The sequence below is a fragment of the Sorex fumeus genome, unplaced genomic scaffold, assembly GCF_029834395.1.
Source record: "Sorex fumeus unplaced genomic scaffold, SorFum_2.1 ptg000037l, whole genome shotgun sequence".
NCBI lineage: Eukaryota > Metazoa > Chordata > Mammalia > Eulipotyphla > Soricidae > Sorex > Sorex fumeus.
This window is the reverse complement of record NW_026606094.1, coordinates 24064744-24186639: the sequence shown is the minus strand read 5'-3', so window position 1 is coordinate 24186639 and position 121896 is coordinate 24064744. Positions and strand designations below refer to the sequence as shown.

General features: G+C 38.8%; 2 protein-coding genes across 6 annotated transcripts; one reads left to right on the top strand and one right to left on the bottom strand.

Annotated features, from left to right (window-relative positions):
- The first annotated feature begins 12782 nt into the window (after positions 1-12782).
- CBLL1 (Cbl proto-oncogene like 1) lies at positions 12783-35355 on the top strand. Of its 5 annotated transcripts, none has more exons than XM_056118148.1 (6): positions 12783-12933; positions 20171-20338; positions 23942-24039; positions 26400-26483; positions 29378-29451; positions 31992-35355. In XM_056118148.1, exons 1-6 carry the CDS (start codon positions 12879-12881, stop codon positions 33025-33027), a joined length of 1515 nt encoding a protein of 504 aa, XP_055974123.1. In that variant the 5' UTR covers positions 12783-12878; the 3' UTR covers positions 33028-35355. The 5 variants fall into 5 exon arrangements, with proteins under 5 accessions (XP_055974123.1, XP_055974122.1, XP_055974126.1 ...); XM_056118147.1 differs by having other exon boundaries at positions 12784-12933; positions 23939-24039; XM_056118151.1 differs by lacking the exon at positions 12783-12933 and adding an exon at positions 14111-14214.
- Positions 35356-40111: 4756 nt separating this feature from the next.
- On the bottom strand, positions 40112-73673 carry SLC26A3 (solute carrier family 26 member 3). Its single transcript, XM_056118420.1, has 20 exons — positions 73543-73673; positions 72496-72635; positions 70324-70434; positions 69901-70070; positions 68196-68360; positions 65931-66083; positions 65015-65097; positions 62060-62207; positions 61835-61948; positions 61655-61732; positions 58355-58450; positions 56712-56818; positions 47952-48021; positions 47770-47862; positions 46401-46496; positions 45389-45622; positions 44761-44815; positions 42661-42803; positions 42471-42536; positions 40112-40477 (listed from the first exon to the last, which is right to left on the bottom strand). The coding sequence occupies exons 1-20, from the start codon at positions 73671-73673 to the stop codon at positions 40454-40456; spliced, it is 2277 nt and encodes a 758-aa protein (XP_055974395.1). The 3' UTR covers positions 40112-40453.
- Between the last annotated feature and the right edge of the window lie 48223 nt (positions 73674-121896).

Genomic DNA, 121896 nt, shown 5'->3' with positions numbered 1-121896 from the left:
GTGTCCTGGTGACCACCATCCTCCAGAGGCCACTGGACAGTCAGGTTTGAACCTGCAGTGACAAGACACATGGGGCCTCACCAAATGAGGGTGGAACCGACTCTTTCTCCCCATCCCAACAAGACCCCGAGTCGCTGCTTACAAATGGCCTCTCTGGCTTCTGATCAAGCTGATTAATAGCCATGATACCGGAGACTCAGAAACAAATCTTGAAACCCAGCAGCTTTTGGCAGAAATGCATCTGGACTGCATACAAGGTGGCCGCCAGCTCAGAGCTTATTGGAAAGCCAGGTATGAGCCGGCGGTGACGGGGCAACTGCAGTCTCATGGGAAGTGGGGGCGTTACTGGCTCATCCTTCACGTCCTACCGAGGTCACAAGTTGCCCCCCACGAGCGGCTCTCTGGCATGACCATGGCTCCAGAGGCAAAAGGACTTAATCCAGAGCCCGGAAGCTTGCAGCAGAAAAGTGAATGGACCATGCATTAAACTACAGTGCCATACCTCCCCGGGAGGGAAATGGTGTTGCTCCCTTCTGCCTTCCCCCCCCCCCCCCCCCCGGCAGCAAGGTGGCCGCCACCTCACAGCGTATTGGAAAGCCAGGTATGAGCTGGCGGTGATGGGGCAACTGCAGTCTCATGGGAAGGGGGGCAGTACTGGCATGTCCTTCACGCCCTACTGAGGTCATGAGTTACCCCCCCACGATTGGCTCTCCGGCACGGCCATAACACCAGACACACAGAAACCAATCTCCTAATTATCTGCCTCTTTGCAGAAATCCAAAATCATGGCCACATGACATTATATGATTCTCATAGCCAGCTATAGAAATATTTCACAATGCCTTTTCAGCAATTCTGATTGTTTTGGGGGGAAATTCTAAACAATATGGTACATCTTTTGTCGAAATAATGAATGTAATCAATGTAGAGAAGAGTTAAGTAGAAATCATCTGCCTCACAGGCATTTGGAGGGGTGGGGGGGTATACTGAGATTCTTGGTGGTGAAAAATGAGTACTGGTGAAGGGAAAGGTGTTTGATCATTGTATGACTGAGACTTAAACCTGAAAGCTTAGTAACTTTTCCCACAGTGATTTAATAAATAAATATAAAAAGAAAAAAATTATAAAAAATAAAAAAAATTGTCATGAAAAGCTGAAGAAAGACTTCAAATTAGGAAACTCTTTGGCCTATTGCTAACTTTCGACCAAGCTCTGAGAAAAACTTGTTTCTCTTTACAGTAACTCCTAAAAGACAAACACCAATCTGGTCGTTTGGTGGCCTACCAGAGGAGGAATTGGATAGCTGGGTGCCAGTAGAGCTGCAGGAGGCAGCAGTTTTATCTTTATGGGGCTGGAGTGATAGTCTAGTGAGCAGAATGCTTGACCAGGGTTTGATCTTTGGTACCCCTTATGGTCCCTTGGACCTGCCAGAAGTGATTCCTCAGTGAAGATCCAGAGGTAAGACCTCAGACTGCCAGTGTGACTCCCAAACAAACAAAAAAGTTTCGTGGCATATCGAATATGCCACGGGGAGCTCGCCAGGCTCTGCTATGTGGGCGGGATATTCTCGGTAGCTTGCTGGGCTCTCTGAGAGGGATGGAGGAATTAAACCCGGGTCGGCCTCATGCAAGGCAAATGCCCTACCTGCTGTTCTCTTGCTCCAGCCCACCACGTAAAGGTATTTTATGTATTTCAAAACTGGAAGCAGGAATAGGTAGGAGTCTATTATACAGGACCAGAAAAAAATTGATACATGCTTAAAAAAACAAAAACACTAAGTGACCAGGGACTGAGAAACAATACAAAGGGTAAGGTGCTTGTCTTGTATGTGGCCAATAATCTGGGTTTAATCCCTGACACCCCAGATGGTCTCCCAAGCCCCATCAGGAGTGATCCCTGAGCAAAGAAGCAGGAGTAAACACTGAGCACTGTTACATGTGGCAAAACAACAACAACTAAAACTTAGTGACCAAATTGGTGGAGTAAGGGAGGAATTCTGATGATCCTTGTTTTGAGGTTGTGGATTGACTAACAATGTAGATGGGGATGATAAATGAAACTGGAGGCAGTTGTAAAGGAATAGTCTGAAAGCCTTGGCGTCGTCATAATTTCTCCTTAGGAATGGCCTTATTGTTGGAATAGATTTATCTTAAAAGCATTTGTATAACACTTGTATCATGATTGGTCTGATTAAACCATAGTTTATAGTAATCCCATGTTTCTTCAGAATGAGGAGGAAAAAACAACAAAAATTTCAATGACACATGACAGGATTTTTTTCTTTCTCTTCTTGCTTAACATTAATTAAGAGTCCAAAGAGTCTCTGGCTGATTTTCTTTTAGATCAGGGCTCAATATTCCCGACTGCTTTGATCTTAGCCATCTTTATCTCAATACATGATAATCTTGAAAATAGAAAGGAAAGCCAGTAAGAATTGTGAGCCCACTCTTAAATATTTCCACCAAGATGGAATACACATAATTTTTTCTCACATGAGTGAAAACAAAAGTACTTATCTTTCCTCTTAAGTTTTTTCTTTATTATAATCCCTTCCAGTTTCATGTTTTGCAAATTTCAAGATTTAATTCTGCATATAAAGCACACCTTCATTATCTTCCCATAATAGACTCGGCACTGACACTGTGTTCAGTTCTTGGCTCTTATAAACAGTGATGCATACAAATGGCAGAGTCAACAACACTGAAATCAAGAGACCCAAAACTTTAACAACCAAACTTAGAAAGGTGCCTCTTAAGAGAGCAGACTGGAGATGAGGGTGAGGGAGAATACAGGAGGGAACCTGGGAACATTGAAGGAGGGAAGTTGACACTGGTTGTTGGATCAGTGTTGCAATACTGTATGTCTAAAACTCAACTATGAAACTATGAACAACTTTGCAAATCACGGTGCTTTGATTTTTTAAAATGTGAAAAGTACTCATGCAGTGAACATGGGGTGCATGTATTTTTTTTTTGAAACTGTGCCTTCACATTCTTTGGATGGTTAGCTACAAGGGAATTGATGGATGATGTGGTTGAAATCGATTTGTTTGAGCGAGCCCAGTAACGTCTCTTTTGTGAGACTTGTTACTGTGTCTGGCATATCGAATATGCATCACAGGTAGCTTGTGAGACTTGTTGTTACTGTGTTTGGCATATCGAATCTGCATCATGGGTAGCTTGCCAGGCTTTGCCATGCGGGCAAGATGATACTCTTGGTAGCTTGCTGGGCTCTCCGAGAGGGGCGGAGGAATCGAACCCGGCTCAGCCAAGCCGGCCACATGCAAGGCAAATGCCCTGCCTGCTGTGCTATTGCTCCAAACATGGACCGGACCCACTTCTGGGTCTGGAGAGATAGTACAGGAAGTAAGGTGCTTGCCTTGCATATGGCTGAGCTGAATTAAAATCCCCAACATCACACATGGTTCCCCAAGCACTGCCAAGGTCAGTCCTGAGCATAGTGCCAGGAAGAGCCCCTGAGCACTGCTGGGTATAGACCTCAAACAAACAAAAAGAAGTGATCAATGATCCCCAAATATCACATATTCAGCAAGTTTAAGATAGTGTGTTAACAAAATGAAGATAACATTTAAACAAGAAATCTACAATTCAAATCGCGTTGCAAACAGAAAAATAAGTAAAAGATTGGCACCTATGTAAGTACATATTATCCCACTAACCAAAGCTATGGAGCTCAGAACCCAAATGTTCAGACTTCTAGTATGATAATTTTGATGTTATAACCTGGCTACACCTAACATAGAACCTCCTCTATCTACATGTAACAATGTTTAAACAGTGCCAAATATATAGTAGTGTCAAGCTTATTAAACACATTAATCAATAATTGGGTAAATGTTAACAGTTGCAAATATTGTGCACAGCTTAGGTATATGCAGACTGAAACCACCCAATAATTTTGACGTGAAGAAGTTCCCTGAGAGGGATATTTGCATCTGGATATTAGCAAAATGGGCGCATTACAGGAAGTTGAAAAAACAGGACATGAGAGCAAGCAAAGCTAGGGAACCGCACTTTCTAGAAACTTTGCTGTAAAGGAAAGAAATAATAGGATAGTACATGTAAATTTATGCAAACTGTATAATTTAATTAAGGTGGCATAGAGAAAAAAACAGATGAATGAAATAAAGAAAATAAACTTGGATCGCATGTAAGATTTATTTCTAGTGATTACTATATATTACCTTTACCTTTACTATAAAGAATAGGGGAAGGAGGTAAGTAAATTGGGACCAAAGGGACAAAGGGAAGGATACAGTTGAACTTTTGGTGATGAATTTAATGTAGTATATACACATGATGATTTTCAATGATGGACACTTGAAACATATTCTAATGTAATAATGCGATGTTACGTCAATAAAAATAACTGAAAAAACAGGACTATAATTTATAAAATAATGATCTAAAAGGAGTATCTTCAACTTTTTACATGCCTGTAAAATAGAACCAGTAATAAAAGAATTGATAATTAAAAAATAGATTAAATGGTGGTGTATGGACAAGAGCATTTATAGGACAAAGAATTCCTTGCCTGCAATAGAAAAGAAGTAAGGGAGATAGATAGAATAGGGGTTGAAATCGTTGCCTTACAACTATAGTGAGCAGAGAGCCAAAAACAGCGAGTCTCTGAGCAAGAACAGGTGTTGTACCCCACTACCACAACCCCAATAAAAGAGTAAGGATGGGCTGGGAGTGATGTCTGTTCCCTATCTTCTTTTTTAAATAGCAAGCTCAGAAACTTGACTTCCCAAATTGGTTTTTTAAAAATTTCTCCTCTTAATCAGTTTAATTCTGTTCCAATTTGTTTCCCTAGCATCTTCCCTTTTTTTCCTCCTCTTAATCAGTTTAATTCGGTTCCAATTTGTTTCCCTAGCCTCTCCCTTTTTTCCAATATGCTTCCTGACAAACCCTTCCCCCATCCACTCCACTTCTTTTTCAGTGTCTGTGTTCTGGATCTTTTTGCAGCCCCTGGATCTTCAATGTATTATCAAGGGCAGTATCTTGGGATTGATTCCCTAATGAAAAAAACCCTCCCATTCTATTAAATGATAGAAATCCTAGACTTTTATCCAATATTCCAAGTTTTAACAAGGATTCTCATGAACTCCCTTTCACATGTCACAAATTTTATCTTTAAAATTTTACTTCTGTAACAGTCTCAACTGATACAACAATTCAACTGAAAGAGGAACACAAATCTCTCCCTTAATTATAGTTGCCTGAAATATAGCTAAGATATGTTAAAGATTTTACTTGAAGTCTCATAATAAAAGGGACATAATAAATAAGGGGGAAAAAGTCTTTTAATGTTGTAATGCAAATGTCCAGCCCACTTTGTTCTTGTTCTTTTGGAAATGATTTTCTCAGATGCCAGAAAAACATAGCTAATTACAACAGCATTGTCAATGTTACTTATCACATAGAAAAACTTGCTAAAAAACACTATTTGGACTCCTCCGCACTTCCCACTAAGTTTCTGTCCCCATGGCAGCTGCCTGTTCTTCTTTTTTCCCCATAAAATGTTCCTCCTACAGCACACAAAAAAATCTTTGACTGCCTCCAAATCTCTCCTCACTAAGCAATACAAAAACTGGATAAACAGATATGCAAAAACAAAAAGTCCAGATTAGCCAAACCTGATCAACCATATTATACCTTAATATGGAATAGGATTTCCCAGTTTCTCTGCTGATCTCCTGGAATCTCCTGTGGTCTGAGATCCAAATGTTTGACTTTTAATTCTCTCATGAGTATTTTTGGTAATTATTACAAATCAAATGCTTAGTTAGAGGATGACAAAATATATTAACATGTGTACAAAGCCTTCATTCCACTGCGGTCTTTGATGAAATAGCGTAGTTATGGGAGATTTTATTTACCTGCAGTTGATGCCACCTAGTGGACAGCTTTGGGTCTAATAATTTTGTCTGGCAAAGGTAGGAGGATGAAGTTATGTTTATAGTGTTAAGCATTGTCAGTTGTGTGGCTAATCTATTTACATTCTTAGACTTACGTAAAATTAATCACCAAAATAACTTAGAGGTGGGGACAACTGTTTCCATTTTTCAGAAAATAGTAGAGTTTAGGTGAATCGCTTAAAGTCCCTCCGGGAATCAAAGGTAGAGCTAAAATTTTAGAGTCAAAACCCTATTGCCAGAGTAGTATAGGAAGAAAGACACTTGCCTTGCATGTGATCGACCCAGGTCAATCCTGGCACAAGATATAGTCCCCCAACACATGAGGAATCACTTCAGAGCAGAACTACAAATAGCCCCTGAGCATCCTCCTCAATCCCCACCCCCAACTCCGACAAAATTCCTTAACTACTATGTTAACATATTGAATGAATTTTATTGATTCAATAAAATCCTGGAGAGAATTCACTCCAGGAATGGGGAAAGAGTTTAGGGGTCAGAGTGCATACCTACATACACAAGGGCTTAAGTTTGATCCCTGGTTCTTCATGGTCACTCAAGAACCGCTGGCTCCAGTCCTGGAGGCCCTCAGCACTGGTGGGCCCAGGCAGTGAGACATAGTCAGACCCTAGTATTGAACCATCAGCCTGATTGGCCAAATATTTCTTCAAATAGCCTAGCTGGCCGTATATTTCCAGACACCTCCCTTGCCAAAGGATTCGGTACAATGTACTTGCATATTGTAAATGAGTGGGTATTGTTATGGTTTAGCACCTGGAAGACTTTAAGTTCTAACAATAAGTCCTAAGGAGAGGGGCCAGTTGTCCACTGTGGTATTAAAAAGGGGCCAAAGAACTGTCCTACACTGGACATTGGGCAGATTCGATCCATTCTCAAATCTTCCGGTGCCCTGAGCAAGGCTGAAGGTAGACCAAGTTATCTTTTTCATTGTCATTTGTTGAGGGAACTCCACATCAAATTAGAAGGCTCAGACTTTGACAATCTAGTGTTCATGCCTCACAAAGAAGGAGTATTATCATTTATTATCATTCTCTAGCTCCTCAGTGAGCAGTTCATTTTACTCAAGTACCTATCTTTTCTCCGTTAAGCAGACCTTATATCTTCATTGTGTTGCACAGGTTTTTTTGTGTATAACAGGGTAATTAAGTAATTTACATATGTCTTAGAGCAGGCTGCCATGACAAAATGTCTCAGACGAGAAGGTCACAGAAATTTATTTCTTCATTGATTTGATAGCTGGAAGTGCAATATCAGGATACCAATATGTTTGGGTTCTGGGAGAGCTCTCTTCTTGGAAGCCTGCTCTCTATCTGTCTCCTTGCTGGAAGCATGTGTAAGAGAGAACAAGCTCTCTGGTTATAGAGGATTAATCCCATTGTGGCTGGAGAGATAGCTCAGTGGATAGGGCCTTTGCCTTGTAAGTGGCTGACCCGGCAGACCCGGGTTTGATTCCTCTGCTCCTCTTGGAGAGCCTGGCAAGCTACCAAGATTATTTTGCCCGCACGGCAAAGCCTGGCAAGCTACCCCTGACGTGTTCGATATGCCAAACACAGTAACAACAAGTCTCACAATGGAGACGTTACTGGGCCCACTTGAGCAAATCGATGAACAAAGCTGGGGCAAATCAATGAACAACGGGCGGACAGGAGGAAGGGAGTACAGGAGGATGGTGCTACAGTGCTAATCCCATTATGATGACCCCACCTTCACGAACTCATCCAATCCTAAGTACCTTTAAAAAGAGTTCATATCCAAGTATCATCACATTGGGACTTCAATTCAACATATGAATTTTGGAAGAACACAAATATCTAAACCATAACACCAGATATTGCTTATTTTTATTATTTATGCATATATTTTTTAGTGCAAATGAATCTGAAGGGTTTTTGCTTGTTTAAAAGTCTTCCAAGGCCAGTGTGATAGTAGAGTGGGTTAGGCACTTGCCTTAGGTTTGATTACTGTACCACATATGGTCCCCTGAGCACTACCAGAAGTGATTCCTGAGTTTAAACCAACTTGATTGTTGGTGTGGCCCTAAAATTTAGGGGAAAAAAGGTTTTCAGCTTTAATCCTTTAGCCCCTCCCCCTTGGCACTTGCAGACCTCTGACTTGGAGCCGGTCAGAAACTGAATAATCATAAATTTCCAATAAAAAATGGCCTCTAATTTTGTGACCACATTGTAAAAAAAATGGTGAAGAAATAGAATGAAAAGTGTTAAAAAGTTTAAGTGGAGCTTTAAGGTGTTTCTTTTTGGTTCTTGCCATTTTGATTGCAATATGTCTTGGTATTGTTCTGTTTGAGTTTATTTTGGGGAAATCTTGAGCGTCCCAGATGAGAACACAAATCTTTTCCCTCAGACTGGGGAAGTTTGCAGCTATTGTCTCAAATTTTCTTTATGTATTTTAAAATTTTTTAAAGACTTTTTCTTTATTGATGATATTGTTTGCCTTCTCTTCGAGGCCACTAAATCAATTTGTTGTTGTTGTTTTTGGGACACACCTGGCTGTGCTCAAGACTTACGCCTGGTTCTGCACTCAGGGATTACTCCTGGCAGGCTCCGGAGTCTTATGGGGTGACGGGGATTGAACCTAGGTCAGCTTCTTGCAAGGCAAAAACCTTATCCACTGTACTATCACTCCAACCCCATACATTCCGTTTTTGGCTCCTTCCATTCTGCTTCTGAATTAAGCTACTGTGATCTTTAGATTCTTTATTTGTATGAATAAGTTCATTAATTTTTTTTTATCAGTCTCTCTTTAAGTTCACTGAACTTTCCAATGGTTTCCTCAACTCAGAGAACACTAAGAGAATTATTGCTCTGAAGCAATATCCTCAGGCAGTATTCAAAGTTCTGTTATACTTGAAAACTTTCCTGGGCTTCTGTGCCTATCTGTTGACACAGCTGTTTTGGGTTCTTTTTTTTTTCCCCCTCCTCATTATTTCTTGTACTACATGGGAACTAAGGATGGAGTGGTGAGTCCTCAGGTGGACTGAGCAGGAATCTGATGATCCTATTCACAACATCAGGTTAGTGTCTACTAACTGACTACTGATTTCTAGCCTTGTGAGGATTTCTTAAATGTTTGCAAGATCAAAATGGTTCCAATGGTTCTAATTCGTGCGCACCCAGATAACAACAGGGAGTTTGTGGCGCTAAAGTTCATGCTGGGACAGCATCTGACTGTGCTGGCTCCCACAAGACTCAGAAATGTACACTGGTACAAGGGACAGGTGTTGGAACATTTTATGACTGAAAACCAATCCTGAACAACTTTGTAACTGTATCTAACTGAACAAAAAGGAAAAAAAGGAGAAAAAAATAAGACTCAGACAAAATTCGCCTCAGGGAGAGCTAGTATAAACCACTGTTGTTCTGTAAATCCTCTTCATTCAGCACACTCCCATCCCTGGTTGCCATTTCCTGCCTGGCTTATCAGACTTGCTAATACCGTTTCTGTCTCTTATTCTCCCCTCCCCTCACCAGAGGGAGCACTCTTTAGCCCTGAATTTGTCCACAGTTCTTTGTTTTGTAGAGTTGAGTCTCCCTGAGATGATGGTTGTTCTCTGCAGTGGATTTTCTCAGTGAGACCCCTTGTGATCTGTTTAGTTTTTATGCCTTCTTTGTGTTCACTGCCATAGTAGCTCTGACAGATATATTCCTTTTCTGCTATCTTCCCACCCTTCAACACTGGGGTTTTTGTTGTTGTTAATGTTGTTGTTGTTGTTGTTAGGGACTAACTTGTGACGATAACTGCAACTATATTATTTTTGAGACATTTGCACAGAAATATTTATCATTGAATGGAAGAAATGTAGGCACAAAAATATAATGCATAATGAATTAGCCTCAGATATAACATAAGATTCTTAACGTTGAGTGTAGTCAGAGAGCATATAAGGGACCTGGGGATGGCTCAGTGGCAAAAGTGCCTGCCTTGCAAGTGCGAGGCAGGCAGTGCAATCCCTTAGTGTAGCCCACATACATCAATTATGGTACTTCTGTTTGGGACCCTCAGCGCCACCAGACTGTGCAATCTCCACTGAATGATATGTGACCTCCACTGAGTATGTACAAGAACACAACGAAAATGTGTGATCCTCAGTAAGCACCAGAGAACCAGTGGTGAGTTAAAAGTGAGCAAGCTCTGGTGAGCTCCATGCCTGAATGTTCAAGTACTACAAACAGATGTGCAACACTGGTGAGCACAATCAAGCCTGTGTACAAACACCACCCACCACCCCTTTTAGTGAAACCACAACAAAGGAAAAGAAAGGTGTGTGTGGGGGGGGGGGGAATAAATAAATCTAGCACAGAATTAACATTTCCTTAGTTAATGTAACCAATTTTTTAAAAGTTTCAATTGTAAGTTAAAATATTGTTACATTATTAGTAAAAAAATACCTTATTTTATGATTCTAGAACTTTGCTAAAATTTGCCAGTTTTAAAGTTATGTGCATTAATGGTTTGGCTCATCAAAATACATGAATGAAAATTTCAACTGTAATAAAATCATAAAATATAAAAATTTTTAAACCCTCAAACAATGCAGAAAAATCAAATTGCAAAAAGCATTTAAATCCAGTCTATCCAGAAATATCAATTAAAACGAGCATTTCTAACTATATGTACATCTGCACAAGTATAAAAGTAGCTTCTACACAAATATAAAAATAGCTTCTGGCACCTACTAACCACAGGGTCACACTTCTTAGTTTTTCTGTTACCTGTTACTTGTGTAACTAAGACCCAAAATTAAGTGCCCTCATTGAACACATGTAACTGAACTTTCTCTTTAGACATGGATGGTTCTACAATATATGGCATTTTAATGAAAATTTGTACCTTTAATGAATTTTTCTTGAATTTGGTACAACGAAAAAATCTTGAAGTAGAAATTTTTTTTTCAAAAAAAAAAGAATTTTTTTTTTCTATATTTGAAACCACTTGTTCTCTGGAGTAACCCCTAGGAACCTGCCAGGTATGGCCCCTAAACAAAACAAAAAAGCTATTAAGGAAATATTTTTATTAACATGAAGGGTACTGCTTTCTAAAAGCCCTTTTTAAGAAATTACGAAAACTTCTTTGAAGTAGGAGTTGCAGCTTATTCCCCCCCACCATACCTGGTAGTAGTGGGGAGGGTGTCAAATGTTATGAGTGGGAATCAAATTGGGGCCAGCTGCATGCAAGGCAAACACCTTCTCTCCTGTGCTGTCTCTTCAGTCCAGGAATTGTTTTTAAAAACCGATATTAAATTTTAGGTAGTAAAGATAGGTATCAGTACTCAGATGTTTTGTCTTCACAACATTCCTGTTGCATTTATTTTTATTCAGGTTTATAATATTCATATTCTAGTCTGTTACCACTAATTTTCATAGTTGCTTAGAACCAGTAAAATTACATATTAAGGGCACAACTACACGGCAAAGTAAATTTCATACAGGCCAGGTGGGTTACTTGTTTTGTTCACTGTTACATACAAAGTAACTGAAAGAGTAGAATACATATATAGAAAGTAATAAATACATTTTACATTATTTTACCATGGTTATCCACTTTCTTAATTTAAAATATTCTCTCTGAGGCTTGTTTTCCTGTCACATTCTGTGGCGCTTAGGGCTACTCCTTGTTTGAGGCACAGGAGTTACCCCATGCTTGCGATATTGGAGGCTGTCCAATAAATATAAAATATTTTAGAAATATTTAAAAAAAAATATTGTCCTTGATGGCTGGGTTTAAATTTTGTATATGTGTTAGTATACATGTAAACATGTAGTTTTTTTTCCTTAATGAAGAAGCCCTTCGGGAAGACTTATTCTTCCTCTTAGATATTTCTAGAATACTTTACATCGTTCAAAATGCTGTAAGTGATATTAAGGAGCATTGGGCTATATACTGGTCTTTGATGTAAATATACTTTTGAACAGTATAACTGGGTATATATATTTAAAATTTTTTTAACCCTTACAATGCTGTTCCTGATTAGGTTTCAGTCATAGAGTGTTCCAACACCCATAACTGGGTATACCTAAAGGAAATATATCAGGGAAACCCCCCAGACGCCATCCTACTGGCAAGGAGTGGCAGCTGTGGTAAGGGGCAGTGTTAAGATTACATTTAGTGCACTTTGAATTATTATTATTTTTCTAGCCTCATAGTTATCAGTTAAGCTTCAGATTGGTACAAGTCCAGATTCAGAATAGTGTCTGCGGACGCTAATATTTTAAAGATCAGTACTGTATTTAGAGAAGTAGGTGAGTATGAAACAAAGATGAAGCCCTCCCCACTCCTCCACCCCAAACAAAAGCAATCCCGGGTAATGGAAAACATCTTGCAAAATACAGAGTAACGCTTTCCACCTTACATTTCTACAAAAAGCAAGGCTCACTCTGGATTCACAAAGGTCCTCGGCAGCGAATGTAACGAAAAGTTGTACACAAAAGCTGCAGGCGGAAAGTCTTTTGAAACAGAGGCTCCCAGTGAAACAGGACCCAAACAACAAAGAGCCCCTCGCTACTGTTCACCACCCTTGTCTGCCAGAGGGCAGGCACCGGGCTGCAGAGAGAGACCACCTTCCCTCCCACACTTGGCCTAGCAACCCCGCCCGGTGCAAACATTTTCCTATCAGGTCCCCATAACCCTCTCTTAGGGATCTAGAAGGCCGGGCACGGGAAGCGTGAATAACCCCAGGTAAGGATGTCGTCACCGAGGGATGACGAGAATAGAACCCAAATCCCTTGACTCCGAGCTTGTGTTTTCCACTAATTGTGCTCCCTTTCCACGCATCCCAGAGCCTCAAGTGTGAGGGCTGCAGAAGGGAGTGGACCCCGATGCGCCAGGCCTCGCGCGGTGCAGCCGGCCCCGAAGGTGCCCTGCAGTGACCCTCGGGCACTCGGCTTGCGCCCGGCCGAGGACGATGAAAGCCGCCGCCGCTGCCGCCGCCAACCCCTGGGACCAAGAGCTGGAACTAGGTACCGCCGTGCCGTGCTCTCACTCTCTTTCCCCATTTCAGGCCTTCCCTTTCCAACCGCGCCCTTCCGGGCAGCCCCAGCGCACTCTCCGCCTCGGGGAGGGGAGGGGGGCTCCCGCCTCCTTCAGCTCCTCAATACTGGTGGTGTCCCGCCCCCCCACCCCACCACCCTCCGGCCTGGAAATCGCCCGCCACCCAGCGCCCCCCTGCACCCCTTGTTCTTAGGAGTAGGTGTTCTAGCGCCACAATCCTCAGCTCTGGGCAGCAAGCGCCAGTCAAGCATTTAATGTGCATTTCAACGGTTAGAAAATTAAAAAAAAAAAGTGGAAACCCGGGGGTGGAGAGGGGGGTGATCAGGGGCGCGCATCTGCCCTCGGGCATAGGTGGACGTATTCCGATCACCCGTCGGCACAATTGCAAGCAGCAGAGAGCGAGAAAGAGAAAAAAGAAAACCTCTTTCTCTCGGGAGGGGAGGGGCTTCCCAAGGCTGCCGCATCCCCGGGGCCAACCTCCTTCCCTAAGGGGAGGGGACGCCTTTCCCGAGCGCGCGTGTTTACACTTTAGCCGGGACTGGGTGGAGCCGACCGATGCCGGCGGCCTCCGAGGGATTCCAGACCGTTACTCCGCCCGCAGGGGCGGGGCGCCGCCCAACGGCCGAGCCTGCGCGCTGGGGCCGGGCGGCTGCTGGGCTCCGGCGCACTACAAGTCCCAGAAGGCAGCGCTTCGCGGGCGTGTGTGTGTGTGTGTGTGTGTGTGTGTATGGGTGGGGTGCGCACGCTCCGTGGGCGTGTGTTCTTGTGTGTGTGGTGGGGAGTTCGCGCGCTCCGTGGGCATGCATGCGTGTGTGTGTGTGTGTGTGTGTGTGTGTGTGTCGGCCTCTCTCCCCGCCGTGACTTTCAGCCTCGGCTCCTACCGCGTTCTTCCTCACCCCACCCCATCCTCCCTCCGTTCCCGCCGGTCTCTTTTTCCTACAGTTCAGGGGCAACATTTCTTGCAAAACACATGAGGAGCGAGGCCTCAGCGACTTCGCCACCGAAACTTTCCGCGGGCTCGCTCTCGCTCCAGCCGCTCGAGTTATGCCTGACTCCTTCCCCGTTACCCCAACACACACACACACACGCACACTGGAGTCGGGCAAGTGGACGCGGGAAAAGGAAGCCCGAGCCGGGCGCACTTCCGCCTCCCGGGAGCCGCACGGCGCTGCGCACGCGCCGCCCGCGACTCCGGCGCGGTTGACTTCCGCTCCCACTGTGCCCCGCGAGCCGAATCATGGATCACACTGGTAAGGAGGCGGAGGCTGTGGGGGGTCCCCGTTCGTGCCCCCCTCGGCCGGCCGGGGACGGGTCCGCCTGGCGGGGCGTCCACGGGTTATGCCCGCGCCGCGGCACGGGGCTCTGTGGCGGTGAAAGCGCACGGGCTTGCTCCCCCGCGCCGGGCCAGGGCCTAGGGTGTCCCGGCCTACCCCGCCAATGCGGGGCCGGGTCGCCTCCAGCCAGTGCCGGCAGCAGCCGCTTGCTTGAGCTCCGCCCGGGGCGGGCGCGGGCTCTCGAGGGGGGCCGGAGAGCGCGCGGCCACCGTGCCCCGGTCCTCCCGGCGGCCGCCCGCCTGACGTCCTGCAAGACTCCCCGTGTGGTGGGGGAGTCGGGGCGGGCGCCCGGAGGGCTTCGCCGCCGCTCACGGGAGCGCTTGCGGCGGGGGCTCTTGTTCTTCCCGGCCCTGGGCCGATGGGAGGTGGCGGAAGGGAGGCGGCTGCGGCGTGCGTGGAGTTGCACTAGGAGTTCGCTCGGCTCCTTCCGAGCCGGGGGCGCGCCCGGGGCCGGCGTGTGTGTGTGTGTGTGTGTGTGTGTGTGTGTGTTGGGGGGCGGGGGAGGGAAAGGCGGTGCGTCTCGGTTTCTCTGGGACGCGGAGCCCCGCGCGCTCGGTGGACGGTGTGTGTGTGTGTGTGTGTGTGTGTGTGTGTGTTTTGGGGGCGCGCTCTGAGGGGTTTTGTTTGCAGCTTCGCGCTGTGCCGGGTTGGCCGTTCAGGGAGTGCCCAACCCCCTCGGAGTGAGGAAATGCGGCGCGCGCGCATCTGTCAGCTCTCCTCGCTCGGGAAGTTTGCAAGACTTTCCCCATCCCCGGGAGGGACCTTTGCGTGACTTCGTCCCTGCCCGAAGTTGCCGGCGGCCCTTCCCCCCCCCCCCGCCCCCCCCGTCCCTCGGGTGACCCGGTGCCGTGCGTCGGGTTGCAGGGAGCCCCCGCGCGCACCCGTGCGCTGCGGGGTCGGGCTTGTGTTATGGGGACGACCGGGCGGGGGTGGGGGGGCGCAGGGTGGTGCTGGTTTGGAGGAAGATGCTTGCGAGAAGGGGGCCCGGGAAGCTGGCGCTGGAGAGGTGATGGGGAGTTTACGGGCGGCTCTGGGGGGGCAGGAAGCCGAAGCCGCAGCCGCTGCGTTCTGGAGGGAGCGTTGGCCAGCCCGAACAAAGGCGCTGTCTGAGGTAGAAACAAGAGTAGAGAGAAAGGAGGGTTGTCTGCAGCTTAGCCTGGGGAAGGAACTCCAAACGAGATTGGAAAAATGAAGGTGGTGCAAAACTCGAAAGGCCACCCAGGTAAGGATTTGCATTTTACGTGCAGTATGAAGCATTGAAAGTGGAGGAACTTAAAAACAAGCAAACAAACAAAAAAAGGCCCCAAAACAAACAGAAAAACCTTTTACAGTTCTGTGAAGAAGGTAAGAGGGAGGCAAAAAAAAAAAGTAAAAAAAAACCCCACGATGTTGGAAGTGAATGCAGGAGACTTATTAAAGGCGGCTTGGTTTGGTGAAAACAGTGGTGGATCGAATCATTAAATACGTTTATCGTGTAACTCAGACCCATTGCTGGTTCAGAATTATATAAGAGAAAGGTGAGAGATTAGGTTTTGGGTTTGATTGGCAAAACAGTTTCTTGTTGCCGAGTTTGGGGAAATTCTTTTTAGTGAAAAATTGGTTTGTGAAAAAATAAAGTCACCACGTGATCCAGTTTTTACACTCTTGGCATAGTGCCCCAATCACAAAAATATTCAAAAAGACAAATGAACACCCCATGTTTATTGACAAGTTTAGGACAAAATCCAGAATATGGAAACAACCTAAATGTTCTATGACAGTTGAGTAGAAAAAGTACTTGTCTATGTACACAATGGAATACTACGTAGCCATAAGAGAAAATTAAATCCTGCAGTATTCTGTAACTTGATGGAACTGGAGAGCATCATGTTAAGTGAAACAAGTTTCAAGGATAATGCTAAATACAGGTAATCTCACTCATCTGTGCAGGCATTGGAGAAAGGGAACAAGGGAATAGTTAATGAACAAGCCCTTGTTCCTGGATTACAGAACTGAGAATGCCAAGGGGTGAGTGGGTGGGGGAATTGATGAGGTGCACTGGAAATTATATAAGTCAAGGGTCTTTAGTGTTTTCCTAGGGTTGAATATGTGACTGTTTATCATCACAGCTAGTTACACCAATATAAACATGTGTCTCAAACTATAATTCTTGTTTTGTTTTTAAAAAAGAATCACTAAGGGAACTTGCTTGAGACATTGATGAAGGGATGCTCGCTCTGGTGGTGGTTGTAGAGTTGGAAGATGGCCTGAATCTCTTATCAACCATATTGTAAATCATGGTCCCTAAATAAAAATTAAGGTGTAGAGATGAGACAGGAATTTGCTACTGGATCTTGGAATTGCTCAGTGTGAATGTATGTCAGACATACAAGGAACAGTGTCAAATGGCAATCTGAGGAAGTTCTGGATTGAAAGGCCTATTTAGAACAATATAAAGTTTTAAGGCAAAAGGGCAGATGAGAATCCTTCAAGGAAAAGATTACGGAAGAGTGCCCAGAACTAGTCTAGTGTTTGGAAATTATATATAATTTATATAGGAGTTTCATTTTAAAGTAGATAACACTTAGTGCTAGTAAAATACCATTTGATGCTTCTCCTGGGTTTGGGAGGCAGATTACTTTCAACAATGTAGAGGATGTTAGTAGAGTAAAATGGGTGGATTTTTCTAAATAGTTTCATAGGGGATAGAGAGATAGTACTGCCTGTAGGGCACTTGCCTTGCACATGGCTGACCCGGGTTTCGATCCCTGGAATCCCTTATGGTTCCTGAGCATTGCCAGGAATAATTCTTGAGTGTAGAACTAGACGTAACCCCTGAGCATCGGTGGTAATGGCCTGAAAGCCAAAAATGTATTTAAAAAACTTTTCTTAAAAGTCATCTTGACATGAAAACAATAGATAATGAGCTCACTACTTAAACCATTAATTTCTTCTCAGATACCCTTCTGCTTAGAAAAGCTTGGTTTTGGTGTTGTCCTTAAGGTTTCATATCAGTTTTGATGTCATAAGTTTCATATCAGTAAAAAGTGCTGTACATTGATTTGTATTTATAAACTTCATAAAAGATTTTCATGAAATTTCTAAGTGTGAATTTGGATCCTCCCCCCCTTTTTTTTCCCTTTTGGTTTTCGGGCACAGTGGTGGTTACTCGTGGCTCATTCCTGGTGGATTTGGGTCTATATAGGATGCCAGGTCGGCCACGTGCAGAGCAAGTGCCTTGCACTCTGTACTACCACCCTACCACCCTGGGTCCTGATTTGGAACCTATTTAAATCACAGATTAAAATCATCAGAATATGGGAGAATGCCAGGTGACCTTATAATTAAAGACATCATGACAGCATAAGTGAATTATTTTATCATCAGGATTGAGCAAGGCTTTTTCTTGAGGAAAATGGAAATTCCCAGATATTATGCAGAAATGATTTTATGATTTTATTGAAATGATCATACATAAAATGGAGGTTATCTGTAATGTTAATAGAACTTTGCTATAAATAACTCCCAAGAAACCCTAAACACAGCTTCATTTTTTTGGCCATTCTAAAAATTAGCATTTAGTTGTAACAGTAACTTAGACTTTGTAAACTGGTTTTGGCTACTTTAATTCAAAATCTGCAGTGGAGCATTTGCCTTGCATGTGTGAAATAGAAGAAAAATATTTAAGAAATGAATATGAGTGCTTTTTTTATGTGAATTTGCCATAAATGACCTGAATTTTACTTCTCATTTTTTTTGTGTGTAATATCTAAGGAGCTTTGTTGTTAGGAGCTTTTTGTCTTTAGTAGACATATTCAAAAGGAAATTGTGCTTTGTGTCCTGATTCTTAACCAAAACCTCAAGACAAAACCTGGATAGTGCTTCTGTTAAATGGTGGACTTTGTGTATGTACTTGGAATCTAAGGCAAGATAGCCAAGAGTTAAGAGGTAGCTGGCTTTTAAAGATTGTAGTAGGTTACACACGTAGCATATAAGCTCAAGTGTTCAGGGTTAATATGAAAGGGACTTAAGAGTAATGAAGTGATGGTATTTTGATTATTCACAAAGGTAAAGCTGAGGAACCCATTTAATTCCTGGACAGTATTCAAGTGTTAACTGCTGTGAAGCAACTTGTTCTTTTGGTTTGTTTGGGCTTTGGAAAATTTTGGAATATTCTTGGGCGGGGGGGGAATTCTGTCATATATGAGCTAATATGTTTAATCAAATGTTAAAAATTGACCAAGCTGGATAACTCGAGATTGTAGTAGCACCTTTTCTGTGATTTTTTTTTTAATTTTGAGAATTAGTTATTATAAAAGTAATAGTAGAATTTGATTCTTAAGCGCCTATTTTTAATTTTGTTTTATATTGTTCAGAAATAGAGTAAGTAAATGTGACTTTAACATGTGTCTAATCCTAGTAGCAACAGAGGTTACTACCTTCAAATTCATCATTACTGAATTTAATGTGGACAGTTTAGCTTTTAATATTAGTTGCATTATCTTCGGCAGAGACAATTAATTACTTTCTTCAGAAGCTTGTTTTGTACTGTTTTAGAGACTCGAATGAGAACGGGTTGAGGCACATGTCTTGTGAGTGGCCAACCTCTAGTTGATTCCCAGCAACACATGCTCCCTAGTATCACTGGGAGGGGCCTTGTGTCTCTTGACTGCCACACAGAAGGTCCTTAAAATAAAATGAGTGGAGTAAAACATCAGTTTTTTTAAAGTCAGTTTATTAGCATTTTCTTTTGTGTCTATTTTTATTTGGTAAACAGTAATATTTCGTGTATTGTATTTTCATATGCCTCAGAAAAGGTCAGTTTTAAACTCAGAAGGATGTCATTACTCTTGACATGTGAGTTAATGTGTTTTAAACAAGGATTTTAGTATCAGTTGTGTAGAATAGTTGAAGTATAGACACTACATTCTTTTGAATTTTTTTTTTTACTACAGTGCTAAGAACTCAGTCATGTATAGCTAGAAGTATTTTAACATGTATGATATTGCATGCTCTACTAAACTGCTACTACATTCCTGAACGCTTTTTAAAAAATCTTTTATTCTCGTGGGAATATCCATCCTTTTAAAAATTAGCTTCAGCAGTTGGAGAGATAATAGCAGGTAAGGTGCTTGCCTTGTACACAGCTGACCCAGGTTGGATCTTTAGCACCTTATATGGTAATCCATGCCCCACCAGGAATGACCCCTGAACGCAGAAAACTGCAGATTCTAGATACAATTTTTAATTCTGTCATTGCTGGTGTTTCCATTTTATTGAGAATAGATAGAGATACAGTTGATAAATTTATTGAATGTGTACTTCATATGCTTGTAGAAATTGGGGTGGTTTCTTTTTTCTTGTTCCTTTTGTTTTTCAGAATCTCTAAGATAGGTTCTTATCTTGGTTTTATGAAGTGTTTTATGTCTCTTTAAAGCCCTTTGGAATTCTTTGGAAGTTTTTATTGTCCACTTAAAAGGGAAGAGTCTTTTATCAACTTTTTGTTTTGCTGTTTTGTTTTTGGATCACAACTGGCAGTGCTCAGGGTTTACGCCTTGGCTCTGCTCTGGGGGTGCTCCTGGTTAGGCTCAGAACACCTTATGTGGTGCCCAAGTTACAACCAGGGTCAGTTGCATGCAAGGCAAGTAACTTGCTCTACCATCTCAGACCCCTTTTGATCAACTCTTTAAAGATTCTGTCTCAAAATACTACTTTAGGTATTTCACCCAGTAGAGACAAGTGGCACTTAAACATCTATCCAATAATCTTTAGAAAGTTGTGATGCAGACCTTGAACTTTTGATAACGTTGGTAAATTGCTTTAATATATCAGAAGCAGAGTAATCTTTGAGAAGAAAAGACTAAAGTAAATTATATTTTTTCCCCTAATGCAGACAATGAGTTACAAGGCACTAATAGTTCTGGATCGTTGGGTGGTCTTGATGTGCGAAGAAGAATTCCTATAAAGCTCATCTCCAAGCAAGGGAACAAAGCTAAGGCTGCACCTCGAACTCAGAGGACTATAAACAGGATGCCTGCAAAGGCTCCACCTGGTGATGAAGGTAATTTGTTTAAATTAACAGGTTCAAAAGTCCTGTTGTATGATTCTACAGTCTATATGATCTTATAGCTACTTTTAATCTTTCATACTTATTGTAACTTATTAAATTTTTCTCTGTCTTTATAATTAGTTTTGGTTTGGTTTAGTGCCTCATTAAAAGTAACACTGCCCATTTAAGAAAACATAATAAAATATTTGCATTTATCCCAACAGCAGAGATAATCTCTGTTGGCATCTTTTTGTCTTCAATTTTTGCACCCCCTCATGGTACTTGGGGGCCACTCTTGAGCATGCCTAGGGGACCATACAGTGCTGCGGGGTGAACATGGGGCTGCCACATGCAAAAAGCATTGTTTTAACCCTATTCTCCTCATCCCCTCTGGAAACATTTTTGCAATTTCTTCATGGTGTTAGCTACCCCCTTTTCTAAAAAGTAATGTGCCTTTGAGATTTTGCCTTAGCTGTATGTTTACATGCACCTTATTTAAGAAAATAGGTCTAGGTGTTTTAAGTGCCTAAGGGCCGTCAGGGCCATTCCTGGCAGTGCTTGAGGAACCATGCAGTGTAGGGGATCAGCCTCTATATCTAGATCAAGTAAGCCCATTGGATTTACCTGGCCTGTTTCTGGATTTGTACAATTCTTTGTTCGTTAATATATAATTGGCCCTTTGTGATAATTATATATATTCCTTATTTACCTTTAATTTCATATAATTATTTAAAAGAAACTTAAGGATTCATTGTAGTCACATGCCTTGGGTATTTTTTATTTATTTTTGTTACCTTGTCTAGGTTTTATAATGTTCTTGTATCTTTTTTTGAGTGCAAACATTTTTCCATCTTACCCTGTTGGAAAGCTAGGGCTTATTGGCCAAATCAAGTCCTGTTGTTGTAAATAATGGAGCGATAGCACAGTGGGTAGGGCGCTCGCCTTACAAGCGGCCAACATGGCCGACCCGATTCCTCCGCCCCTCTCGGAGAGCCCGGCAAGCTACCGAGAGTATTGGATATGCCAGACACAGTAACAACAAAGTCTCCAATGGAGACGTTACTGGGCCCGCTCGAGTAAATCGACGATCAACGGGAGGGCCTTTACCTTTACCTTTACCTATTGGAAATCTGCTATTCCATTCATTTACATCCCATTATTTGTGACTTTTTCCACTACAATGGCATAGTACACTAACTTCTGGAGACCATAACCTATTGACTAATCTGGCCATATGGAACATTTTTATGACTATATATCTGGTTATAAAAAAAATAGAGTCTGCTTTAATTTATTTTTCTCTGAAACAACTGTTTGTCCTAGCATTGGATTATGTCATATCTTCCTGAATAAGAATCTCACCCTATCATATAAAAGCTGTATAAATATTTGTGTCTATGTGTACAATATTATTATGGTTCTTTTTGTTGTAGGATTATTTCACCATTTAAATACATTTGTGTGGCCTTCTAAGGAAATTTTTTGATCACTTTTAGTGAATTAATCATAATAAGCCTACAAAATAAATCATTTAGGGCCTGCTATTGGGGCAGGCTTGGGTGGTGGTTGGTAACAAAATAATGGCGGTGGGATTGGTATTGGAATATTGAATATAATCATTGTGAACAACTTTATAAAAGTAAAATTAAAAAAAAGTTATATTCATGTGGGTAGAATGGATACCTCACATGTATTATTCCCTTGGATTCAATCCTAGCACCAAAACAAAAACTCAATCAAATTATAAGTATATTTGGTGTCAAATAAAAATTGTAGCAGCAGCAACGTAGAGGTTATCTGCCGTACTTTCTGTAGTTGGGGTCCTAAGATTTGACTTGTTTTTTTGAATGATTTTTAATTATTCAAAGTTAAAGTGATTTTCTAATATGAAGGTAATTTGTATAATAAGGTCCAAATTTTTGGTGTAATGATGTAAACAATACACAAAAGCTAAAATCTTTATTCTGTAGTTTCCCCTCAGGTATACCCATCTGCAAGGTTATACCTCTTTCTAGGGGAAATGTTTTGTTTTTCTTAACAGATCAAGCTGAGGTTGGAGATAATCCTTGAATACTTACATTGTTTTTATTTCTCATTTGGGTATGATAGGTTTAAAACATTTTTTTTTCTTTAGATAATGATGAAAATGAAGAGTTTTGTGTGGTAGTATGCTATCTGTATGTACAAGTAATCTAATGATAGATATACTACTATGAAAAGTGAGCATTAACTTCTGATGTCCATGGCTGCTGCCCAATTCCAGCAGTTTTCTGGGGGCTGGAGAGATAATACAGGTGGTTAGGCACTTACCTTGCACACAACTGACCCTGGTTTGATTCACTTATTTCATATGGTTTCCCAAGCACTGCTAGAGGTGAACTCTGAGCACTGCCAGGTGCAACCCAAAACAACAACCAAAAACACCAGAAAGCAGTTTCCTGAGTTTTATATAAATAAGAAAATTGATTTTTCTTAATTTTAATTTTAGAAGACACTAGTTTTTATAAGCTGTAAATGGGCTATTAAAGAGCCTAGGTTCCACTAGATTCCAAAAACGAGATGTAACACATGAGAACATTTTTTAAAAACTTTATATTGTGCTGGAAATAATGAGTACACTTGAATGTCTGTTGCATTTTTAAAAATTCTTGCATTGCTCTGTGGGTGTGCGTGTCTGTGTCTGTCCCTGTCCTTACACAGGTGCTGAATTTTAGCTGTATGGGTAAAGATAAAACTTCTGTGCTTTGGCTACTCTGTTTACCCAGTTCTAGGGCCAAAAGAATCATGAGAAGCCTGGCACCTTGGAGGGATATATTTGTCTTCTCAGCTTTACTCTAGGTAATTGGATTCGACCTAGAATCTCCATTAAACTGTCCATTGGTTTTCTGTTCTATTATATGAGATGAAAAGATTACTTCAGTTTTTAATCTAGATAGTTTGTGGAAAATTGAGCTCATTTGATCTTCATATTGTCTTAAGTTTACACTGATTTATATACTTTATGGGCAGATACTTAGAAAGTAGATACTATATCATATCCATTCTTTGATTAACCAGGAAGTAGTTTTAATTGAAAGGTTGAACTTTAAATATCTTAACTTTATAAAATAAGGATCAGTTTAAAGCTAAAGGAAAGGATACCTGATTCAAATTCCGCCAAATTGTTTGTTCTCATTATTATATCTTTTTGACAATAAAATCAGCTTCATGTAACAACTGCTTGCATCGATAGATTAGTTATCTGAGGTCATTATTTCAAAAATTTGCAAAAGCCATGATGATAATTAAAAGTTTTATACTAGATGTAATCTGGTGAATTATTAAGCACTTGAATATGAACAAAGAGATCTAAAGTCCATTCCTGGCTCTGCCACTAGTCTTCTATGTGTTGGTTTACATGCTGCAATATTCTAAAAATTATGACAAGAGTTGGACTAGTTGATTGCCAAGATCCCTTCTAGCCTATTTTTAGTTTTGCTTGTCTTGTCATTTAAAAAAAAAATTTTGAAAGATATTTATGGGCTCTTTAGCAAATAGGCATATTTTGCCATGTACATATATTTCCTAAATACAGTTTTAAAATTGAAAAGTAATAATGCTTTTTTCCCCCAGAAGGTTTTGATTATAATGAAGAAGAACGGTATGACTGTAAAGGGAGTGAGCTGTTTGGAAATCAGCGAAGATTTCCTGGACATCTTTTTTGGGATTTTCAGGTATAATTCAAACTTAAATATTTTCTTAAAATATTTACAAATTTTATCAGAACATTGCAGAATACTTAAGAATAGTATGATGTTTTATTATAGCTATACCTTTTAGCACACACAAATGTTTATTAATGCCCTCTTCCCAAAAATAATTTGAAGTCAAAATTTCAGAAAAGTGAACTAAAGTCAGTAATCACTGACAGAAGAAAAAAACTAAAAAATGATGACATAGCTAATGGTGTGGCATATGTGGGAATACTATGCCAAGAAATCATCAATCTAATTTTTTTTTGTTAATTTTTTTTTTATTAGTGAAACACCATGAGGTACAGTTGTAGATTTACAATTTTTTGTGCTTGGGTTTGATTATACAATGATCAGATACCCATCCCTCCACCAGTGCCCATTTTCCACCACCATGGATAATATCCCTCCCACCCCCATCCCCCCATCCCCCCCGCCTCTGTGGCAGGGCAATCCCCTGTGTTCTCTCTCTCCTTTTGGGTGTTGTGGTCTGCAAAAGAGGCATTCAGTGACAAACATGTTCAGTCCATAGTCCACTTTCGACATGCATCTCCCCTCCTGGGAGGATCCTCCAAACACCCTTTATTTGGTGTTCCCTTCTCTATCTGAGCTGCCCTTTCCTCTAGAATGCCCGACTGGCCACTAAGCTATGGAGTAATCCTCCTGGTGCTGATCTCAGCTATTCTTGGGTATTAATCTCATATTTTGTTACTTTATATCCCCCAGATGAATGCAATCTTTCTATGTCTATCCCTCTCTTTCTGACTCATTTCGCTTAGCATGATACTTTCCATGTTATACCACTTGTATGTAAATTTCATGACTTCATCTTTTCTAACAGCTACATAGTACTCCATTGTGTAGATGTACCAAAGTTTCTTTAACCAGTCATCTGTTCTTGGGCATTCAGGTTTCTTCCAGTTTCTGGCTATTGTAAAGAGTGCTGCAATGAACAAACAAGTGCAGATGTCACTTCGACTATACATTTTTGCGTCTCTGGGATATATTCCCAGGAGTGGTATTGCTGGGTCAAATGGGAGCTCAATTTCTAATTTTTTGAGAATCGTCCATACTGTTTTCCAGAAGGGCTGAACCAGTGGACATTCCCACCAACAGTGAAGGAGTGTCCCTTTCTCGCCACATCCGCGCCAGCATCAGTTGCCTTTGTTCTTTTGAATGTGGGCCAGTCTCTGAGGTGTGAGATGGTATCTCATTGTGGTGTTGATCTGCATCTCCCTGATGATTAATGATGTAGAGCATTTTCTCATGTGCTTTTTTGCCATTCGGATTTCTTCTTTGAGAAAGTTTCTGTTCATTTCATTGCCTCATTTTTGGATGGGGTTGGATGTTTTCTTCTTGTGGAGTTTAACCAGTATTTTGTATATCCTGGATATCAACCCCTTGTCAGATGTGTATTCAGCGAATATCCTTTCCCATTCTGTAGACTGTCTTTGTATTTTGGTCGCTGTTTCTTTGGAGGTGCAGAAGCTTCTTAGTTTAAGATAGTCCCATTTATCTATCTCTGTTTTCACTTGCTCAGACAGTGGCTTGGCATCTTTGAAGATACCATTAGCTTCAATGTCATGGAGGGTTTTGCCAACTTTGTCTTCAATGTACCTTATGGTTTCTGGTCTGATGTTGAGGTCTTTAATCCATTTTGATCTTACTTTTGTACATGGTGTTAGGCAGAGTTCTGAGCCCATTTTTTTGCATGTAGCCGTCCAGTGATGCCAGCACAATTTGTTAAAGAGGCTTTCCTTACTCCACTTCACATTACTTGCACCTTTATCAAAGATTAGATGATCATATGATTGAGGGGAGATGTCAGTGTATTCAACCCTGTTCCATTGGTCTGCAGTTCTGCCTTTGTTCCAGTACCATGCTGTTTTAATTATTACTGCTTTGTAGTGCAGTTTGAAGTTCGGGAGGTTGATTCCTCCCATTTTCTTTTTTCCAAGAATTGCTTTAGCTATTCGTGGGGGCTTATTGTTCCATATAAATTTCAGGAGTGTTTGCTCCATTTCTTTGAAGAATGTCATGGGTATCCTTATAGGCAATCTAATTTTTTTTATCGACCTTAAAAATAATAGTACATTATAATTTTTTTTTTGTTTTTTGCTTTTTGGGTCACACCTGGCGAGGCACAGGGGTTCCTCCTGGCTCTGCACTCAGGAGTTACTCCTGGCAGTGCTCAGGGGACCATATGGGATGCTGGGAATCGAACCCGGGTCGGCCGCGTGCAAGACAAACATCCTATCCGCGGTGCTATCTCTCCAGCCCCTATAAAATATTTTTTAAGGAATGTTTTAAAAAAATTTTTTTTTATTATGTCATTTCAACAGATAAACATCTTAGGTGAAAAGGATGATACACCAGTTCATTTCTGTGACAAATGTGGATTGCCTATTAAAATCTATGGGAGAATGGTAAGTATAATAGTTCTATTTTTTGTAAATATAAATATTTGCATAGAGGTAGCACTGTCCACTGTCCTCCTATTTTTCATTGCTCGAGCAGACACCAGTAACGTCTCCTTTGTGAGACTTGTTACTGTTTTTCGCATATCGAATAGACCACGGGTAGCTTGCCAGGCTTTGCCCTGTGGGCAGGATACTCTCAGTAGTTTGCTGGGTTCTCTGAGAGGAGCGGAGGAATCGAACCTGGGTCGGCCATGTGCATGGCAAACGCCTTACCTGCTGTGCTCCAGCCCTTGTATAGAGGTAGGGTTTTGAAATTTTAAGTAGTTTCAATTTCTATTATATGATGACAGTTGTGGCATTTAAAAATAAGTCTGCAATAGGAAAATTTTGAGATACTATAAACTTAGTAAAATTATCAATTCTTGAATTGCCTGTAGATTAAGGAAACTAGCTTCCCAAACCTAAATTTCTTGGGGGATATTTTACTAATCGTAAATACTTTTATCCTTACTGAGGAGCTGGGATTTACAATACTGTTAAGTATACTTTCTATGCATACATCATTCTAATGCCACACCTATCTCCAGACTTTCCTCCACATAAGCCAACTTCCTTTCCATTGTAAACTTAGTTCTTGGTTATTTGTTTGTTTTCGGTTTGATTGATTTCTATTCTGGGTTCATACCTGGCAATACTCAAGGGTTACTCCTGACTCTGCACTCAGAAGTCACACCTGGGGATTCTTGGGGAACCATATGGGGTGCCAGGGGTCAAATCCAGATTGGCCACATATAAGAAAACTGCCCATGGGACTGTACTTTTCCTTTGGCTTCATCAGTTCTGTAGACGGATCTCCCGTTCCAACTATGACCATTTGTCATACTGTTACAATGTTTCTTTATATCCAACAAATGGGAGAAGTTGGTTGTTTCCTTTTATTGAATTGTGGAGGTGGTGACACCTACAGGCACATAAATGATTAAAGATAAACACCTGAAATTCCACAAGATAATTTTTTTGAGAAAATTTTTTTTTGTTTGAAGTCATTATTTAGAGTTGTGTTTTTATTTTATGACGGGGTGGGGGTTTGGGGTCATACCTGGCGATGATTAGATGTCACTCCTAAAGGTGCTCAGGAGACCATATGCAATACCGGGAATTCAATCCAGTTCAACAGCATGTGTCCCACCCCCCATCCCTCAAAAAGTCCTTTAAACCCTGCACTATCTCCCTAGTTACAAGATTACAATTTTTAGTATAGGGGTTGAAGAGAATTGCAGGGGTTCCGGCATTTGCCTTACATGTGATCAAACTCACCCACTGTACATGGTCTGTGAATACTGTACATAGTCCCCTGAGCAAATGGCCAGGAGTTATCCATGAGCACCATCAGGTTTATATCACCCCAAACCTATCCACTCCACAGAAAACTCTAAGATTGTAAGTACTTCCTGCCGACTTAGTTGCAGCCATTATAATTAAAATCAAATAGTAATATTGACCTTTAAAAATTAGTTTTATGTTTGTGTTTGTAAGGAATTAATAAACATCTGTCATAGTAGAGGGCATAGATTGTGCACGTTATTGTATAACAGTAATAACAGTAAACAATAAGTAACAGTAATAGGGTGTGGGTTTTAAAGTAATCTAACATACTTTTTCCTGATTTTAAATTTTATTTCAGATTTTCGGGGTAAATGTACCTTACATTAGATATAGGAGATACTTGATTTTTTTTTTAAAATTTATTTATTGAATCGCCATGAGAAAAGTTACAAAACTTTCAAGTTTTAAGTCTCGGTCATACAATGATCAAACACTCTTCCCCTCACCAGTAATTATTTTTCACCACCAAGAACCCCAAAATGCCCCCCTCCCACCCCCTTGATGCCTGTGAGGCAGATGATTTCTACTTAACTCTCTCTACTTTGATTGGTTACATTATTTCGACAAAAGAAGCACCATTATTTGGAATTTCCCCCCAACAATCAGAACTGCTGAAAACGGATTGTGAAATAATTTGTTTCCTATTGTTGGTTATGAAAACCATATGATGTCAGCGGCCGTGCAATTTTTGATTTCTAATATTTTACTGATTAAGTCTGGAGGGATTTCTGCCAAGAGCCGGATAAATGAGATTGGTTTCTGTGCATCTGGTGCCATGGCCGTGCCAGAGAGCCGCTTGTGGGGGGCAACTTGTGGCTTCGGTCAGGTGTGAAGGAAGGGTGAGCCAGTTTTGCCCCCGTTCCCGTGAGACTGCAGTTGCCCCGCCACTGCCGGCTCATACCTGGTTTTCCAATAAGTTCTGAGGTGGCCGGGGCAGGAGGGGGTGGTGGGAAGGCCGATACTTGTTTTTTTTTTTTCCCCCCAGTTTGAATAGTGCTGGAGTGATAGCACAGCGGTAGGGCATTTGCCTTGCATGCAGCCAGCCCAGCCGAGCCGGGTTCGATTCCTCCGCCCCTCTCAGAGAGCCTGGCAAGCTACCGAGAGTATTCAATATGCCAAACACAGTAACAAGAAGTCTCACAATGGAGACGTTACTGGGCTCGCTCAAGCAAATCGATGAATAACGGGATGTCAAGAAGAACATAAGATTGAGCTTAGTTGCCAGTTCTCTCAGGAGCTATTAACTTGCAGAAACCTTGGATGAAATTTATAGGGTTTAATACCTTCAGAAAGTGTAAGCAGGTGTGTGTGTTTGGGGGGAAAGAGCGAATTTTCTGTCATGTTCTTAATGGACTTTGTGTCTGAAAGTATTTAATTGTTGCTTTCATATAATATTTCATAAGTATTTGCTTTAGAAATAGTTTCCAAGTACGTTCTATACCTACTGCATTGTACTTTATGTCTAATGGGAATATTTTAAATTTTATTATGCTTAATTATATCTCTGTTCACAGATTCCATGCAAACATGTCTTTTGCTACGACTGTGCTATATTACATGAAAAAAAGGGAGATAAGATGTGTCCAGGGTAAGATCATTACATTTTAAAGTTTGTGGTAGATTTAAAATTTGTGTTAGGGTCAGAGTATAAATCAGCTGTTGGAGGCATTACTAATCTCTGAGAGCCCAGAATTGACTTTTAATGTTTTCCTTGAGATAGTACTACATAGTTTGTCTTTTTATAATTTTTCTTGTACTGTGGATCAAACCGGGACCTTACACATGCAAGGCAGGTGTTCTCCCACTGAACCACACCCCCAGCTTTAATATCTGTTACTTTTAATTGGCCAAAGTGTCTAAAATATATTTATAATCATAAGATTGACATCACATGGAGTAGTGCAGTGGGAAGGGCTTTAGCCTTGCATGCAGCCAACCTGCGTTTGATCCCAAGCATTCTCTGTGGTTCCCTGAGTGCCACCAGGAGTGATCCCTAAGCATAGAACAAGGAGCAAGTCCAGGCCTGCTGCTTCCCCCAGCTTCCCTCCCTTCTCTTCCCCCCCACCCCCCGTCTGCCACCACCACACACAAAAGCAGTTTAAGTATTTCTTTGTTCCTGCCCAGGAATTCTTGGATTTAGATCTCTGTTCTGTCCTTCATCAGCTGTGTGACTGAGGTTATTTTATTCATTACTAAAATGGGGCTCTACGTCCCCTGTTATAGTATGTGCAAGTGTCTGTATATAAGTATATACTTACGTGTGCATACTTTATGCTAGATACTACATATACAGGTAGTAACGAGTTACGTAGCATGTGGTCAGTACCATGTAAGTACAAAGAAGCTTTTACTTTGTAACTTCAGAAGATTGTCATGTTTTAAATATATCTTAAAGCACTATTGTGGCATAAACTCAGTTATGAAGAACTAGTGGTTTGGTTTATTTTGATCCATTTGATGATAGTCTTGAAGAATCAAGAATAAAACAAATTTTAAAATCAATTTAGAATTCTTAACAGAGCCTAGAAAATTCCTAAAATGTAGATTTCTTATATTCTTTATAGCTTATATCTGAATCTCTCCCAAAATTTGCACTACTGGTATTAATAAAGCTATGAATGGTATAAGTGATGATTTAATTTTATGGTATAGGAATATTGTCATCATTGGAAAGGGTTGATTTCATTGACAGACAAGAAATTACTGGTTTTCTTTGCTCTTTTTTTTTTCCTTTTTTTGTGTCACACCCGGCGATGCTCAGGGGTCACTCCTTGATTTGCACTCAGGAATTACTCCTGGCAGTGCTTGGGGGACCATATGGGATGCTGGGGATCGAACCCAGGTCAGCCACATGCAAGGCAAATGCCCTACCCGCTGTGCTATCACTCCAGCCCCTTTGCATATTTTTATTAGACTTTAATAACTGATTGTCAAATTTGTTGTGAGTTTAAGAATATTCCCTCCTTAGAGTTTTTAGAAATTTTGGGAAATTAAAAGCATATTCAGAGCTAGAGAAATAGCTCAAGGTTACCAACTGAATTATATGACTGAAAGTAAAGTGGAAATGAGAGAGTACACTGGGAATATTATTTGACCTAACAGACTATTTAACATAAGGTAGAGCAGTACTAGTTTTTGTCTTTTGAAAGAATTTAAAAGAAGTAGAACTTTAAGATAGTATATTCCTACATAAAATAACTGCTGAAGTTGGTTTGAAGCTTTCATACTGTAGGTTTTATTTATTGTTTTTTTGGAGGGCACAGGGACTGTATGGGATGACAGGAATTAAACCTGGGTTTGCTGCATGCAGTGCAAGTGCACCTACCTATTGAACTGTCACTCTGGCCCCTATACTGTAGCCAGTTGAAGAGCATTTATTTCTCTTCAGACCATTAACCATTTCTAGGAAAATAATGATACACAAATCAACAAAACTATGTAAGTGGAATGGTCTAATCAGCTGTTAGCATGGACTCATTTGTTTTCTGATGCCTTTTTTAAGAGTAAATTTATATGACAATTCAGAAAGATTCCTTTAAGAACTTTTCATAGTCTCTCGAATTGAAATTCCTTATATTTAATATAAGACTAAGTTGGTCTCATTCAGTTTTAGTTCTTTCAGTACCTTCCACTGTTACCTTCTACTACTTCTATTTAGTATTAGTTGTTCAGCAAATACTTATTGCTCAATAAACACTGTATACAAGCTTGAATTCTTGATTGTGATAGATCCTTTGGATTGTCCTGGATTCTTTGCAAATTCTTTTGCAAAACATACCTATATTTGAAAAAGTCAGAAAAGTTCTTAGGAATAAAAAGGCCTTTTCTGAAAATGTTTTAAAGACAGTTTTTTCTTGTTAAGAATTCTGAGGTTGGGGGTGTGAGATTTCTGAGGTTGAAAATGCCACTGCTTAATTGTGAGGATACAACAAAGTGGGAAGGGGTGAAAGTCTAACACTTAATTGTGAGCTTTTACAATATGAATTTTTTCCATAGTAGTATGTATCTAACACTTGATTATATAAGCATATTTTTGAAATTGTGATTTTCAAGTATTCTTATTTTACGTAGTAATTTAATTACTTTTGTAGTCTTTTTAGTAAACCATTTTTTTCCCTCTTAATTTAGTTGTAGTGATCCTGTGCAGAGAATTGAACAGTGTACACGAGGTTCTCTCTTCATGTGTAGCATTGTTCAAGGGTGCAAGAGAACATACTTATCTCAGAGAGACTTACAGGCTCATATCAACCACCGCCATATGAGAGCTGGAAAACCTGTTACGCGGGCTTCACTTGAAACTGTTCATCCTCCTATTGCTCCACCACCAACTGAAATCCCTGATCGTTTTATAATGCCTCCAGACAAGCACCATATGAGCCATATTCCACCAAAGCAGCACATCATGATGCCACCACCTCCTCTGCAGCATGTGCCACATGAGCACTATAACCAGCCACATGAGGATATTCGTGCTCCTCCAGCAGAATTGTCTATGGCTCCACCTCCACCTCGTTCGGTCAGTCAGGAAACCTTTCGTATTTCAACGAGAAAAATCAGCAATTTAATAACTGTCCCTATTCAGGATGACTCAAATTCAGGTGCTAGAGAACCACCACCACCTGCCCCAGCACCTGCTCACCATCATCCTGAATATCAGGGTCAACCAGTGGTATCGCACCCGCATCATATTATGCCTCCACAGCAACATTATGCACCACCCCCACCACCACCTCCACCAATAAGCCATCCAATGCCACATCCTCCCCAGGCTGCAGGTACGCCTCACTTGGTTTATAGCCAAGCACCACCTCCACCAATGACCTCTGCTCCACCACCAATAACCCCTCCCCCTGGACATATTATTGCCCAGATGCCACCTTATATGAACCATCCTCCTCCAGGACCTCCCCCACCTCAACACGCTGGTCCACCTGTAACTGCACCCCCTCCTCACCATTATAATCCTAACTCTTTACCCCAGTTCACTGAAGATCAAGGAACTTTGAGCCCTCCATTTACACAACCAGGGGGAATGAGTCCTGGTATATGGCCTGCACCAAGAGGGCCACCACCTCCACCACGAATGCAGGGTCCACCTTCTCAGACCCCACTTCCTGGACCACATCATCCAGATCAGACAAGATATAGACCGTATTATCAATGATAATAGTATTTTGAACTGAAGATATGGTAGGGGGAAGAACTTAATGTATAGTCAATCTTTTAAGCTTTGACTGGGGAAGGAAAAGAGCACCCTTACTGAGGTAACTGTAAAACACATAGGGTCTTGTCTCTTAAAAATCGTTCTAAATCTTCACTTTAGAATTGATTTCGAGTACTATACATAGTGCAGAGAAGTGACTCAATTGAGCACAGCTATATTTTAACAACTTTATTCCCCTAATGTGGTAAAATGACCCAGAGGCAACAGTTTGTGAAAGAAAAAAAAAATTTTTTTTTGAAGAAAAATTTCGTTGTTCCAGTTTCCAAGGTATCATTTTTGTTAAACCCAATGTTTAGTTTTTCTTGTTATAATTTTGTTAACCTGTGTAAAAGGATTAAATTTCAGTATGGTTGTACAAATGCTATTTTTATGTGAATTTAAGTGCAGCCACTGTTTTTTAAAACATGTTTTACCACTAATTTCCCAAAGTTACAATAAAACCCTAAAAGTAAAGATCTATTAGATTTTACTTCAAGACAGACTGTTAAATGGTAGAGAATTATTTCATATTTTAGGCACTGAAATTTTGAGGTATATTAACATAATGCACTTCACTTGGATGCCTTCATACATAGGCAGCCTCAGGAGCACCAAAATACATTGCAGTTCTGGTACTAAGACATTCATGTTTGTAATATTAAAAGGTATAACTAATTATTTGGAAGATGTGGCCAAAGTATTTGACTCTACAGTCTACAAGCTGTTGGGAAATACTGTTACTAATTACAGTTTATCATGTTTTTTACTGAATGGGTAACATTTCCTGATGCACCACACTTATTAATCCTAAGTAACATTTTTTATTAGAACTGTTTGGTGTTATACATGAAGTGTGTTCTACTCTGCTCGTTGTATTAAGCTAAGTAGACTTTATGGAATTCCTTATTTCACAGTAGAGTTTGATCCTGTACTTGGTTTTGCTTATTGGCCATTTTCTTTAAAAATTCTAATTATTTTTCATTCCTTTTATTGGTTAAGGAGTCTAAAACTTGGAATATTTTAGCATGGAGTCAGCAGTGAAGATCATCAGATATTTTAAATTGAAGAGAAGTGTAATGACTAAATTGTGAATTTCAGTGCTTTGTAAGGTGCCTTTAGTCAGCTTTTGCATTATAGGGGCTCATTACTGTCCAACTAAGATGACCACTTACAGTTTATACAAAACTCATGTATAAATTAACATTTGGGCGATATTATTATATATCCTTTGAATAAACCCCTGTGAAGTATTTCCTCCCCTCTAAAATGGTGCATAATATAAACATGAAATGTGTAGTATGCAGATATCATTTATGAAATAGTTTGTAGTGTATAAATTTATAATACTTTTTGACAAAGGTTTAACAGATTGCTAATTCACCATTTTATTCTGTTAGGTACAGGCAAAACAAGTTTATCATCTTAGATAATTAGATACAGAGTCATCTATAAACTTAAGAGTTGAAGTTAGAAATGGCCATTTTACCCTTTACAGCCAAAAACAACTGATACATCTTTTTTAAGTGTCGTTTTTTTCTCTCACACCTAGCAGTTTAAGTAATGCAATACTTCTAGTGAGAAATTCTTGTATTAGAAGCATGGGAGTGAAATAGTGTGAAATATTGGTGACGAGTGCTTCTATCATATTACTGTAGGTACTTGGACTGGTGCAAACTTGATTCCCTTTCACGCCCTTTTAAGGAGCTGTTAAATTAATATTACTGTTAAAAATTCAGTATCATTCTTTCATATGATTAAAAAAAAATAGCCAAATTCACTTTTGAGCTTGTAAACTCTGAAGAGCTCTCCTATTTTTTTGTTTGTTTGTTTTTGTTTTTTTCTTAACTGAAGGTCCCTATAGTTGAAGGTGATGTGACACCACTTGGCCTATATATTGGACAAAAAGAAAAATCATGGTAAAATTCCACATGTAAAGAATTTTTAGGCTTTTTAAAAAAATGATTTATTTTTGGTTAGGTTTAAGAAATAACGAAGGGAGGCAGATCAGTTATTGTGTTGTAGCAGATAAACTTTGAATGGTGTTAGACTTGAATTCGTCCAGTTATTATTTGAATGCGGGTGGGTGGGTAGAAGATTACAGAATTACTGTTAGTGTTTCTTTCCTTAAGGAAAAAAGATGTGAATCCCAGCCTTTTTTCAGGGAAGCCTTTGAAGCTATGATGGACTTAAGTCTAAGTTAAATGTATGTATGTTTCATTATATTGCTCTTAAGACTACTGAGGTGGCAGTTTAATTCTTAAAAACAATAAAATGGAAGCATAAATACTATTTTTGCCTAGATGAATTTTTACTTAACCGTGACATATTTGGGAGAATGTAGGATGTTCGTATTTAATTCAACCTTTACAGTAAAGTTAGATACTTTTAAAAAGATTATAATTAGAAGTTGCGTATATTTCTTTAGTGGCATGCTTGTTCAGAGTACAGTACAAAAGTTTGCAGATACCATAAAATAATGTTATATAAGTTTTGCCCTGTAAAAACCACTCTCAAAATTATTTCTCAGAATTATTATGTAAATACTGATAGATGTCACTAAAGTAATGGACAAGGTAGTTGAACATTGTTACAGTGATTTTAAGAGGATACTAGAAGAAGATCTTTAAAACATCTTTCTGGAAAAAAGCCATATGGTCCTGTCTCATAAAGTTTTTGAAAAAGACATATAAGTGCATGGCAAAAGGTTACAAGTACCTCCAACAAAAATAGTTTTTATAAATTCTTAAGTCAGACATCAAATTATTATACTTTGCTGTTTGACATAACTATGCTCAAACATACTATCATCTGACAAGTGGATTTAATTTGCTTCACAGGTTTATAACTTATCTGTTAAATTGTATCCTAGAAACAAAGAGGGTATTTAATATATGCATGGTCAAATAAAGCAGTATTTGATCTAATAGGCTTAAAGGGGAGAGAAAGTTAAGTCAATTAAAATACTTGGTAGTGCTACTAATAAAAGCATTTGTTTTTCAAACTTTCTGGTTTTGGATCATAACTCTTCAGTATTTTTGCAGAGTTCTCGGTGTCGGTTTGGGGGGAGTGCTTAATAATTGCTAAACCCAGCATTTTAGTGTTATTTCCCTATCTTTAAGAAGTTCTTTGTAGGCCTTACAGAATCAAGATCAAATTGAATAAAGTCACTGATATAGCTCTCACTCTTTAGCAAAGACCCTGTCTTTTAAAATTTTGGTATTTTAAAATGTTAATTTATGCTTTGACCTAAGAATATCACATTTGTATTCTAATTCGATAGCATTTAGCATTCAAATTGCAGTTAACTCCATTTTCTGCTTTTGCCTTTAAAATTATTTTCCTTTTGCCTTCAGATTTAAGTTTTCTTCCTAAGATCTACTTACAGATCCTTTATTTTAAAATTTCTCATTTCAAAGAATCTTTTTGGAAACAATGTGCTGTTACCAATAAAGATAAAAAAATTTCCCTTGACCACTATTGCAATTAACAATTTCTTTCCAGCGGTTGGAGACATAATACAAGGTTTAAGGCAAAGGCATCCAGTTTCTTTCCAGAGATAAGCACTGCTGATAACATTGGTCTTATGTCTAAGTTAACAGAACTGACAAGCTGTTTTTCTGTTCTAGATGAACATTTATTAAACTGTGGTAAATATATTTCATGACTATACTCAATATGTACTGATCCTGACATTGACATTTATGTTGAGAAACCATGAAGGAGTTGGGTTGTATATTAGGTCTTTAGAGACACAGTATATTGAATTTTGTTAACATTAGGAATGTAAAGTTCTTTGGAGTAAAGGAAAAAGAATAATTGGGCCATGGTAGAGTCTCAGATCAAATAGTGGTCAAGGTAGAACTTGATATTTGATGACATATGAGTTGGTTGTGTAGGTAACTTGGAGCAGAACCTTACAGCCAGAGGATATAATCACGCATCTATTTTAAATGGACATTTTCAGGGACAGCCAGATGAGTAGAATGAGATGAATAAAAGGCAGAGTGGTGATAACAGAATTTTAACTACTAATGGTTAAGGAGGTTGAGAAAGACTAGCCAGAGGTTCTACTTTGGGGAGGGCACTATTGGGTCACACCAGTTCAGTGACTGTAGTGTTTAAAAGTGATTTGTGGCCGCACCACATACGGTGTGGGGGATTTGAGTGGAGATTGGTTGAAGTGGGGATTTGACTTGAGGACAAGCATAATGCAAGGTAAGTGCTTTCACCCCTGTGCTGTCACAGCTTCTGCCAGAGCTTGTTTTGGAAACTTAATGCTAGAGATGGTAGCAATATTGTAGTCATCAAGAAGTGGGTGATTTGTGAAGCTTGCATGTTTTATGTAAATATGAAATACATATAATTAAGCACCTGTTAAATAGTAAACATGGGTACATAATTATGAACAAAAATGATACCTCCTCTTTAGAAATTTAATTCTAGCTTATCTAGGAATTGTTGGTATTTAACAAAATGCACACACAAGCAACCATAATGAGATTGAAGTACTATTTTAATTCTGAACATTAATTTTATTTCCTAATAGCTTTTTTGGATCCGTTTACTTGCACAGTGCTGAATTAGTGACTTACTAGGTGTATAGAATTTGTCTGTATTCACAAATTCAGTTGTATCTTGATTAGCTGAGACTTGATACAGATTTGTTTCTTTCAGATGGTAATGTTTCCTATGGATAGGAGCCCAGCTCTGTAGTTGACCTACTTGGACTGAATTCTGGCTCTTCTACCTGCAATAGTATAACTTAGACTCATTTCTTACCCTCTTTGATCCTTGATTTACTTTTTCTTTAAAAATAGCAGTAAAGGGGCCGGAGCAATAGCACAGCGGGTAGGGCGTTTGCCTTGCACGCAGCCGACCCGGGTTTGATTCCCAGCATCCCATATGGTCCCCCGAGCACCGCCAGGAGTGATTCCTGATTGTAGGGCCAGCAGTAACACCTGTGCATTGCCGGGTGTGACCCAAAAAGCAAAAGAAAAAAAGAAGCAGTAAATACAGCACACACTTTAGGTTGTTTTTAGATAAACTCAATTGATTCTAGATAAAAAATGTAGAATCAATAGAATTTCCAGACAGATTTTTCAACCCGGAGAACCTGAGAAATGTAATTACTTGAGTTGGTGCTAGCAGAGCAGATTAGGGTATCAGTAAGTTTGTTTTGACATATAGGTATCCAAATGAAGATAGTAAAAAGTAAAGTAAGGCCCTCCCGTTGATCGTCGATTTGCTCGAGCGGGCCCAGTAACGTCTCCATTGGAGATTTTGTTGTTACTGTGTCTGGCATATCGAATACTCTCGGTAGCTTGCCGGGCTCTCTTCTTTGGTTTTGTATATGCAGTGTAAGATCAAGCTTGCAATTTCTAAGTATTAGGTTACAGTATTTAGACAAGGGTATATACCAAATGCTTAATAAATACAAGATGATTTTGTTTTGGGATCACACCTGACGATCCTGACGATACTCAGGGCGTGCTCCTGGCTCAGTGTTTAGGGATCACTCCTGTGGGATTAAACCCGGATTAGCCACATGTAAAACCACATGTAAGACCTCACCCATTGTGCTATTACTCCAGCCCCAAGAAGATGATTTTAAAGATAGATTGCAAGCATTGGCTCCAGTCTGTTTTAACTTCAGTAGTCTGTTAGTTGTATTGCTGGGTATGCTCTCTTTTTTGGTCTTGCTCTGGTTTATAAAAGTTTTATTTTTATCTTTCACAACAGTCTTTTGGCCTCTGCCTAGGGCAAGGATTGGATTTTTGTAACAGTATCCAGTATTTGTTCTGAGGCAGACAGATTTCCATTCCCATGTATTTCCCTTACCAGGCATATCCAATTTACAGGTCAAAGAGGAAACCTCTCTTCAGGAATGAGGGTATGTGAACCTCAAGATATAAGTTTGAATGTATTGTAATGGGGCTAAAGAATTGGAGTATTTGTTCCAGCTTTTATTTTGGTTGACAAAGAGTGTAGAGGGTACCTTTATATAGTGGATGTAGACAATAGTGACAGTCCTATATGAAGATTTTTACCTCACTCCCAAATCAAATTATTAGTCATTTTAGTTTTGACTCCCATTTCTCTACAAAAGAGCTCTTAATTCAAAGTCATAGGGTATCATAAAGTGACTGAATAAAAAAATTAAGACATTGCTAGAAAGAATAAAAAATTACTTTAAGTCTAGTTTTTATTTAAGAAAGGTTAGTAGACCTTTGTTATACCTTCCTGTACCTGGTTGTATGTCCAAAACCTTCTTAGTAAAAGACACTACATTAGTAAGGGATGGGTGGGCACTTTGGCAAGTTTTGGAGAATTCTAAAACATTTCACATTGGTAGTGTGATCTGATGTTTAACAGAGGGCACTGAATCTTTTTCTCTTCAATTTCTAATAATTACAGAAAATTGCAGGCAGAGCCATGCCAATGAAAACCAGAAGCATTCACATTTTTATTTCCCTTCCGTTAGGGCCAGGTAGAATTAGCTTAGTTTTTATCTTCTTGTTTTTTATTTTGTGTTTTCCATTAGCTTATACTATTTTCATATTTAGGGGTGGGAAAAAAGTAAGGATTTGACTCAAAAGTCACAGTTACAAATACGACTTTAGAAGTATGTCTAAATCTGGATAGAAAATCGGTGGCTTTCAAAAGATTGATGGGGCCAGAATGATAGCTCAGTGGGTGGGACACTTTCCTTGCAAGTGGCTGACCTGGGTTCATTTTCCCCTGCAGCCCATATTGTTCCCAGAGCACCATCAGGACTGATTCCTAAGTGTAGAGTAAGCCCTGAGCACCACTGGGTATGGCCCCAAAACAAAAGACACAGATAATGTTGCTGATTATATGATTTTATGATTATAATAGTAATCATAAAATCTTGGAAAAAAGACTTGTTGCCTATTAGGCTATTAGTTTGATGTTTTCAGCCATATCATTCGCTATACAGGGGACCCAAACACGTTTGTTTCAGTAAGCTTGTGTTTAAGGACAAGTCAACTGTATGATGGATTTTTTAATGAAGATATGTAGCATGAGCTGTATAAATTGTGAAATTTAAAGCAGATGTAGATGCACTACAAAAACATGCAAAAAGGTAGTGACTTCGATGGAAATTTGTCAGTGCTATAAAAATACATATAAATTTTTTTTCTTTTGGTAGATCCACCAGGTACAAAATTAAGGGTATTTACACAATTTTGTACTAGATATGTTAAAAATATACAGTATTAGAACAATCTTGTTCCAAAGTCTGGAACATAAATTTGCCAAAAACAATCTTCATACAATGTATGAACTTAGCAGTAACTTTCCAGATATAAAGTTGTTCTTCATGTGACAGTCAGATTGACAACGACCACTCCGAATCATATTTATATTAGAATTTCGTTTCATTTGGTACCTGAAAGAAGACAAAGTTTTTAAATGTTTAAAAGACTTTAAAACTTTTTAACATTTTAAACTTTCAATAATGTTGTATTGCAACCAGTTAAATAAGGAGCTAGAGTTTACCAGATTCAGCAACAGATTTGGGGTGAGGGTGGGACTACCCTGAGTATTCAGGTCTTACTCCAGGTTCTCTGTTTAGGGAAAGACTCCCTAGGGAACAGTATGTGGTAGTAGGATTGAACCAGGGTTGGCTGAATGCTAGACAAGTGCCTTAATCCTTGTACTATCTCTTTAGTCCCAGATTTTTATTTTTTTAATTGTTGACTGTTAATGATCAAATACCGCCACCCCTTTTTTCTTGGTTAACAAAGCTATGATACCGTCACGGTCACGGTCCTCCCGTTGTTCATCGATTTGCTGGAGCGGGCCCAGTAACGTCTCCATCATGAGACTTATTGTTACTATATTTGGCATATCGAGTACTTGTAGCAAATCTTTCAAAGGCCTAATTTAATTTAAAATGCAGGTGGCATAAAGTATGCTATGGCAGTATATTAATATTTATCTCAGAGGCCACACAAACTTTAGTTATCCTGTTTGCTAGTTAGACATGCTCAACTCCTATCTGAATCACCACTGGTGGCTTATCCTAACTGCTGATTTATCTTCTAAGCAATACAAGGGGCCAGTGTTAAATGATTTTTTTAATACGGAGTCTGACACACCGGATGGCACTAATTACATTATATTCAGATAGTGGTTCTAAAGATTTAGATCAAGCACCATATTCAAGTTATGTTCCCATACTGTGAAATTTGGTGGCAGTGCTGAATCCAACTATTAGATTGGATTGTAAGTCTTTCCTTTATATTGGAAGTACAGGCAATGATGCAAGACTTGGAATCTACCTCTTCTCTGGGAAACAGACCCATGTTGTTCCAGGCTCTGCTTTCAACACAGGTCTTTTTTACTTTCTAGAAAGATCTTTTCATACAGCCTTTTTGTATTTGATATGGCTCTTGAATATGATGCAGGCATCTTTTACGCTGTACAATTTTCCTTTTATGTTTAATCTAAATTTCTTTTACTTAGACCTCTTTTCAACAGAAAAATATGTCTAGCCACTTTCCATACTTGATTGATTTATCTGAGGACTAATTACAGTCCTTCGATACTTTCTCTGGACCCTCAGTTTCATTAGCCTTTCATCAAAGGATAAAGCCAACATAGCATACATATAGAGTACATGCTTAGATATCAGACATATCATAGTTCAAATTTTATTGCTTGTCACTTTGATGTGTAACCGTAAGCAAATTAGCTTAGCTCTCTGAGTCTGTTTTTGTTTCCTCCGCTGTGAAATAAAGATTGCTTTTGTGTATTGTACAAACTGAGAGAATCAGCCAACCAAGTCCCTGGTATAGCAGAAACCTGTTTTGGTGTGTGCTTTAGCTTTTCTCATCCTAGACATTCCCTTAAAGGACTGAATAGTTTAGAAATAAATGTTCTTGAATGAAATGAAATTATCCAGTTAAATAGTCATTTAGCAACAATATTAAGAAGAAGACACAATTGTTATTGTTGGTCTAGGTACTAAGAGTTTTCCCATGCCTGGGCATCATGGACTTCATGGACTGTATATTAGCTTCTGAGAGCCAATGCTAATTAATTTGTAAATGGGAATAGTAATACGTTTTCCGCTTCATGGATTGTTAGAAAAATCAAAATGTAATCTTGGTTGTATGTGCTTTATAAACATTCTATATGTTCAGTATTAATAGAGCTATAGTACCACAGTTCCCATTCTTTTTCTACTGGTCTGAATTTTATGTAACTCTGGAGAACAGTTCCTTACCCCCCTGTCACTCCCCCCACACACACACACACAGTTCATTCCTTCCTGACCCAATTTTGCTGAACTGTATGCAGCATGCCTGAAGAGACCTCATTGCATTTAAAGTTTTTATTGTGTCTGAATAAAAAGCAAACCTGCAGAAGAACTTTACCTGACATTCCCGATTACGTAATCCTCCATTTGTATTTATGGTAAATTCAAAACCTTTTTCTTTTTCCTGAGAAAAACAACATGATTATGGATAAGCAATAACACAACAAAACAATGTTAAAAATACAGGAAAACTTGGGAAGGGGACGATGGTTACTTATACAATCGTAAAAATCAACCAAGAGCTATACCTGACTGGGATTAAACTTCGAAGTGGTATAATTCTTCTTCATCCAGATATGCAAAACAGCATCATGGATTGATAGGAAAAATATTGAGCTCTTGACTTCATCATCAAAGAATTCACACCGTGTGAGTTTCTCAATGAAATCATCTGAAGAGAGAAAAGAAAGGGTGAGACTTAAGAAAGAATTGACCATTTCTTCTGGAAACTGAGAACTTGTGCAAATTATGTTCAATATTTGACATTAAGGTTACAATGTCACAAAACCAGAGCATCATACTACAGTATTATTTGAAAGTATTTCTAATAAAGATATACATTTTATGTATATATCTCCTAATGTAAAAAGGATAAAGGAAAAGGGTTGAAGTGAGGAAAATTTTAGTGCTTCTAAAAGCAAGTATATCTACTTTCCTTTTGACACAAGTATGGTTTATTCTTCAAGCCTGGAATTCTGCCAAAGTAGAGCACATGTTGTGGACCAGTAATATATTGTAGCCCTGGATCATTAGGCCTTTTATTTACCAGTTATCATTCACATTGGTTTGTTTCCACAAGCTGCCACTCTGCAACACTTCCTTCCATCAGAAAGTATAGCACCTCACCTTTCCTCTCCAGTCATCTTCAAAGAACTCTCTTTTGTGGTGCACTAACTAGCAATTGATTCCCTATGTAGAACATCTGATTGAAAAATAGGTTGCTCTGGTTTCTCCACCCGTATGTCTTCATAGCACTGCCATTGCCCAAAATGTCTTTGTATGATTATGATCTGATTAGTAGACTATAAACTCTGTAAGGGCATGTCTTATTCACTGCTATATCCCTGCACCAAAGTAAACCACACTCACACTGTAACCCTTTGCCAAGATCTATTTTGTCCTGGGACTTTAATGAAAAGAAAGAGAATAAGAAGGCAAACAACCCTATACCTTCCCTGGAAGAAAAGTCTATTGGGGGCACAGACAGAACTGCAGAATAAGGGGATATGTGTGTATTCACAAATATAAGTAGTCTAAATACTGCAGTGCTGTGCCTGAGGAAGAAGCACATCCCCATAATTATTTAATGATAAATTCTTGAAGTTCTCATTGGAAAATGAGCTAGGAGAACATTCTAGCCAATGGACATGAGGTACTAGTTATTCTTTCCAAGGGCAAAGATGAGAAATAGATTGAATTAAGACTGGATTAAGGTTGTGGAAATGGAGAGAAATCTATTCAAGAAGACATACAGGCCTTATGGCTTACTGGACAGAGAGGAGGCTAGGGATAGAGGGAAGGAGGAGTAAGGGAAAAAGAAATTAAGATGACTCCAAGTTCTACTTTGGGTATTTTGGTTCTGTGGTATTGGACTGATTGATAGAGAAAAGAGGTAATAATTTTGGGAGGGAAAGCAATTATATAGTTGTAAAAATATGATTGAGGAATGTCCAGAGTGTGGAATCCCATGGACTTGCAGTTAAGAAGAAAGATATGGAGGTATAGTTTGGGGGATTCATTATCATGTACTTTAAATCATAAGCATTAGGAGATTGATTGGAAAAACTCATAAACACTAGGGGTTGACTAGAAGAAGCCTGAAATTAGCACCATAAGGTTTAAAGTTGAAATCTTAGGCAAAAAAAGGTGGGAGAGAAGCTCATGCTGGGAAGGTGGGAGGTGAATTAGAATAGTCTTGCAGATGTCAAAGATTGAGTGGTAAAGACAAATACAAGGAAGTCCCTTGAGAATGGAGTCTGTGATCAAAATCATCTGGACATGGCTAATGGCCTTCATAAGGGCATCTTCATAAGATGAAACAAGAACTAGGTGGCTATGGATTAAAGAATAGGAGAATAAGAAACAAGCTTGCCTTTTTAGGAAGAGTTATATATTCACCTATTTATTGCCTGGCAAACTAGGATTCAAATGATAAAGTTAATTACATATGGACAATGAAAATATGAAGATGCTGTTTCTGTAGACATTTTCATTAGCTTAGATACAAGTTAGACTTTCTTCTTGGTGACCATAAAACACCTATTCAGGGGAGAGGCTCTTTAGATTGAGAGTTGGAAATAAACCTGACATGATTGTCAAAATATAAAAATAAAGAAAAAGTAACTTACCATCGGTTCCAACAATATACACATCTACTTTGATCCTGATAAATTCTTGCAAAATCTGTTTAAAAAAAGTACATTTTTTTATGGAATAGTTTCACTTGTCAGAAATGTAATGAAAAATAATATAATTCTGCTTAGTGATATATTGCTTTCTGAACCTTTTGTATTTTGAAGTACGACAATAGTAGTATGACAAAGTTAAAAAACAAGGCCTTGACGACAGTAAATCCAAAGGAAAGGACTATACTCTTCAATAAAAACTTGTCACTGTCACTGTCCTCCTGTTGTTCATTGATTTGCTCGAGCGGGCCCAGTAACATTGTGAGACTTGTTACTGTTTTTGGCATATCGAATACATCACGGGTAGCTTGCCAGGCTTTGCTGTGCGGGTGAGATACTCTCGGTAGCTTGCCAGGCTCTCCAAGAGGGGCAGAAAAATTGAACTCTGGTTGGCTGGGTAGACTGTGTTCGAGGCAGACACCCTACCTGCTGTGCTATTGCTCCAGCCCTAATAAAAACTTACTCTTTATAAATTATAGTGTGTGTTATCTAAAGGAATATACTACCACAAGTAAACTTATTTTTGACCTTTAGTCACTGATTGGCTATTTCATTAAGAAAACAAAGTTACCGATTTGAGACTCCTCATTGAAGAGACGTCAAGAAATGATACTGCGGAAAAATCAAGAATGAGGCTATGCAGGCTGATGTTAGGAACCTCAATATTGAAAGGAAGATCAGCATTCCAGTCTATCTGGAATGGCAGGTCTGTGGTATTGATCGGTTGATCCAGTTCTTCTATTTGATTGTTATCCAGCTCGTCATCAGAATCTTTAAAGCCATCCATGGTACATATAAAGCCTTTCTGCAAGAGGAGTAGTAAGCATGATAAATCTGACCTCGAATAATATCATGTAAATCAAGGAAAACCATTGATTTGTCCTTTGAATCCAAAACATGGATTTGAAAAATATGGATCAAGAAAAAGAAAGACCAAAGTTGAGTAACAAAATTGGATTTGGGGGTACCTGGGATTCAGCTCAGTGATAGAGCACATGCTTTATATGTGTGAAGCTCTGGGTTTGGTCCTCAGAATATGTCCCCACCCACCCCTAGAAAATAAGATTGCAGTTGTTTTTGTTTTTGTGTCTCACCTGCCAGGGCTAGGAGCTATTTCTGACTCTGTTCAGGAGTGGACCATATATAGTTCTAGAGACTTGAACTGGGGTCAGTCACATGCAAAGACATGCACTTTACCTCCAGTACTTTCTGGCCCTGAGAACTCTTTTTTAGAATTAAAAAAAGAAAATAAATCCCAAAAGAATGAAAAAGTTGAGGAGACTGCAAACATACCATTTAAGAATATTATATTAGCAAGCCAGCAATATTATTATATTTAGCAAGCCAGGTATTTTTTAAGGCACTTATGCCTTGTACATAATTGATCTGGTTTGATTCCTGAAACTGCATCTGATCCCCTGAGCCCTACCAGGAGTGATGCCTTAGTATAGAGTCAGGAATAAACCCTTAACACCGCCAGGTACCCACCAACCCACTGAATGAAAAGACTAGAACCAACACCCTAAACTACATAAAACTTAAGTTTTTATCTTACACTACCAAAATATGATCAAGAAACTTACTGGTGTCACCTGTAACAGGCCTTTCTTCTGCATCTTTCGAATTTTTTTTAAAGCTTTGTTGCGCTTGCGTAAAATTCGAAGTGGATTAAAACCAACCTGAAAAATGCATTGCTCTGTTACAGCAGTACTGAATAGTTTTCTATCTTCAAGACATAATTTAACATAACATAAATTAACATAACAGTAGATCAAGGAGTTGGACCAACAAAATTATTTGTAATGAATTCAAAAGTTACTTAAATAATACACTATTACATAAAAAAGATGCTCAGTCTTTACACAGTTTTTAACATTTAAAAAAAACAAACAAACCCTTGTACTATTTTGGGCTTATCCATAAATTATGTGTGAACGGGTCCAAACAAGATCTTATCTGAGTTTACTGTTTCTATTTGTCTTTATTTATTTTCTGGGGATCAAATCCAAGGCCTCACACGTGCAAGGCCTGTGCTTTACTACAAATTATATTAGTCTTTCTGTGTTTCCATCTTACACAATTTTTAGGGAATATTTGTTTTCTGTTTGTTAAATGTGAATGGCATAGTATTCATATGAATGAGTATTCTGCTTTTGTATAATTTTACTTTATTATATCAAATGCTTCATGTTCTTATTTTGTAATTAGCATTAAATCTGGGATAAGCATTATTTTTCTTTTCAAAACAAACATATTCTTCATATGACAATATTTAGCTTCAGAGTAATAAGTTAGGAAGACCAAATTATGTGATAAAAAATCTTTGACAGAAACATAAATTGTCCAGAGGATAATAAAATCACAGATATAATTTTATCACATTTCAATCAAAAATTTGGGTGTAAAATATTTGATGCATATTAACTTAGTAAATATAGGCCCTAAAGTAGAAACTCAATACGAGGTAGAACTCTGGTATAACAAAAGTCATATTCAGGAGTAAGTACTGAGATTTTGTTTCTTAATCTAGAAGACCTTCCATTTTCTCTCCCATCCATCAGGGAATTCTGTTGTTTGTGCTAAATATTTATTTATACTGTTCTTATTTTTTAGGAGTTATATTGTAAGTATTCATTGGACTCTCTTCAAGGGTGGTATCAAATTTAAATTCTGCCTTTCTTTTTCTGAATGTAATGCCAAATTTCCAAAAAAATCATAGGATGTCTATTAAAAGCAACAGCCCCATCTTATGACTCTATTGGATCTTACCCAGAAATGTTATTCTCAAAATACTCATGGATTCCTTCTGTAGTAGTTTCACCTGTTCTGGGACATGGGTCAAAATCCAGCCTCATTGTATGCAAAGTAGTGACCCTCTTAAATTTGACCAATGATTTCATTACAAGGTATTTACTGAAATTATAACAAAATGAAAACCAAACCAAACCTTACAGCATCAATAAGTTTCTGCTTAAAAAATGTAATGTTTGCAAAGTAGATAGGGGATGAACATCTGAAAATTTTGACTCCTTCTGGTTCATAAATCTATAAGACAGAGAAGTAATATTAGATATCATCAATTGTCTTCCCAGTAATAGAATTTAGAACAAGTCAAAGTGAAAAATGAATCTTACATCAAAATAATCCTTTTTGTTCTTATAGATATTGCTCCTTCCAATATTAGCCAAGGTGCTGCATTTCGGGCTGAAGAGAAAAAAATCAAGAACACCAAGTGAACCATTCATACATTGCTGATAGGCCTATCAGGTGCACATTTTCCTAGTGTAACACAACATACACTTTTTTCAAAATTTAAAATGATTAGGGACTCATGCCATCAGTGATACCGGAAGGTAAACATTTTCTTTTTTTAACCTTTCTACAACTCTTAGTATAGTGTCTCCTATCTACCACATTCCAGTTTACAAAACATTGTCCAGGCTTTTGCTGTTTTGATGCTGAATATCACAGTTATTCAGTGAGATGAAGCAGTGTAGTTACTCATTTATATAGATGAGGACATGGATAAGTATCTATGACTGTGTTCAGTTGCTAGGAAATTAAAATGAATAAAAGGTAAAGGTAAAGGCCCTCCCGTTGATCGTCGATTTGCTCGAGCGGGCCCAGTAACGTCTCCATTGGAGACTTTGTTGTTACTGTGTCTGGCATATCGAATACTCTCGGTAGCTTGCCGGGCTCTCCGAGAGGGGCGGAGGAATCGAACTCGGGTCGGCCATGTTGGCCGCTTGTAAGGCGAACGCCCTACCCGCTGTGCTATATAAACGAACAAGAATTTTTTTATAAGTGTATCCCACTAGAGAAAGATGAACAAAAAGTATGGTAAACATATTCTGTTCTTAGGTATTTTATTTCTCAAACATAGATGTAACCCAACATAGACTGAGTGACCACATGGTGGTGATATTATACAGCAGAGGAACAAAAGTTCCAAAGCTGCTTGGACCAGATGGCACTTGAGAGTCTAGAATTATCTTGGAGATATCTTGCCTGCATCTCAACCTAAGATGTATGCTCTCAGTTTTTGGGTTGTCTGTGTTCTCTCTTGAACACCTGTAGCCCCCACTCCACACCCCACCCCCTCTCTTCTCTCCTCACAGTTCTCAAAAAACAAAAACACTGTCCTCCCGTTGTTCATTGATTGACTCGAGCGGGCCAAGTACCGTCTCCATTCTGAGACTTGTTGTTACTGTGTTTGGCATATCGAATACGTCACGGGTAGCTTGCCAGGCTTTGCCGGGCGGGCGAGATACTCTCGGTAGCTTGGCGGGCTCTCCGAGAGGGGCGGAGGAATTGAACCTGGCTCAGTGGGGCTGGCTGCGCGCAAGGCAAACGCCCTACCCGCTATGCTATCGCTCCAGCCCTCTCAAAAAAAAAACAAAACCAGAAAACACCTATTTGACAGATAGGACAAGACAAGACTTGAGAGAAGAGAGATTTGAAAATGTGCATAGGTCCCTAAAACAGAAAACTACAACTCCAAAAAAATAAAACCAGATTTAACACAGAATCCCATGTGGCCCTGCAGAGACAGTGCATAAGAGGACCCAGCTCTCAGCTCTGGGGCATTTTCCACCACGGAATGAGAAGCAGAGGAGCAGATAAAGCACTTAGTATCCCACCACTTAGTGGGTGTGGAAGGGTAAGCAGAGCTGACTAAGGCACAGAAGTTTGCCAGGGATAAAGGAGTGCCGCTTGCTGCCCTTAAACCTCTTCTTTCACATCTTTCACAACGCCTGATTAGGAGACAAGACAAGAGATGAGACAAGACCAGGCATCCAGGGAGGGCAGTTCCAGCAGCCAAATAGTTGCCCGCAGCAAGCTGGTCAGTGAAGCGGCCCCACCGTTATTCTGAGGCCACGGCAGGACAACTGACAGAACACTGCCTTCCCCAGGGGAAAACAAAAGTTGTCCTCCCTCCCATTGCATCTGACAGAGTGTGGGTATTCTTCCTGCCTCACAAAGGACATTTTCTTCAAAGAGAAAGAAAATGCTTTTTCTGTTCAAAGTCTCTGATTACAAGCCCCATTTGGTGCTCAAATTTATTGGAGTTCAAATGTTTTTGAGTTTTTTTTGTATTATTTTGGCTTGGGGCCCATACACACTGTGTGTAGAACTTACTCCTGGCTCTGCACTCAGGGATTACTCCTGGAAGGACTTGGCAGGAACATATGGGGTGCCAGGGATCAAACCCAGATTGACAGTGCATAAGGTAAGCACACTTTCCAGTGTACTATCACTCAGCCCCCAAACTTATGGGGTTTTGATGCCACAGTCACAGTTCAGTCCAGGCTACTGTGAACCCTGAGAGGCAGCACAGGTCTTTCTATCCATCCTTAGGGTTACAATGGACATAGAAATCTTGTGACCCAAATTTCTAGCAGCGGTTCAGAGCCACATAAACTCAGTCTCCATGTAGAATGAATGAGCATGATCTCTGGACTAGCAAGCAGACCTGTTTAAAATGAGACCTTCTCCCAATTCCCACAGTACAGCAGGCACAAAGGAGAAGGGGAGGGACTCATGGAAGAAGCCCAATCCCTGGCATAGACTTCAAGAATAAGGATATTCATCGAATTTACAAAAGCAATAGAAATGAACTCCAACACAGAAAAGAAAAAAAATGAAAAAACTTCCATCAGCTATCACTGAAGAACATAAAAAAGAATGTGAACTAAGAAAAAATAGACGAGCTCCGCAGCAGAATGCCAGATGCCAGTAAATTTAATCAGTGGCCTGAACACACCAACCAAAGGATATAGAGTAGCCAGATGGACCATAAAACTAGAACCAATCTTCTGCATGTGACCAGAAACACATAAACAGTCATGATAAAATAGGTCCAAGGAAAAAGACCAATAAATAAAAGAGTCTGAGATGGCCAAACCTATATCAGTCAAAATAGACCACAAAGTAAAGAGATAATAAGAAGCAGAGATGAGGGCACTATATAGTCATCAAGGAATCTATACATTCAGAAGACTTAACTCTCATTAACAGATGTGCACTAAATAAAGGAACATCAAAATATATGAATAAGATATTTAAAGCAACTAGGAACAAGTCTAAAGAAGGAAATCAACAGTAACACAATAGCTGTGGAAGATTTTAACAACCTTCCTTTTATCATTGTATAGATCAACCAAACCAAAAAAAAAAAACCAGTTTGTAAATATTAACCTTAAAAGAAGAAATAGAAGAGTTGTGTGTTTAACTGACAGTCTCAGCCACCTGAGGGTGCTGAAACATAGTATGTATTCACATCCTCTAGACATAAAGCAAGTGTGCATCAACTTATGAAAATAGAAATATTGTCAAGTATATTTTGACAAAGATACAGAAACAAACCACAGGGAAAAAGTTGGGGAAAACCCACCCAAAGAGCCCTGGCTGCTGAAAACCTCCAGAATCCAGTTTCTGTTGTGCTCATGGTCAACCTCCACAGGCTCAGACAAGCCTCATCCATGAATGAATCTGCTGAAAAAACTCAGGAATGCGAAATTTGTGACGGAAATCTTCAGGCTTTCAGTGGGAGATGGGCGACCTCCCCCCATCTCCCTGTCCTTCCAGTAGCCTGATAGTCATGTCCTCAACTGCCTCTGACACCATATAAGCTTATAAACTGACCATGATCCAGAGACTCACAAATAAATCTCAGAAGAGATCAACAAGCTACAAGGATGCCTCCAGACCCCAAAGTCACCATTCAGTTAAAAATTTAACTCTCGCTGTACCTTATTTAAAATTTTAGAATTCTTGGAGCCACATCTCATATACTATACCACTGATGTACCAGGTGCAGCACACATTGGAGAGGATGTAAAGTAGATTGAACTTCACAATCTCGATTAAAAAACCTAAGCACACAAGGCTCAACCTGTAACAACATATTAGTAATCTCTTATATAAGGGCGTAATGGCTCCAAGGTGAGATACAACAATCTTCACACACTTTCTTCTAAGGAAAGCCTTTTTGATCCTTTTTAGATTTATAATAAGCCATATTTAATAAATTATTTAAGGCCTGCGATTGGGGCAGGTTTGGATGGTGGTTAGGAAAGTTTGAAATAATGGTGGTCAGAAGGTGTAATGATGGTAGGATTGATGTTGGAATATTGAATGTAATAAATTATCATGAACAACTTCATAAAAATAAAATAAAATAAAATAATTTTTTAAAAGTTGGGAAAAACTCTAACACTTAGAAACTAAACAACATATTACTGGACAACCATTGGGTTAATGAAGAAACCAAATATTAAGAGTATTCCAAGAAACTAATGAGAATGAAGACACAAACCTCCCGAAAATATAGGACACAGAAAAGCTGTATTAAGAGAAATGAACAGAAATGCAAGCTTATATCAGGAACCAAAAAGGTACTCAAATAAATGACCTAACTTCACATCTCAAGAAACTAGATAAAGAAGCACCAAATAAGGAGTGAAGTAACAAAAATTGAAGTATAAGTCAGAGATAAAGATGAAAAAAATTGATGGAATCAAGTTCATTTTTGAAAAAAAATTGGTAAACACTTAGCTAGAATCCCCAAGAATAAAAGATCCAAATTAATAAATTGGGTCAAAAATGAAAGGTAAGAAGTTACAATAGAAATTTTGGAAATACAAAAGATATTATACTACTAGCAACAAATTTATGCCACAAAATTGGAGAACTAGTAGAAATGAGTATGTTTTTAGGATCTTACCGCCCTCTTTAGACTGAACTAGGAGGAAGTAGAAAACCTTAACAGACTAACTAGCACAGAAATCAAAACAGTAATCAGTTCTCTTCTTAAACAAGAACTCTGGTTTATACAAGCTCACTAATGAATTCTTCCAAACCTTCAAAGAGGACCTACTACATATCTTTCTCAAACTCTGCCAAATACCAAATAAACAAGAATCCAGAGACCTTGAACTAATAGTTTAGATAAGACTAACAAAAAGCTAACAAAAAGCAAACAAACATCACTAAAAAAGAAAATTATAGACCAATATTCCTAAAGAATGTAGATACATAAGTCCTAAACAAATTCTTAGTAAAATGAATTCAGTAATATAATGCAAAGATCATACTGCATAGTTAAGTGTGATTTATCTCAGGTATGCAAGTTTGTTCCAATATAAGGCAGTCAACTTTGGAATAACTCATGTGATATACCACATCAATAAAAGGAAACATGAAAACCATATGTTCATATCTATAGGTGTAGATAAATTTTTTGACAAGATTCAGTACCTACTAAGATAAAACCTCAAAAAACCTTTTTTGAGATTTTATCATAAGTGGGGATGGAAGAAATATATCACAATATAATAAAGTCCATATATAGCAATCCCTAGTTACTAATATATAAAATGGCAGAAAGCTGGAAGTCTTTTCTCTAGGATGAGTCATAAAGCATAGCAGTTTACTCTTAACACTGTTATTCAACATGATATAGGCAGTCTTAAACACAGTGCTTAGGCAAAAAAGAGAAAGAGATTACATCAGAAAAGAAGTCAGGTCTGGAGAGAGAGTGCAATGGGTAAGATGATTGTTGAGTATGCGTCTGTCTGATTGGGTTTGATTCCCAGCACGACATATGGTGTCCTGAGCACTATCAGGACCATGGAACTCATCCCTGATTTCAGAGTCAGAAGGAATCCCTGAGCCAGGTGTGTCTGCTCCAACACCCCCAAAATAACAACAACAACAACAAAAATCAAAGGAAAGAAGAACTCAAACCATCATTATTCACAATGACATATTTTGTAGGAATTCCCAAAGACTCCACCAAAAACCTGAAAATAAACCTATACAGCCTAGTGGCAGTGTCCAAAATCAATACATAGAAAAATGTTTCATTTTTATGTGCAGTGATGCAGAAGGGGAAGAAAAAATCTAAATCCCACTTACAGTTATGAAAAAAATAAATCAAACAGGGGCCAGAGAGAGTACAGAGATCAAGACTCTTGCTTTGTATACAGCTGACATTGGTTCAGCTGGAAGCATGTTTCCCCTCCATCATAAAGTGCAGCCCCTGAGGCCCCCACACATCCCAAGTGTGGCCCAGATAATCCTGCCACCACAAGGCCAAGCACTTCCTGGAGCCCTTGTGCTGAACCCCTGGCCTGCTTGGCTGAGAGTAACCAGAAGTAACTCCAGGCTTCATGTGCATTACTTGGGAGAATCCCCCTCCCCCTTCCAAATCAAGTAACCAAGAATAAACTTGAAAGGAGACAGAAGACTTAGTGATTGAAAGCTGTATTTCATTACTAAAATAATAGAAGACACAGGAAATTGAAAAGTGTTTTTTGTATTGGAAGAATTAACATTATTAAAAATGACCTGTAGTGGATAAGGTGGTTGCCTTGAATGTGGCAGACCTGGGTCCTGTCCTTAGCAGAACACCATATGGTACCCCAAAATGTCTAGTAGTGAACCCTGAGTACAGAGACAAAAGCAAGCTCCAAGAACAAACAGGTAGAGCCCACCAAACAAACAAACAAACAAACAAACAAAAAAGAACCATCCTCCCCAATGGCTATATCAATTCAATGCAATCTTTATCAAATTTCTATCAAATTTTTCTAGAACAGAGAATAAATAATGTTGAAATTTTCATGAAACCATAGAACTCCCTAAATAGCAATTCTGAGAAAAAGATGGTAAGTATTGCATTTTCTGACTTGAAATTATATTATAAACCTACAGTAATCAAAACTGTATGGAATAGTAGACTATAAGATCATGAGGCCAATGAAATAGTATAAAGGTCCCAGAGGCAAGCCCTCGGATATGTGGATAGATATTCCAGCTGTTTGCCTTGCACATGGCTGAACCGGGTTTGATTTCCCCCAAACGTGGTCTACATGTGGTCCCCTGAATACTGCCAGTAGTGATTCCTGCACACGAACCTGCAGTAAGCCCTGAGCACAGCTAGGTGTGGTCCATTTTTTTTTTGAGTTTCTGCACTAGGAAGATATTACAATTAAAATTAAAAGGCAACCTGCTAAATGGGAGAAAATAATCACACTTCACATCTGACAAGGGGAAACTATTCAAGATTTATAAAATACATAACAGCAAAAAGACATTTTGATAAAAAAAAATGAGGAGAGGAACTAACTATATACTTCCTCAAAGAAGACATAGAAGTGGCCAGCACCCATATGAAAAAGTGTTCATTTTCACTGATTATTGGAAAAATGCAAATCAAAAGGACAATGAGATCCCACCTCCTACAATGAGATTGGTCTGTATCCAAAAAGTCCTGAAGCAACTAATGCTGGTGGTAAAGGAACCCTTACTCACCTATGGTAAGATTGTCATCTGGTTCAGCCTTTATAGAAATGGCAGAGAGACATCTCAATAAAAACCCAAAAATAGAAATTCTGGATGGGGAGATAAAACTCAAAGGCTGGTGTATAAGCTCACATATGGGAGCCCTGGACTTGGTCTGTGGCAACTGGATGGTTCTCTGAGCACCACCTTGCAGGGAGCAGCCCCAGAGCACTGCACCGAGAGAGTAGCCTCTAGAACTATCAAGTGTGGCCCCATAACAAAACTACAACACACACACACACACACACAACCAACTCTTTTGTATGACCCAGACATTCCTCTCTGTAATACCTATCCTAAAAACACAGAAAACTTTTTTTAAAAAGATATTTTCAGGGGTTGGAGAGATAGCACAGTGGGTAGGGCGTTTGCCTTGCATGTGGCTGGGGGTTCAATTCCCAGCATCCCATATGGTCCCCTGAGCACTGCCAGGAGTAACTTCTGAGTACAGAGCCAGGAATAACCCCTGTGCATCGCCAGGTGTGACCCAAAAAGCAAAAAAAAAAAAGATATTTTCAAACCAAAGTTTATTGCTGCAGAAATTATAGCATTTGTACTCAATCGAATACTACTTAGCTATGAGAAAAGATGAAATCTTGTCCAAACACTACAACTTGGATGAAACAGGAAGATAACATGTTAAAGAAAGTGAGTCAGAAGGAGAAAGGCAAACACCAGATAACCTCACTTATGTAGAGTATAAAGAAACAAAACTAAGGAATCATAATGGCCAATAGAAACTGAGATTCCTTCTATAGAATGGAGTTTGACAAGGGGCAGGGCTGGGGTCAGAGGCAGAGAGACCTTGTTACTAAAGTATAGGGTGTGGTGCAGTAGTAATAGGTGCTTAAAGCATTAATATTTTAATTAATGTAGCCACTATAAATCATAATATCCCAATAAAAAGGGATAATTTTAATTTTAAAAAAGGCCCCAAGAATCCTAAGTAGTTTTCATGGAATGTCATGCAGTTCTCTGTTATTTAAGGTGAGAGTCCAATCTAACCATTTTTGAAGAGTGCCAATCCTTCACTCTATACGCTGACGTGCATCATCTTGGATAGCACGTTCCCAGGTTTAACAAGTCTAAGCAAAGATATTAAGCTCACTCAGAATATAATTACTTCTAATTGTCAGCTGCGTAAATAGACTCTAGATTTATGAGTTTTTTTTTTAATTGGTGTCAAAACAGCAGCTCAAGTAGGTGGTGAAATCTGTACTGAGTTTTTTTTTTTTTTTTGACAATTCTGGTCATGGTTTGACAAGGGGCAAGGCTGGGGATTGGGGATGCTGTCAGAGGCAGAGAAACCTTGTCACTAAGGTAGTGGGTGTGGTGCAGTAGTAGTCCTTCCTTCCTCCCTTCCATCAAGGGGAGCAAGTAGCTGAGCAAGAGCATACAGGCCATCCTGGTAAATGCGCATTCCTGTCAATTCAACTACTTCTTGCTTAACTAGCGATCCCCACCCCCACCCCAATCCCTGCACTTTCCCCCCTTCTTTAGAGTTGGGTAGGTTAAAGTGTGCCAGGATGTAGAACATGAGAACTCACAATTGGGTCCTGAATACGATGGTGAGGAGCTGAAATGCCACACTAGCTGCCAGGCCTAAGCCAAGTCCCAAGACAATGGCAAAGATGAAAGTCATGATCCAAATTACCTGGAAAAAGAAGACAACATCTACGTTATGACTTCTGACGACTAAAGTACAGTGCCTTAGTTCTAGATCTCTGAGAAAGGAAAGCATAAACTTCTAGTGCTAAAAGTAGATGTTGGATGTGTACAAGAGAAAGGAGAAGGTATTTCTGTGTATGTGAGTTCCAAATCACAGAAAACAAGTAAATATGTCGGTTTTTTAAAAAAAATATTTTTATTTAATTAAACCTAGGGAAAATGTACCTGTTTCTAATCCCTTGCCAGAGTCTGTCTCAACTAAAATAATAAGACCAGTAATTATTGGTTTTAATAAGAAAATCACTCTCTCTGTCACTGTCCTCTCGTTGTTCATTGATTTGCTCGAGCGGGCCCAGTAACGTCTCCATTTTTTTGAGACTTGTTGTTACTGTGTTTGGCATATTGAATATGTTGCGGGTAGCTTGCCAGGCTTTGCGGCGCAGGTGAGATACTCTTGGTAGCTTGCCAGGCTCTCCGAGAGGGGCGGAGGAATCAAATCCGGCTAGGCTTGGCTGGCTGCTAGCAAGGCAAACACCCTACCGCTGTGCTATTGCTCCAACCCAATCAATCAGAAAATAAATTGATAGAATTCATTTCTTTTCCCTCCCTCCCTCCTTCCTTCCTTCCTTCCTTCCTTTCTTTCTTTCTTTCTTTCTTTCTTTCTTTCTTTCTTTCTTTCTTTCTTTCTTTTTCCTCACTACCACAAAAATGCTCAAGGCCCTCCACAAATGCCTTTATGTAACTTCCAGTTTATTTCTTCATTCCACCAATACCTCTTAACTGATAGAATTTATGCTAACACTTTTTGTTAGATTGAGTTCACATTATTTTACACAACTGTCTCTATATATCTATATCTATACAAACTCATGTCTTTTTAAAGTAATGTGCTTCCATACCACAGCTACTAACAAAGTTTCAATATCTCTCCACCACACTTCTCTGGACCTGTCCTCCTCTGGTCTGCTGATTTAATTCATGGCTATTATCTCTAGAAGAATTTTAGCATACCAAAAGACTTGCTAAAACCACCAATGATTACCAATCAAGAATGAAAGTAAAGTCAAGTATTACTCTATGCTTGCAAACTATAGTAGAGTATGTTAAACATTTGTATGCCATAGACTTTGATCCTCATATGGTTCTGGACTCTGTTTTTCATAGCAAGACATGCTGAGAGCAAGAGTTGCTCTTATAGAGTAGTTCTGGAATATTAGAATTTAAATTTCCCAGATTCTCTGGAAGTGGACATGTGATGTCATGAGAACAGGATCTATTCAGCCCCTAAAATTTAGAAAATTTCTGTGCCATTTAGGATGGCTGCGGGACTTTTTTACAATAGATTTAAGAAGTTAAGTTAAGATATCCTTAACTAGCATATCCTACATGCATGGATATGGATATGGAGCATATCCTACATGCAAGTAGCTCATCCTTTAAAAGTACAACTCCAGAGGACCATCGTTGAAGTATGCAGTTTAAAGATGACAAATAAAATTAAGGTTATTTTGCCTCTACTTACACAATCATACTTATCCTTTCGCCATAATCTTCGCATTTCAGTGAACTGCATCAGCATTCCCTTTAGGTTTCCAAGTGCTAAAGCTGCCAAGACAGACTGTAAAAACATGAACAGCAGACATACTTTCAGATAACTACATAATTCACAGAGAAGCAAAGGTGAGGGTTGTAGATAAGTGAGTCTTTCAAAGGGCCCCAAAGCTGATAAAAGGATACTCCTTTTTCCGGTGTGCAATGCCAAGTAAGATACACCAGTCCTGGAACTCTGACCTGTCCTCAGGAATGACTTTATCTCCCACCACAGTAAGAGATGCTAAACGACTATTTGTGGTTATGCCATTGAGGATCTGTCGCCCAGATTTTGTTTTATGGTATCTTAAAAAAAAACTGTGGTACCAAGGATGGAACCCAGATCTCATAGGTGTAAGGACAGTGCTCTCTCTTGGAGCCAGACCCACATCCCCCCATAGAAGATCTGATGACAGTTACTAACCCATATCTTGGAATAGAGAAAGGTGACTTTTAAGATCTATGACTGAAATAAATTCTTCCTGATCTGAAATAATCGATCATGTGTCTATTTATTGGAGATAAGAAGTAGGGCTATTTTTTTGTTTGTTTAAGTAAGTTCAACAAGATTCAGAACAAATGTACAAAATTGTAAAAAATAATAATTGAGGGAAATTTCTGTCCTGGAAACAGAATTCAAACCTTTGTAATGAACAGCAAGCATCCCCTAATGTAAAAGGAAGCTAAAGAACACAGACAAGTTAACAAAGATTTAAGGTCAATTCTCTAGGACAGAATAGACCATCTTTCTTGTAGCACTGTCACTGTCCTCCAGTTGTTCATTGATTTGTTTGAGCAGGCCCAGTAATGTCTCCATTATGAGACTTCTTGTTACTGTTTTTGGCATATTGAGTACGTCACAGGTAGTTTGCCAGGCTTTGCCATGCGGGCAAGATACTCTTAGTAGCTTGCTGGGCTCTCTGAGAGGGGTGGAGGAATCGAACTCTGGTCGGCCAGGTCAGCTGTGTGCAAGGCAAATGCCCTATTTGCTGTGCTATTGCTCCAGCCCTTTCTTGTACCAAGTTAAACATATTCCCAGTATTTATCATGGCAAGTACATATAGTATGCAATATTTATTAATGTTTAGTCAGAAAGTATTTACTTATTATTTAATTTTTAATATTTAATTTATTTTATCAAACTACAACAATATGTTAATATTTATTATAGATAAAATAAATACATGTTATAAATAAATTTGCATTAAATATTTTATTTATTTTCATAATCATTTTAATATTTTAATTGTAAGTGAATGAGATAATAAATTAATATTTTTCAAGCTAGAACTAACTGCTCAGTAACATGACATCTTTTAAGAAACCTTAGTGGATGTACTACCATTGATTAGTAGATCCACTAAGAGTGGTCTGGATGTTAAACTCAACTTAGATATGGCAACTTTCAGGCTTCTAATTCTGCACACGTCAAAATGAGACAAATTTTCTTGAAGGAACTATGATAGTTATGGTGAAAAATGCTGAATAGCAAAGTAAACTTTCATTTTAATGAATTTTAAAACAGAAATGGGTCCAGAGCAATGGGTACAGTCTGTAGGGCACTTACCTTGCATGTGGTTTGATCCCCAGCATCCCATATGGTCCCCTGAGCACTACCAGAAGTGATCTCTGAGCGCAGAGCCAGGTACAATCCCTGAGGACTGCTGGGTGTGGGCCCCAAACCAAAAACAACCTCCCCAAATAACACCCCAAAAGCTCCCAAAGAAATAGTAATTGTTCTAAAATATCAATCCCGATTGTAAGCTGTTCTGAGTGTATACCCTAGATTCTCTGTATATGACTGGGAATGGTGTGCATTTATTATTATTGACACACACAGCCTTCTATTTCATTGGTGCTGACTTCTTGGTAATTTTATACCAGTCTTTCAGAAATTAGCTTTCTCTATGGAGAATGCTTTCTTTCGACAAACAGTACTCTGTGGTGACTGAAAACAGATCTGAACACTTTGCAAGTCCAGTAATCTGGCATTAAATTTACTTTACAGCTACCAATCAGCAAGGAAAGAGACCTAGATCAAATGTCAGACACTTGTGGGCTATGTCCTATCTTGATAACCTTTGTAGTCAGAGGTGTTACGGGAGGTGTGTTGAACAACAACAATAAAATTAATGATTATTATTCACTGAGTATTTATTGTGTGCCACACCTGGGGCTAAGGACTTCATGTACATTATTGCAACAGACTATTGTCAGCAACTCGGTACTATACTCTATCCCTTCCTTTTTACAAATTGGTTTACTGATAGGCAAAGTAATTTTCCCCTAAGCACCCAGATAACAAGTAGGTGAGTCGGGATTAGAAGTAGGTCCTATAGAACACTACAGTCCGTGTACTATGTGAAAATCATATTGATAGCACAAAGAACAATTATCTGATTTCTCAGAGATGCTGTTCCCCAAGGTTTATTATTAATTTCATTCAATCTGGATACCGTGGCAGCTTATAGAACATTAGATCAAATCCTCAAAAATGAAAGTCCAGGAGAGATGGACAGAGGAGCGTGAGGGTGCAAGTGTGAGGTCTTGTCTGGCTGGATGCTCCCACCCTGCACTCAAATAGTTTAGACTTGGAGTCAAATCAAACATTGGCAGCTTCTGGGCGTAGTCTGAAGACAGATTGGTAGCTGGTAGCACCATTCTCTGAAGTTAGATAGTGGCTGGATGACCTAACCTTTAAGAAAATCTTCACTTCAGTCAATCCCTATTGAAGCTGCAGAGCCAGTGTACCTTACTGTCTAAACTTTTGGAGTCACAAACATGTGGAGGGTAGAATAGATAAGGTGGTTTGGGCATCTGCATTCCTAACATTCATAAAGTGCTGCCAGGAGAAAAATTAAAGGAAAAAAACAACAACACATTTTTGGACTCAAAGTATTTGCTAAGAAGAGTACTTGAGAGTTTGTAGTTACTGAATTTTCCCTTATTTATTTATTACTTTTTATTTATTTTTGTTTTGGAGGCCACATCTGACTGTGCATAGGGCTTCCTCCTGGCCCTGTGCTCAGGGATCACTCTTGGCAGTGCATAGGGAACTTTATATGTACTGCTGAGGACTGAACCCAGGTAAGCTGGATGCAAGGCAAGTGCCTTCTCCATTGTAATATCTCTCCAGTCACATCTCCCCTACTATAATTTATGATTGCAGCTTTTAATAACCAGGTTCATACCACAAAAGAGAGAGTTGGTATCCAAAAGAGACAAGGGTTACCTTTTGTAGTGGCTCTAAAAGGAATCCAATGGCTACAATGGTAATCAGCACAATGATAGCAGAGAGAAGTCCCGCAATCTGTGAGGATAAAAATGTTTTCATTGCAAATTCAACTTTCCCTTGCCCCAGACCCCAGTGACTAAGATCAGGATGATCCCCGAAGACAAGATCCTGAAATACCTGTGTTTTGCCTCCTGTACTTTCCTGAACCCCTGATCTGGAGAGGGCAGTACTGGCAGCAAATCCTTGGAAGGATCCAGTGAACACATTACTCACTCCAAAGGCTATTAATTCCTAAAGGGAAAGAAGAAAGAATCTTCCTGAGAAAATGGCATTATTGATTGTATGCACACAAAATCTTAGTTAAAGTTTGCTCATTAGAATCAGGGTAGGTTGTCAACTTACCTGATTTCCATCAATGGGATAATCATATTTTAGGGAATAGATGCTGGCAACTGAAAAGGCCACGGCAAAGCCAACAATTGCAATGCTGAAGCTATCTCCAATAGTTTCTTGGAAATATTGTACGTTGGGTGGAACAGGAGCTTTAAATCTAAAATTGAAATAAATCAGGTCTCACTAACCTGCTTAGGAATCTTTAATGATTCAATTAGCTTTCAGGAAAAGTCTGAAGTAGATCTACTATTATCATTCGTAAGGCCCTGATGTATTCCTTACGCCTTCTCCTACCTAATCACCATCATTGCCCAGAGTTTTTTTCTCAGATCATTACAGAGAGCTCAGAGTTTTGGTCAAGGTTTTTTAGTTTGTTTCTTAAAGGTATCATACCCTTTTGCTTACCTTGAAAGCATCAAATTTTCTGTTTACTCTACCTAAGTCACCCACTCTTTTCTACATTTTTTCTTTCAGGAAGTCTTCCCTGACCACCAGGGTTAAAATAAATTCTCTGTGATTTCCTGGCTCTTGATGGTTCTTTGTCAACCCCTTACGCTTTACACAGACACTGAGTAAGAACTGAGGTTGTTTCATTAGACCATGACCAGGGTTGAACATTCTTTATGCTAATTATCAGGTGGTCATATTTGTTGGGCCGAAAAAAAAAAGCCCAAAATAGATCTGAGTTAAGCTGAGTTGTGCCTCAATTTAGAGTAAGATTAACAAGAATTCAGTTCCACTGAAAACTTTGAAATCAATTGCCTTATTGTTGAAAAGTGGGGCTCTCTGAATTTGATAAAAGACTTGTAAATTCAGTCCAATGATAATGGTAGATTTAATGATTTTAATAGCTTACTATATTCTAATGTTTACATATCCCCATAAGCTTGATGCAAAATATCTTATATTCCACTTGCATTGTTACATTAGATTTCAAAACATCACCCACAATGCCTGAAATAGTTATCCCTAAATGAGGGTTCATGGAGCAAACATGACTCTGAGACAAGGAAAGTAAGGAAGCTTCAACAATTGATAACAAAAATCTCAATGGAAAATCCCTAGCAGACAGATGAGCACTGAACTTTGCCCTACACTCCACATAACTGCTCAGTAACTGTATTCCTGATCGAGAAGGAAAGTTTCAATTTAAAGTAATACAGTTCCAGAAAAATTTCAACTTATGAAGTACAATTCTGTGCTTTTATCTTATAAACCTAGAGCAACTAAATGATCTAATTATATTTCTCCAAACAGAAAACCAAGTACCTTATACTCAACACCAATTTAAATGCTCGATTCCTTCAAATATTCCTGATCTAAAACTTATTGGAAGAGAGTAACTGGATTAAACTTTTTCTTAATGGTTGTTTGTGTTTTGGAGATATCAATGTTAATAAAGTTTAAGCTCTAATTATGAAGAATGGCTTATTTCATATAGAGTCATAAATCAAAACATTCACATGGATTTCTTAAAACTTGAAATCAGACACCTACATTTTTCTATTATTCCTTCTCTAAGCACCATAGACAGAATGGTATCTGATGGAGTTGTACAGTCTGAAAATCTGAATTCAAGGTTTTCTGCAGCTTTAAGGCTCTGCAGCTTACCCTCTCTAAGTTAATTTTCTCATTTGTAAGTGAAAATGATATTCACTCTTTTTTATTCATAATTTCTGTGGAAGGGTCAAAAGGAATAAAGAATGCATAAATATACACTAAAAAGTACAGTGTCTATTAGCTATTTTGTCCCTCTTAAAATTACAGCAAGCTGGAGCTATAGCACTGTGGGTAGGGTGTTTACCTTACACGTGGGTGACCCGGGATCGATTTCTCCACCCCTCTCGGAAAGCCTGGCAAACTACTGAGAGTATCCCGCCCGCACAGCAAAGCCTGGCAAGCTACCCGGGATGTATTCAATATGCCAAAAACAGTAATAACAAGTCTCACAATGAAGACGTTACTGGTGCCTGCTTGAGCAGATCAATGAACAACTGGAGGACAGTGCTACGGTACTAAAATTAGAGCACCATGATTTACAAAGTTACTTTTTGCTTTGTTGTGGGGCTACACTCAGCAGTGCTTAGGGCTTACTCCTGGCCCTGAGCTCAAGGATCACTCTGGCAGGCCCTGGGGACCATACTGGGTGTAGGGGATCGAAAGTGCATCAGTTGCATGCAAGGTAAGTGCCTTACCCGTTGTACTATCTCTGACTCCAACTAAGTTCTTTACAGAGTTTCAGGGAAACAATGTTCCAACAACAACCCTACCATAAGTAGGAAGTCCCTTCTATTATCTACTAATATAGAATCTCTCTGAATATTCTTTGTATTTTCTTTGCTTTTTCCAGTGATCCCTGCACACCTTTTCTTAATCCAGTAAATACAATAGAACCATTTGCAAATTCCTCCTCCAAGCTGAGCCTGTCTTTTTGCGTGGGGCAACATTTGTTCTGACTTTGTTTTGAGCTGGTTCATGAGAAAGGACAGCGTGTGCATATCCGGAATGCTTAATCGGAGCGTGTAGGTAGTCCTTCAGTGTCTCTTTTGAACTGTCAAAACTTGGCTCCAATAACCTCAAACAAAACACTCCATTTTGTTTATAGTAATTTATGGACAAGGAAATCTGGTTACATCTGGTTCCTCTTCTTTTTCTTTTTATGAGAGGAGCAGGTTTAACTTGTTAATTTTTCTACCTTTACTATTCTGCTTTTACTTGCATATGGGTATCTGCTCATTTGATTAGTGAGTTCTTCCATAAGAAGAAATTCATTGCTATTAGAAACTGGGGACCCTGGCATAGCCCTTTGAGGCTTTTTCCTAGGGGAATAGTGAGCTTTTGTGGGATCACGATGGGTTCTGACCTTGGTTTAATAGTCGGTGCATTTTTTTTCCTGTAGTCTTCTGAAATTTTTGTTTACTCTCTAATTTATACTTGGAGATGACCCCCCAAAGATTCACTTACCCACGTGGCATCTCCCCAATCACAGTCACATTAAACCTTTTTTCGAAGTCAAAGCCATAGGATACACCTGTTGCGATCACAGTCTGTGAAGTTGCAAAATTGTGTAAGTTAGAAATGTAAGTTACAACTAAGAGTCTTGCTTTGAAGAAAAAGAGGGAAAAGCCCCCTTTTTCAACCACCCCTTGCCCCCAACCCCAACCCCTGGACATACTAAATAATAATTACTTTTCTCAGACTGGGGAGATAGCTCTAAGGGCTAGTGTGCGTGCTGTGCATGCAGGAGGCCTAGGGTCAGTTTCTGGCATTGCATGATTCTTTGAGCACCACTGGGAATGTTTCCCGGACACAGAACCAGGGGTAGCTCATGAGCGCTACTGGATATAATCAGCAATATCATATCCATAGAGAAAAGCTCCAAGAAACCCTCTCACTTTCCAAATTAAAGAGAGGTCTTGGATCTGGAGAGATAGTAAGTATAGGGGGTAAGGCACTTGCCTTGCACAAGACTCACCTGGGTTGGATTCCCTTAGCACCACCAGGAGTAATCACTGAGCATGAAGCCAAAAGTAAGCCCTGAGCACTGCCAGCTGTGGTCCAATCCCCCCACACTCTAAATACAAGTCTGGATGCAGTTTTAATTTGTACCTGTATTGAGAACCACAGCTCTAATTCCAATGAATCTTTCACTACAAGAATTCAGAGATAATGCTTACTGTAGTTTCCTTATATGGAAAGAATGAACTCAAAACCATAAAAGGTAACATTGAATGAAGAGAAAACCATACTAAGGATTATGCTCAGTAGAGATGGCATCCAAGCCACTAAAATCTCTCATCTACAGATAATAAAGAGCTTTCAATATAAAAACCCTAGGCTGATATGAACTATAAAAGAAGGTCTTAAAAAGATCAGTTACCATGAAGAGTTCAATTGGGATGGGCACTGGAAGTTTGGCTTTGTAGCGCTGATTGATTTCTTTAACCACAAATACAACTATCAGGATAACCAAGGATGTCACAAGGTCTGCGATATTAGTCTGCTCTATTTGTGAGAATATGGAAATTAGTACCTAGAATAAAAAAAAACACACACATTCTCCATTAATGTATGATCCAGATACAAAGAAATTATTTCCAAATAATTATTAAAGCAAAAAGATTGACAGTGATTCCCAATTCTGCACATGTCAATCAGGCAAGTGTAATTATAGAGATAAGCATGGAGAGGAGAGAAGGGTGGGTTTGCACAGCACAGGTGCCATGCTTTGGGAATTTTTCTGTGCATCTCATTAAATAGTGTTTAATTTTCTTGGATACTTTTCACAGTGGTCTCTCTAGCTCTTAACTTTCTTTTGTCCATCTTTGAAATTTTCACTATCATTACTATTCTCTCCAGGGAATAACTTTAGATCCCTGATAATTTTAAAGCAAAATTTTTTAAAATTGAAACTTATTTTGAAAGATGCGAAGGGAGATAGAGAGAGAGAAGTACATGTTTAAAAGAGAACACAGGCTTCTCCAGAGTGGAAAAAAAAGGCAAAGAAACATAGAGGCAAGCAAGTAAGTTATGTGTACAAGGGAGAACACGGGTTGAAAGAGCAAGCGGGATTCCTGACAGTTTTTCTTTCTTGCTGTGTCCTTTTTGTTTTGTTTGATTTTGGGCCATATTAAGCAGTGTTCAGCGGTTACTCCTATTTCTGTGCACAGGGATCACTCTTGGTGGACTCAGGGGACCATACGGGATGCTGGGGATTGAGCCCTGGTTGGCCACATGCAAGGCAAATACTCTACCTGCTGTATTATTGCTCCTCACTCCCTTAATGTGTCATTTAAATCCTGGCCATTTAAAGGTCAAGACCCTTATACTTCTTGGCTGATGAGGTGACTATCATTTGTCAATTGGTTTCCTGGCTATCAGTGCACTATGCATTCTTGATACAGCTGGTTTCCAGGTCAATGTGCCTAGGACAGAGCAGGTCCAAACAAGGCTTGGACCGTACTCTGTGGAACAGTCTAAACAGAACCGTGTGTGTTAGTTCCAATTTAAGGCAAGTTCTGTCTCAGTGTCTGAAACACTGGGTTGATATAAAAAAAGGGACAGGAGGGGCTGGAGCAATAGTACAGCAAGTAGGGCGTTTTCCTTGCATGTAGCCAACGGGGGTTTGAGTCTCAGCATCCCATATGGTCCCCTGAGCACCGCCAGGAGTAATTCCTGAGTGCAAAGCCAGGAGTAACCCTTGCGCATCGCCAGGTGTGATCCAAAAAAGAAGGGGCAGGAAAGATAGTACAGGAAATAGGGCACTTGCTTTATATGCAGTTGCAACTACTAAGACATTGGTCCAAATCTCAGAGCACTGACAGAGGTCACTCTTGACCACAGAGGCAGAAATGGCCCCAGAGCTCTGCTGAGTATAGACACCTTCCCCCTACCAAATAAAAAAATAAAATAAGTGCTAAGACCACTAGTCTATAGAATATTCCCTGGAGTGGGAGAGAGTCACTGTCCTAATTTATATTGGCAAATTTCCTTTAGCTTTATATATAGGGATGCCTGCAAGGCATAGAAGGAATTCAATTCTAAAAGCAGAAGATTCCTTTTTAAAATAATAAGGAGCATTCTAATTCAAAATTTCTCTCAAAATCTGATTTTGAGAGAAAAAATTGGAATAAGATACTAAAACCTCTAAAAATATACTTGAGTAGTTTTTATTAAAAAAATTTTCAAGTTGGGGATGAGATGATAATACAGTGGGTAGGGCAATGCCTTGCATGTGGCCAACCTGTGTTCAATCCCTGCCATCCCCTATGGTCCTCTGAACACCGCCAGGAATAATTCCTGAGAGCAGAGCCAGGAGTAACCCCTGAGCACCTCTGGGGATGACCCAAAACCAAGCAAATCTCAAGTCAAATCTTAGAGAGGTGGCAATTAATTTTTATTCTTTGCTATCTGCATGGGAGCTGTATTTGAGTTTCAGTATTTTTCTTTTTGTCTCTAACTTTTTCTTAATGCGAACAAATTGCACATTCATTGATTTCTTGGAAATTGTAGGTAAATGCTGGGCAAAGGCATTAAAGGAAAATTCTCCTAAAAACATGAGAATAAATTTCATGCATCTCAATATTAAAATATTTCAAGTATTTCAATATTCAAATATTTCAATATAGCCAAAGGAATAACTTACTTTGAAGAGTGAAAATGGATCCGTGTGTGCCGGGACTTTCAGCTGCAACATAAACTTAAGCTGGGAAACCAGAACATGGACAGCGGCGGCTGTGGTGAAAGCACTGATTAAGGACTCTGATAAATAGACTGACACAAATCCAACCTGCAGACACCCCATGATCAACTGGAAAATGAAAAGCAAAGGGTCTTGTTGGTGTAGATTAGTAATATGTCCCAGCAACTGAAAAATTTGTCTTTCAAAGAATTCGAAATGTAAATGTTGTTTGACCCATTTAATATCTGACTTGAAAAAGCAAATGTCCCAGTATCTTGGACTACCTCTGTACCCCTTGCCCCCTTTCCTTTTCTCTGTTTCCCCTAAAGATGAAATGTTACAATTCAAATAATGTGTCTAATACACCTTCAAGAAACAATAGTAATTTTTAGAAGACTCACTCATAAATCTTTGCAGGAGAATCTTATTAGCATCAACCCTCAGAAATTCTCAGGTTATATTTTATAGCTGTGGTCATCTGCCTGGGTGAACACACTACAACCACTGACATTTTCTCAAACAAGTTAGTTGACTGTCTTGAGAAATATGTAACAATCTTGGACACAAGCAGTGATTGGTTTTAACTTGGCTGCAGTGGTTCATTTCCCCGACACATTGGTATTTTGCAATAAGATGAGTAGATATATCTTCCTTTCCTTAGATTATTGACCTGTCTTTCTACTCATGACTCTGGAATGCAGCCAGAGCTGTGAACCTACAAAGGTACTAGATACAGAAATGTACTAGAAAGAGTTGACTTCATTATTGGTCAAACACACCACTGAATTTTTTGTATTCCTTTTTTTTCTTTTCTTAAAGGATCCCTAACCACACACACTTGCAACATCTTGAGGAGTCTGTGACACATTTGCACTATTCAACAAATGTGTCAGGAATATATTTTAAAACAAGGTATTCAGCCCTTCCAAATCCTCTTCAACGTTCCTCTAATCTTTTGTTTCTTCTTTTTGGGTCCCACCTGGCGATACTCAGGACTTTGCACTCAGGAATCACTCCTGGCGGTGCCCAGGGGACCATATAGGATGCTGGAAATTGAACCCGGGTCGGCCTTGTGCAAGGCAAACGCCCTACCCACTGTGCTATCACTCCAGCCCCATTTCCTCTAATCTTTGATAGAAACGATTCAAAGTGCCCGACCCAAATCCCTCCCAACTAGATTACAGTCCCTAAGGAACTAGAAAAACTGTTCCCAGCTTCTAGTGTCACTACTGCTCACACAGACCTATGCTTAGTGACTATATCTATTCCAGGTACTCTAATGGATAAAACATTTCACTCCCCACCCACCGATGTCTTCCTGTTTCCATATTTACTTCTATTTTTTGTGGTTATAGTAGAAATAAAATCTCCTCTCCTCTCCTCCCTCCTCTCCGCCACCTTCTTCAGGAGTTGAACTCAGAGCCCCACACATACAAGGCAAGTGCTCTCCCACTGAAACACATCCCAGCCCATAACATTTACTTCTCTTTAAGCCACATACTCAATTATCTTTGCAACATAGATCTGCTATTCTCTTTCTGCTTGAGGTGAATTACTTTAAATTATTTCTCTGGGTCACCGAAGGGGAGGATTGAGGAGGGAGGACAGGAAGGATAAAATCCAGAGAGATGTGTATTAGGAAAGGCAGATTGCATAAGCAAATGCTTACCTGCATAATTCCAGCAAGTACTGTGACTGATGCAGCCACCATCACCCTCTGCTCTTCTAGTGATGGATTATTGCTCATTGAGCTATTGGAGTTCAGAGCATTTGTATTCTCATCTGGGACTAATCTCATCACTACAGCTCCTACCATCATACTCAGAACTGGAAATGGACCTAATTAACAGAGGGTGAATTGTGGTCAATATACAGGTTCCCTTAAGGTACAATTGTCTTTCAACTGAAATACATTATATAAAAATGCAACCACCTCTGGCTCAACCCTCCTCCCTCCAGCCCATTTTAATTCTTACAAGAAACTTGCTTTTCTCCTGGATTAGACACAATTTGGAATTTATCCAATATCTGGATGGTGGAATTAATAAAGAAAAAGTAACCTGAATATCAATTAGCCCAGGGATTCACTTACCTACAGATATGTGTCTAGAAGTGCCCAAGAAAAAATAGACTATTATTGGGAAAAAGGCTGCATACAGTCCATAGCTTGGAGGGATGTTGACCAGTAGGGCGTATGCCAAACCTGTAAATACACAAACATTAGGGACCTTATTGCCTAGTAAGGGGACTATAACATCTCTTGTTCTTTTTCTAAGTGTTTAAAGATAGACCTTAAAAATAAGTTACCTTATTAATTTAAATGTACCAAAAATGTAAGTATTAAGAGCTAAAAGAATTATCTCCTAAAAGAAAATATAGGTTTAAATCTTTGTATCTTGACATGAGGCAATGATTCAAATTCTTAGATTCTGTAGTATAAGTAACGAAACAAAAACAGATCACACTAGACTTTATTAAAAATTTAAAGTGTGGGGCTGGAGTAATAGCACAGCGGGTAGGGCATTTGCCTTGCATGCGACCAACCCAGGTTTGATTCCCAGCATCCCATATGGTCCCCTAAGCACTGCTAGGGCTGATTCCTGAGTGCAGAGCCAGGAGTAACCCCTGTGCGTCGCCAGGTGAGACCCAAAAAGCAAAAAAAAAAAAAAAATTTAAAGTGTATGCTTTGAAAGATATTATTAAAAAGTGAAATGGAAATCCATAGAATGGGAGAGATTATTTCAATATATATATGTATATACACACACATATATACACATACAAATGTAGTCATGTATTAATATGATATAACATCCAGAAATTATGACTACCCTCTGCAACTCCAAAATTTAAACTAATTTTTAAGTGTGCAGAAATATTTATATATATATATTTGCATTTTGGGTCATACCCGGCAATGCACAGGGGTTACTCCTGACTTTGCATTCAGAAATTACCCCTGGTGGTGCTCAGGGGACCATATGGGATGCTGAGAATCGAACCCGGTTCAGCTACGTGCAAGGCAAATGCCCTACCTGCTGTGCTATTGCTCCAGCCCCTCCCAAAAGTATTTAGACATTTCTCTTTATATATCTAGATATCTGTACATATCTGTAGATATATAAATAAGTATTTATATATCTAGGGCTATATGTCAATGCATATATTTACTTTTTTGTATGTAGCACTATAGCACTGTCCTCCTGTTGTTCATTGATTTGCTCAAGTGGGCCCAGTAATGTCTCCATTGTGAGACTTCTTGTTACTGTGTTTGGCATATCAAATACGTCAGGAGTAGCTTGTCAGGCTTTGCTGTGTGGGCGAGATACTCTCAGTAGCTTGCCAGGCTCGGAGCGATAGGTAGCACAGCAGGTAGAGTGTTTGCCTTGCATGCGACCAACCCTGGTTTGGTTCCTCCGCCCCTCTCGAAGAGCCCGGCAAGCTACCAAGAGTATCCCGCCTGCTTGGCAGAGCCTGGCAAGCTCCCTGTGCAGTATTCGATACGCAAAAAGCAGTAACAAGTCTCACAACAGAGACATTACTGGCGCTCGCTCAAGCAAATCGATGAACAGTGGGAGGACAGTAAACAGTGCTATTTACAAATATCTACATATATTCTCTAACTATATCTAGAAGGAGCCAGGAAACAAATATAAAGATGATCAACATCATTAATCATTAGAGAAGTACAAATCAAAATCATAATCATAATCACCACACTCACTGAGAAGCTAAAATTAAAACGGCAGGCAATAAGTGTTCGTAAGTTTGTAAAGAAATTTGAATCCCTATACATCTTTAGAGGCTCACCATATAGAACAAATGTACTCTGATATACATACCCAAGAGCACTGAAATGTGTTTCCACAAAAATGTTCTATACAAATGTCATGATAGCATGACTAATAATAACCACAAAATGGGAACAGCCCAAATGTCCATTGACAGATGAATTGACAGAATGAGTCATATCCATACATTAGAATATTACTTATCCACAAGTAACATAAACCCTGAAAACATTATGTGAAAAGAAAGGAACCAAACACATGCACACATATCCTATGAAATGCCCAGAAGAGACAAATCTACTTAGAATGCTGTGGAATGAGAAGTGATTGTCTATGAGGAAGAGAGATGGTTGGGGTGATGTGGTAGAAATGTTATGGACATACATTATGGTAATGGTTGCACAATTTTGTTGAATATACCCACTGAAAGTTTGAAATTTACAATAATCAAGTCATATCTTTTAAAAAATTACCTTGTAGTACAGCCACTAGCCCAGTGCTGATTCCAGAAACAATGTCACTGAGTAGCCATTCTTTCACCTGATATGATGGTAACCAAGATGCTATCGGGAACAAAGAAAGGGCAATTCTCTTGGCCTTTTGTGTGGAACAGCTGGAAATATTGAAAGTACAGGTCATTCAATTTAAATAAAAATTTAAGTTTAGCGCCTTGCTCTTCAAGCCTGTATTCTTCCTGGAACACATATCTCTCTTGCTTGTCACTATGTATCTTTACTTTTTTCACTTTCAGGAAGCATGTTCTCTCTTGAACACGTTCGTACTTCTCTCTCTCTCCTTACCTCTTTCTAAGCAAGCTTTGTGCAATAAAAATTATCTTGCTTCACCGTGAAAAAAATAAGTTTAGAATTTAACTGTAGGGAAATTAATTAGATGGAAAATTAGTAAAGAAAACTATTTATTAAAGAATAAGCTAGTACTTTCACTAACTTTTCTGCTAATACTCATATCCCTATCTCTGGCTAGAGTCAAAGGATTTTTTTAAAAGAAAATTCATAAAGAAAAAAAAAAGAAAATTCATGGAACAGGACAGACATCACAAGGGTTAAGGTGCTGACTTTGCATGCAACTGGTTCTGGTTTGATTCCCAGACTACTGACTGCTAGGGTCCTCAGCACTGCCAGGAGTGACCCCTGAGCACAGAGCCAAGAGTAAACTGCACAAGTATGAGAGAAAGAAAGAGAACAGCTTAAAAAATGTTTTTCTTTAACAAAGTAGAGCTTGTTTGTCATTCACAGCTTGAACTGTAGAACTTTTCGATGAAGAATTTCCTTCTGTCCTTATCTATCAATCCTCTGATAGAAAAACACTGTGTTGAGAACTGAGATGGTATTCATTTTAGAGATGAACTTTCCAACTCTGGCAGGGAATAGGAGGTTTAGAAACCAAAGAAGAGAAAAATGCTGAAGACTGTGGGCTAGATGAGGAACTTCGGAAGTTTGGAAATTTAGAAGAAAGTGCTTCATTTATTCTTCATGCCAATATCTTAAAAAGGATCTTACCTACAACACGCTTTGAGATGATCCAGAAATGTCTTGTGATGTCTGTATTTCTTTTTATGATCTTCCTCAAAGGCATTTTCAGAATACACTGGCCTGGACACGATGTACTGATTCCCAATGGGTTCAATCATTTTGCTTTCCTGGACAGCTTGTGGTGAGTGGAAGACCTTCGCTTGCTTTTAGCAGGTGAAAATGCCTGAAACCAAACAGAACTGGCTTCTTAAATAACTCGGAGATAATGTGATGCAATTTTCAGATGAGTGAGCTCCGAACTGAATGTTACCACCTTTTGAGATCAAAAGAGGCAGGATTAAGGGACCTAGATTGTGTTTTTCAACAGTGTCATCCTTTTTCACTCCAGTGAACTAGATCCTTGGGTAAGTAAACAAGGGCTTTTATTTATTTATCTTTAAGGACCACCAAAGAAATAGAACAACAACCAAAAAATAAAAATCAGTTTATGAGTCAGTGAATGCATTTTTTTTCTTTTAAACTTGCAAACATCTCATCAAGCAAAGGAGGTTATAATTCTTTTCCTACAAACATTTCAAAAGTTATGGTACTGGAGAGATTAGTACTGTTATAGATTAGACTTAAATTTTTCTGTTTTCCCCAAATTTAGTCAATTTATTTTTACTTTAATTTGGTGATACCTTATTAAACTTTAAAAATGTGTGACATTCAAGGATATCACCCATTTAACTTATTTTCCTATTGTTTCTGAGAGAAAAACAGAGTTTTAAAATTTATAGTTGAGTAAACTATGGTACAAAGTTATTTAGATCACTATCTTGGGCAAGCTACTGAAAAATATTTATTTTTCTAGATAATTGGGGTAATTGGGCTAATAAAGCCCAAGATGATTGTGAATATGAAATGTGAATTTTCAAGGACCTAGAATTGTACCTTGCGTACTATAGGTTACTCATTAAATGACTATTTTAAATGAGGATTTTCTGCACAAGGTGTTTGGAAATTTTTATTCTCCTTCCAGTCTCGTATGCCTTTTTAAAGCTCAATTTTGCAAACGCTTTTTATTATGTATTACCCTAATTTAGTCTTGACAATCCTTTGAGGAGCTCACTCTGCTTATTATTGTCTTCTTCTAACAAATGAGAAAATAACAGTACAGCACTGTTCTCCCCTGCCAAACACCCCCCTAACCAAGCAGTTTCTGAGGTTCTGTAGCAAGCATACTGTCAAAAAATGCCGCTTCAATTTTCAGTCTTCTTTCTAATTTTTTTCTATAACATATGGCTTTTCTATTGTCAAGTGTGAACATAAACTGAACATTTCCGCTCACCATTAGCAAGCATTCCCTCATCTCCCTAATCTCAGGTTCCCTATTACTACCTATAATGTCCAGGGTTTTGTTCTTTGACCTCAGTCATAGTTATTAATTGAATTATCTTGCACTAGATTGTTCCTGGTTATAGGGTGCTCTTACAGCTCAAAGGATTTTTTTTTAATTTTTTGCTTTTTGGTCACACCTGGAAATGCACAGGAGTTACTCCTGGTGGTGCTCAGGGGACTATATGGGATGCTGGGAATCAAACCCAGGTTGGCCACGTGCAAGGCAAATGCCCTACCTTCTGTACTATCGCTCCAGCCCTCAAAGGATTTATGTGTTTGCAGAGCTTAAATTATGATCAGGAACTAGATGCTGCCTCAATGTCCGGCCCAATCTGGCCACCTATTTTTCTCCTCCACCTTATTTCCTGGCCCCCTCTAAAGCTCTTTCCACACTCACTTTCTCTGACCACAGCGTGGTTCTTCAGCCCCAGCCTCTGGCTTGACATCCAGAATTTGTGTCTTGTTAAGTTTTGATATGACTGTTCATTCCCTCCTGCCCCTCCTTTCTGGGCCTCCTCCTATCCTGAGCTCCTTTTATTTCTTTCCTCTCATTCCTAGTCTCTTCCTCTTTCCACTTGCTCACTCAGTACTTCTGTTCCAGATATCAGATCTTACTATGGGTAACATATAGTACTTACCATTGTTAGAAGAATTTGCACAGGAAGTGGAGTTGCCACACTCATTGTTATGTCTAGCATAATTTTTTGTCTTTATTGCAAATTACGGTCGGGGTGTCAATAATTAAGATCTAAACCATGTGAATGATACTTGGTACCTTAGATCTTTTGCAAAAGTTGTTTGGACTGTCCTTCAGACTAGCCTTAAGCCTGTGAAATATCCATCCTAGTAAATCATTGGATAAAGAATATTTAATTACCTCACATTTTATTTTGTCAATTGTATTGGATAGAAAGGTTCCACTCTTATATGAGTTTACTCAGTTTTACTAAATTGTTTATGAAAACTCATTAGTTCTCATCCTTTAGTAAGATTCTAAAAGTATTCCTTTTCTTCCATTTGCTGCCAGATACTTTCTCTCTGCTAACCCAGTCTAATGGTTTGGTTTGGTTTTGACAGTTGCATTGATGGCATAAATGGCTTTATTCCTATTGCTTCCTTGAGGATGATCCTGGCAGCTTCCCTGGAGAGAACCATCATATCTTCAGCAGCATCAAAGGATTGTATTCCTGCTGTCCGCCTATAGACCCCAAAATGCATCCTTCTCACACCCAGACACTGACTGCAAAGGAGGATGCTTAAGGAATTGGGAAGCTTAAGAAGTCTACAGAATCTAGAGAGGCGTTACATTTCAGTCCTATTTTTTTCTTGCAGTCCACACCTGGTCCCCAAAGCTCCTGCCTCATATTCCACAAGAAATAAACATTGAGAGTCACTGAATTAATTAAACCAAATGGTACCTCTTCTGAGAAACACTTTATATGGTCATACTTAATGTCATTTTTCTTTTTATAATTTCTGGGATTCTTTTTTTAAAATGTAAATATTTTCTCTCGCTCTCTCTTTTTTTTTTTTCATTTTCTGGGGCCTCCTCCCTAGAGTGTTTAAGAGACCTAGGGCCTGGCAATGTAGCTTGGACACAACAGACCACACCTAATCATGTTGGGGGTGGAAGGTAGGGGTATATGGTACAGGGGATCAAATGTGGGTCCTCCAGTATAGAAGGCAAGCCCTCAGGCTATTTGAGCGTTTCCTCTGCTCACTTCTGAGATTCTTGACAATGGCTTAATCAAGTTAGGAATTCAAAAGAAAGCTATCATTTGATTAGTTTGGGGGCCATATTCAGTGCTAGCTCTGTAGCACTGTAGTACTGTCCTCCCGTTGTTCATTGATTTGCTCGAGTGGGCCCAGTAACGTCTCCATTGTGAGACTTCTTGTAATTGTGTTTGGCATATCGAATACATCACGAGGAGCTTGCCAGGCTTTGCCGTGGGGACGACATACTCTCGGTAGCTTGCTGGGCTCTCAGAGAGGGGCAGAGGAATCGAACCTGGGTTGGCCTGGTTGGCCGTGTGTAAGGCAAACACCCTCGGGCTTAATCCTGGCTCTGTGTTCAGGGATCACTCTTGTCCATGCTCAGGGGTCATGTGTAATGCTGGGGATAGATCAGGATTGGCTGCCTATAAAGCCTTACCCTTTTACTATCTCTCTGACCCCTTTTAAGCATTTTTCTGGGAGGACACTCAGCAGTGCTGAGTTTACTCCTCACTCTGCTCTTCTGGCAGCGCTATCTTAGGTGGTGCCAGAGATACTAAATGGGGTGGGCCATGTAAAAGACAAGAGTTTTATTCCCTAAACTATCTCTCCAGACTCCAAAAACATTTTTATTAACTTTTTTTTTATTCTGAACAAGATAACTTCTCATCACAAAATCTTGGAAAGTTTTTTCTTGGTTTCTGGAAGAATCATAATTTCAGTTTAAAATGTCACACCCATATTCAAATATTGGGCTTTTCACTTTTTTTCTCTCTTAATGCCCAAGATTTCTCTTTGGATTTTTTTTTTTTTTTGCCTTTTCAGGGGATTACAATTCATTCTCAGAGACATCTTCAAATATTTTTAGAATACTAAATCTTGTTTGTACATAGTTTCATTGCCCCCCCTTTCTTATGATGTTATTTTATGTATTTTCTCTTTCTAAGATCTATACAGCTATCAAGATCACGATCATCCTGTTATTCGTCAATTGCCTCAAGCAGGCACCAGTTAAGTCTCCTTCGTCCTAACCCTGAGATTTTAAAAAGTGCCTCATTCAAGGCTCTTTCAGGTTTAGGAGAAATATACAGCTATATATTTTAATATTTACAAGAACACAGAGGTGGTATATGCATGTAAATATAGTATCTATAAAATAAAATTTTAAAGAAGTTATATAGCATCTATATTGCTATCTTGACTTTTTAGGGCTGGAGCAATAGCACAGTGGTAGGGCCTTGCACACAGCCAACATGGGCGACCCGAGTTCAATTCCTCCGCCCCTCTCGGAGAGCCCGGCAAGCTACCGAGAGTATCTCGCCCACACGGCAGAGCCTGGCAAGCTACCCATGAGGTATTCAATATGCCAAACACAGTAACAATAAGTCTCAGGATGGAGACGTTACTGGGCCCGCTCGAGCAAATCGATGAACAACGGGAGGATTGTGACCGTGACTTTTTAAAAAATCCTAAGGCTTAATCATATTCATTTGTCTTTCCATGCCTTCTTTTATTTTTATGAGCAGAAATGTAGTACTGGGATTAATTTCTGAAGTTCATTTTTTTACAGTTTAACTCTCTGGTTTATTAATAACTTTTTATCTCAAGAGACTAGGGATGGATACAGATATATCTTTGTCTTTGCTCTCCACTACCCTCCAAGTTCTACTCACCTCCACACTACAACCCTGACACTCATCAACCCTCTGCATTCCACCCTGCCTGCCCCACTCCCCACCACCCGCCCAGAGTAGAGCCTTACTACTTTCCCTTCCCCCTCCTTCTCATTCAGCTACTCCGTGTTCAAGTCTCTCGAAGGTTTACTGCTATTGTTTGTTTATTTTTGTTTTTTGCTTTTGGTTTGGGGGCCACACCCAGTGGTGCTAGGGATCCCGGGACCAATATGAAACCCGGACCTGCTATCCAAATATCCAGCCTGCTGTACCATAGCTCCTGCCCCAGTTTTACCGTTTTACTGAGGTACAACTTGACTTGACCAAAGACGCTCAGAAGCAGTGCTAGCATTCGTCTTGAGTGAGTGGTCACTTGCAATCAGGAAGCTAGCAGAAGAGGTGGGAAGCTGTGCTGAACACTTCAGGCCCCTCCCGGCCACCATAGATCAATTTTTTTCCACTATTTGTGTTAAGGATGGGCTCTCCTGGGCATCATCCCTTGGAAGAATCTCAGAATACTCCTGTACCAGTTAGTGGAAAACCAGAGGCATGCCAACACTGTTCCTTGAATTGTTCCACCAACGGTGGAAAATACAGCGTTGTTTTGATGATTGTATCTGGGGTGCGAAAAAGTGGGAGAATAAGCAGAGTAATTGCTCCAGTGTGCCTCTTGGGAGAAACGCTGGTGGCTGCTAGCCGAAGATGAACCGGCAATCAAGGCCCGTGTTACTTTATGTTCTGCTTGGTGTCCAGTGGATGAATACAAGTTAGTGATTGCATCAGAATTAGAGAGAGGCAGAAAGGGATGAGGAGGAAACTGGGTGAGGGCGGGTAGGGGGAGGATAGAAAGTTGTTAATTACGATGTTAATGAACAGAGAGCAGAAGACTGGGGCAGACAGTCATTTCTAGCTAACCAGTGCTGTGTTTTTCTTTGTGTTGGAGAGTTTCGAATCACAGCAGGGCAATTAAATAATGAAACTATGTTAAGGATGTGAACTGGAAGGATCTATTTCTTTGAAAGCAATAAATGGGTTTATTATTTAGAGCGTGGAAAACGTTTCTATATCCCCCTATCATTTAGTGATGGCAATTTGAAACCCTTTCAGATTGTTTTGAAGCCCAAGTATTTTCCTGGAGAGAGAGCACATGATGACATTGAAGGCAATCAAAAGTTGTTGGTACCAGGTGAGGATTCTGAGAGTGTGAAGGTGAATCTCGAAGAGATTCCTAAGTTTAGAAAGCTAACGGAAGAGGTCTTGATTTTATTTTGTTCAAAAATAATTTTGATAATTTGCATAATTATTTCAGTAACTGGTGGGCATGAACATAGCATGCACTTTACATTGCATATTCAAAAAGATTTTTTTTCTTTTTGGGTCACACCTGGTGATGCACAGGGGGTACTCCTGGCTCTACACTCAGGAATCACCCCTGGCGGTGCTCAGGGGACCATTTGGGATGCTGGGAATCGAACCCAGGTCAGCCGCTTGCAAGGCAAACGCCCTACCAGCTGTGCTATTGCTCCAGCCCCCCAAAATATTCTTAATGTGACATTTTATGTATTCATTTCATACATCTAGGAAGTTGGCTCAGTTCTACCTTAATCTTTGCTCAGGTACTAAATACTATATTGGTAACTTCTTCATTAGCATTTATTATTAATGGCTGTTCTTCTGAAAAACTAGCTCTAATCTAATTAGGGTCACAGCCTAAAAGAGTGACAAATTGGAAGCTAGGTAGACCTGATTTCATGTCCCTGTTTTGCAGTTGTTTAACTATGTTGTACAAGATTCATCTTAACTTTTTTCTAATGGTTTCAACCATTATAGGCAACAAAGCCTTGTCTTCAGGTTTTAGAATCACCGTCCTTTGAATTTGAATTTTAAAAAAATCAATAGTATTTCTAATGGTAAAGGGAATGCCATTTCCTTTCCTGTAAGGCTCTTGTCAAGACAGAAAGTAAGGTATATAATGAGAGTTTTAATTGTCCAGGTAATGGCCTCAGGATTTAGTATAACATTGACTTCATAGACCCAATTAGTAACTGGGCCTGCATGACAAAAATTAATGGGAACTTTACAAAAAGTGTTGGTGTGGTCAATTTTCCTATGACATCATGTTGAAGTCAAGCTTATCCAGAATTAGCACTCACTATTTTAACATAATTTTTAAAGCATCTCTATCTCAGTGTCTTAGGCTTGGTATACTTTGGATTTGGCCTATCTTATGAAAGTCGACACACCCTCCTCCTCTAATACAACTATAGCAGTTTCTTAACACACCATGATATTTCATATCTTCATGTCTTTGTGCACATTGTTTCCTTTATCTGTGTTTTTCTTCTCCAACACCTGCAAATTCCAATTTATCCTTAGAAATACTCAGCTGTCCTTGACCATTGATTTGTGCCTTCATTCCTTCAGTGAACATTTATCAGCCTATTGTTTATCAAAGCTCTAACATAGTATGTAAGATAAGACCATGCTGTAAAACCTTCATGGAATCCCCTAGAAAGAGTTAATCATTCCCTTCTTGTCAAGCTTTGTATAGATTCTCATTTCATAGTGTACTGTATCATCATTATTTGTTTAGGTGGTTTTCTCCACACTAAGACCTAGGTTCCCATGCACAAGGATCAAACCGTCCATCAATTATCCCCTTTGCATTGTATTGCTAATAAATGTTTGTTGCAATAAACTGAAATATAAATAAAAGATATATAAATGAAAAGTGATGTGTGGTATTCAACTCCAAATGTTACATACAGAGGAAGAGTGACAAGAATGATTGGAGAAGGGAATGAGAGAAGGGGAATGAATGCAGACTGGAGTTGAGAAACATTTCACAAACTGTGGATCTTGAGTCAGAACTTGGAATACAAACACATTTGGGAGATTATTAGAAAGCAATGTGAAAGAACAACTCAGGTTCAAAGCATGGTGTCCCAAAATTGGAAGACAAGGCTTTGTTCACTAAAAGATTAGAAAAATTAGAAAAATGTTAAGATGAGCCATGGTAAAAGGTTTCAGAGTTACAGACTTACAAAAGAGTAAAGAGAGTCTCTTAATGTTCTGTCAGATGGCTATTTTCTCAGCACTTTCACTTTTCTCCTGTGAGGGAGGCAGAGGTCAGCATAAGTGTTACCAACCTGCAGATGAAGAATTTGAGATCAACTTCTCTGATCTCAGCTTCTCTGACTTTTCCAGGTTTTACTGGTAGTTAATGACAGGGCCAGCATCAGAAGGAAGGTCTTGTTAATACTCTTCACAGGTCTCCAAATATATACTCATCATGCCATGTGGGTTTTGGGAGACATTAGCCCAGATCCTTAAGAATGACCAGGCAAAAGAACAGAGCAGTATCTAGGAGCTTGTTATCCAGGAATTAAGTCTTGAACTTTATTCTTCCTTTTATTCCCCAATCAAGTGAAATAGAAGCTAGAAGAGGCTCTCCCTTAATCTTTGTTTGGAAACCTTTATGAATAGAAGCTGAACTAAGCTATTATTTATCTCAGTAATAAAATCCATCCCCACTTTATGAGCTATTTTATTTCTTCATCAGATATTGGCAATTTGGTAGGTATTACACATTAATTTATATACTTCTTATTTATCCAGGCAAAAGAAGAAAGGTATTACTAATTCTCTATAAACTGCCTGTTCTGAAATCAAATATTTGCTTTTTGATTTCTTAGTAGGAATGACTTTGTGTGGATAATTTTTCACTATGCTGTTTCTCTATGACAAATTAACTGTGAAAAAAATTATGTAGTTCAACAATTTACAAGTTGTTTTTCCCTTACATATTTAAAGAATATTATTCTATCTTTTTCTGACTTTTTGTTGACTATTGTTGTGGGGGCCATACTCAACTGTGATAAGGGTCAACCAGAGCCACACACATACCTGGTCCTGATGGGTATTGAACCTGGGACTTCACACATTTTAGACATGTACTCTATTACTGGGGTCAAATCTTGCCCCTTTATCCTGGATTTTTTGAAATTGGAGAGTGGATGGATTTGGACTATAAATAGCAGTGATCAAGGGCTCTTATGGCTCTGTACTGCTGAAGGTGCTCAGGGAGCCATACGCAGTTCCAGGAATCAAACTGAGGTTGACCACATGTAAGGCAAGCACTTTATCTCTGAACTGCCTCCCCAGCACTTCTCCTGACATTTTAAAGAATTAAATAAATTTAGTCATGCTAGAAACGCAAATATAAGGGACAAGAAATCTGCATTGTATGATATTACTAGTGGGATAGAGCCCTTTGCCTCATTCCAGTGACATTTTGTTTTTGCTTCTTTTCACTGTTTACGCTTCTTGCTGCGATGCACTTTTTTTTCTCTCCCCCTTTCCTTTCTTGAATCATGAAATTTATGGAATATCTGGCAGATAAATCACTCACTTATGCACCAAGAAATATTTCTTTTCCTAACACTTTCTGGCAGATGTTTCTATTTTCTGGAAAACCTTGTTCTAAAGACTTGATTTATTTGCCAACATTCAGAGTAGATAACTTATTTGCCCATTAAGCCAGAATTCAGTGTAGAATTTGCTCGAGCGGGCCCAGTAACGTCTTCATTGGAGACTTTGTTGTTACTGTGTCTGGCATATCGAATATGTCAGTGTAGAATAAAAGAAATTATTTCACTAATTAAGGGGAAAAAACCTCTACTATCTTTGAAAAGTCTATTTAAGCCTTAATCATGCTTGTAACTATTTATGCAATAAAATCTAAGTATACACAACTATTTTTCACTGCTAGGGCTCTAGACATTTATTTTTTAGCCTATTGTTAGTAGAATTACTCAAAATATTCCTGCTTGTGGAATAAACTTTAACATCTAAATAGATTTTAATCAGAAAAGACACCATTTTAAAGAAATAGAAATCAGTTGGAGCAAGAGAATAATAAATTTGGTTCCTACCTGGTGCACACTCAGTGGGGGACTTCAGAAACAGAGTAAGATTTCTGAGATAACATAACCAAGTTCTAAGAGAGACCGAGTCCTTCCTCTTGGAAATAAAGGCTTTGAACGCATCCATATGTACAGAAATGTCTGTATATAGGTTATATAAGGCACTGGAACTATTACCTCTCTGTCAGCTTTAATAATTAACCTTCATTAACTTTTACAACAAAGGAAAGACTCCAATGTGGTCTTGACCTTTGAGACTCCAATCAGCAGAAGGAATGATGAAAACAGCTTCTTGAGTTCCTTGTAAGATTTTACCACTCGTTGGACTTGTGAATGTATTTCATTGGTTTGCAGAGATTTGCACAGCACATGTGCACACAAGGGAAAAAAATATCTCAGCAAAAGTCATTTCCCTGACATTTTAGCTACCATTTAAATGTGGGTTCGGAGCTACAAGCAGGAGGACTCCATGGAACTCTCACATGCTGCAAAAGAGTGGTGTACAGGGTTAACTGTATAGGAAAGCCTGGTAAGGAAGCTCTCCCAGCTCTAGGTAATAGACCTGTTTGCACTTGTGTTTAGATGAGATACTCCCAAACAATGCTCAGGGAACTTGGGGGGAAGGAGGGGCAACTCCCAGTAATAGTCTATCAAGTCCTATCAGGCAATGTGATGGAATGCTCCTCAGGTCTAGAAGTGTTCAGGTCCTTCACTCTGACAGTACTCAGGTTCTCCAGGGCAACATCTGTGGTGCTTGGGGGATAGCCCAGACATGCCAAGAATGAAACTTGTGACCTTGTGCATGTATGCATGTGCTCCAATCCTTTGGGATCTCTCCCTGCCTGTTTTCACTCTTTAATTTCTGTTCTCACCTCCACCATCCTTCCTGCTAAGAATAGTTAATCTCTTGTTGATAATGAAAGTAAATCAAATCCTCATGTTATTTAACCTCTTAGCATTTGATCTTTCTGGTTACTCTCCTAAAAGCCTCTTTTTTAAGAGTTTTGTTTGTGGGTACATTGGTTGTAGGAAATGTACAATAATGAAGGGATAGGTGTTGGAACACTGTATGACTGAAACTTAATCATGAACAAATTTGTAACTGTGTATCTCATGGGGGTTCAATAATATATATGTGTATATATATGTACATATAATGTATATTTATATATAAAATAAGGAAGCATCTTTGATGCCATGTAAGCTCATCTGCCAGACTTGCTCCAGAGACCCATAAATAAATCTTGAAAGAGATAAATGAGCTGCAAAAAATTCTTTAGACACCCATGTATGGCTGAGATATCTGGGGCACCTGAGGATGGGTGCAGCCCAGGGTCTACCCAAACAGAGTCCCAGCAGCATCTCACTTCCACTCTCAAAATCACTGCCATGCCTTTGCCCAGGCTCCATTGTCTTGGAACCAATCAAGACTCACCAAGAAATTAACTTGCTGAAAATTCAGGTATGTGGGTTTTTTGTGACTTAGATTTCCAGGTTTTTTCAGAGTCACATAGGCCACCTCCTCCTACCTCCCTGTACTTCTAGAAGCCTGAATCGTCATGTCCATACCCTAAAGCTACTGGCCAGTTAAAAATTTAACTTCAGCTGGACCTCCAGTTCAAAGTTTTAGATTTCCTGGAGTGCAATCTCCAAACTCTACAAAACTGATTATCTAGTAATAGCACTCCAGATTGGATGGGATGTGAGATAGAAGGCAACCAATCTTGACTTACCAAACAGTAACACAAAACGCTTAGCCTGTAACAACATCTTAATAATCCCTCACAGAAGGACTTAACATATTCATAGTGAGATACAACAATCTACACTAATTTTCTTCTAAGAGAATGTTTTTTTTATCATTCTGTTGGAGATTTGTTGATAATAAACAATATAACATAAATTACTATGGGCCTGCTATGGGGGAAGGCTTGAGAGATGGTTGGGAAAATTGGAGACAATAATGGAGGGAAGATGATAAAGATGATGGGATTGATGTTGGAATATTGAATGCCTATAGCAAATCATCATGAACAACTGTATAAACCACAGTGTTTGTATAAAGTGTAGGGTGAAAAATTTACATAAATAGGCCTTACCTATTTTATGGTAAAACTCCAAAATATGTTTGCACAGAATTTCTTTAATAGTTAAAGACAGGTAAGGCATGATTATTACAACAATGAGATCCAAATATAAAATAAAATTCAATGCAATATCCTTCAGATTGCAGAGTTATACTTCCTTATGTAAACGGGAATAAGCATTTTAATATGTTGTATATTGTATTTTCCTTACTTACAAAGGTTAAAATTTTATAGCAATCACAAATTGGCTCTTACCGATTTATTCTCTCATCATTCTATTTGCCATTTCTTAAAGTTTTGTTGGGAAAAATAATATAAAATAAATTTTTGTGCCTAGGAATAGGATAAATGGGGACATTGGGGAATGAAAGGTCATACTGACAGTATTGGAACACTATACACCTGAAATAATTGTATTATGAACAACTTGGTAAATCATTGTGATTCTGATAAAAATAATTAGAAAAGATAAAATTTTGTTTTAAAAAAATTATACATTTTCACCTCAAGTATATTTGCCGACTCTTCTTTCCTAATCTCTTTGGCATTCCCTAGATTCTGGGCTGGACTTCCTGTTCCGTCCTTTTGCTCTTACCTTAAATAAGAGTTCCTTGCTTTCTGTGGCTTTTTGATTTCTAACATACTTTCACGTATTGCTTGGATGCAGCCATGTAGAACTTGATATTTTGAGCCCTGAACTTTTATGCTTTCCTTCAAATCTGCTTTCTCTCCAGTTCCCTCAATCCCTCTAGCAAGCATTCTCCTCTACACATAACAGAAACCTGGAATCCTCAACACTCCCTTCCACTCATTCCCAGCCAGCTCATCTTCACCAAGCCCTGCTGAATTCATCTCCATTATATATTATAAAGCCATTATTTTTCTTCATTTTCACTCTCTTCACCCTCACGAAAGACACCACTATCCTACAACAACCCCCTTTCGTCTCCTCTACATATTCCCAGTTTCTTCCCCACTCAATAGTCACTATATCTTTTACGCTCATCTTCACGGACCTAACAATTATAATTAGGATAAAAGGTCTCCAAATTTTTTTATGCTCTCTCTTTCAACTAGATGTCTTACTGCTTTCTCCTACTCGAGCTACAGTGGCATCTTTTAGTTCTAGAAACTTGCTAGCTCCTTTCAAGCGTAAAATACTCTTCTCCCTTCTTCTCGGTTTGGTTGTAACTTAACTTCAAAGTCAGAGAGAACCCATGGGTTCCCCAGTTAGAATTAGCTTTTCTTATATGTTCTCATAGCATTCTGTACTTTTATAACCAAGTACCATACTTTTAAAAGAAATATTTTTGCAGTTATTGGTGTTTATTTTTTAGTGAGGCAAGACAGTTTTTATTGAAAAAAAGTTTAGAGAGACATGTAAGGGGAGGAAGGGGAAGGAGAGAGAGAGAGAGAGAGAGAGAGTCTTCAGAATGGATAAAGCAGAGGCTAGCTTTTGGGAGAAGGTTATACACAATTTCTCCTCCAAACTGTGTTCTCTAGAGTTCTCTGTATACGTAAAAGTTAATGTGGGTGGTGTCACAGGGAAAACTTTGCACTCTTGATAGCCCTTTCATATTTGAGTTATGTGTTTAATATTGGATTCCCTCACTGGAATGAATCCTCCTTAGAGGGAGGAGACCTTTACTGTCTTATTCACTACTCTATCCCCAGCACCTGGACTCTATCTATCACGGGAGTTATTTTCATAATAGTTGGTTAATATGATTAAATCTGATGATACTTTGACTCCCAATAAGTTATCAAACCTCAAACCTCCCTCATCATTAAAATATCATACATATTTAGTTCCATATTCTTTTGTGTCATTTTTTAATCAATATTTCCTAGACATCTGTGTAAAAATAAATCTATTAGAGTATGTCCACACTCTGAGTGTGTATTTATTTTATTCTTTATAATTTTGAGTGGCCTTCAGTAGTACTTGGGTGCTGCTCCTGACTCATAACTGGAAGTTGGTCACGCCTGTGGTATTTAGGAGATCATGCAGTGCTGGGAATTGAACCTGGGGCTGCTGCCATATTATGCATGAGCACTATGCCTATAAGCCATCACCTTGGCCCCATCTGAGTGTGTGCCCTTACTTTTGTAAATAATCTTACTTAGAAACAGTAGTTGTGCCTGCACTTTGAATCTATTGTGTTTTCTATCCTCTAATAAGCCATTTTGTTTTGGTTTGCTTTTTGGCCACATCTGACTTTGCTCAGGGCTTGCTCATATGTCTACACTCAGGAATTACTCCTAGTGATATTTGGGGGACCATATGAGATGCTGGGAACCCTTCAAGAGGCAAATGCCCCACCCACTGTACTATTGATCTGGCCCCTTTAACTAGCTGTTTACTATATCTTAAAAAAGACTTGACCGAATGATAATTGAATGAGTTATACTTGATAGAATACAATTCCAAAGGAATCTGGACTAGTCACTGTTGTTTTTTTCTGAATTAAAAAAAATCGTTCAAACATTTGATTCCCTGTAACATTTAAAACACACTGAATGTGGCCTAATCCCCAATAATAAATTAATAAATAAAAACATAAAACAACTACAATTAATTAACCAAACTATTTTTTGGTCACTGAAAGACCTAGGAAATACTGTACATAATGATGAATCATAGACCACAGGCCAGATTAAAATAGTTTATTTTATAAAAATAGAATTTTGCAAGGTTTATGGTCACAAATTGGACAAAAACATATCAAAAGCATTGCTACATACTATACCAATCAGCCAGAAAATGTAACACAAAAAAGAATATCAAGACTGGGGAGTTAGTACAGCAAGTAAGTTGCTTTGCCTTGCACACAACCAACTAGATTCAATCCCCAGCATCCCACATGGCCCCCTGAGCAGCATCAGGGGTAATTCCTAAGTGTTGAACCAGGAGTAACCCCTGAGCACCACTGGGCGTGATCCTAAAACAAAACAACAACAACAACAAATATGTCATTGGTAATAACAACAAAAATGCACCAGGATTAGTAAGAAAATTTTTTTATAAAGACACATAAGAACTTTATAGAGAAAATGATAGAATGTCACGATAGAAAATGATAGAGAGACAGAAAGAAAAACTAAAAAGATTATAAAGCCGTACATTTTCATGGCTGTTACGTTTCAGTAGCACACAGATTATTTCCCCCAAATTACCCAGTTATACTGAATTCAATTTTAATCCAAAAACTTACATTTTTAGTTCCATAGAACTTGAAAAACTTGTTCTAAAATTTGAATGGAAACACCAGAAAGCGAAGATAATTTTGAAGAAGAAAAAGTGGAGAGACACACACTCATTTTACTATAATAATTATTGCAGCACTGTATCTGTGCTAGAGTGTACCAGTGAAACATAGCAGAAATGTATAATAGAATTTGGCATATGACAGTTTACACTGCAGTCAAGAAAGCATGAACTATTGGGTAACTGTTTATTCACATGGAACCATTAAATCCAAATTTCACATTATGCATACTCACCTCTTCTTTAATTTTCACTTAGGTACTATAATTCACAAAGGCCCTCCCGTTGATCGTCGACTTGCTCGAGCGGGCCCAGTAACGTCTCCATTGGAGACTTTGTTGTTACTGTGTCTGGCATATCGAATACTCTCGGTAGCTTGCCGGGCTCTCCGAGAGGGGTGGAGGAATCGAACTCGGGTCGGCCATGTTGGCTGCGTGCAAGGCAGACGCCATACCCGCTGTGCTATCGCTCCAGCCTATTAAATATCTATTAAATACTATTAAATACTGTTAATAGTATTTTGGACGTAGTATGTTCCAACACCACGCTTACCACCACAGTGTCACCATCTCTCCACCCTGTCCCTTCTCCCATTCCCCACCCCTCTCTCATGGGTTGTTACCATTGACTATTTTTCATATGTCTTTTGAGCCACATCTAGTTGTTCGCAGGTCTTACTTCTGGCTCTGAGCTCAGGGATCATTCCTGGTGGAACTCAAAGAACTATATGGGGAGCAGGGGATCCAACCTGGGTCAGCCAGGTACAATGCAAGCACCCTGCCTGCTGTATCATCTATCCAATCCTTTTATTAACTATTTAAAATTTCCTTTTTATGATTGTTTATATCCCATGTATAAAGAGATAATTATATCTTTGTCCCCTTTCCTCTTAGTGACTTCATTTAGTACAACCTTCTAGTTCCTTCTAGTTCACTAGAGATTAGTGAATTGTAGGATTTCTTGTTTTTAATAACTGAGTAGTATTTCATTGTGTATATATACCACAGTTTATCCATTATCCTGTCTGTTTTTTTTCACCATTTCACCACTTTTTCCACACTATTACTTTTAAGTTGACTAAAGACATAAATATTAAACTTTTGAACTTTAGAAGAAAAAATATCATTGTAACTTTACGGTTATAGAAGTTTTAAAATAAGTCATAAAATGTGCATATGATAAAGGAAAGACTGATAGATCTCATTTTATTAAAATTAAAATGCGAGAAACATGTAACAAAAGTTAGGATAAGTTTTATATAGGACCTTAATTTTGCCTCAATTAATTGTTTGCCCCAGTTCAGTAAGATAAAAGGCAAAGACTCAATAAAACTATCAATTAATAGAAGACTTGAAGTACCAATTAATGTTTTTTAATTTTAATTTATTTTTATCTTGTAACTACTTAAAAGATGTTTGATTTCAGTCATAATAAACAAAAAGAAATTAAAATAAGCAATGAGATATATTTCATATCTATTATCACGAGGGGTGAAGTTAGATTTAATGGAACCGGAAGTGTATGCAATTTGTCTGGCCCATTTTCTGTCACTGTCATTGTTGTTCATCGATTTGCTAGAACAGGCCCAGTAACATTGTGAGATTTGTTACTGTGTTTGGCATAACGAATACCTCATGGGTAGCTTACCAGATTTTGCCATGAGGGCAAGATACTCTCAGTATCTAGCTTGCCCGTTTTTCCGAGAGGGGCAGAGAAATTGAACTCGTGTTGGCCGTGTAGGCCACGTGCGAGGCAAACGCCCTACCCGCTATGCTATCGCTCCTGGCCCATTTTAAGGGAAAAAAAATTTATGAATAAAATTAGCTATAGATCAGGCTTTTGAATTAGCCCAAACCAAGGAAGCGTCCTGAAAGTAAAACTTCATTTGCTTTCTGAAAAATTTGCTTTTTCTATAGGATTGTAACAAAGAAATGTGTCACAGAGAATGTGGAACAACAGGAGATTTCACACCACTGTCCTGAGTTTAAAACCGATATAGGTGCTGGAGCAATAGCACAGCGGGTAGGGCATTTACCTTGCACGCGGCCGACCCTGGTTCGATTCCCAGCATCCCATATGGTCCCCCGAGCACCACCAGGAGTAATTCCTGAGTGCATGAGCCAGGAGTAACCCCTGTGCATCACTGGGTGTGACCCAAAAAGGAAAATAAATAAATAAATAAATAAATAAAACTGCGATATAATTTCAGAAAGCAGCTTGGTAATATCTTCTCAAATTGAATAACACACTTCCATGTTGAAGAATATGTGATTAAGAATGGGGGCAGAGAGATTGTACAGGAAGTAAAGGTCATAAGGCCACCCCAACTCTGGTTGTATCACAGCACCGCCAGGGGTCACCCCTGAGCAGAGAACTAGGGATCACCTGAAAGCACCAGGTGTGGCCCCAAACTAATAAGTAAAGTACTGAAAAATGTTTATAGCAGCAATGTTTGCAATTTTTTGAGGCTTGATGATGAATATCCTAGATTTCCATTAATAAATCAGAAGAGAAAGTCATTTTGCTTCATTCCTGAAATGAAATTCCACATAATGAAGAAAAGGACTGCCATTAGAGCTGTATATAACAACACGAGCTCATCAAACACAAATTGAGTAAAATATTATGAAAAAATAAAGAGTATGATTTTGTTTACATAAAGATTGCAAACCACACCAAAATGTTTATGAATCATAAGCATATAGTGCAAAAAACAGGCAATGAAATTAATAAGAAATCAAGATTAGTAGTTAGCTCTGTGGAAAGAGAGATACAATTTACTGGGATAGGAGAGGAGGTTTCAACCAGATTTAATACTTTATTTCTTATAGAATATTTTTCTTTAATTTTCTCAGTTTTTCTATCTTCCTCTCTCTGTCTCTTTCTCTTTCTCTCTTTCTCTCTTTCTCTGTCTCTCTCTACCCCCAAGTTTAAGATTTATATTATTTTTTTTAGAAAAGACATAACAAAATACTACAAACTAGGTGTCTTAAAATGACAGAAATTATTTCTCACAGTTTAAGAGGCCAGAAGTCCCATACCATGGGATCAAGGGCTTTGTTCCTTGAGAGACTTGGATGGAATCAATTCTTCCTTGCCTCTTCCTAACTTCTGGTGGTGCCTTTCAATACCTGGCAATTCCTCTCTTGTGGCCCCATTATTCCATTATCTGCTTGTTGTCTCATTGTGTTCTACTGTCTGTCTGTCTTTGTCTCTTTTTGTGCAGACATTAGTAATTTTGGATGAAGGGCCCATCTTTATAAATTATGACTTCATCTTCACTAATTACATATCCAACAACCCCGTTCCCAACTAAAATAATCTGGAAGTACAGCTGTCCCTAAACACAATTTTAAGCTGCATTAATTTATTTATTTGCAAATAATTTTCCCCTGAATAATTGGTCCTTCATATCTATGGTTTTAGTTTTATTGATCTACTAGCAGTCAAAGAACTAACTATAAGGGTTTTGAGCATTCACAGATTTTGGGACATATGAGAAATCCTGAAACTAATCCCTGAGGATAGTCAAGATCAGCTGTATTTAAAATTTGGGAAGTGAAATGTTATATGTAGATTTTTTTTACTATGAAAAGATTGGCACCTCTAAGCCCCATGTAGTCCTAGGGTCAACTCTACTGGGTATTAGCACTACAGTTTTTTGATGAGGGGATACAAGTAAATTCATAATAAGTTATTACTTACAAACAGTAAACTATATAAATCTTTAATATTTGTTTCAGTGAGTTTGAACAAATGCTTGTTTGTCTTCTTCTGATCATGTTATAAATTGCCATACTTGAGTGGATTAAAACAACTTAAATGCATTATCTTACAGTTCGCTAGGTCAAACGTTTGACATGTGGTTTACTGGACTAAAATCAAGGAATTAATATTGCTATGCTTTTTTAATGGGCGTTCTAGAAGATAATAAATTTCTTGGTCTTTGCCAACTTCTGTTTTTTTTTTCTTTTTGGGTCATACCCGGCAATGCACAGGGGTTACTCCTGGCTCATGCACTCAGGAATTATTCCTGGCGATGCTTGGGGGACCATATGAGATGCTGGGAATCGAACCTTGCTTGCAAGGCAAGCGCCCTACCTGCTGTGCTATCATTCCAGCTTCTTTACCAAGTTCTGGAGACCCCAAGCTTCCTGAATCATAATCCTTTCCTTTTTTCTGTTGTTGTGAATCTCTCTCTCTCTCTCTCTCTCTCTCTCTCTCTCTCTCTCTCTCTCTCTCTCTCTCTCTCTCTCTCTCCTCTCTCTGTTTTCCCTCGTTCTCCATGTCAAATTTTTAAAGTTTCTTTGTTGTGAATAAAAAACAGGTGAACCTTAAATTAAAAAACATTTACTGATCTATGCATATAGTCTAGAAAAACTCTTGTCAATTTCTTTTTGTTTTTCCTCCCTGTATCCCACCTGTGGTGCTCAGGCCTTGCTTACTCCTGACTGACTCTGTGCTCAGAAATCACTCCTGACAGGCTTAGGGGACCTTGTCCACTGTATTATTTCTCTGATTCTCTTGAAAATTTGATAGCTGTGATGGACATGTCTTGAATTTCTTAATATTATTCTACTTCTTGAAGTTAAGTTGTATGTATTTATATTATTTATCTTTCTATACCTAGTACCTAGCTCAGTGCTAGGAATATACCCAATGCTCAATAATATTGTTTAGTATTAATAAATAAGCATATTAATCTGAAGCATTAATATATAAAACTAGAATGGCCTCTCTCCCAAGAGAGAACCATTAATTTCATATTTGTACTAAAATCTAAGTTTGACTACACTTATAAATTTGAGTTGCAAATTTTTTTTCTTCTTCTCATTTCTATAGAAAAAAATCAGCCTAATTAAAGAGAAAATTGGTGTTTGATGAAAGAAAGAAGGAAGGAAGAAAGGGAAGGAGGAAGGAAGGAAGGAAGGAAGGAAGGAAGGAAGGAAGGAAGGAAGGAAGGAAGGAAGGGAGGGATGGAAAATTGAAGAGTGATATCCATTCCCACCAAAATAACCATCAAATCTTTCCAATTTAAGATTGTTACAGATATGATATCACTTTTCTCATAACATAAATTGAGATGAGGTATTTATAGTTAGTAACAGGATTTCAATCTTTTCAACAACATAAAAATGCAACACCTCCCAGCAGAAGTCCATTAAAAAGTCTGTTAAAAGTGAGAACCTCTAGATACAAATTTAATGACAAAACTCAATTTTGATAACTGAGTTTCTAATAGTCATGTCTGCTTGCTACTGTCAGGAATCTCTGGTTAGAATTCAGTAGTTCTGTTGATTGTATACAAAAATCTGGACCAGAGAAATGGTTCAAAGGACTAAGCACATGCTTTACATGTGGGAGATCTTGGTTCAATCCATGGCATTGCATGGTTCCTCAAGTACTGCCAGAAACAACTCTTAGAGCCAGGAGTAGCCCTTGAGCATAGCTAGATGTGGTTCAAAACCCAAAAGAAACTAATAATAATAAAGTTATAAAATAATAATAATGTTTATTATTTTAAAATAAATTTACTTAAACTTTTATTTAAATAATTTTATTTAAATATTTTATTTTAAAATAAAAATAATATAGTTTAAGAATGTGTGTGGTGAGTGTGCAAGTGTGAATTTTGGGTTCATAGTTTATCTCAGAGTCTGAGTCAAAAAATATGAAAAGGTATAGAGCAGAATTAACAGATTCAACATTTGGCCATACTGATCTGTCATTTATGATAATATATACATCGCAGTAGTTGATTTTTTAGATAATGAACTTGATTTTTAATGTACCACTTAAGTGACTGAATAAATAGATTCAAATCAAGTTTTTGGTATAATGCAGGTGCATTCCCAGACTTCACTGACAAAATGGCAGGAATTACTACAAGAGGGAAATCATAAATATCAGAAGAACAGCCCCAAACTTCACCTGTTAGTGAGGTTTACTTTTGACTTGTTTTGACTTCAAATTATGCAGATTATACATATTTTTCTAGTAGGCTCAGGCTCTCTTTTCAAAGGTCTAATATACGGACTATCTTTTTCTGGTTTCTTGAGAAGGTAAAAGTGACAGTTATTTTTATGCACTTTATTAAATCTGACTCCCAAAGGATTCCCTTCCTCCAAAGAAAATATTTCCCCAATTTAATTCAAATTTCTATAAATCCCTTTTAGCATCAAGGTGAGATAAGACATACCAGATGAAAATTTCAAATTTCAGAATGAGGAAAATAAGTAAAACAAGTCAATAATCACCAATCAAAAACAAATGACATTTTCTGGTGCCCTTTATTTTGGCCAAATTTGAGACTTGATATTGAATAGTACAAAGGTCACTGTCACTGTCACTGTTTATCGATTTGCTCGAGTGGGCCCAGTAACGTCTCCATTGTGATACTTGTTACTGTGTCTGGCATATCGAATACGTCACGGTGAGCTTGCCAGGCTTTGCTGTGCCGGTGAGATACTCTCGGTAGCTTGCCGGGCTCTCCAAGAGGGGAGTACAAAGGTAAAGCAAAAAAAAAAAAAAAATTCTCCTGGATACAATCCAGCAGAAACTCTTTCTTTGGAGGAACTTGTTTCAGAGACCTTGTGAGGTCAAAGTCAGCCTCAGATGTACATGGGAAGTAGGAGTTGGTTAAGGAAGAGAATGGGAGGAGATGCTGAAACACTGGCAGAAAGTACACTTTGTACAATCTTAAAAATAGTCACTGGGCCTGATGACTCTCATTCCAAGTATAAGTAGCGATTCTTATATGGCTTCTAATTTCAATTTGGTTTATTATGGGTAGTAATATGATAAGACTTTATGTAGTAATATTGGAATGAAGGATTTATATGTTTAAATATAACATTATAACCTTTTATTCTCATCATTCCAGGCTTCCCTCCCATTGTTATTTTTCATTTTAGTGGTGGGTCTTCAGTAAAATAGTAGGTGTACAGAGTACAATGAGATAGGATTGCTAGGCTGATAATTTTTCAGCTGTTATAGAAAACATTATGGTGATTCTTAAAAACATCTGAAGATAGAGCTACCATCTGACCTGGCAACCACACTGCTTGGTATCTTCAAAAACATTCCTTTGAAAATATATATGAACACTTATATTCATTGCCCAAATTCTCTACTGAGCACTCAAGATCTTGTTCTATTGTATCAATCTCCTTCCCCCACCCCCCGCAATCTTGCCTTAATTTGAATAAATCAATCCATCTATGCTGACCTTTTAAAGTTCAGTTTCTGTTTTCACTTATTTGGGGGGCAAAAGGTAAACGTAATCACTGTGAAAATGAAGTATTAAATTTTAGGAAGGACACAAAGCCTGGCAAGCTACCCATGGTATGCCAAACACAGTAACAACAAGTCTCACAATGTTACTGGGCCCACTCGAACAGATTGATGAACAACAGGAGGACAGTGACAGTGACAGTGACATAAATATGAATAAAAATCCCTTCTACTACCTTGTTCTTACTTGTCAACAAAGTGATCCAGCTCCCTATGCCCCCAAAGATAAGTACCACTTTTCTTTGCATAGTTTTAAATGTTTTGACAGGTATGAGATAAAAATCCCATTTCCCCCCTAAATATGCTCATAGGACAGGCTGATATCCAGAAGGAATAGAAAAAGGAATTGCCAAACAGAGAGAGAAGTAGATAAGCCTCATATAGAAGATTCCCAGAACCAATAACAGTTTGGGTAAAAGACAAAACCATTTGACATAATCAGGAATTTATTCAAGTTTTCTCTTCTCTCCTCAAGACCCACCCTCAGACTCTCCTTAGTGTAGGCTTACCTCACTCCACTTGACTTTGACCTCTCAGATTCCTCTTCCTTCTGAGCAGAGATCATTTCCCAAGAGCAGTTGTCTTCGGAGTCCCAAGAGCAATCATTTTAGGAGTGTTTGATATTTCCTGTAGAGCCTCATTGCTCAACTTATCAATGTTTTCCATAGGACATCTTAAATAAATACAATTCTTATGCTTGCATATTGAACTCCATTGGCAATTGATTTATGTACACATTAAAAAAAAGCATTTAGAATTGAGGTGATGTCATGTTCATGTCTTTAAAAAAAAGGTATAGCATTAGGCATTTGGTTACAACATAACTCTGCTATTTGTAGTATTATTCTTCTGAGTAAATCAGATTTGACCCATGCTCTTTTGATTTATTATGCTTTTAAAGCGATATAGCCCATTGTAAGTTTAAGGACTTCTTGTTGTGGTACTGTGACTACTCATAATAATTGAATGTTAAGTTCATTATGAAAAGATTTTTGAAGCAGAGAAAGAAGACATCAGTCATGGGAAACTTTGTTACAAATAGAATGAAAAGGATGCCTTTATTGAAAAGTGGGAAGTTGTCTTAACAAATTCACTAATTAATACTGTACCTACTTTAATAAGATCCTTAGTTTGTGTTGAAAGATAATTGTCTTATAATCTTTATACCTATTATCTAGAGTGCTCAAGGCTTCTCAAAATTTTTGTAGTTAAAATTTTAGCTAAACTTTACTGTTTAAAAATTTATTTTTATTAAAACACCATGATTTACACAGTTGTTCATAATACAGTTGTTTTAGGTATGCAATGTTCCAACATTAGTCCTACCACCCATATGACATTCCCTCCTCCATTATCCCAAGTTTCCCACCCACTCCCTGGCATGGCCCATTAGCAGGCACATAAATTTTACCTCATATTTCAGCTAAACTCTAAATAAAAAGGAGAACATGTTTAGTATTTGATATTCAACAGGTTTATTAGAAAAACTGGGGTAAAGTTCTTACAGGAAAATTGAAACTAAGGATTTAAAAAAAATTTTTTTATTAGTGAAACACCATTAGGCACAGTTGTAGACTTACAAATCTTTGTGCTCGGGTTTCAGTTACACAACGATTGAGTACCCATCCCTCCACCAGTGTCCATTCTCCACCTCCAATGCTCCCAGCATCTCTCCAACCCTCCCCACCCCCCCATCCCACCCCACCCCTGAGGCAGGGCATTCCCTTTTGTTCTCTCTCTCCTTTTGGGTGCTGTGGTTTGCAAAAGAGGCATTGAATGGCAACCATGTTCGGTCTATAGTCTATTTTCAGCATGCATCTCTCATCCTGGGAGGATCCTCTCAACACCCTTTACTTGGTGCTCCCCTCTCTATCTGAGCTGCCTTTTCCCCCAGCATGTGCAGTTGGCCTCCAAACTATGGAGTGAACCTCTTGGTACTTAATGCAGCTATTCTTGGGTGTTAGTCTCCCAATTTGTTACTTTATATTCCCCAGATGAATGCAATCTTTCTATGTCTGTCCCTCTCTTTCTGACTCATTTCGCTTAGCATGATACATTCCAGGTAGTACCACTTGTATGTAAATTTTATGACTTCATCTTTTCTAACAGCTGCTTAGTACTCCATTGTGCAGATGTACCAAAGTTTCTTTAGCCAGTCATCTATTCTCGGGCAGTCGGGTTTTTTCCAGATTTTGGCTATTGTCAATAGTGCAGCAATAAACATAGAAGTGCAGATGTCATTTCGACTGTACTTTTTTTTGCCTCTCCGGGATATATTCCCAGGAATGGTATTGCTGGGTCAAATGGGAGCTCAATTTCTAAGATTTTGAGAATCGTCCATACTGTTTTCCAAAAGGCCTGTACCAGTCGGCATTCCCACCAGCAGTGAAAGAGAGTTGCTTTCTCGCCACATCCATGCCAATACCTGCTGCTTTTGTTTTTTCGGATGTGGGCCAGTCTCTGTGACGTGAGATGATATTTCATTGTTGTTTTGATCTGGATCTCCCTCATGATTAGTGATATAGAGCATTTTCTCATGTGCCTTTTAGCCATTCGGATTTCTTCTTTGGGAAAGTTTCTGTTCATTTTATCACCCCATTCTTTGATGGGGTTAGATGTTTTCTTCTTGTAGAGTTCAACCAGTGCTTTGTATATCCTTGATATCAACCCTTTGTCAGATAAGTATAAGTATCCTTTCCCATTCTGTAGATTGTCTGTGTATTCTGGTTATTGTATCTTTCGAGGTGCAGAAGCTTCTTAATTTAAAATAGTCCCATTTGCCTATCTCTGTTTCCACTTGGTTGGTCACTGGAGTGTGGTCTTTGAAGATACCATTAGCCTCAATGTCCTGGAGGGTTTTTCTGACCTTGTCTTGAATGTATCTTATGGATTTTTGCCTGATGTTGAGATCTTCAATCCATTTTGATCTGACTTTTGTGCATGGTGTTAGGTCGAGATCTAAGCCTGTTTTTTTGCATGTGGTTGTCCAGTTATGTCAGCACTATTTGTTGAACAGGCTTTCCTTGTTCCGCTTCACATTTCTTGCTCCCTTATCAAAGATTAGATGTTCATACACTTGGGGTTGTGTGTATGTATATTCCACCCTGTTCCCATTGGTCTGCGCTCCTGGCTTTGTTCCAGTACAATGCTGTTTTAATTATTACCGCTTTCTGAAACTCAGGATTTCTGATGACGTTATTCCAAACGAGAGACCAGGAATTCTCAGGATAAATTTCATGTCTATATGTTTCACAAGTCGGATATTTATAAAAGAAAGAGTGATGGCTGGAGAGATAGTATAGGACGTAAGGTGCTTGCCTTTCATCCTACCAACCTGGACCTGAATCCCCAGCTCTGCGTATTGTCTCTCAAGAACCTCCAGAAATCATTCTTTTCTTTTTAAATTAATTTTAATTAAAAACTCTGTGATTTACAAAGTTGTTCATTATATAGTCACTTCAAGCATTTCATGTTCCAAAACCTCCAATGTGAACTTTCCTCTATCAAAATCAGTAGTTTCATTCCCAATCCCAACTTTTCCCCTTAGGCACATAACAAATTTACTTTATATTGTTTATGCTAGCAAAACTTTAGAAATGACTACTAGAAAATAAATAGAAACTAAAAATCAATATAAATTAAATAAACCTAAAACTAATAGGGAATAAATCAATAAGAACCAATTTGTGACTACTATTTGATTTTGACCTATGTAAATAAGAACATTGAAACCATTTAATGAAATATCATAGAATGCCTATTATCATTTACATATAAAAGTTTCCAACTCTGGAATCTAAAGTATATTATGTTGAATTTTATTTTATACTTGGATCTCATTAAGGTAATAATCATGTCTCACCTTTCATTAATAAAGCTTTTAAAGCAATTCTGTGTTAATGTATTTGGGAGTTTACACAGGTTAGGTAAGGCCTACAAATGTAAATTTTCCCCCTACACTTTATATAAACACTGTGAGTTACAGAGTTGTTCATGATGATTTTTTATAGGCATTTCATATTCCATTACCAGTCCCACCACCATTCTCACCTTCCCTCCACCATTGTCTGTAATTTTCCTAGTCACACTTAAGCCTTTCTCCAGAGTAGGCCCTCAATAATTTATTCTATATTGTTTGTTATTAATAATTTTCTAACAGAATGATCAAAAATATTTCTTTAGGAGAAAATTAGTGTAAATTGTTGTATCTCACCATTGAGGCATTAAGTCCTTGTATGAGAGATTACTAAGATGGTGTTACAGGTTAAGCCTTCTGTGTTCATGTCTTGTTAATCAAGATTGGTTTCCTTCTACATTACGTTCAATCCAATCTGGTGTGCTACTACAGTTTTATCAGTACTGTAGACACTGAGATGGTGCTCCAGGAAGTCCAGAATTTCTAAGGGGGTGGTACAACCAGAGTTAAATTTTTAACTGGGTGATGGCTTTGGGGTGTTGACGTGACTGCTGGGGCTTCCGGAAGTGCAGGGAGAAAGTCTGGAGATTTCAGTCACAAAAACCACATACCTGATTTTTCAGCAGATTAGTTTCTGGGGGAAGCTCAGTCCTGAGGCAGTGGAGTCTGTCCACGGGAGGGCAGTGATTTTGGAGTGTGGAAGCAAGCGACTGCCGCAGGCTCTGTTTGGGTGGACACTGAGCTGACCTGTCCAACTCCAGGGTGCCCCAGATATTTCAGCCATGTGAGGGTATCCAGTGAATTTTTGAGTTTTGTTGATCTCTTTCAAGATTTATTCATGAGTCTCTGGAACCAGGCCGGTGTAAGCTTAAATGTTAGCATTGGAGGTGGTTCCTGGGTGTGACTCAAAAGACATTCTTGAACACAGAGCTCCTGCGTGCTGCTGGGAGAGGCCCAGGCTCCGACTCCATTCTTCCCTCCCCTCCAAAAAAAATGACAAAAACAAAAAGACTGAAGGGTATCTGAAGGCATCAGCAAGGTTCAAAGTACATGAAGTTCAGCACTGGTGAATCCTGAGGTCCTGGTGAACAGAGTCAGTGGCTCCTGTGGTGTCCATATTAGAAGTAGTTAAAACCAGAGCCATAGCCATAGCTAAAAGAATAGTTATAACTATAGTAATAGCCATTGCCATATTGCAGTGTATGGTAGACAGAGATGGAGAAGGAGGTATAACCAAAGTTCAGTCCGTGATGGCAGAAACCGTGTCCCATTCCTCTATAGTCGTAGCCCAGGGGTCCATAGAAGTTGCCATAGTAGTTGTTGTACATGGTTCTGGTTGTTGAGGTTAAAGGAGAAAGCACAGCTTCAGTCTGGTCAGAAGCCCTTTTATATGCCCTCTAGGTGGTTGGGGCCAACAGCACTGTTGCACCCTTGTTTAAGTTTATGACTAATATATTTTTCCCCCTAAGATATAAGATAAACTTCCAGAGAAATTCAGGAGATATGTACTTGGGCTTCCAGAGAAACTATAAAATAAACTTCCGGAGAAATCCATGGGGTATATTTAGAATCATCCAATTGAGGACTTGACTGAGAGGAGACCCACTCATACCTATTTGCCCAGCCCCAAATTAGACTTTCATACCCAAACTTTAAACCAAGACAAAATATATTTATTGGGCTCTTGGTCCCCAGATGATGATAATGATGATCTTTCTTTTGGGGGTCACACCCAGCAATACTCTGAGATTACTACTGGCTCTGTGTTCGGGGATCCCTTCTGGTAGTCTTCAGGGGATTTTATGTGACTCCAGTTATCAAACCGTGGTCAGCTCCATCCAAGGCAAGAGCCTTGCTCTCTGAACTCTTGCTTTGGACAGATTTTATTATTTTATAATTTTATTTATTTATTTATTTTATTTATTTATTTTATAATATTTCACAAATAACATTTTATTTATTTTATAATATTTCACAAATATTTTATTTTATTTATTTTAAAATATTTATTTTATATTTTATTTTATTTTATTTATTTTATAATTTTATAATATATTTAATATATTTAATATATTTAATATAATTTTATAATATATTTTATTTATTTATTTATTTATTTTATAATATTTATAATATTATAATATTTATAATATTTATTTATTTATTTATTTAATAATATTTTATAATATTTGTAATATTTGTAATATAATATATAATATAATATAATATATAATATAATATAATAATATAATATATTTTATTTATTTTATAATATTTCACAAATAACAAAGTTCCTTTTGTCTTAGGAATTTTTATTCAGTCTTTGTCTAAATGCTTTCTTCAAAAATGTAATGTCTGTTCTATACTAACCCCCTAATCTGTTATTGACTTTATGATGGTGATTTAAAACACTAAAATTTTGAGAGAAACAGGTATCAACAACATCTCTTCTATTTACTACTATGCCGATGAGTTTTTCTTTCACGTTCAACTTTTACTGAAAAATATAAAATTTTGTCTGAACTCAAATTTTCCTAAATGCACAAAAAGTTTGTAATGGTCATTATAAGACCCTAATGGTAGGATTAGCCTCATATATTTGTATTAACAGGGAATTAGAAAAATGTTCTTTCTCATGATAGATTAGTGATAGGCTTTGTAACCCAGTCTGTCGTGTTCTATAGTATTACCTTTGAATTACAGCGAGTTCACTCAAATTTATGCGGTAACTCACCTCATTTGGGTAACCAAAAATGTGAAGTAACTTTTACACTGCAATTTTGTAAATGTAGTTCAAAGCTTTTAAGAAAAATTGATGGGGCTTTTTACCTTCCTGGAGAAGCCCATGTTCTCTCTTGAACATGAATCTTGCTCTTTTCTCTTCCTTCACATTTGTCTAAGTAAATTTCTTTAAGTATAATTATTTTACTTCAAAACAAAAAGAGAAAAACTTGTGTTGTGGGCACGGATATGTTTGCTGGCAATATAGTCCAGTTAGTGACAGAGCACACAGTCCTCATATGTAAGGCCCTTCTGTTGGATCCCAGGGACCTTCCCAACAAAGAACAGGTGTAATCTTATGGGTTTCTGATATTCACTAATAGGTATTTACCAGAATATCTTCAAAAAACCATATGATTCAAGAAATCAGGTATTTTCATTAGTTCCCTCTGAAGATATTCAAGACAAAGAAACATTTCTAATTTTTATTTATTTATTTTTTGGTTTGGGGGCCACATCCGGTGATACTTTAAAGTTACTCCTGGCAGTGTTTAGGGGATCATATAGGATGTTGGGGATCAAAATTGGGTCAGCAAATCAAGCTCCCTACCCACTGTACTATCACTCTAGCCTCAATAAGGAATTTTTTTTTAAATAGCCCTGAGCATAGCAGGAGGCCCAGGTAATACCTGGCAACACAGGACCTCAGGCTGTGACAATGAATGGCCGACCTAGCTGACCAAGAAAAGTGCCTGCCAAATAAAGGTAGGATGGGAGGGTGGGAAGAATGGCAGAAGGAAAAATGGAAACACTGGTGGTGGGAAATGTACACTGGTGAAGGGGAGGGTGTATGACTGAAACCCACGCATGAACAACTTTGTAGCTCTGTATCTCATGGTGATTCAATTTAAAAAAAGAAAAGGAATGGGAGAAACATTTAAAAAAAAAGAATTAATGGGAGGTTTCCCCAGGCTTCCTGAACACCATGTGGAAGATCCCTTTCAATTAAAAAAAATTAAATATATTTGCTTCAATGTCATAACTTTAATAACACTTACTAAGAAGTTTTCTCTCTAGATTTTATTCCAGGATTCATTTGTGTATCCAGAATTTTGTTATTGTCTCTAATCATACCAGTAAAAGTTTTGTATTTCATGGTGCTTTTATTCATTTATTTTTAAATTTTAATTTAGGCACTGTGGTTTACAATACTGTTAAGGATAGGGTTTCATATATGCACCTTCATTGCAATGTGTGTTTTCAAAAGATCTTTCCTGGAGTCTTGTTCTGATTAAACTTAATTCTAAAATATGTTTCATAATTTTCTCACTTTTCAAATTTTTCCAAATAATAAGCATAAAATAGTAAAATTAATAGTATTAAAGTTAAAATTAAGGATATTAAAACTAGTAACTACTTCCTTTGCCACCCACCACTTTTTACCATAATTTTAATTTCAAAAAATCTGTTTCCTTATTCCTATAATGTAACCACTGTAAGCACTGTCCTCCCGTTGTTCATCGATTTGCTCAAGCGGGCCCAGTAACGTCGCCATTGGAGACTTTTGTTGTTACTGTGTTTGGCATATCGAATACATCACGGGGAGCTTGCCAGCCTCCTTAGCGCAGTAGGCAGCGCGTCAGTCTCATAATGTATATGAACTTGTAAAATCTGGTATTCCCAATTTTTGGTGGGTAACATACTGTATAATTACTGAAGCAGGCAGTTCTTTCTTTGAGGGGTGTTTTGGACTACTCCCTGAGGTTTTTGAGGGGAGCATGCCATAGAACCCTGGGCACTCACATGCAAAGTCTGGACTCTAGCCCTTTAAGCTCCTGGCCCTTGAAGCAAAACAACTTTTGACTGCAGGTAACTGAAATCCCATATCAAATAGGTTTTAGCATAAAGAAAAAATAATGACTCATGCAGTTGAAAAGTTCATAAGCAGATTTCAGATAAGATTTCATCTATTCTCATTTCTTTGAATCATTAGGTTAGATCTTTCTCATGCAAACGGAGGTAAGGATAACACCAATCCAGTGTGTTCTCATTCAGATTTTCATCTGGATACACTGTCTCCCAGCTCTGTGAGTTACTTCTAAGGTAGCTTTATATCTGGGTTTCTCCACATGAGTAGATCTGACTAATATTGATCTGTGTGCGAATGTTTGCAGTTTCTGAATTTTGCCCTAAAAGAGAGTGGCCTACCCTTCTGTCACTTTTATATTTCTTCCCATTAAACATATTTCAGGGTGACCACAATGACCACCACCACACTAAGTGATCCAAAAACAACCCCCCAAACTCGTATCATTTCATGTGCTTTGTCTGGAGGTCACACCTGATGATCCTTGACTAAGCAGTCTACTGCAGATAGGTGTCGGGACCTTCAGGTGCCAAGGGTGAAACCTAGTACAGTGGCAGGGCACTTAATTTGCAAGTGTTCAGCCTGGTTTGATCTGCAGCACCCCATACATTCCTTCAAGCACTGCCAGCAGTGATCCTTGAGCATCATGAGATGTGCCGTGTCCCCCCACCCCCTCAGCCTCCCTGCCAAAAAAGATCAATGACATTTTGGGTGCTTTAAACAAATTGGGTTGACCAATTTAAAGACGTATGCCCGAAGCCATAGATCATTTCTTATCCTTCAAAGCAGTTTTTAAAGTTGTTTTGTTTTTTGGACCATAACTGGCAGTGCTCAGGGGTCACTCCTGGCTCTGCACTCAGAAATCACCACTGGCAGACAGGACCATGTGCAAGGCAAGCATCCTAACCACTGTACTGTCTCTCTTGCCCCTTCAAACTTTTTTAAAAATTTAAAATTTTTAAATTTTAATTTCAAGACTGACATCAAATTAGATTTCAAACTAAGAATAAAATAGAACTCTCAATAAAAATTGGTTTTGTGGACCAGAGAAACTTACACTGGGTAGGGCTGTTTCTTTGCACCTACTGGTCTCAGTTGGATCCCCAGCACCATACATGGTCTCCCGAACCCTGCCTAGAGTGATCCCTGAATGCAGAGCTAGGAGTAGGCTCTGAGCACCACCGATGCTAATCTTTATACTGAGGGAGGGTTCTTGCAGTGGTATTTATTGCATAACTGCCCTTGATTTAAGGATATTTTCATCACAGAGTTCCTTAAACTGTTTACTTGCTTGGCTACTTATTGTAAAATGCCCAAATGAATTTAGATACTGGTAATGCAGGTTAGAATTAGAATATTTGGTACTCTCTCATGGACCCAGTTTTACCTGGGGGCCTCTGGGGAGTTGTTTCTGGTGGTGATCAGGGTCACGTGGTGCTGGGAATTAACTGTGAGACAACCATGTGTGGAGCAAGCACCTTGAACCCTGTACTCTAATCCCCTCTCCCCCTATTTCACTTTCTATAGCCACTTGATTGGGCTGGAGCCATAGCACAGTGGGTAGGGCATTTGCCTTGCACGTGGGCGACCCAGGTTCGATTTTTCTTCCCCTCTCATAGAGCCCGGCAAACTACTGAGAGTATCCTACCCGCATGGCAGAGCCTGCTAAGCTCCCCATGACATATGCGATATGCCAAAAACAGTAACAAGTCTCATAGTGAAGACGTTACTGGTGCCCGCTTGAGCAAATCGATGAACAATGAGGAGGACAGTGCTACAGTGCTACTTTGATTTATGTTTGAGGGGGAGTGGCACTATATCCAGAGATGCTCAGGGATTATCCCTAGCGCTGGACTGAAGAGTGATACCTGGCGATATTTAGGAGAACCATAATGCAATGCTGGAAATTCAAACCTACATTGGGAAGAAGCAAGGCAAGATGCAAATTTCTTACTCACTGAACCATCTCTCTGGTCCAGTTTCAGTCATTTTAATGAGTCACTTTGAATCATACAGATGATGGCAATACCATCTTGAAAACCACATACTAAGGGAAAACAAATGTAAAGGATTCTTAGTCCTTACCCTGTTGGACAGGCATGGCAGCCATAAATTGATTATGCCTGAACTGCAGTATAGAGAAGATATATTCCTGTTTCATTTATTTTGAATCTCTGTAGAGTAGTCAAATAAGACCTCTCAGGTCCCTGAAGCCCTGCTAGTGGAACCCTGAAATCAAACTTGTGTTCACAACAATAGTTGTCAGCTAAAAAACTGGAACCTCAGAGTGTCCACATCCAAATTCCTGGAAGGGTTATTTTATAGAGTAAAAGAAACTCAGCATTTGTGATCAAATTAAAAAATTTTGAGTTGGGAGATTTCTTTGGATTACATGGGTGGATCCAATGTAATGGCAAGGTTGTGATAAGCAATAAACAAGAAAGACCAAGGATATGGCTCCGTGGCAAAGCAATGCTTTGATCAGTAAGTCCTACATTCAATCCCTGGTACTATGGGGCCTGGAGAGAGAGAGACAGAAACAGAGAGACAGAGAGAGACAGAGAGACAGAGACAGAGAGATAGAGACACAGACCCAGGAGTAACCCCTGTGCATTGCGGGTGTGACCTCCCCCCCAAAAAAAGACACTCCTTTATTTTCAATTTTTTTTAAAATTGAGACATCACAGCTTACAGTGGTACCGATATTCTAGGCTTGCAATGCTGCTACATGCAGAAGCCCTAGCCTATCCCGCGAGAGTCACACACACAGACAGAAGAATTAAAAGACACTTTATTTAAAAGACAATTATCACTATATTGTTGGCTTTGAAGATGGAAGGAGCCACAAGTCAGGGAATGCAGATAGTCTCTAGAAACTGACAAAGGGAAGGAATCATCCCTGATAACATTTTTCCCAGTTCAGTTCAACTGATTTTGCACTTTATAATGTATTGCTTGCATACTTGACCTATTCATTTATTTATTTTTGTAGTGTGGAATCTAACTAAGGCATCATATATGTTACGTGAGTGCTCTACTGGCTAACCATATCCTAGGCCTCTGGTTTTAAACTTCTGAACTAATATGTTTAAGCAAGTAACTTGAGGTCATTTTAGGACATGTTTTTATTAGTTTGTTAGAGTGGAAATATGAAACTAATACAAATACTTAGGTTTTATTTGTTTTATTTCACTCTTATTCTCTCCCCAGTATATACTACAGTTTCCCTTATGATATGGGACATGTTTTCAACATCAGATTGAAAGGAGCAGGTATAAGAATACAGCTATTCTATTAAATTATATATTAAAAAGATTTATGAAAACATAAAATTATACTACTCTTCTCAGAAAAAATCTATTTTGTAAAGTTAGTTTCTTTTTTTAATTGAACACTGCATTATTTATATCACCCTGCAAGAGGTATTTTATTATTTCAAATAAATTATTAAATAATTTTAGATTTTCCACTTCTACCTTCTATTATTAATAGTGAAAAACAAAATACAACCCATATAAATTGAAACCTCTGTGTGGTCTTCAGTAAATTCTAAAAAAGCAAAATGAGACTCAGACCAAAAAAATTGAGAACCGCCAAAATTACTATAATCAAATATGCTACTCTCTAGCCTAAATAATATAATATCAAAATTGGTTGCTTTCATCTTGATTAAGAAAATATAAACACACAAGGTTGAACCTGTAACAAAATGTTTGTAATCTCTTCTACAAGGGCTTAATGGCTCCATGATGAGATACAACAATATTCACATACCTTCTTTAAGGATTTATTTTTTTTATCATTTTTTTGTGAATGATAACAAGCAATATAAAATAAATTATTTAGGGCCTGCTATAGGGGCAGGTTTGAAGGGTGGTTGGGAAAACTGGAAATAATGGTGGTGGGAAGATGCAATGATGGTGGTATTGGTGTTGGAATATTGAATGTAATAAGTTGTAAACAACTTTATAAAAATTAATTTCTAAAAATTGGTTGCTGAAATCTTAAATTCCCAACAAGAGCATCTTTGATAAGCCAAACTGCCAGTTTTCCTTCTGGTTGAGCTGACTTGGCATCTCTGCCATCTCTTCATCTGTGACAAAGGCTGAACTGACTCCTTGGAAGGCGAGGAAGTCAAATTATGCCAATGGAAGCAATGATTTCTAAGGCCTGTGTGATGGCATCCAGGAATCAATCAAAATATCCATTATGGGCTATAGAGAGTAATAATGATGATGATGATAAGCACCTCCCTTCTAATCAGTCTCTGTTCTAAGTATTTCATTCTCACAAACACTCAGTGAAAAACATACTACACTTACAACACTTACTACAATAAGTGATACACCCTTCCTCTTATTTACATGCGGAGATTTCCTGAGAAACATGAAAATATTACATTTCCTAAGATTCTTGACTGAAGCTAAATTGTTAATATATACTAGCAGTAAAATGTAATGGCTGAGAAAATAGGGTAGTCAAGGATGTACATATTTACTCACTCTATGCTCCAACTTTGAGATTGTGAAAATAATGATGAAGGTGTTTTTATTTCTACAATCTATATGATGTACTTTGTAACAGTCTATAGTCTTTTTTTTTTAATTGAATCACCACGAGACACAGTTTCAAAGCTTTCATGATTGGTTTCAGTCATAAAATGATTTAAACCCATCCCTCCACCATTTTCTACCACCAAAGTCCCAGTATCCCTCCCGCCACCCCACACCCCCTCTCCGATCCCATCACATGTCTCTATGGCAGACAATTTTCTTCTCTCTCTCTCTCTCTCTTTCTCTCTCTCTCTCTCTCTCTCTCTGCTTTTGGGCATTATGGTTTGCAACACAGATACTGAGGTAACATCTTGTTTGGCTCTTTATCTACTTTGAGCACACAGCTCCCATCCTGAGCGATTCCTCCAACCATCATTGACTTAGTGACCCCTTCTCTATCCCAGCTGCCCTCTCCCCCAGTTCATGAGGCAGGCTTCCAACCATGGATCAATCTTTCTGGCTCTTGTCTCTACTTGTTCTTGGGTGTTAGTCTGTGTTAGTCTGATATTATAACATTCTGTGGTCTTTGCTAGCAGGTGAAGAGTATATTTTATCCTAACTGAACTGTCAAGTCAACAATTAAAAATGTCTCTTTAGTTTGAATTATTCTGTTTCTTTAGAAACAATGATTTCTGGGCCCTGTGTGATAGTCCAACAGGTAGAGCATTTGCCACACGCATGACCAACCTGCATTTGATCCCGGGCATTCCATATGGTCCCCTGAGAAAGTTCAGAAATGATCCCTGAGGGACCATATGGAATACTCCTCGTGATGTATCTGATATGCCAAACACAGTAACAACAAAGTCTCACACTGGAGACGTTACTGGGCCTGCTCAAGAAACTCGATAAACAACGGGAGGACAGTGACAGTATATTTGAATTATTGTTTAGGTAAATGCCCAGAAGTGGTTATAAGAAAATAAAATGAAATTCTTATTTTTGGTGTTTTGAGGACTATTTATACTGCTTTTGGTAAGAACTGCATCATTTATATTCCTGCCAACAGTTATTTAAGGTCTCCCTTCTCACTACATCCTACCAATATTCACTGCATCTTGCCTTGCGCAATAACTATTTTTATAGGTGTAAAGTAATATGTCATTGTTTTGCTTTAAATTTCCTCAATAGTAAAAGATGATGACATCTTCTTATGTGCCTATTGGTCTTCCTTGAAGAAATGCTTGTTCATTTTTTTGCCTGCTTTTTAAATTAGATTGTTTATTTTTTATTGTTTAGTTTATGAGTACATTATATTTTGTATATTAACTCCTTGTCATATATATATATATATATATATGATTTGTAGATATCTCCTCTCATGAAATAAGAGGGCTTTTTGTTTCAACGATAGTTTCTTTTGCTCCGCAGAAGACTTTTTGTTTGAAAGATGTTTTAAAAAAAATTATTGTGGAGGTCACACTTGGTAGTGGCAGGAGATAGAGGTGCTATATGTGGTGCTGGGGATTGAACCCAGATCAGTTTTGTGCAAGCCAAGCACCTTACCTGCTATACTCTCACCAGCCCTGCCTTTCTATCTTTCATCCAGAATATTTCCAGTGCATTTAATCATACAACTTGTGTTCATCATGAGTCTATGAACAAATAGACATAAAGGGGAAAGGTTCATCATTTAGGACAGAACTAAGAAATGTTTAATGAAAAAAATAGTTGTATCCCCAATCCCAAAGTGCCATATCTTATCATTCCAGTCAGTGGTCTCCTTAGTTTCATGTTGGTGTCATATCTCCTTCATGTCAATATTACAGCAATTTATTTTTTATCATCGTCTTTCACCACCTTGAGAATTTGAAAGATATCCAACTGCTTCATAGAAAGTTTAACAGTTTGATTTGCTGATATTATGCTTAGTTTGAGGCTGGGGAGATAGAACAGCGGGTGGGGTGTTTGCCTTGCACACGGCCAACCCAGGTTCAATTTCTTCGTCCCTCTTGGAGAGCCCGACAAGCTACCAAGAGTATCCTGCCTGCACGGCAGAGCCTGGCAAGCTCCCCGTGGAGTATTTGATATGCCAAAAACAGTAACAAGTCACACAATGGAGATGTTACTGGTGCCCGCTTGAGCAAATTGGTGAACAATGGGATGACAGTGCTACAGTGCTGTGCTTAGTTTGATTTGTCTGATATGCTTGATAAGGAAGAATACAGAATAGATGCCCATTTTAGTGCCTCATACTGGGATGCATAGAGATAATCTTGTTATTGGTGATGTAACCTCGATCACTGAATAACAAATTTCATGAGAAATGCTAAAGATATCCATTTCTCTGCATTTTTGTCAACAAGTGTTATTTTCTGTTTTTCTTTCTTTTTTTAATTTTGGTTTTGGTTTTGGCCCACACCTGACTGTGCTCAAGGCTTACTCCTGACTCTGCACCCAGGGATCATTCCTGGCTGGCTTGGGGAACCACATGGAATGCCAGGGGTTTAACCTGGGCCAGAGGTGCAAGACAAGCACCTACCTACTAGACTATCTCTCTAGCCCCCTGAATTTCTTGTTAATGTTTTTAACCATTATTCTGTAAGTGGCAGTAAGTCAATGGAAATATAAGGAAGATTATACTGTAGATAATAAAATTCTGAAGAAACTTGAATAATAGATGAAAGTGGTATGAGACTAGTAACTATATCCAAAGACATAATTCTTACCCTTATATATCTTAGAGATTATAAAGAAAAACAGCAAATATGTACTGTACTACAGATACTTGCTATGAAACTGGCAATAATTCTGTAAAAAATATGAGATTAAGGCTTAGTAGGAATGATAGATTTTTGGAAGTCATCTCTTTGATATAAACTAAAGACTTGAAGACCCAATGAATATGGAATCACTGAATATGGGGGGGACGCAGGCTGAATCTAGAAATGTATCATTATATCACCGTCATCCCGCTCTTCATGGATTTACTCAAGTGGGCACCAGTAACATTTCCATTCCTCCCAGCCCTGAGATTTTAGCAGTCTTTCCTTACTTGTCTTTCCCAACACTACTTTATTGGAGGCTCTTTCAGGGTCAGGGGAATGAGACCCATTATTGTTACTGTTTTTTCGCATATTGAATATGCCACGGGCAGCTTGCCAGGCTCTGCCGTGCAGGCGGGATACTCTCAGTAGCTTGCCAGGCTCTCCAAGAGGCATATATAAATATTTCCCTTTATGACTTGTTGCCTACTGTATGACCCTCATCAAATATAGTGTGGTAATTATAGAAAATGGGTGGGGAGAGTTTTATGTTGTGTCCAGGAATATGTTCACTCATATGTGAGGCTTGGCCCAAGCATGTGGAAAGCGGCCTGGAGTGTGGCGGCAATTGGGTAGTGGAGGTCGGCTGCTGGGGCTGGGTCCCTTAGGGCGGGGAGGGCTTTCACCCTCCCCTCTCTAGGGTTCCCTGAGTGAAAACAGCCTGGTGTGGAGTCCAGTGGCCTGGTTATGGGGGCCTCATTTTTATTCTCCCTTCCAGGAGTAGCAGCATTGGGTTCTAGAGGGTGGCTGATAAGATTATCTGGTGCTGGCAGGAGGTGGCTTATGGGTGAATCTAGAAATGTATGTCAAGGAATTCCAAATCAGAATTATTTGAGGAAAGGTGTTGATATTTAGTATTGGTTACATTTAATCCTTAAACGTCTGTTCTAAAGACCTGGGAGTCATCAGCAAGAGAGGGCAATTACAGGCAGAAAAGGAAATTAACAAATAGATGAGAGGACTATGGCAAAGTCATAGGATTAGAATTTGAATAGAAGTACAAATGATGTGTTGTACCAAAAGGGTTGTAGACATTGTTTAAGTTTTCTGGAGTTTTGAGATGACTTCTGCAAGCACCTTTATTTGAATGTGTTTTGGTTGTTTTAGAAACTCCAGCTATCTCAAGACCAACAAATGGGATTGGTTGGCAGTCTCTTCTTCTGTGCCTGCCAATGTCCCAGGATCTGCCCTAAAGATAAGACTGTTTTGGATAACCTGAGCAGCAACGTCAACAACCAAGTCCTTAGTCAAACTATCAAATAATTAATCCACTGCATTCATGTGATTATGTGATCTGATCTAAATGGTCAATAGGTTGAGCATAATGAAAATCAAAACGCTCCATTTACACAATTGGACCATTTAATCACTCAGTCATTTTTTGAGATAAGCATTTAATTTTTCAATTATTAACAGGCTTACAGTTGAATTAGCAGTTACTTTTAATCTATATAAAGTCTTGCTTAAATTCATGAGGTCAGGGCTCAGGAACCCCTTGCCTTTGGCCTTTCTCAGTGTGATTGGCAGACTGACAACACAAGGCAAAGAGAGGAAGGGCAGCAAGCAAAGGAAAGCCAGGAGAAGGAAATAAAGAGGAATAGGAGGGAATAGAGAGCAGAGGACAGAGAAAGAAAAAAGAAAACAGCTTATCTGAATTTGTCCTAAAAGGTTTAGATGAACTATTTCCAGCAGTCACAGGATCAAGGCAGCAGTGAGGTATAGCAGGAAGTATGCATTTTTGATGCCAGATAAACCTGGGCTCTGAGCCCTGGCTCTGCCGTTCTTTTGGTGTGACCTTGGGTTAGGTAATCTTTCTTAACTTCATTTCCCTAATCTTGAGAAGTACTACTGCTAGAGAACTGTGTTTATGCAGCTCAGGTTAAATCTTCATTTTGACGCATACCATCTGCATGAATGTGAGCAATATATTTAACCATTTTAAGGATTGAAATTATTTATATTTTGTTTGGTTTTTCAGTGTCTGGGGGAACCCAGGTCCTCCACTCTGCTACTGAGCCCCAATACCGACCCAATCTTATTTTATTTTATTCATTTTAAATTTCACTATGAGATTACAAAGTTATTCATAGTTGAGTTTCAGACATACAGTGCTCTAACACCAATCCCTTCACCAGTGTCCACTTTCCTCCACCAATGCCCCCTCTATCCATGTTTGCCTCCCATCCTCCAGTTTGTTTCTAAGAGACTGGGTCAATTTTAAAGTGGGGCAATAATAAAATTCGTTATTTTCCATTAGTTGTGAATCTTAAATGAGTTAATTCTTATAAAACTCTTAGAAGAGTATGCTTGATAATGTTAGCAATTAGCTATAAAAGTGTGTGATTGGATTGTAAAATATTCCTAAACTAGCCTAATCTTGGCTTATGGAGGTATATATTAACTATGAGTCTCCTTACCTACTCCCTACTCTCCAGTTACTCCTAGGTGATGCTGACGATAGATGAATGATTGTTCTTAACCCCTCTTCCTCCCACAGGGCACATCCAAGTCCACTTGGACTGAATTCTGACCTTCCAGCCATAGCCTTCTCTTACTTGGTAGTGGTCCAAATGAGTGGATAATCACCTGGCATGACAGTTTTAAAGTATTAAGAGTGATACTGAATGATCTAATAATGTCATTGCTAATTTTGCAAATGTATCAAAAGCTTAGGACTTTTGGAGTACAGACTTGGCATGTGTGTGACATATTAATTAAAACAATAGCCCAAAATAATAACCCAGAAGAGATCTCTAGGAGGAGACAATGAAAGGCAATACTGGTAAAGTTCAACACTTGAATGTCACTGCAGTGTTCATTCTTTTATGTGTGATTTGAGTGTAAAACATGGAGTAAGACAAATATTTTTGCCACTGTTCTAACTTGTGGAGGTTTCCAACACACGTGTGCATACATATATACCATACTTCCTTTTACACAATTCATTAAGGGAGGAAAGAAAATCTTACAATGAAAAGGAAATTACCTCTACGTATTTAGCACAATTCTTTCAATTCCTAAGTCAAAATTTGAGTCAGCCTAAATCCAGTACAGAGAAATATCCATGTATGCAGAGAGCTCTACATGGTGATTTTATTCCACAATGAGAGAAGCACTGAAGACCCTTCTTCTTCTCCCAGTTTCTAGCTTAAGTGTGATCTTTCCCATTTTGCTTTCTATTACCCTTCTTGGGGGCTATCAGTTATGGGTGATGTTGCATAATTGAGTGGAGTAGGGTGAAAAGCTGGTACACAAATATTACCTCAAATTGATTTTGGTTCCCACATTCATCACTTACCAGGGGGATAGGTTCAATGCAATTTCAACCCTCGTCCTTGCTTTTATTCGTTTCTAAAACAGAGATGGCAATAGTACTTATAGAGTTACTGTCTGTATCAAATGAGTAAATTATATGAGATAAAGTAGCTATTCCAAACTCTGACTCATGATGTGGTCAACAAATAGCTGCTATTATTTTCAATTAATTAGGGTTAAAGGCAAACACCAGATTAATTATGGTATTTGGTTTTTGCCCACTCTGGAATGGATGACCCTTTCTCTATTGAGAGGAAGTTCAGTTTGTCATAAATGAAGCATGGAGTTGATGCCTTGACTTTATCAGATCTTGGTATCCTTTTAAAAGTATTTACCATGGCCCAAGTCATCTTTCATGAAATACTGTCATGGTCACGTGTGAACTGACCTGGAATTGCTGATTAAATGTACTTACTAAATATTTGTCTCTTCTATCTAATATGTGGATGCCTAGGCTGTCCAAGGGCTGTGAGCAATTCTGAGTAACATTTTCTGAAGATAAGCTCTAGGGAGGAGGACTGCTATAATTGCCAAGTCCAAACTGGGTGTAGGAGAAGGAGAAATGGAGAAGCTCCTCCATTTCTGATATGCATCAGGTGAAGCTTTCAGCATCTCCCCTCTCCATGTTCTGATTCTCTCCTGGTGATAATCCAAGACCATCTTGTGGCATGGACAAGGATTGTTGTGTCTTTAGGGCTTTCAGCTTACAAGGCACTCCACTTCATGTAGTCTTGAAACTGTTTATAGATAAGAAAGAGTCGAAGGGGGAAATAAAAGACAAAGGTATTTGTTGGGGAAACAGACATGTGATCAGTGGAAAAATATGTGCCTTGCATGCAGAAGGTCCTGGTTAGAAGAAGGTCCTTGATTAGAAGAAGAGGAGGAGAAAGAGGAGGAAGAGGAGGAGAAAGAGGAGGAGGAGGAGGAGGAAGAGGAGGAGGAGGAGGAGGAGGAGCAGAAGCAGAAGAAGCAGAAGAAGCAGAAGAAGCAGAAGCAGAAGCAGAAGCAGAAGAAGAAGAAGAAGAAGAAGAAGAAGAAGAAGAAGAAGAAGAAGAAGAAGAAGAAGAAGAAGAAGAAAAGGAGGAGGAGGAGGAGTGGAGGAGATGGAAGAGGAGGAGAAGGAGGAGGAGGGAGGAGGGAAGAAGGAAGGAAAGGAAGGAAAGGGAGGGAGGGAGGGAGGAAGGAAGGAAGGAAGGAAGGAAGGAAGGAAGGAAGGAAGGAAGGAAGGAATTATCTGTGTAGAGTGGAAATAGCCTGGGGAATCAGAAAGGGAGAAATCCAGGTGTTATGTAGTGACACCAGTGGTAGATGACTACTTCCTTGGAGTTTACAGTGTCTTTTTGATTTGAATAGGTTTAAATGGGAATTGAAGTGGTTATTCAGCTCTATACTTTAAAAATTCCTCCTCCACATTTGCTTTATTCCTGTACCCTGTGTTTCTCCTTTGTTCTCACCAATGAATCAGCATGAGAACTTCATGGCATGGGAGAGATCGATGTTTCATTGAGACAGTGAGGACAGGGGGCCTCTTTGTCCTTTCATCATAAATATTACCCAAAGACTGGGAGGAAATGATTGGGATAATTGCTTGGTGTGGGTGAGGAATATTCAGGAAAACCTATGTATCACCTCATTTGACCCCACTCAGCTCCTTTCAAGTACAGCTCCCACTCTGCCCAGCTCCCTAACTTTCATGCACCACCCCTCATTCTTTTCTGCTGGTACAGAGGAAAGAGCTCAGCAAGTTTTTATTGAATGAAAGAGATTTGGGTTTCAAGGCTCGGTGAATTGACTCCATTTTTTTGGTGTCAGAATCTTGGTTAAAGGAAGAGGTTTATAGCTATTTTTCCTGTTCTAAGTGAAAATAAGATTTTAATTGAGTGAGCTATTGTGATTTACAAGTTAATGATGATTTCCTATGTACATATTCCAACACTCCACCCATAGCCAATGTACCCACTTCCCTCCTCCAAGGATCTCAGTACCCCTCCCAACACCCAACACCCACAAACACAATTTTGTGGATTTGTTCTCTCATTGTATTGCCTTTGGCCCTCTGTTATAAGTGAAGTTTTAAAAGACTAGATAGGAAATAATATGCTCCTCTTTCCTACACTCCCCCAACCCCCAATATTCCTCTCAGGAGAAAAGTCTTGGAAGAGCTGACCCTAGCTATTCAATGAGAGATTAGTCAAGGACAAAGATACATATCACAGACATACGCATTGGATACATTCCTTACGCAGCACAGTTGAACTTTTCAAGTATGCAGAAGTCCAGTCCTGGACACAACACAAAAATTCAGTGAGGTTTTAATATATGCACACAGAGAGAATGTGTAACAGTTTTAAATTCACTTTCCACCCCATCCTCCCATTACCAATAATATCTTCATCCTCCTATCATAAATCAACTACTCACCTAAATTTGAGCATGGGGGAAGGAGAAAGATAACCAGATGGAACTGGAGGATTTTGACCTGACCCAAGGACAGGAATGGAGAAGCTAGTAAATTTTACATACTTCTATTTATTTACTTATTTATTTTGTAGTGTGGGGATCAAACTTGGGGTCTCATGCATGCAAGGCAGGTACTCTACTGCTGAGCCACTTCCCAGCACCTCTGATAAACAAATTTTTCCCCTTTATTTTATTTTATTTTATTTTATTTTATTTACAGTTGTAAATTTATAATTTTTTGTGCTTTGGTTTCAATTATACAATGATCAGATACCCATCCCTCCACCAGTGCCCATTTTCCACCACCATGGATAATATCCCTCCCACCCCCATCCCCCCATCCCCCCGTCTCTGTGGCAGGGCAATCCCCTGTGTTCTCTCTCTCCTTTTGGGTGTTGTGGTCTGCAAAAGAGGCATTGAGTGGCAAACATGTTCAGTCCATAGTCTACTTTCGACATGCATCTCCCCTCCTGGGAGGATCCTCCAAACATCCTTTATTTGGTGCTCCTTTCTCTATCTGAACTGCCCTTTCCTCTAGGATACCTGGCTGGCCTCTAAGTTATGGAGTAATCCTCCTGGTGCTGATCTCAGCTATTCTTGGGTATTAATCTCATACTTTGTTACTTTGTATCCCCCAGATGAATGCAATCTTTCTATGTCTATCCCTCTCTTTCTGACTCATTTCGCTTAGCATGATACTTTCCATATTGTACCACTTGTATGTAAATTTCATGACTTCATCTTTTCTAACAGCTACATAGTACTCCATTGTGTAGATGTACCAAAGTTTCTTTAACCAGTCATCAAATTTACGGGGAGTGCACACCCAATAGTACTCAGGAATTGCTCCGGTTCTGTTCCCCAGGGAACATGGCAATGCTCATAGGACCACATGAGAAAATGCTCTACATCATTAATCTCCAGCAGGTTTTTTTCTTCGCTGCTGTGTGCTGTACGATGGCGCTGGGGGTGGGCTATGGGCATGACTTTTGGAATCAGAGGTTCAGTGCAAGGGATTCAAAATGGAGTTGATGGGATGCAACGCAAGCACCTTAACCCGTGCATTGACTCTCTGGCCCGTAAACTTTGGACACTGTATCTCCAGATGTATGAAGAGAGCTGTGATATTCCTCACGGCTGGAGACAAAATACCTATCACTCTTGAAACAACATGAAAATTTTATTGAGGCCAGACTCCTCTCCCTGGGCATCCTATGATTTGCTACTTTGCAGCAGAAAATTAATGTTTTATAAACCCTAGGAATTTGCCTGGCATTTACATAAGAAACCAAGTATATGAAATCATGAAATTTGGTGCTATGTTGATGGATGGAGAATATCATGCAGGGTGAGGTTAGAAGGAGAGGAACAGACAGAATGATCTGTCATATGCGGGGTATAAAGAAATAAAGTAAGGCAATTGAAGTTCAGAATGTCCAAAGGCAACAGAAAATGAAAACTGGTTTTCAGTGGGAATCTTACTATGGGGATGCAGGGAATGGAACAGATTAAGATGTTGGGGGACATTTAGTCAGTGGTGGGGAGAAGTGGACACTGAGAGATAGAGTGGGTCTGGACTGTGTTAGTCATGAAACCCTACCATTAATAATATTGTAGGCCATGATGCCTCAAATATTAAAAATAAAGCAAAATTGGCCCACCCCCAGCGCCATCCTACAGCACACAGCAGTGAAGGAAAAAACAGGCTGGAGGGCCCCACAGCTCCCGGAGAATGCTCCAGGCCCCGTCCAGGGCGATATCACTGGGAGGTCCCAGATGGGGTAGGTGCTGTCTCTCCGCCTTCCCCAGATGGAATCCTGGCGACCATGAGCTTCTACAAGCATGGCTCTGGCATGCAGGTACCAGGACTTTTTTCCGAACTGTAACAGGGCTGCCCCTGCTCCCAGGCAATCTCTGATTCCGGAAGTCATGCCCACAGCCCACCCCCAGTGCCATCTTACAGCACACAGCAGCGAAGAAATAAACTGGCTGTAGATTAATGATGTAGAGCATTTTCTCATGTGCCTTTTAGCCATTTGGATTTCTTCTTTGAGAAAGTTTCTGTTCATTTCATCGCCCCATTTTTTGATGGGGTTGGATGTTTTCTTCTTGTGGAGTTCAACCGGTACCTTGTATATCCTTAATGTCAGCCCCTTGTCAGATGTGTATTCGGCGAATATCCTTTTACCAGGAATTTTGCTCCATGGCTTGGAGGCCAGCCACACATGCTAGGGGAAAAGGCAGCTCAGATAGAGAAGGAAGCACCAAATAAAGGGTGTTGGGAGGATCCTCCCAGGATGGGAGAAGCATGCTGAAAGTAGTCTATAGACCAAACATGATTGCCATTCAATGCCTTTTTGCAAACCACAACACCCAAAAGGAGAGAGAGAGAACAAAAGGGAATGCCCTGCCACAGAGGCAGGGTGGGATGGGGGAGATGGGGGTGGGAGGGATACTGGGACCCATGGTGGTGGAAAATGGGCACTGGTGGAGGGATGGGTACTTGATCATTGTATAACTGAAATCCAAGCACAAAAATTTGTAAGTCTACAACTGTACCTCATGGTGTTTCACTAATAAAAATTTTAAAAATAATAAAAAATATATAAATAAATAATAAATAAATAAAAATAAAAGTTGTTCATAAAAAATAAATAAAGGGGAAAAATAAAGTGAAAAGTTATAAAAAATAAAAATAAAGCAAAATTAACTTTTTTTGAAAGAAAACACCAAGTGTATAATTAAGGTATGGCAACTAGGTGAGCCTATTAATTACCAGCATGCAATAAGTGCATAGTAGGTGCTCAAGATAGTTTTCTATTTTTTCTTTTTTTGTTCTGTAATACATGTTAAAATATTTTATTCATCAAAAATAAAAGTAAAATAGATGTACACTTTAAATAGCATTGCTTATTATAGAATATCTTTAACTAAATCATTTGTCTACCATCCTACCATTCAGTTAAAATTTTTCACAAGAGAAAATCTCACTGATTTTTTTTTAAATTGAATCACCATGAGTTACAGTTACAAAACTTTCATGCTTTAGTTTAATACAATGATCGAACACCCATCCCTCCATCAGTGTATATTTTCCACCACCAATGTCCATGGTATTTCCTCCAACCTCATTCCACCACCACCCCCGCCTCTATGGCAGACAATTTCCTTCTTATTCTCTCTCTCTACTTTTGGACATTCTGGTCTGCAATACATATACTGAGAGATTATCATGTTTGGTCCTTTATCTTCAGTACACATCTCTGATCCTGAGCGGTTCCTTCAACAATCATTGACTTAGTGATCCCTTCTCTATATCCCGGCTGTCTTCTCCCTCAGCTCATGAGACAGGCTTCCATCCATGGAGCAATATGCTGGCTCTTGTCTCTGCTGTCCTGGGGTGTTAGTCTCATATTATATTTTATATTCCACAAATGAGTGCAGTCTTTCTATGTCTGTCCCTCTCTTTTGTACTCATTTCACTTAGCATGATACTCTCCATTACCATCTACTTCCAAGAAAATTTAATGGCTTCATCTTTCCTAATAGCTGCATAGTATTCCATTGTATAGAGGTACCAAAGTTTCTTTAACCAGTCATCTGTTCTTGGGTATTCGGGTTGTTTCCAGATTCTGGATATTGTGAACAGTTCAGGATATTTTTCTTTATTGCAGAATCCAATAAGCAATTCTCCAGAGCCTACAACTTGCCACCTGAATAATTTTGAATTCAAGTTTAAGGTTTGTCCAAAGGTTCCCAAACTGATAATCGCCACCCCTACATATAGTTGGATTCTTCCCATCTTAATTTAATGAGGCAATTCTTCCATATTTAGGCTATAGACTTTCTAAAGTCTCCTTACCAAAAAGTTTAATGCAAGTTAACCCATTAATATCCATTAGCTCTGACATGTTTTTCATATTTCTCCAATGGAATAAGTCCCAGAGTTTAAGAGAAGGGGAATATGGGTCAGGCATAGTTCTCATTTCAATCCCACTTCATCCTTGATGGGGGGGAGGGGGTCAGGGCAGTACTTTCTCTATTTTTCAGGCAACTGAAGCTCAGAAAGTTAAGTGATTTACCTGATACATTATCTTTAATTAGTTCTGGAGCCCAAAATAACGTCTTCCTATCATGTTGCATCTCCCTGCTGAGGTGTGTGCTGTTTCAGAGAAATTCTCAGCTGTGTGCTCAAAATCAGAAATTGCACCCCACCCCCCCAAAAAAGTTATTTCCCTGCTCCCAACTATAACTTGAAACTATGAATTCCCATATTCCAACAACAACTAGCCAAGAATACACATGGAGACAGGGGCCGGAGATACAGTGCAGCAATTAAGGCATGTGTCTTCTGCATAGCTGACCTGGTTTGTTTAAACCTCAGCACTGCATAATGGTCTCCAGTGCATGGTTAGGAGTGATCCCTGAGCACAGAGCCAGGAATA

Bases quoted from the DNA above. Each gene is read 5' to 3' on its own strand.
- CBLL1 (XM_056118147.1), top strand. From the start codon at position 12,879: ATGAAAGCCGCCGCCGCTGCCGCCGCCAACCCCTGGGACCAAGAGCTG. The intron at 24,040-26,399 runs GTATAATTCAAA...TCATTTCAACAG, and splicing joins ATCTTTTTTGGGATTTTCAG to ATAAACATCTTAGGTGAAAA. The intron at 29,452-31,991 runs GTAAGATCATTA...CTCTTAATTTAG, and splicing joins GGAGATAAGATGTGTCCAGG to TTGTAGTGATCCTGTGCAGA.
- SLC26A3 (XM_056118420.1), bottom strand. From the start codon at position 73,673: ATGATTGAACCCATTGGGAATCAGTACATCGTGTCCAGGCCAGTGTAT. The intron at 70,071-70,323 runs GTAAGTGAATCC...TCTGTTAATTAG, and splicing joins TTCTAGACACATATCTGTAG to GTCCATTTCCAGTTCTGAGT. The intron at 56,819-58,354 runs GTAAGTAGAGGC...TTCTTTTTCCAG, and splicing joins GAAAGGATAAGTATGATTGT to GTAATTTGGATCATGACTTT.